This window comes from Pieris napi, chromosome 22 (assembly GCF_905475465.1).
Source record: "Pieris napi chromosome 22, ilPieNapi1.2, whole genome shotgun sequence".
NCBI lineage: Eukaryota > Metazoa > Arthropoda > Insecta > Lepidoptera > Pieridae > Pieris > Pieris napi.
The window spans coordinates 9,489,804-9,593,125 of NC_062255.1; the positions used below are offsets into that span (position 1 = coordinate 9,489,804).

At 34.4% G+C, this 103,322-nt stretch overlaps 5 protein-coding genes, 2 long non-coding RNA genes and 2 other non-coding genes across 11 annotated transcripts; 6 read left to right on the forward strand and 3 right to left on the reverse strand.

The window, feature by feature from the left end:
- Positions 1 to 416: 416 nt before the first annotated feature.
- Positions 417 to 11,018, forward strand: LOC125060797 (fatty-acid amide hydrolase 2-like). The gene is made up of 13 exons (XM_047665870.1): positions 417 to 750; positions 1,002 to 1,268; positions 1,540 to 1,666; positions 2,083 to 2,254; positions 2,326 to 2,450; positions 3,446 to 3,535; positions 3,626 to 3,771; positions 4,908 to 4,990; positions 6,145 to 6,322; positions 6,978 to 7,100; positions 7,654 to 7,791; positions 9,897 to 10,061; positions 10,408 to 11,018. Exons 1-12 carry the CDS (start codon positions 703 to 705, stop codon positions 10,041 to 10,043), a joined length of 1,644 nt encoding a protein of 547 aa, XP_047521826.1. The 5' UTR covers positions 417 to 702; the 3' UTR covers positions 10,044 to 10,061; positions 10,408 to 11,018.
- A 747-nt stretch (positions 11,019 to 11,765) lies between these two features.
- On the reverse strand, positions 11,766 to 58,984 carry LOC125060803 (S-adenosylmethionine decarboxylase proenzyme). Its single transcript, XM_047665881.1, has 8 exons — positions 58,712 to 58,984; positions 57,777 to 57,863; positions 20,498 to 20,699; positions 16,527 to 16,623; positions 15,824 to 15,981; positions 14,501 to 14,593; positions 13,837 to 13,992; positions 11,766 to 13,322 (listed from the first exon to the last, which is right to left on the reverse strand). Exons 1-8 carry the CDS (start codon positions 58,831 to 58,833, stop codon positions 13,185 to 13,187), a joined length of 1,053 nt encoding a protein of 350 aa, XP_047521837.1. The 5' UTR covers positions 58,834 to 58,984; the 3' UTR covers positions 11,766 to 13,184.
- LOC125060809 lies at positions 31,664 to 32,818 on the reverse strand. The gene is made up of 2 exons (XR_007118923.1): positions 32,395 to 32,818; positions 31,664 to 32,308 (listed from the first exon to the last, which is right to left on the reverse strand). It is a non-coding gene; the product is annotated as an uncharacterized LOC125060809 (long non-coding RNA).
- A 507-nt stretch (positions 58,985 to 59,491) lies between the features above and the next one.
- Positions 59,492 to 60,480, reverse strand: LOC125060807. The gene is made up of 2 exons (XM_047665888.1): positions 60,034 to 60,480; positions 59,492 to 59,793 (listed from the first exon to the last, which is right to left on the reverse strand). The coding sequence occupies exons 1-2, from the start codon at positions 60,307 to 60,309 to the stop codon at positions 59,518 to 59,520; spliced, it is 552 nt and encodes a 183-aa protein (XP_047521844.1). The 5' UTR covers positions 60,310 to 60,480; the 3' UTR covers positions 59,492 to 59,517.
- A 118-nt stretch (positions 60,481 to 60,598) lies between these two features.
- Positions 60,599 to 68,815, forward strand: LOC125060795 (activating signal cointegrator 1 complex subunit 2). Of its 3 annotated transcripts, XM_047665866.1 has the most exons (13): positions 60,601 to 60,793; positions 60,876 to 60,953; positions 61,098 to 61,249; positions 61,571 to 61,751; positions 61,935 to 62,132; positions 62,382 to 62,632; positions 62,848 to 63,027; positions 63,896 to 64,036; positions 64,533 to 64,846; positions 65,246 to 65,483; positions 66,020 to 66,173; positions 66,445 to 66,587; positions 67,916 to 68,815. In XM_047665866.1, exons 1-13 carry the CDS (start codon positions 60,776 to 60,778, stop codon positions 68,070 to 68,072), a joined length of 2,205 nt encoding a protein of 734 aa, XP_047521822.1. In that variant the 5' UTR covers positions 60,601 to 60,775; the 3' UTR covers positions 68,073 to 68,815. The 3 variants fall into 3 exon arrangements, with proteins under 3 accessions (XP_047521824.1, XP_047521823.1, XP_047521822.1); XM_047665868.1 differs by lacking the exons at positions 66,020 to 66,173; positions 66,445 to 66,587; positions 67,916 to 68,815 and adding exons at positions 65,848 to 65,890; positions 65,933 to 66,010 and having other exon boundaries at positions 60,599 to 60,793; XM_047665867.1 differs by lacking the exons at positions 66,020 to 66,173; positions 66,445 to 66,587; positions 67,916 to 68,815 and adding an exon at positions 65,848 to 66,013 and having other exon boundaries at positions 60,599 to 60,793.
- Positions 68,816 to 72,103: 3,288 nt separating this feature from the next.
- Positions 72,104 to 72,210, forward strand: LOC125061057. The gene has a single exon (XR_007118965.1). It is a non-coding gene; the product is annotated as a U6 spliceosomal RNA (small nuclear RNA).
- A 351-nt stretch (positions 72,211 to 72,561) lies between these two features.
- Positions 72,562 to 74,482, forward strand: LOC125060811. The gene is made up of 2 exons (XR_007118925.1): positions 72,562 to 72,729; positions 74,272 to 74,482. It is a non-coding gene; the product is annotated as an uncharacterized LOC125060811 (long non-coding RNA).
- Positions 74,375 to 74,481, forward strand: LOC125061059. Its single transcript, XR_007118966.1, has one exon. It is a non-coding gene; the product is annotated as a U6 spliceosomal RNA (small nuclear RNA).
- Positions 74,483 to 74,799: 317 nt separating the features above from the next.
- On the forward strand, positions 74,800 to 78,552 carry LOC125060793. Its single transcript, XM_047665863.1, has 2 exons — positions 74,800 to 75,092; positions 75,806 to 78,552. Exon 2 carries the CDS (start codon positions 75,839 to 75,841, stop codon positions 78,215 to 78,217), a length of 2,379 nt encoding a protein of 792 aa, XP_047521819.1. The 5' UTR covers positions 74,800 to 75,092; positions 75,806 to 75,838; the 3' UTR covers positions 78,218 to 78,552.
- Positions 78,553 to 103,322: the final 24,770 nt, after the last annotated feature.

Below are 103,322 nucleotides of genomic sequence, written 5' to 3' on the forward strand. Positions count from 1 at the left end.
AGCTGCACTAGATAACTAAATATATGAGAGGGTGAGATGTAAGAAAGTAATAATGGGTTCCATTATTTTAGAGAACAAGGAGGTTATAGGTATAGACACAATTTCTGTTGTCTTCAGTGCATAAGCAGTAGCGTGTGGCCCTACCATACGCTTTAGTATAAGGCCCCGTATTGTGTCCCATAAAACATTTATAGGGTGAACGGTGAGGGGTAATTTTTCGCGTTGAAATTTCCAGGTGAATAAAGTCTAAGTAGGCAAAACAAAGCCGTTGCTAGCAGCTGCAGCAACATAACGGCGTTTTTGCCCAATGCAAAAGATTTTATATATACTATGGTTCAGAGTATTTTACTCTGTGTTGTTATATTTTCTAGTTGTTCTGTGGACTGTGACTGATTCTGTTTATGTTTTTTTAATTTACAATCCCAATTTTCCAATGGAAAGTTTCAACTTTCAAGTTCCAACTTTCAAGAAATATTTTGAAACAGTTTTATTGAACTCGTATATATACAGTTTTGCAGTCCATTGCCAATGCAGGACACGAATTAATTAAAAAGGCCGCCGTTCGTCGAACGATTGGACTTTGTTTCTTGTAAAGTGTTAACATACTAGTATGAATATATTACTGCTTTAATTAGATTTTATTGAATACTAACTCCGATCTTCGGTATATTATTTTCATTAGGTAATTCCATATATTGTACTATGTCAATAGAAAAAGATAAATCTATAAAGACAGACAATAATAAAGAGGTAAGATAAAACTGCATAGTTGCTAATATCATAAAGATTATTTACTGATAAAACAAGTTGTAAACTAACTTAGTTTAGTATTCTCATGTGAATAGTGAATACTATTGTTATTAGTTTGACTTTGATGGACCCATTTTGTTTTATAATTCAAGACAAATAATTTTCTAATGAGCGATTGTATGTACAGCCTTTTACAGGCAAACATTACTTTGTAATCCACAAATTATTAGTAAAATTTGTTTTATTTTCAGGGTTGTAATAATAAAACAAGTAAGATTTTGAAAGGCGTCACCATGGGCTTATTGAAGCAATTATTTTTCTGCTTTCGCTTTTACATGGACATGTGCATAGATTTTCTATTTTCATTATACTGGGATGGACAGCGTAGAACAATACCATCTTTGGAGAAAAAACATAATTTGCTTAAAGAAAGTGCTGTGACTTTGGCGGCAAAGATAAGAAATAAGGAATTAAAGTCGAGAGATTTAGTGGCTGCTTGCATTGAGAGGATTAAAATTGTAAGTTTCTTCGCTTTATTTTTAAATTAATATGTACTGATATCTAATTAGTGATATCTTTAAAATTAAACATTTCATAAAATTTACTCCAAACTTGGTCAAATATAAGTCTATTTTTATAATTATAAATTAAAATTTGTTAATAAGCATTTTGTTATCCAGTTATCTAGCTGGACCTCAATTTCCTCAACAGCTAGTACTTATACAAAGTTTTAATTAGGTTCATCGTTAAAAACTTATTTATAACAAATTATGCTAATTACTTTTATAGGTGAATCCTTATTTAAACGCAATAACTGATGAGAGATTTGAGGATGCTTTAAAAGATGCAGATGAGGTGGATAGAATGATAGAAGAGGGCTTATCAGATGAGGAATTCGAGAAGAAACCCTTCCTAGGTGAGTTAGTGACAATTAGAACAGTATAAGTAGTATATCTAGACGCAAAGTATTTAATAATAACATTTTAAATTATGATAATAGAGTTTAACACCTACTTGCTTGTAAATAAAGGTTTTAAATAAAACTCTACATGCAACTATTAGATTATAGGTTTATTATTTATATGAAAACATTTAGTATTTGTATATAACAAGTTGGAAAGCATATTTCTTTTCCTTTATAAATGTTAAACATTCATTATTTGTCCGGGTTTTAACCCAGAACCCATATTAAATGCCATGTGTTCTGGAAATTTAGATAATTAATAACAAGGTGCGTAATTTTTTAATACATATAATAACAAACAGCATAGATTATAAATGTTATGTACACTATCATAACATTATTGTTAAAAAAAATGTAAATTTAATTAGGTGTTCCATTCACGGCGAAAGAGAGTCACGGTGTACTCGGTATGTTACATACACTCGGCGTGACCGCTAGAAGCGGCGCACGCGCAACTGAGGACGCGGAATGCGTACGTCTATTGCGAAATGCCGGTGCGATACCTGTAGCTGTCACCAATGTACCGGAGATTAATAAATGGTGAGCTGAGAAAAAATTTACTGAATATCTGATTTAACATATCTTATGTTTATATCACATTTATGTTTTAGGCAAGAAACACGCAATATGTTGTTCGGACAGACTAACAATCCATACCACACAGGCCGAACTGTCGGAGGCTCTAGTGGTGGTGAAGCCGCTCTTTGCGCAGCCCTAGCTAGCCCTATATCGCTGTGTAAGTATTATAGAACATGATATTTGTTCATTATTTGATTTATAACAATATTTATGAAGTAAAACTTCTTTAGGCGCATGAGGGTAAAGTTTTTACGGATGAAACACAATAATAATATTAGCGTCACGAAGATGTGCAGCGTTTTCGTCGAAGGAAAGGGAAAGAGCGATTGAGACCGATTGAGAGAGAGTGAGAAAGGTCGAACGTAGAATGAAGCAAATAGCCATGGAGCGAGAATAAGCAAGCAAGTGAGAAAGAACGAGAGAGAGTGTAAGAGAGATCGAGAAAAAATACACGCTATTGGTTGATGTATTCGTTTAGTAGTTACATATTAGAACTTTAGATGGCAATTCTGTCGCATAACGTCGTGTAACCAGTGTGAATATAGAAATACAAATACTTGGAGTGATCTGATATACTAGTACATTATCATCTATTGGGGCTTTTACCTTAGTAATAATTAATTTACAAAGAAGTTTCACTTCTGACATATGTACTTTGTACGCACGCACTTTACTTTTTTTTTAAAGCTGCAACCTCAACTTTAAGTATTTTATGTGTACACAGTCAATAACTATCTAGAAGACAGAAAGGCGTGGCAATAGTTCTAGTTATATTACATATTATAATTTGCTTTGTTAACTTTGAAGTGCTGTGAATATGTGTGGTATAAATGTGGTATATCACAGAACAGATTTTTTTTATGTAACTTTAATGACATTTTGGTTAATGATATTTTGCTTTGAATAATTTTAATGTAAAGGGAAAACTAAAACTTGCTGAGTTTCTTGCCTGTTCTCCTCAAAACAAGGTCTCCTGGTAGTTTTGCGAACGGATGGCGTCTTGCTCTTTCGCGAATTTTGTAAACGTTTTTGACATTCATAAGCATGCGCTAAGACGCATCTAAACTGAATAAATGTATTTTGATTTGATTTGTATATTGTAGCAATTCATTGAAAATACAATTTTTTAAGCTTTTGTATTTTATATTTCAGGTTCCGATATCGGTGGTTCGACTCGGATGCCTGCATTTTTCTGTGGACTTTATGGCCTCAACCCTACACCTGGTCACACTAGTCTTAAAGGTATGTTTTTGTTGTAGGAAACACTAGTTACAAATTGTAATTACGTTACTAAATCAAAGAATATTTATTTAATTATATTTATATTCAAAGGATCGGTACTCCGAACTGGTCTGAACCCTACAATGGCATCCATTGGCTTTGTAAGTAAACACCTGGAAGACCTGGCGCCTCTGACTCAAGTCGTAGCCGCAGAAAAGGCAGATCTACTCGACCTGGATAAGAAAATTGATATTAAGGTAAATTATATGAATCCTCATCGAAAGTACGTAATAAATTAGATAACTGTACGTAAGTCTACGAACGTTTACAATCGCGCACGTGCTTTGTTTGCAGGAAATTCTATTACTACTACATACTGTAAAGCATAAAAAAGGGTGCGTGTACTTATGTACGCGCGTAAGAAGTTATACTTCTTTGGCTTTCTTTATTTTTTTAAAATATTAAATGATTAATAATAAATGTTTAACGTTAATAATTTAATAATATTTAGTATATTATTCAATTATTAATTAATATTAATAGTAATAATTATTATTATTTATTATTTTATTATATTATTCATTCAATTTAATAACTACGTATGTTTCATAACCTTTTAACTAAGTAACAATAGGTCTTTGTGAAAAAGCATTGCTAAATTTCTTTGAAAAAATAATTAAAACTCCTTTATTTGTTTAAAAGGTACTACAAAGGTCATTATGGTCATTCAAAATTCTTGGCATAGCTGCTAACTTCACGCATATTCTATTTCTTTTTACTTGAAGATTGTATTATTCCCATCTCGCTCGCGCACGCACGGCGCCCGGCTGGTGTAAAAATAATTCGTTAGTGGGCAACTTCATACTGATAATTTTGTGTCACGGTGCGCGTGCATCGTAAAATTTCACTCTCATCAATTTTTCATAACGCGCCTAAAGAAGTATAATTTCAAAAAATTGCCAAAAATTAAGGCGATTAAATACAATTAGCGTGTACATATAAACTGAATTTAACATATTCTGAAGGTACCGGAAATATTATATTACAATTCAGTAATAAAAAGATCATACATATGTTAAATAAAACACTTTGTTTGAAGCTGGATAACAACTGGCTTTAATTATTTAAAACATGAGCTTATAACTAACTAACATTAGGGGTAGTGGAGTTGCGACGCTGGATTAACAAAAAACTAACTTGACTTATTAAAGAGTTCTTAAATCTAAGTGACACTTATGTTGGACATTATCGGAAACGAGAATGTTAAATATAATTTATGAGTGTGGGAAAAACTAAAGGCTTTTAATTAGTACTAAAATATATATATGTAACTTAACTAATGTTAGGTGACATAAATCTAGTTTCGTATTGTTGATATTTTGTACATTTGTAGGACGTGAAATATTTCTACACGGAGTGTGCCAAGGATCTACGCGTGAGCCCTGTTTGTTCTGAACTGAGAAAAGCTATGAGAAGGTATTTATTAAGTTTTGCGAATCATATAATAGTTAAGTGATTTTTAAATTTGTCTAATGTGTGGGTAATATGTGTAAAAAAGTCAATAATTACTGGTTACGTAATCACCAAATAAGAAAATCAGAGCCAGTCGTGCGTGTATGTATTTATTTATAAGTCATAGAACAATATTTATGGTATTTATACAAGAAAATATGACATCACAAATTTACACACATACACACATCAATTAAAATCGTCGTATAGTCGTATACGTCGGTTATCGAAAGCTGGCGCGTTCACAGTACTCACACTAATGCAATTTCACTATACAGTATGTTTAAAAATATGACTTTTTTGGCAAGCTATATATTTTAGTCTACTCTGGTTTTATGTGCATACGAGGGTGGATCCAAAAGTTCCAAGCCCGACCAAGAACGTAAAAGAGTAGTTTATGTAAATAATTTTTCATTTTTCGACATAAGCTCCATCTAGCTCAACACACTTCACTTTTACTTCACTAACAATTCTTTCAATACTCCTCTTAGAAACACCAGTCGCATCTGATGTAAAATTAAAAAATTCCATTTTTTCATGAAACTGTTTTTATTAAGATGCTATAAATAATTAAAAACATTGTACACCATTTCACGAGATTGTTCTGTTAATGTTTAGACGGAATATATTTCATGAGACATTTTTTTCAAAGTATTCTAACCTCCAACCAAATAAGTAAACAATCACAGACAAAATAATAATGAGAAAAAAGATCAACATGTACAGTAAAGATCAACATAAATAGTAGCAAAAGCAAAACAATAACTGTCTCTTTTATACTCATAAGCTTGACCGAGCGCGAGAGAGACGGACAGTCTTTTCATGATGCATGTTCAGTTTGACAGCACGCCTCGAGCTTATTCACAGACACTACACAAGCACAAAGTGTAAATGTGTTGAAGCCGCCAGCTTTACATAACATATTAACATACAGATATCCATGATTGAGTTCAGTTGCTCACTGATCGGCGGCGTGCACACTGACTTGTTTTAAAATAAAATCTAAATGTCGGGCGATAATAATAACTATCTGGCTAATATTGGCTTCGAGTCTGAAACATATATTCTTGCACTATGTTATCCACAGTCTCAAGTGTAAACAAGTATTAATATTGCAGAGTAATAAAGCGTCTCTCCGACGAGTGCCCCAGTTCCCCCACTCCGTACTACCACAATGGGTTTAACTATATGTACTCGTTATGGAGGCACGCTATGACCAAAGAGAACGAACGCTTTGCAAGTCTTCTTCTCGATAACGCGGGAGAGGTTCACGGATTGACAGAATTGGGGAAGAAGGTAAGATGTTAAGCGTTTTTTAAGGCACTATGTGGAACCAGCTACCCACTGAAGTATCTCCGAACCAATTCAGATTAGGGTCCTTCAAGAAGAGTGTACCAATTCTTAAAAGGCCGGCAACGCACTTGCCTTCTGGCAATGTGAGTGTTCATGAGCGGCGGTATCACTTAACATCAGGGGAGCCTCTTGTCTGTTTGCCTCCTATTACATAAAAAAAATACAGGCCTGTATTCGCCAGACTATTTAGCAAATTTATTAAATTAAACACGATTTCAATCTGAACGTATTTTTGATTCTTCAATTAATTTTACTAAACTTTTATATTACACATTTCTATACATTCTAACGCTTGAAGTATAATATATTTTTTTTTTATTAAAATTAAGCTTAGGCAATGGATAAAGCCTTAAATAGGATTTAAAGTATTAACATTTGCGTAGTGCAGACAAGTTTTCTACAACACACAATTTTGTATGAAAATTGTCACGTGACTAGAGCGTGTAATGTCATTCCCATACATAAGCCGTTCAAGTGCTTTTGTCTCAAGTCCCTAGTTAATTTAGATTTCAATTAAATACCTTAATCGCGTGCCGATTCTTGTCCCCCTTCACAGTAGGAGCAAGTCCTAATTTTCCACATTTTCATATTTTTGCAGTTGGTAGGAAAATCTGAATTTACAGCGGCAGCTATTATTAAAGTGTTGGATGACCAAGTGTTGCCACCTGTTAATAAAGAATGGGGAGACAAACTTGCAGAGGAGTTGAAGAAAGATCTTGTGGTATGTTGTTTTTAAGGTTAATAAAGTTTAAAGTTAATGTTTAGTTATTTCGACTATGTATTTGCGTGTTGTTCCCACGAGAATGTAAGTGCGTGCTCCTATTTCACCATGCCTCCTGCTGATAGAGGACGAATCTTTGTTTTTAATTTATTGTATTATTATTAATTACTTAAGATGTCATGTGGACAATTGCGACTGAAAAAGAGTGGCGAAGACTTTATTGCCATTTCTTCTCTTCCGTTCTACGCCCTTGATTTGAGAACTGGCAGTAAATTTAAAAGTAGTAGCATTTAATATGTATTTCTTTATTGACGTTCATAAGTGTATATTGTGTTACCTATATGAATAAATGATTTTGTTTTTGAAATAAACACTTAAATTATTATTTGTTCTTTTCGTATCAATTTGCACAACGAAGGGGTGAAACTCCAGCGTTCTCTTCTTGTCTTCTTGTCAAAAAATGTCTTATCTTTTAAAGGGGTTGTAATGACGAATTCTAGTTTTATTACGTGTTGCAAGTTATCAGGAAATTTAAATTTATTTTACTTTTCAGAACACCCTTGGTACAAATGGTGTGTTAATATTCCCGTCGGCACCTCAGCCTGCGCCATACCACTACAGCCTGTATCTTCGGCCATTTAATTTCTCATACTGGGGCATATTCAACGTCCTGCATTTGCCTTCCATTCAGGTATTTAAGTACAGTTTAAACTCTGTATAACGCCATTCATTATAAAGGAAAGTTCTCTATAACGTAAAAAAACATTGTTTAACACAAAACCCATACATTACTTCTATCTTTATAACGGAACAGCCATTCTCTATTACGAAGAAATATTGTCATATTTAGACATCAACAACATACTTACTTTCTCGCCTTTGTTATTGTTTATTGCATTATGGTAGGGGAGCCCACGATGCTAAATGGGGATTTACTCGAGCGTCGTAGAGACCTATTGCGATGCAAAGCTTAGATGATAAGAAGAAAAAAATGTTATATGATATATACCTTTTCATCGGTGGGGGAAGCGGCTATAGATTGTTAAATATGTAAAAAAAACTGTTGCATGGACATCCTCGAGCGCGTCAGATATTGATAGCATCAATGCCCTACGTATTTTTAATAATGTACGTATGTTAATCTGATCGTTTGCATGATGCGGGTGGTTGTATTTAAGGGTTGAAAATGAAAAAAAAATAAAAATTATCGAGCGCGTCAGATTTTCTAAGGGAGTGTTAAGTGCTCCAAAAAAAAGCTCTCATTCACTAATCTGACGATTTCGATGGGACCCAAACCCACGGCCATTTTCATAATTTGCAAAAAAAAAAACGCAATTTTGAAATACTCAAGCGCGTCAGATTAAGATATATGTGGTTCATCTTTATGTTCTAAACGTACTGTCTCATAATCTGACGATTATCTAGAGGGATTCGCCTGATCTGACAAATTTTTTTTAGAAAAACGGTTTACCTAAAGGGCCACCCCTGCAACTTCCCGCTAATTCCATGCCTGGGCGCTTAAAATTGATATTTTGAGCTCGCGGAGTTCAAAGAAATAACATTTCTATGCATTTGAGCTCTCCCAGCTCGAAAGTCTGATAGAAGTTTCATAGAACACTATTTTTGGAATTTTCAAACCGCAATAACTTTTGAATGGATCAAGCAATTTTCACGCGGTTGGCGGCATTCGACGCAGTTTTATCATCATCATAAGTAATTTTGCAATTTTAATTGATCGAACCACAAATTTCGGAGTAATCCCGAAAAAACACTTTTTCGGGTTTCTTTCGTTCACGATATCTCTCGAACGAATCAACCGCTTTTGACCAGCTTGGTGGCGATCGACGTGGTTTTTCAAGCTCAAAGGCGGATTAGTTTTTGAAGTTGATCGATAAAGAAACCACTTTAAAAAAAAATATTTCTTAATTTTTTAAGATTTTTCAAAATTTCTCAAAATCTATCGGTCCGAATCGGTTCAAATTCACAGGAAATGTAATTTTGAGGGAAATATTTAGAACGCTGTTTAGTAGATTCCGATCGGTTTAAGGAAATGTAGGCATCACGCAGCTGCACGCATTTAACTTTATCGACGAATTTTTGTTATTTCGGCTTGCGGAAATCGTCAGATTATATATTTTTCATTATTCTTGAATTATTTCCTTCAAAATAAAAAAAAAATTAGCTACGCCGAGAATGTCGAGATGACCTTTTTTTTTACAACTTTGTTGCCCTCCCCTTTTTTTCCGTCACTCTCAAATTGTCAGATTAGTGGAATATACACTTTTTAGGACGTAATTAACTCACCCTACCTTAATCTGACGCGCTCGGGAATTTCTGATGGTCAATTTTTTTTTACTAATCTGATCCTGTCTCCTTCACGGCCTTATATATGGGCCTCATATTTTGTGGAGGTACTTAACCGGGTACAAGGTATCCCCCTATATATTAATCTGCCGCGCTTCAGTAAATCCCGAAATCCCCTCTTGGGCTCCCCTACCATTACCATGTGTGCCATTATTCTTAGATTACATTGCCTGTCATAGTAAAACACGTCAGGCAAAGAAAACAGAATATATGTGTTAAGAATAATTTACCAATTGATAGTAATAAAATTAGAAATTATTGTAATTGGTTGCATTTGTTTTTTTTTTTTCTCTTCCCTTCGTATAACATACACTCTCTATAACGAAAAAAAATCCTCGGTCTCTTGAAATTCGTTATAAAGAGTTTACACTGTACATGTAATTTATTGTACACCACCATCCATGTAGTTACAGATTTTATTTCCAATTACAGATCCCTCTAGGCCTCAACGCGGAAGGTATTCCGCTCGGAATCCAGGTCGTGGCTGGTCCGCGACAAGAAGCCCTCTGCCTCACAGTTGCGAAGCATTTGCAGACTATGTTCGGTGGATATGTCCCGCCTTGTACTATTCATGATTAAAATATGAGAAAGATATAGTCAGTTATAATACCACAAGAGCTTCAAAATTATCGGGTATTTCCCGGGGTATATTTATTTTTAAGGGAACCTTGAGGGAAATGGCCGATAATTTTGAAGCTCGTGTGGTATTCGGGGGATTATTTTTCCGACCCAAATGTCGGCCAATAGAATTGCACCATGAGACGAAATGTACAGTTAACAAATAAGAATTTCATAATGAATAAAACAACTACTTAATACTTTTCTTGAAGCAACGACCAGAGAAAATTTTCACAAAAAATTATCAGTATAATACCATGTAGGTTGTACCACGTGACGTCGAATGGTGCAATTCTATTGGCCGATATTTGGGTCGGAAAAATAATCATAATATATTTTAATGTTGTAAAGGGAAGGGGCTTGGATCTTGAGTATTGTCTGTCCGTACCGTATTTTCTTTCAAATTAATTCAATGATATATTTATTGAAGCTTCAGCGTGTGATCTCATCCCTGAGGACGTAGGTATGATCCCCGATTGTGCACCAATGGACTTTCTTTCTATATGCGTATTTAACAATCGCTGGAACGGTGATCGATAACATCGTGAGGAAAACGACTTGCCTTAGACCCAAAAAGTTGACAGCATGTGTTACTACTTGCCTTGTCAGACACCTAATTGAGAAACGATTATGAAACAGATGAAAAAATCTGAGGCCCAGACCTAAAAGGTTGTAACGCCACTGATTTATTTTGTTTTTATAATATGTTTACAAGAAAACTTTACAGCGCCATCTAGTGGTCTTTGTACGAAAACAATACGTGTTTAATGAATTTTTATATTACATTAAAAATGTTATATAATATAATACTTCAAGATTTTATGAATTAAACAATACTCCATTGATTTGTTATACTCTAATTTTTGATATATTTATATTGTTGAGGTGAAGGTGATGTTGGATATTTTAATAAACATATTTTTTAAATATATTTTTTTATTTCTTCAATCCTAAATTTGAGTGTTTGGTGCCCCTTCAACAAAAATTGATCATGACGTTTCCATCAATCTTTAATACTTTTAATACCTGAGTTTTTTCATCTATCTTAACAGTTTATATATAATAATAAACACCAATAATTCTACAATAAAAAATACAATAATTTAAAATATTATATACCAACTTTATACCTAATAGATAATATAACAAGCAGCTCTTGTGAACTCAGCCAGAGTACAAACAAATAGCTCTGTTGGTGACGAGGCGAAGAAATAAAATACTATTTTCGAAAAAGTGTGCAGCTGCGGAAGCAGTGTCGAGCGGCGTGTAGTGTGGTCAGTGACCTCAGGTGAATGAACGAGACGATAGCACACCACACGCTCGCCCGGCCCCCGCCCCCCGCAGTTGCATTACACTATTTATTATCAAACTAAACAAAACTACAATTTCATCGTGCACAAGCTCTACAAAGTTGTGACTTCCGCCTCAGATTCAGTGTCTCCATTATATCCACATTATGCACCCAACCCGTAAGAATCCACTGATAAAGCAAGCTCACGCGTTAGCGCTTGTCATCTGAACTCTTTATAAATTTGATCGCGCGTTGACCTTCGTTAACGCGCGTTACATGTGAACTTAGCCTAAATAGGCACAGAGGGAAAATTTATATAAATTGCACAGACGCAAAAATGGGCGTTGGGTTGGAGTAAAGGGGTTGCAGGTTTGATAAATGAAAACATATAGTTTGAGAGAAAATGATTTATTGAAATAAACACACCCCAAGCTCGCCAGCGTCTCGGACGCTCCCCACCATCACTTATCGCAACAAATGGACTTAATCTATCTCTTACTCTTATTATTTACAATATATTGTACATTTGTGCCAAATCTATCACTACTTTAACGTCACAGCTACGTCAATAACTTTTATTATCATATAAATTCATATTTCTCTAACGTCTAAATATTCTAGAAACATCTTTTCTTATGTCAATTTCGAAAACACGAATTAATACAATATCACTAACACAATGGAATGGTAAAATATTTTTTATTTTTATTGTAATCTATAACGAATGTCAAATTGACACGTCAATGTCATGTTTCAAATACGATTGATGCGTTCCGTTTCACGTTATAACTTGTCACTTTACGCTGAGTCTGCGACATATATTTCAATTTTAATAAATGCATTTTTTTAAAAGCGAAGTTGACAATGTACTTTAATCAATAATAATTATTAAAATACTCTTTGAGCGCAGACTTAGCGTAATTTATGTCATCTATAAAAGCACAATTAACTACAAATTAACGAAATCTGAATTGTCAATATCACTTTACAAATATCAGACTATATCGGATTTTGAACCCTAAATATGGCACCCTGTTACAAAATTCACAGCAGGGTTAAATTTAAGATCACAAAAAAAAGTTATTCTATAAACCTTGAGCAGCGTAATTTGTCGCAAATGAAAGTGAAAAAAGCTCAGTGACGAAGCGAAGCTGAGTGCCTTTTGACAGCTGTCGTATCTCGAAACGTCAATGTCAAACCGGTATGTCAGCTGTCATAACTATGTACACTATCGAGAAAGCGCTATTGGTATTATACAAAGAATTTTGAGGTTTTATAAAAGCGTAAAGGATCTAGGTTCGATTCTAGGCGATGAATGTTTTAATTTGTTTTTATTAAGTTACAGAAATTGTTCGTTCCTTTCTACGGTACATGAAATGTAATTAGCACCAATAGCGTAAGCGATAGTAACAGCGACATTAATGAGAGAACTTTATTAAAATCCTTCATATATTGTCCTCTTTATGCACCTGAAACTGAGAGAAGAAGCAAATAGAAGCGCACCTATAGAACTCTAGGCCTCTTAATCTAGAATTGCAGATCCAGACGAATCCAGGTCTGCTCGAAATCTATGTTAAGGGTTGTTAAGAGCTACTCCTAAGAGACGTCTCTGGGCGTCATGCCCCACTGGCCCGGCACTTGCAGGCCAATATCGCAGACACGATCCGCCTCAGCAGGGTGGGGCGGAATCGGCAGGGCGGGTCTTCGTAGACGCGCGGCGCGGTGGAGGCGAGTATCGTGTGAATGTCCCGGGCGGGGGTTTTGGGGCGAAAGCGCGGCGGGGCTGGGGCGGGGCGGCGTGGAGCGCGCCCTCAGCTCGGGAACTTGTTGTAGAGCGCGTAGTGGAGCTCGTAGCCCGAGAAGCGGCAGTGCTGGGCTTCCTTCTGCTCGAAGCCGCTCAGGGAGTGGTAGGCCTTCAGCTCGGGCAGCGGCTCGGTGCCGGGCGCGTCCTGCAAATGTAGAAATGCTATAATTCAGTTTTTATCATTAGAATCAACAAAGATAGCATTCATTTGTCCGTCTCTTCTTCTAATAATAGCCCATGATAAATAATTTTCTAACATATTATAAATCAGTGTAATTAAAAAACATGTGTGTGTACTTATGAACACGCGTTAGAAGTTCTTTAGCGTAACAAGATAAAAATCTTTTCAAAAATTGTATTCTACGTTTGAAGAAAAAACGACACTAACAATAAAAAAAGATATCTACTAATACATATCTAATACATTGAAAGTTTTATTATAACGCATTATCTAGTTAAATAAGGTTTATTTTTATATCAAAAACTTGAGGGTGTCGGTTTTTTGTGACGGACGCGCACATTGTAATAATTTACGCTCATCATTTTTCTCTAACGCCCCAAAAGATGTATAACTTCAATAAATATATATTAATAAAGTCTAAATGACAAACCTAGGCTTAATTCTAGAATAATTCTAGAATTGTGTCGCTTTAACTTACCGGTGTATGGAATATGGTGAGGATAAACTTGGCAGGTCTGAAAGCGGCGAGCACGGCCCGTAGAACGCGATCGTAGCGCTCGACTGGGACGTTCGACTCGAACGAGACGTACGAACACGACCGCTCCGGCGTTATATGGATGGTCATGTAGTAGCCCTGGAAGAGGCAAAGTAAAAATCATCTATTCATATAGGTAACACAATGTACCATGTAGTAATTTACATTTACTGCCAGTCCTCAAATCAAAGTCGCAGAACGGAAAAGAAGAACTGTCTTTGATTTGCCAGTGCAATAAACTCTCCGCCACTCTTTTAATAGCTAAGTTTTTTGTTTTACATAACGTTTGTAAGGAGCTGCAACCATTACACCATGACATGACATCTTAAGTAATAAAAAATAATAAAATAAATTAAAAACAAAGATTTGTCCTCTATCAGCAGGAGGCATGGTGAAATAGGAGCACGCATTACATTCTCGTGGGAATAACACGAAATTGTGATAACTCCAGATTACGTCACTTGACTATCATCAAAACGTCAAAATGACTGAACATTGACTGGTTTGTTGTCATCTTAATATAAAGACTCTCCCCTTATCGTGGCAATACAGAGTTTTGACCCTTTATAATAACTAAAGAACAAAATAAATAGGAAAAAGAACTTACATCCTTTGCAACTCCATTCATGGAATATCCGCAGGGATCGAAGAGATAGTCGTCAATCACCATTCCCGGGATTATTTGGTCAATTCCCGACGCCTGTTAACAAAACAAACAATGAGGAACATGTATACTAACTTTTTTAGTAGTTTTATTCTAGGAGTACATTGTCTTCACATATAATTATTTAACTAATGTATACAAAATACTGTAAACCTATTTTAAAAGAGTAAATGTGGAGTTTCTTGCCCATTCTTCTCCACACGAAACTACCTTTTGGAAGGGGCAACTAGAATCATCTTTATATTTTACTAGCTGACCTGGCAAACGTCGTTTTGCCATGTATATCATTTATAATAAAAAATAGAGGTTGATTGTAGAGGGGTAAAAATTAGGGGATGTATGTATTTTTAATGCTGTATCATAAAAAAATACTAATTTAGGGGTGGACTACCCTTAACATTTAGGGGGATGAAAAATAGATGTTGTCCGATTTTCAGACATACCCTATATAGGGTATGTCTGAAAATCGGACAACATATGCAACATATGCGTGCATATGCACACAAAATTTCATGAGAATCGGTCGAGCCGTTTCGGAAGAGTTTAACTACAAACACCGCGACACGAGAATTTTATATACTTATTAGATTTATCGTGCCATTTTAGGTGGTCTAATTGAAATAAATGATTTGACTTGAAACTCTTTTTTTTTGGGATGGGGTCAAACGAGCCTACGGGACGCCAAAATAGAGCTCGTCTCTTCCCTTAGGGATGTTGGCGGCCTTGGAGGGTCGAGTATACTCTTACTTTAAACAATTGGATATCTCTCAGGCAAGAATCGGGGAGTGGATTCTACATTTCGCTAGTTAGCAAAAGTTACTTGTCTAGAAGGGACTTTTGTGATTGCTTTTCAAATTTTTCCTATGTATAGAAGTAATAAATATTGTAGTTTAAAAAAACTATAAAACACGGTTTTAAAGCATATCAAACTAATATCTATAGACGAAAAATATGTATAATATAAACTATATTTATTTTCTACTTTTTAGTCCTAGCAGCAATACGTGTTGTCTCAATTTAATCGTATTGCTTTGTGGACTTGAAAAAAATTTCATTGTTTTTTCGAGATAAACCTATGAAATTATTATATTGTCGCTGATTCTTTATAAGTGTACAAAGTTTGAATTAAATCTGTCCGTTTAAAGTGGGTCAAAATCGAGTCCGAAGGAGTCGGTTACATACATACATACAGGTGAAGCTAATATAAAGCGTGTAAAAACCAAAAAAATATTTTAAAATTATAATATTTCGACGACTTTATTATACCTTAGTCGCCTGCGCAGAATCAGCGGAATTAGCCCTTGTGAATATATCCATGACGGCGGGGTCCAACTCCGACATCAGTATCTCTATGGTTTGGTCTGGTTCGGGAACTTCTCGATCAGTAACTTCACGCTGCTCCTTTTCAAGTGCGTCTACCGTTCCTAAAAAGGTAGAAGAGAATTACACAGTGTACAATATCGTAAAAGAGTTAACAAAAGCTAATCTACTGGATCCAGTGCTGGCCTGGTATATCATGAAGTAGAGCATTTGAATCACGGCTGTTCAAAACTCTAAATAGTTTCGGAAGTCAGGCACAGATGGCCGATTTCGATAACAAAAATGACATAAACCTCATGTATCGTAACAAACTGTGTAAAACATATATAAATCTAGATCTTCTACCGCATTTACCATGGAGAGTGTTCAGAAGAGTTGTTCGGATTAATACCTGCAGCTGAGTTTCATCATCGGACGTCGAGGCAGAATACGAAATTCCAAATCACCTCAACATCTGTCCTTTCACAACTGAGTGTTTTTTAAGCCAGTTTTTGCCGTACTGAATTTTAAAAGGCCAGCAACGCACTCGCGAGCCCTCTGGCGAGTGACGGCGGGCGGTATCACTTATCAGGTGTGCCTCCTGGCCGTTTTCCATGTTCTATAAAAACAATATTCTATGCCCCAAGGTACAAAGGTACAAGGTACAAACCTTCAAGCGGCAGAAGCGTGTAGAGGTACCAGCAATCCTTCTCCGGGCCCATGATATAAGCTCGTCCGTCACCGAAGAACGAATCCAGAAGTTCAACCTGAAATTATAAAATTCAAATTTATTTTGGATTTATAGAATAATTTAATACTATTATTATATTAATAAATAAATCAGTGGCACTACAACCCCTTAGGTCTTGGCCTCAGATTTCGGAATCTGTTTCATGATCATTTTATCTAATAGGCAAGTAGGTGATCAGCCTCCAGTGCCTGATACACGCCGTCGACTTTTTGGGTCTAAGACATGTCGGGTTCCTCACGATGTTTTGCTTCACCGTTCGAGCAAATGTCAAATGTTAAATTATTACATTAATAAAATTGACTTCCTACCGAAATGCGATATCTCAAAAACTACTGAAAGGATTTTGATTCAACAGTTTCCAGCTGGAATATACCTGATTTACAGAATTAAACAAAGACTTTCAGTTCCCGAGAAATTCGTAAACATACATTTACGCAATGTAGTCTCATCATATATCCACTCTAAGAAGCGAGAAGAAATACCAAGTACTAAACTTATTAGACTTATCCATATATTAATAGTGATCTCTTTTCATCACCTATTAACACTAAATGACAGAAAGAGAAAACAATACATTATAAAAACTTTACCTTTAAACAATGCTGTAATGATTATAACGAACAGTCTAATTCGTGGTTGTTTCTCAAAATAGTCATTTTTTTTGTAGAACAGGGGGCAAACGGGCAGGAGGCTCACCTGTTGTTACCGATAATACCGCTGCCCATGAACACTTAATGTCTAAGGGCTCGCGAGTGCGTTGCGGCCTTTTAAAAATAAGGTACGCTCTTTTCTTGAAGGACCCTAAGACGAATTGGTTCGGAAATACTTCAGTGGGCAACTGGTTCCAAATAGTGGTGGTGCGCGTCAAAAACTGCCTTAAAAACGCTCAGTTGTGAAACGACGGACGTCGAGGTGATACAGGTGGAATTTCCTATTCTGTTTCGACATCCGGTGATGAAGCTCAGCTGCAGGTATTAATCCGAACGAATTAGTGAACATATTAGAAAAGAGTGGCGCTACAACCCTTTATCTTTGCCTCAGATACACATTACATTTCATATTGCATACACATTTGCATACTCCTCCGAAACGGCTCAATCGATTCTTATGAAATTTTTTTTGCATATTCAGTAAGTCTGAGAATCGGCTACTATCTTTCAAACCCCTAAGTAATAAGGGGTGTCCACCCGAAACAATTTTTTTAAATTTTTTAGTTTTTTTTTGTTTTTATTTTTTTATGATAAAGCATACAAAAATACATACAACCCTTTTAACCCCTCTACGATCAACAACATGTTCCATGTTGGTAAGTACTAAAAAGGTAGGCTAAGTAAAATCGCATTAAGGAGAAACGAAGTTCGCGGGGGCAGCTAGTTAATTATATAAATAATTTGTTACGAGTTCAGTATATAAAGCCTTATATAGACAATTTGATAATCGTGATAATAATAACTTCCTCTATTTACAGTCAGAAAATCTCTTCAAAGAACCGTGTTACTGATACTTCTGCGAATGAAGAAACAGTATTATGATAAACAATAAATGGTCTTCATTGAGTTACATTGTAAGATTTGTCATTTCATTTGTAAGTTTGCAACTATGAAATCAATTTATCATTTATTCCAAACGTATAAATGCTTCTAAATTTAGAAGAGAAATAGCATTTAGACTCTAAATGCTTTTCTCTTCTTCTCAAAATTTTAGAGCGTAGAACGAATAAGAAGAACAGTAGCTACGTCACTTTTAAACGCCAAGATAATGTCAACTAAGTGTTTGTATAGCTGCAACCACACCATAGCTCATCACTTTGAAGAAAAAGAAATGCTAGAAAAACCTACTACTAGGGGCCGTTTCAGTATTACGTAAACACTAAAGGGGGGAGGGGGGTCTATGATTCTCTTATTTGGTGATTACGTCAACAGTAATTATTTACTTTTTTACACATATTACCCTCACTGTGTATATGCCTGTAAACGAAACGCATTTTCGAGGATTCCTACACAGAAATAATACGTTTATGAACTATTATTTTTGAGAGCTTTGCTTACTTTTGCTGACAGGAGGAGAGGGGGGGGGGAGGGAAATAAATTGTAGTAAATCTGCTTACGTTTACTTCTACTAGTTTTTTTTTATATCTACTAGTCTTTATCTTGCAATCAGTCAGCTAGACTATGAGCAGATGTGTTGAGAGCTGTTAGGCGTTCAGAGCAAGATCTCCATCGAGACTGCTCCTCTTTTTCAACAGTGTCTATCAAGACTTAGGATTTGCCGCCTTTTTAGTCTTTTTATTAGGTCCGGTGTGGTTAGTTGTGTGGCAAGCTTATTAAGATGCATTTCTAGCCTTTTTCTGTATTTCATACTCCAGGTCTTGATCTCCTCTTTGACAGTTCTGATTTTGAGGTGTTCATGAATCTCCGATGTTTTTATAAATCAAGGACAGTTGGATATTTGTTTCAAGATGTAATTTTGAACCCTCTGTATGATAGTTATGTTAGAGTCACACGCCGAACCCCATAGTTGAATCCCATATATCCAAATTGGTTTCAAAAGCATTTCGTAGATGAGTAGCTTATTATCTACTGACAGTTTGGAATTTCTGCCAAGAAGCCAGTAGAGTCCTCTGTCTTCTACTAGTTTAAATAAATAAAGGTTCTAAAAACCAAATAGAAGCTACATGGGAACAACACGCAAAAACGTCGTATCGTCCATACGATTTGACATACCGGAGTCGTACTTAGCGCTAAGTCTCGACTCTGGATTAAGAAAGAGATTATTTCTTAGTCCCAACGTTTTCTATAAACAAATAATTCATGAATCACAAACATATATTTGCCTTAATTTGGGATAACTTCATAGCAGCCCTATTCAATTCAATTTTGTAACCAATTTGTTGCAAACATTGTTAAATGAAATGTTAGAAGCCAAACAATGAAGTCACTTCCGCCTGCACTGTTTACAATCAGTAATAAACTAATATGTGGAATAAGTAAAAGAGGCTTTACAATGCTTGGTTTTGTTTTCTTTAGTTTTCCTACTAGACAAAACCTGTTTTCCTTGGCGTTGCGTATAGATGTGGTGACCCCTCTGCACTTCTAACGCATTTACCATGGAGAGTGTTCAGAGTTGTTCGAATTAATATCTGCAGCTGAGTTTCATCATCGGACGTCGAGGCAGAATACGAAATTCCACCCGTATTACCTCGACGTCCGCCGTTCCACAACTGAGCGTTTCTTAAGGCTGTTTTTGCCTCGCACCACCACAATTCGACTTCAAGAAAAGAGCGTACCAATTCTTAAAAGCCGACAACACATTTGCGAGCCCTCTGGCATTGAGTGTCCATGAGCTCACTTGACATCTGATGAGCCTCTTACCCGTTTGCCCCTGTTCACATTGTACATTTGCATTACAATGTGTTAGATTTGGGAAACCTTTTATGTAAGAAAATAGCTGTGTCAGGGTTCCCAGCTCTTCCATAACAAACTTAATAATAAACTCCTTAAATTGTGTAAATAAAACTGTTAATGTTTTAGACATTTTTTTTTTTTAATAAACAACATTTTTTTTTTAAATAAACAAAATATTGTATTGTCTTTTATTGACATAACCTTTACACATTTAAAGAAAAAACTTTTTAACCGGATTAAAGTTATGTATTATTAAAATCTCATGGTGTTGGATGTCAAAAAGTATCACAGCTGTAGAGAAAGTTGCATTATCTGTATTTATTTCCCCGGAGTTGGTATCGGCTAAAAGATGGAGGGTTTTGGCAAAAATGGCTCACGGTGTCCTCTATTTTCGCGGATTGTTTTTCTTGAGATTTTAATAATACATAACTTTAATCCGGTTAAAAAGTTTTTTCTTTAAACAAAATATCTTGGAATCACTCTCACCTCAGAATCAAAATTGTCGTGCGGTTTCAACTGGGCCTCAGGCCTGGCGAACTCGCGTCTAGAGTAGAAAACATTCTGCACTCTAGTATGGCCCGCAGTTTCGTACGCCAGTGCCAGCACTGCCCGTACGCATCGAAGCGGTGTCGTCCTTCCACACGTCTTTAAGATCCACCGGCGACGCGACACAAACATGCTGCTTTCGCTGAAACAATATTTTTATTATTAACTAGTGGACCCGACAGACGTTGTCCTGCATGATATTTCAAGCAATTAGTAAAGCAAAGTATGAAAGTACCGCCTGCAGCGCCATCTGGCGGGCTGATTTGTGAATCTAAACCATTCCCAGATCCCCTTGAACACACACAAAAAATTTCATCAAAATCGGTCCAGTCGTTTGAGAGAAGTTCAGTGACATACACACTCACAGAAGAATTATATATATAAAGATTACTTAAGAGCTTTTAGAAGCAGATTTGCATAATAATAATAATTTATTGCAAGAATATCGTACAAAAATGTGTAAGGGAGCGTTCAAGTATTACGTAACGCAATTTTTGGAGATTATTGACCCCCCCCCATGTAACTCGCCGTAACGTTTTTCAGTACCCAAGTACAGTACTGTACTCAAGTATAGTAAAACGTTTCGTGACCACCTACAGACTCTTTATTTACTATTATGTGGTGTAAGTCGAAAAAAATATTTACAATAACGCGTAATTTTATCCCCGCCCCGCATCGTAACGTTTCACAAAAGGACCCCCTCCTCCCAAAATACGTTACGTTATACTTGAACGCTCCCTAAGGTAGTACATTCGTAAGTTCGCATATTCTGCATCTGTTCTGAGTTATAACACTAGTTATAAACTCGAGATCGGCTGGACTGATGTTAGTTCTGTTTTTTGGTGGATTCTTCTCCGCTCTGAATAGCAGAATAAATAATAAAATATCGCATTAGGTATCGAATAACAATAAATTAATTAATAAATTTTACGAATGCAAACAGCATGTAGTGCTATCTGTTGACAAAATAAGAAGGTCAAAGTCTTCAAATATCATCAAATATCTGCAAATGTCACGAAAGTCAGCGATATGGCGGTTTTTGGCACCCAAACCTCTAATACCAACGAAATTAAACATTTATGTATTTGCAAAAGTTATATTAATGTAATAATAACATGTATTATACCTTAATGAAAGCCTGAATTAAGTTTAACTACAATACGATATCATTAGACTGTTAGGCGGAACGAAGTTCGCCGGGTCAGCTAGTAAATAATAATAATAGAATGTACATATATTTAGTCATCTGTAATTAAATAATTTCACGCATTTATAACAGACATAAAATATATTCGTAAACGACATTATTTCAACCGCAATCACATTGTGCAATATCTAGGCAATATCAAACAAAGCACGTATTATTTGTACATGATTAAATTATTGTATTCATTCTAATTATAGTTTGTTTAACGTTTGATAGATCTATTTATTTAACAAGGACACGAATTTGACACACAAAGGAATGACCACCGCTCAAAATGGCTATTTGGCACCTGGACATCTTAGAAGTCAAAACTATGGAGCCAAAGGTATGGAGAAAATACTGGGGGGGATAGCGCTGAGCTGTACAGAATTTATTATCTAATGTATAAAATTCTCGTGTCACAATGTTCGTTCCAAAACGGCTCGACTGATTCTTATGAAATTTTTTATGCATATTCAGTAGTTCTGGGAATCGGCTATTTTTAAAATCCTTAAGTGATTAGGGGTGTCCACCCCAATTTTTTCCGGGTCAGCTAATAAAAATCCAGTGTTATACCCAACTGCTAATCCCCACGAATTCTCTAAGGTTGTGCGTGTTAATCGACCAAATTACTTTAAACATATTTCGTGAGATGCTAATAAATGCATCTTTCCATTGTCTCTCGTTCTCAATTAATTGTTTAGTAATTAGGCGAAGCAACCTTTAAGCATTTAATACAACATGTTAATATTGACGTACAGAAAGTCCTCAAATTGCTCTTGTGCGAAGAAAATGTTTTTACAAATAATATTGGTTGGAACTCATACTCGTAAATAACGCGATATTTTATTCTCATTTCATAAATAGAGCGACGCAAATAAAAAAATTAAAACGGGAAAATGAAATGAATCATGGTTTCGCACGAGTAAATTGCTGTAAAAAATTGAATTTGGAATTCCTAACCAAAGAGGATATATTTGAGGGCAAAGTGGCCAGTACGACAAACGTCAATTTCATATGTAAGGACCTAATATGTAGTATAAAGTCAAGGCCTGGAAATATCTACCATAAAACAAACATTCAAACGATAAAATTGTTTACCGTCTTCGCGACGTTTTGTCGATGTTTGATTTAACGTTGTTATGATAAGAACGTGTTACTGGGTTAAATATTGTTACAATGGAAAGTCACCTTTAAAAAAAATCTGTGGCGCTACAACCTCTTTAGGTTTTGGCCTCAGATTTCCTCACGTTGTTTTCCATCACCAGCCACTAGGCCAACACTGCTCAATCAGCAATAACAATTGCAAAGAAGAAATATATTAATTTAAATTGCATATTTGTTTTCCTTGATCTAGTTTATTGTAATGTTTTTTTGCATGCCTTATGTGTTTCGTTAGTGTGCCTTTTAAAAACACATTTAAATGCATCAAGGAGGTTTGGGATTCTTATTTCATAAAATATATTAATATACTTGAAAGGGTTCAACGAAAATGGTCAGAGCTCTTAGAAAACAATACTTATAATAAGCGTCTGAAAGCTTACTGATTTTGAAAGTAGTCGATAAAGAATTTTATTCCTCCTCCCATCCTTACTGGACACTATAATGTTCATGGAATTGAGAAGCTCTTTATTTTAAGTGAGAACACACATTTGAGGGGTAGTTCTTTTAAACAGAAGACCACTCAATATAATATTCCCAATTAGAGTAGGGGCTGATTATAGTAGGATTCCGGAAAGTGTAATTAGACTCTTTGAACACTTTTAAAAACGGGTAAGATAATATAAAAAATTCGCAAATACGCGCGCGCGAACAGCTTATGCACATAATATAATATATAATAATATATAATACATAATAATATATATATATATATTTTAGTGAATAAGCTCATTCAAAATGGCGCTAATAAAATTAAATAACTTATTCAACTAAGTCCAACTTTTAAATCAAGACTTGAATATTATTCATTTGTCATATCAATCTCAATTCGGCCTAATTTATTGATAGCTAGAGTACCAGTAATGGGTAACCAACATTAGCAGCCTTACTGTTATCATTTAAAAAAGGTAGGTCAATGTCATAGAAATTGTCTAAGGCATGTTGCTACTGTACGGTGTGTAATGTGTAAAAAAACAACTGCGTAGCAGGCGACAGATGCGCAGGCCCCAATCGATCGTGTAACCTACCGCTACATTAACTCTATACACAATAAATACTGATTCCAGTACCGCAGCCCATACCTACCGATAGAAATCAAAACGCTACGATAACCACAAAGTCGGTAATTTATTCATTCAAGTTTACAAAATTATATGTTACAGCTGATATATTCGCACGCAATTATTAAAATACTTTCCATATTGAACTTATAATATAGGCTATTTACTACACATTTAATTGACTACATTCTGTACATATACACGATATTTTGCATGTATATTCAAGTTTACATAATGGCTATGCTACAGAGGTTATATTCGCATGCAATTATTGAAATCCTTTCCATGTTGAACTTACAATATAGTATATTTACTACACATTTAATTGACTACATTATATACTATACACGACATTTTAAATGTATATTCAAGTTTACATAATAATTATGTTACAGCAGTTATATATTCCCACGCAAAATCCTTTCAATATTGCCTTTGATTTATAACTTTGTATCATTTTTTTGAATGCTTTTCAATTGACGTGGTCCTATAGGCCATCTCGCTACTATACTCGTGTATATATATTATTAGCTGGTGTAGCAAGAGGATTTTTTTTTATAGAACAGAGCCATAGGGCTCGCGAAGAATTGGTACGCTCCTTTCTTGAAGGACCCTAAGTCGAATTGGTTCGGAAATATTTCAGTGGGCAATTGGTTCCACATAGTGGTAGTGCGAGGCAAAACTGCCTTAAAAACGCTTAGTTGTGAAACAATGGACGTTGAGGTGATACGGGTGGAATTTCGTATTTTGCCTCGACGTCCAATGATGAAACTCAGCTCAACACTCTCCATGGGAAATGGAGTTCATTTGTTTACAAGTTATGGAGGATAACACCCATTTTACAATACCAGGATCTAGTGTTCTCTCGTCAGAGTATGGTCACAAAGTCAAAGTTAACTTAACCTACTCCAATGTTACTTTCGCAAAGCCCCAGGTTACGGAGACATAATGATCCTTGATATGCCGTGTTATTAAATAATATTAAAAAAGGGTACTTCGTTGTAATAAAAAATCTGATTACAGCATGAAATCAATCATATATTATATGATATATGTAATCTCACCCGTGTATCGTAAAGTGATCGTCACGGTATTATATATTATACTAACAATAGTATAGCTACTAGCTATAGCTACAAAATATATAGAAATCTCGAGATCATTTTTTTTAATAAGGTGAAAATGCGCTTACGCAGGTCCGCGCCATGGATGAGCTTGATGAGGGGGACTGTGGGGCTGGGTCTACACTCAAATCCCTCTGCTATTCAGAGGGGTAGCGATACCCCATCCACCAAAAACACTTCAGCCCTTCACACGCCCTTAAGATGGGCTCTCGGGGTTCGAAAAATGTCGAGACCAAGTGTAAGTGGTCTCTAGCTTAGTGGTTAACAAAATCTTTACTCGATCTCCGGCAAAAAATCATTCAAATCAAATTTATTTGCAGAATATATTTGAATTTCGGTAATTATTTAATTCAGTTTGAAAATAGAAAACAAATAGCATAAATAATTAGGGGTGCAAGTTGCAACGGGCGGCCTTATCACTAACAAGCAATCTCTTCCAGGCAACCCTAGTAAGAAAAAAATAGTAATAATTAATACTAAGGGTAAAGTTGTGTTGGCCTAGTGGCTTCAGCGTACAACCCTCATCCCTGAGGTCGAAGATTCGATCCCCGGATGTGCACCAGTGTACTTTCTATGTGCACATTTAACATTTGCTCGAAATGTGAAGGAAAACACCGTAAGGAAACCGGCTTGTCTCGGACCCAAAAAGTCAACGGCGTGTGTAAGGTACAGGAGGCCAATCATCTACTTGCCAATTAGATTGACACATCATGAAGCATATACAGAAATCTGAGGCCCAGACTTAAAAGGATTGCGGCGCCATTGATTTGTTATTTAAAGTGCATAACCAAGTCAACAAAAATAAAATTACAAGTAACCCTGGAAAATATATATATATACTAATTTTACCACTTCAGAAACCATTAAACCAGTCGTGCGATATATCGCATATTTCTCAATAAACATAGGCAATCGGCAGTCACGTTGGAACTCATGATGAGGAAGGTAAGAAATTGGCAACGCTCACTTGTTATTTATATTTGCTCTGTGACTAATGTTGGGTTATGAATAATTCTTGTATGTAATAATACCAAAACAGAAACGAAAATGTAATGGACATGTATTGAAGAAATAGTTACAGAATAGTCTAGTGTTGAAAATATATTAACCTATTATTATTAATTTTATATTATTTACTATATATATACTTTTACACAAGACTTCATTACTTACACTGCTAACTTTTACTAATATTATTAATACATTATTTTTCTTTTTTTGCGACTGAGGCGCAAACTAGCTGCTGTGGTCTCTGGTAGAAGACCAGCGCTGTGGAACATTCTGCTCCTCAGCATAATGCTGAGCCAGGGCCAATTACAACCACAACACACACGCATTACACACTTACAAGGTACCTTGATCTTTAAAAAAGAAAAAACTTGATATCTTTTTTATATTTTTTTGATAATTGTTATTTTGTGTGTTTTGTTAGTAATAAATGTTATGTACTTGCGAGCCTTCTGGCAATGTGTGTGTCCATGGGCGGCGGTATCACTTAACATCAGGTCTCCTGCCCGTTTGCCTCTCATTACATTAAAAAAAACTCGGATTGGTCGAGCCATCTTAAATTTTTGAGCTTGGCTACCTTTTGCGATTTATATAAATTTATATACACGATACAATAATGTTCTTGCAAAGATGTTTAGTAAACACAAGAAGTTAAATCGGATACATCGACAGTAACAGGTAGCTTTAAGTAAATATACGAAAATTCATAATATCGCGTACGACACAATACCCATTTAAATAATTTCTTCAACAGATTAAACATGAATTCATGAATATTTACATAACTCGACGTCCAGAGCGCTCAACAATCGTAAGGTGATATTAAATAGGCTAGTCATCCATTTTGTGTTAGATAATTTTTTTTTTTTATAGAACGGGGGGCAAACGGGCAGGAGGCTCACCTAATGTTAAGTGATACCGCCGTCCATGGACACTCTCAATGCCAGAGGGCTCGCGAGTGCGTTGCCGGCCTTTTAAGAATTGGTACGCTCTTGTCTTAACTATCTAACACTAAAAAACCAGTGGCGCTCAGCACAGATACAAAAGGTTATACAGTAGAATCCACATATAACGACTTCGCTTATAACGACTAACCGCTTTTAACGACGATAATGTTTACTCAAGTTAGGTTTCATAGTTAGGTACTGAGAAAATGTAACCGTTTAGTGCGACTCCGGTTTAAGCGACCAACTGCTTATAGCGACCATTATTTATGATAATACGTCCGGTTAAAACGACGCGCAATGTTTTGTTTACACAACCTACGCACCAATACCTCGGCGCCCCAACTTCACCCCGCCCCGCGTGCATCCTTAGTGGCGTGCGTAAATCATAGTTAGTGTTTGTCACTTGTTATGACAAGTTCTTAAAGCTCGACAAAATGAGTTCTGTGAAGCCACTTGTGAAGAACCGTCTGATGAAAACATTGTGGTAAATACTAAATATCATCGCCAACGACGCGAATGGCAAGGATAGCGACGGTGATGATGACGAACCAGAGGAGATTCATCCTACCGTGAGTGTGTCTGAAGTTCTGAAGGCTGCGGAAACGCTCAATGAGTTTGTTCAAACTAACTTCGATGATGATCTTATGAAAACAATGATGTCACGAATTCACAATGCTGTACGAAGTTCTTATTACCGAACAAAAGTTAGTCAAAAACAAACTCAAATAACTGACTTTGTACGTTAGTTAGTAACAGAGTTTTCATGTAGTGCGTGTGTATGTATTTTATCTCTTTGGATTACAGTACATAATGTACATAACTATTTTTGTAATTTGGAATGTTTAAGAACCATTAAAATGAAGCTTTATGTGATTCCTACAAAATGTTTTATTTACCTAAATAAGAAAATCAAACTTTCCCAATTATAATAAATATGTATTCGTAAGTTAAGTACATGGAATATTTCTTAAGTACATACATTCATATGTATTCTGTATGTACTTAAGAAATAATCCGTTTTGTACGTCATCCGGTTAGTACGACATAGTATCGCCGGTCCCTTGAAGGTCGTTATATCCGGATTCTACTGTATATATATGATACACTTTTGTGATCATTTGTTTCTTCTTATAGGCTTATCAGTTATCACTGCATGACACACGTAAATTTTTAGGGTGTAAGGCAGTGTTCTTCAATTCCAACATCTATAAATTAAGATTTCAATACGCCTGATCGGTCTTTCAATGTTAAACATTATAGTACGAGATCCGGCTGCAAGATTAGTGCGTTCATCGGTTATTTGCTAAAAAACAAATTTTTTTGTACGTTTTGAACGTATTTAAATGTATCGAAATGATACCTGTTTACACCTGAGTGACTTTTTAAAATCTTCATGCAAGTTGCCAATAGACGATATTTTATTTAAATAACAAGAGAAAGAAATGTTTTTCCAAAGATAAATTCAAAATATTTCATCAAAAATACTAGCAGCCAAATTCTGATAGGCACCTTGGTAGTTATACATTCTCCTAATTATAAATATATCTTCTTTCTATCTTAGACCATAAGATATCTTAGTAATTTAAAAGACTAGATATTTGATGTAATCGGCCTTGAAGTTCTTAAACTAACCAAGCGTCTAGAACGTATTTTGACCTCAGCCCAAACCAATTTCAAGGCAAAACTCACACATAATAAATAGGCAAAACTCCTGTAAGCAAAAAGCAAAGCAAAAGTACAATCCCGATGTGTGTGTATTTCATATATTTTTTGGCCAACGTAAAATTTTATATAAAAAAAAAATTATGTACCTAATAGGAGGCAAAAGGGCAGGAGGCTCACCAGGGCATGCTACCAGTGCTTCCCTACCTATTTGTGCCATGCCCCACCTTAGCCTTACTAAGATTCTTATGCCCCAAACACATATTATAATATTATTGCCTTATAAAGATATTAGTTCCAATAGTTTTCCACAATATAAGGCTTTAAATTTTATAGTATAAAAACTGAAAATCCTTCGTGTTGGATAGTCCAAATATCCATTTTTTTTTATAAAACATCATCAACGAAGGAATTATTATATGGAACTAGTGGTGGACTGAGGAGTAAGACTCTCCTTTCGCGTAGGAACCTTCTAGTCACTCACTTTTATTTATTTGCAATATAAAATTCATCGAATGTTAATTGAAAATTGATAATTTATCGTTAAAACAGTAATTTCTTTCTTTTTGCAAATTTAAATAGCATATAATTAAAGAAATAATTAGTTATTTAAATTTACCAGTAATTACAGTACCTATTTAATTACTGGTAAATTTAAATAACAATTTTTTCTTATCAGTATTTTTATGTAAAATAGATAAGAAACAACCTAACAGCGTCACATTAAATTGTACTATATGAAAATAAGATAATAAAAGAGGAAGGCACCGCAAGCGTACCGCAAACAGCGCGTTCGTAAATAATACTTCATAATCTTAACGGCTCAGGTACGAACAGAAATCGTTTGAGCAGTAAGGTCGCTCCGTAAAGCCGAGAATACTTCTGTTTCTGAAAGAAGCTGGGCTTGCTTAATTAACCAGGACGCACAACGGAGCGTTTTAATGCGGAAACTATGTTCACACATGGACTCAGGTACCAAATCCGATAAACTTTCCTCCAAATCTATTCAAAAAAAAATTCAAAATTCAAAAATCATTTATTCACGTAGGTAACACAATGTACACTTGTGATTCGTCATTAAAGATATAAATATTAATGCTTCTAATTTTACATTTACTGCCAGTTCTCAAATCAAGGGCGTAGAACGGAAGAGAAGAACTGGCAATAAACTCTCCGCCACTCTTTTTAATCGCCATGTTTTTTTTTTTTTTTTACACAAAGGTTGTAAGGAGCTGCAACCATTACACCATGTTCCACATGACATTTTAAGTAATTAATAATAAGAACATAAATAAAAACAAAGACTTGTCCCCTATCAGCAGGAGGCATGGTGAAATAGGAGCACGCACTTACATTCTCGTGGGAACAACACGCAAACACATAGTCGAAATAATTAACATCACCGCATACACGAATTCAAGTACGACCAGTCACCACAAGCAGCACCCGTTCACGAGTATGACGCATGGCCAGCCATCGGCCCCCTCGCCATATTTTAGGGAGAGAGACAACCCGACGCATGGACGCCGCCACAAGCAATGACATTTAAGCGAGCATGACGATCCTTGAAATGTGGACTTGGCTACATAAGAAAATAATAATAATACTGAAATAATTGGATACCACATGGATCACGGTTTGTTCCCACTTTACATTAAAACAGTCGTGGATGTTGACGATCGCCCCAGAGTCTGGAAATGCAGCCGAGAGATTCAGTCGTGTTACCTATAATATATACTGGAGCAACTCATATCCAAGCACTAGGATCGTTTAAATATTCATTTATATTATAATAAGCCTTAGGGGCGGTTTTTTGATCCGTAGTTAACTCAACTATTGGTAAAAAATCGTTACTATTAGTTAAATATCAGCAAAATGCGTTTTTTGATCCGTGGTAAGAGCATCCAATGGTAAAATATCTAACCATTAGGCAAAAAAGTTAACTACTCAGTATCGGAGGGTTAAAAAGATGGCCGCTGGTAATTTATATAGTAACAGCTGTTTGTCACAGAAATCAAACTATGATAAATACGTTTATTACTATCTAATGATGAATTTAAACATATTGAGATACTTTAATTAATGAGACGATGAAGAAGACGATAATATTATATGAGAATGTGTCAATGAGTGACCAAAAATATTTAGGCAATGTCATCCGCCATTAGAAACCTGGGATGATGTAGATTTTTGTCACTGTTACCCCCTATCGAAGGGAACAGTGCTCTGGATTGTTACTGAAATTGGGAATGATCTTAAACTGCCAATGAACAAGAGTATATATAGACAGCAGCTCATACCAACCTATTTTGCTTCATTACTAACTATAGAACCGCAGCAGTATATAATTAAGTATATTACTAATTCATTATGTGTTTTATTGCCTATAATATTAACTTATAATTGTTATAATTAAATAAAATACAAGAACATGAGTATATATAGACAGCAGCTCATACAAACCTATTTTGCTTCATTACTAGTTACAGAACCGCAGCAGTATATAATTAAGTATATTACTAATTCATTATGTGTTTTATTGCCTATAATATTAACTTATAATTATTATAATTAAATAAAATACAAGAACATGAGTATATATAGACAGCAGCTCATACAAACCTATTTTGCTTCATTACTAGTTACAGAACCGCAGCAGTATATAATTAAGTATATTACTAATTCATTATGTGTTTTATTGCCTATAATATTCTTATAATTATTATAAGTTAATATTATAGGCAATAAAATACATAATGAATTAGAGTTAATATTATTTATATATTACTAATAATATTAACTTATAATTATTATAAGTACATACAAGTATGTACTTATACTAAAAACTACAGCTACACATTAGTTAGGGACCTATGATATTCTTTAGGGCTTTTATTACATTTGTGAGTTAGCATCTACCTACTTTGTTACAAGAATTTATAAATAAAACATTTGACTTGATTAATAAACTGTTTAATTATAACTTAAATACAAACCATTTTTATTAAAAAAACATTACAACATTTACATGAAACCCTAAAGTAGCAATTAAATATTTTCTAATTGTTTCTTCTTGCATTTCACCTCAATTTGATGCAACTTTTTTTGCTGCTACATATATTTATTGTGCCTTTCTTCCATCTGCTGCATCACTTTTTGGTGCACCTCCTCTTTATGCAGTATGGATTTTTGGTGGGCCTCTCATTGGTGCAGCAAATGTTTTTGATGCTCTTCCTTAGCATAATTGAACAAATCATCCTCTCTTATTTGTCTTTGTTTCAAAAACTCAATTTTTTTTATCCGTGTGGATCATAATCCGCTTCCTTGTTTCCAAAGGGTTAAAAGATTTTTTCCTTTTGTTGTAGGACACAGCTATACAAGAATAAATATAAAAATGTGCCTACACCTTCATTAAATGTATATTAAATTTAACACGTCGGTGTCTAGACCCATCTGAGTTGAAAACGTCACAGAGATTTCCAAGCTGCATCTTTTTGTAGATTGCTGCAGTGATCAGTTGTTTGCAGGTTACGACTGTGTAATCCTTGAGAAGCATCACCAGTTTGGCAGTTTCTTTTTTGGCGAAGTTAGCAGTATGGTCCCTTTAACAAAATATAAATGTATTACTTTCTATTACGAAACACAAGATAAACCGGAATAAATAACACGAAAATATGTTTGTACTTACTTATTTGACCGTTGGCTGTTTGAGGACATCGTTATTTATATATTTAAGTATCGTAAAAAGTGTAAACCGTATTAAAACACAGAAAAACAACTTTATTTATATCGTGTTATTTAGATTAATTTGACACTTCAAACTCTTCAAAGCGCAAATAACGAATGAAGATGGCAAAAATGGATTTCATTCACTCAATATGTCTAGTGTTGTCATACAAAATAAATGTTCCCCACAAAAAACAACCACATTTTTTGGGATGTCATTGCTCATTGCACTGGCAACAAATTGACAAATTGTTAAGATTAACTATAGTTAAAAAAGGCATTGAAAAACGCATTTACGATTTTACCAATGGTTATTCATTTAACTATAGTTAATGTCACAAATGGTAAAACCATTTTTTACTACGGATCAAAAAACTGGCCCTTAGTAAGCAGTTTTACTTTAATGTACGATTCCGCGTTATGACGATATTGCATAAGGAATGTTACATAAGAAATAATTCTTTGAAGCACTTACAATGCAACGTATGCAGACTATCGAGTATACTAAAATCATTTATATTGTCTTTGCTTTATTGCATTATTTACAAAAACTCCACGTTTTAAGGGCTGTTCAAGTATTACGTAAGGAGATTTATGGCAATAATATCCAAAATTTTTGCCTAAATAATTAAAATTTAAGGAGTGGTACCAACCTTAACATTTAGGGGGATGAAAATAGATGTCCGATTCTCAGACTTACTAAATATGCATTAAGAAATTCATAAGAATCGGTCGAGCCGTTTCGGAGGAGTATAGGAACGAACATTGTGACACGAGAATTTTAGATATTAGATTAGAATTCTCAGAATGTATAGATCCCTGCCGTGTATGCCGTGTAATGCTTTCAATGGAAAGTTGATAACATTTTTAAAGGCAAGGTACCTCTATAGCCTGGGCAAGTATTTGGACCATAAGTTTGACAACAATTACAAATACCTTAACATATTATGACTTAATGAAAATTAATATGACATTTGCATGCTTATTTTTTATGTCTGATTGTTGCGTTTTTATACTTAATCGATCTAAATGTACCACTTTCTTGCAAATAAACGATTTATTATTATAAAATTACGTAAATTTTCGCTAGAAATATTTAATCTTCTCACAGCCATATATGCCCAAGAATATTATCTATTTTAGAAAGATGTTATCTAGCTCACCTTGGCAATGCCAGTTGTCATGCGAATCTTTAGTCAGGGCTAAATTTCACAACAGCTGCCTATGTTCGATGCAACATAATATGTATATTTGGTCGCGTATTCATTTATGTATTATTACGAGCCGTGTTGGCCTAGTGGCTTCAGCGTGCGACTCTCATCGAGGTCGTAGGTTCGATCCCCGGCTGTGCACCAATGGACTTACTTACCATGTGCGCATTTAGATTAGCTCGGAAGGTGATAACATCGTGAGGATTCGCATCAAAAATATATCATGTTCTCCCATACTCCTCCGAAACGGCTCGAACGATTCTTATGAATTTTTTTATGCATATTCGGTAAGTATGAGCATCGGCTACTATCTAACTTTTAAGCCCCTAAGTGATAAGGAGTGTTCACCCCAATTTTCTTTTTTAGACAAATTTTTTTGTTTTTATTTTTTTATGATACAGCATACAAAAATACAGACAACCCTTAATTTTTACCCCTCTACAATCAACCCCTATTTTTATTATAGTAGATAGTTATTTTTATTGAACTAAAAAAATTTTTCCTAGAAATAACGGCAAAACAACGTTTGCTAGTAAAAATATAAAAATATCAGACAAATGGCAGGAGTGATGTGGAACAGAGTGGCCCAAGAAAGACACGAATGGAAAAGGAGGCTTTTGCCGACTGGCAAACATATCTGCAGAAATCAAGCAAGATCTAAATATTAGAATAGTTTTTTTACAACCTTCTAATACCTAGTTTAATATAATGATCTATTTTTATGTGTGTACCTCAGTCGATCTGAATAAAAGGCTATTTTATTATAAAACTGTATAGACGCTAGGAACTGCGATCTGTGGCAATACACAGAGGCGATGAGAACTTGGGAGAAACTGATGTGTTACCACGAAGGCAAAAGATGACGTGCCCCAATACCATCCAGATGGTCCGATAAAGAAAAACTTATTGTCCTCAAAGCTATAGACGGTTATAAGCAATGCGCTGGACAGAAACCGGTGGAAACAGGTTGTCCGCTCCAGGTGTATCCTTGCAGACCACTACCAGTTACCGAGTGAAGAGAGAGAATATTTATTCTATTATAGTAACAAGCAAAACAACGCCGTAATTTTGACTTTTTAAGGGACCTATACGAGTTCTTAAGAGAAAAAATAGGTTTACGGGAATTCATCTTTCAATTACGTGCTGCTTTTTTGCAGTTCAATAAAGGGGGCAAACGGGCAGTATGCTCACTTAATGTAAAGTAAGACCTATGAACACACTGCCCACAACTTGCCGGCCTTCAAGGAATTAGTACGCTCTTTGAAGGATCTTAAGCCAAATTGGTTCGGAAATACTTCAGTGGGCAGCTGGTTCCACATAGTGGCGAAAACTACCTTAAAAAACGCTTGTGTACTGACGTCGAGAAGGGGAATATCGTATGCTGCCACGTCAGAAAACTCAGCTGCAGGTTACACTCGAACTCCTATCAACACTCTCCTTGGTAAATGCGGTAGAAGATGAGTCGCACATTTTGTGGGGATAACCCAACAACGCATGCGCGGAACCTTGACCTTACACCGCACTTAGACACGCTAGCACTCGAGACGAAAATTTCACATTGCACAAAAACAGCTTTGGTTTGAGTGAATCTATTTTTACTTGCGATATTTATAAGGGCTCTCGTGGTATCTTTCGCAATCATATGAACGAACACGTGACTCTAACAAAATATATTTTTCAACGTTATTATAATTCTATTTGAACGTAGATTTATTCTTTAGGCATTATTCTAAGGCCTACTTATATCATAATATTTTAAAATTGGCAGATTACTGTGTGATGTATTCTCTGTAAGTGTTTGTATGTGTTTTGGTAGTGTGCTATTTTAAAATAAATAAATCTAGTCAAAGGTTTTATACGATGATTGGTGTAGTATCTAGATTTTGGTGATGTTAAACAAATTCGCTTGAGTTTCTCCTCAAATTCTGTATACTTTTGATAATGTTTCATTATCAGCTAGATGTAGTGTAGTGTCTCAATTTCCGAACTTAGACGCTCATTTGGTTCGTTGTGTGTAAAGTTATGGCTAAAGACAGCCTAGCTCCTACAAGCTCAAACGTTTTCTGGGCAATTCGCAGACTTCACGGAGCGACCTCAGTGCTCCAAGCAACAGACAAGCATTCCAGGTGCTTTCACGATTTTTTTAAAGCATAATTTTGCACATAAACTCCATTGGTAAGCCGACAATTGAACTTTACAACACGCGCCCAACCTAGGCTGAAGTCCGTACAAAAATCCATAAAGATTTCCACTTCAATTCCCCGACGATTTTAAATCTGGGATAGGATCAATGAACCTTTATCATTGATCGATAGACGCGAGCACGTCCCAATTACATAACGTACTACGCAGCTGAACATCGTCCAGGAAAAAGTAGACAAAACATCTGCAGCCAATACAAGACGTAGACTATAAATAGAACCGTATTCGTTACCATGGTTACGATATTTGGTGAAGAAATGGTAACCATGGCAACAATGACGTTTGAGGCGGCTGTGGTTTAAATCATTGGGTATATTAAATTGTTGAAACCCAATTTTACCGCAGGCATAAAAATATAATATATAAAATTCTCGTGTCACAATGTTCGTTCCCATCCTCCGAAACGGCTCGACCGATTCTTATGAAACTTTTTATGCATATTCAGTAAGTCTGAGAATCGGCTACTATCTATCTTTCAAACCCCAAAGAGAGGGGTGTCCACCCGATTTTTTTTTATTTTTTAGATTTTTTTTTTGTTATATAATAGCATACAAAAATACATACATACAACTCCTAATTTTCACCCCTCTACGATCAACCCCTATTTTTTATTATTGTATATATATAAAAAATAAAACATCCCGCAAATTGCCTCTCTTATCTGGCCAACAAGGCAAACAGACGCTACTGTGGTCCAACTAGCTGCTGTGGTCTCTGGCAGAATGACCTGCGCTATGGAACATTCTGCTCCTCAGCATAATGCTGAGCCAGAGCCAATTACAACCACAGCACACACGCATTACTCACTTGAAACGAACCGAATGGGAAAAGGGGGACAAAAATATATTTTTTAAATATCTCACATTATTTTAATTTTTTTTTCTTTGATTATTGTTATTTTGTGTGTTAATGTGTTTGTGGTTTTGTTAGTCTATGACTACGAGTAATAAATGTTATGTCTATGACTACGTCATCGAATACGCCCGTACTAAACTTAATTTTTTTTAAACATTGCGGTTTTCGTAGTGACATCGCACGTCACTAGGCTTACGTGGCCTCGTGCTATAAGTCCGTATCACACACATTTCAATTATCTGTTTCCTTGACAAAAATTGAATTTTAAATTGGAGAAACAACTTGTCAAATGAAAAAAATTAATTGAAATTTTTTCCACGTACATTGTTATCGATTTCGAAAAACATTCTCTAAAGAAAGAAAGAAAAACGTTATTATACACAATAAAATAATCTTTAGGTAAAATAAATTCCCCGTGTTGTGGGCAGCCAGTCTCTTCCTTTTGACATGTAATCTGTATTTTACTTTATGATTTCTAATACTAAATAACAAAAATTTATATTAAAACTATTTTTGCACAATAGCAATATTTTCCGTATTTATAGGACAGGTTGACAAGATATTATTTGAGATTTTTAGTTAAATTTAAATTTCTAATTAAACAAAATTTAATTAACACACCTTTTTCCGTATGAGTAGAAGACGTAGTGTAGTAGGAGTAGAATCTTCACTTGCTTCCTCTCAATTTTCACCCCATATTAAAATGTAACAAACGTTTATATAGTGATTGAGCATGCGTTCGTACCTGTGTCTAGATTTCTTCTTCTTCTACACACGAGTTATGTAACCTAATATTAGTGAAGTTTCAAATATATACATACAGTCAAAATCTGTTATAACGACATCGAAGGGACAACTCATATTTGGTCGTAAAAACCGATAGTCGTAACAGCCGATGACGTTGTTATGAAATACCTAATACATAGAATTCAGCCGGGACCTTTGATTTTGGTCAATATAACCGGTATGTAGTTCTTAACAATGTCGTCGTAAACGGTTTTGACTGTATTTTAGTTGACCGCTGCCGAAATAACCAAGACCAAGAGTGACTTATTTACATACTCTGTCCACAACCTGGCTGTAATCTTGGATTAAACTTGTATCACGCTACTTATGAAGGAAACAGACACGTTTTGAAGTGAAACTTGTTTAGGCGCATGAGGGTAAATTTTTTACGGATGAAACGCAATAATAATAATATTAGCGTCACGAAGATGTGCAGCGTTTTTGTCTAAAAAAGGGAGAGAGCGATTGAGAACGATTGAGAGAGAGTGAGAAAGGGCGAACGTAGCATGAAGCAAAATAGCCATGGAGCGAGAGCAGGGAGCAAGCAAGTGAGAAAGATCGAGAGAGAGAGTGAGATAGAGCGAACGTCGCATCACGCAAAATGCCATGGAGCGAGAGATGGGAGAAAGCTATAGTAAGAATGATTGAGAAAGGAAGATCGAGAAAAATACACGATTGGTTGATGTATTCGTTTTAGTAGTTACATATTAGAACTTTAGATGTCAATTCTGTCGCATAACGTCTTGTACAGTAAACGCAGATTTTTTATTTATTTATATTATCATGAGCACGTACAGTTTGTAAACAGTGTGAATATAGTTATACAAATACATGGAGTGATCATATACTGGTACATGATCATCTATTGGGGCTTTTACCTGAGTAATAATTAATTTAGAAGTTTCACTTTTGATATGTGTACTTTGTACGCACGCACTTTTTTTTATATACCGGCATACTTAGCCGTAAGTCTGGACTGATTCTCTACCAAAAACATGCCAGTCTCACGATGTTCCTCATAGAGTTAAAGCTGTATTTACATTGAATTCATCGTAATCATCATAATTTTAAACATATGCTCGCGTGTTTATTATAGTGTTGCCCAAATGCAAGACCAAGACGAGACTTAGCCCAGTCTTGGTATTGTCTTGCGACAATACACCTGGTCTTGATCTTGGTCTTGGTATTGCGCTCTCAGTCTTGGTCTTGGTATTGGTCTTGCAGCAAGAGTCTTGCAAGTCTTGCGAGACTTACAAATACCTATTAGCCTATTGCTATTTATTGAACACGTTAGTTTAAATTAGTTTTATTTATTTAGTAAATTTATTTAATTATTTAGTAAAGACTATTGTCTTCAGCGATGATTTACTAACTAATAATAATTAATTTGTTTAATGGAATGGGATGGAAGAGTTGTAGAATAAAGACAATCTATGCAATTTAACATTTATTTAAATAAAAAAATTGCAGTACAGTACAGAATAGCATCGACATAATTAACTTCCAGTAGACTTGCAAACGTTATACAAAACGAGTTCAAAAAGTTATAAGTACAAGTCAAAGCGTTTCCTTACACAAAAATTCTCCTAATGTACCTATGTAAATACCTATGTATTATTGTATCTACCTATAAATTGGTAAAGAAATGATATGAACGGCTCGCCAACATGCAGATATAAACCCCGAGAGGTTTTTGTTGTGTGGCTAAAACTAAATATGAATATGGTTGTTTTCGAATTAAAAAAAATTGGTTACTTTATATTAATTCTTTTGACCAAGAATTAATACAAAGTAACCACCTCGCTGATTCATCACTTAATCTATTTCTATGTTTTCTAATTACTAGCGATGCTTTAGAAAATAATCTCTCAGCAGGTACTGAAGTTGCAGGTATCGAAAGAAAATCACGAGCCATCTTGGATAAAATCGGATATTCCGTCTCATGCGTCCTCCACCACTCTAAAATGTCTTCCGAGCTGGCGGCTCTCGGTTTACTTAGATACTCCTCCAACTCGTCAGAAACTAAGCCTTGAAGACAAGATCCAGATGACGACGTAGAGGGACATGCATACAGTTTCTCAAAGTCTATTACATCTTCATATTCCTCATCCTCACATACTTTGTTTTCATTTCTTGGTAATTCTGGAGATTTAGACACCGAGTGTTGCTGTACGTGTAGACTTTTATATTCTTTATAAAGTTCATTAAATTTGTGCAGGCTTTCTGTTTTAATTTGCTGCCCCCATAATGTAATATCAAAAGTCTGAGCTTTGTGCCTTGGGTCTAAAATTAAAGTGGTACAGTAAATCCAGTTGCTCTTCTTATAATGTTTAAGCATTTTATCTCGGGCTGCTTGGAAACCTAAAATGAGCCTTTCATCCACTTCAGTTCGATTTGGTTTCTCATCTAATTGTTTTACCATTGATTCAATTTTATCAAGCAATAGATTGAATGATACAATGACTAGCGGTAATGTAACATATTTTTCTCCACCAAGTTTCGTTGATAAAAGTTTAAAGTTTATTAAAAACTTATGTATTTTTTCGAGTATTTGCCATTCCGTTTCTGTGATTTGAAAATCATTCAATTCGGTTACTGAAACGCATAATATGTTAATGCCAGGTCTCACTTTTAAACCAAATCCAATCATATCATGTGTGGAATTCCATCTTGTTGGACAGTCGAGTATAGGATTGAGATTTGATGGCACGCCAACTGCTTCACAAGCAGACTGGAACTTCCTCTTCAATATCTCGCTTCTTTTTATTTTACTGGAAATACTGCGTAATTTTGTAATACCTGTACGTGAGTCAGCAATATTTGGCACATATTCTTCATCTTCCTCAGTTTCGTCTTCATAGTCTTCATACTGCTGTTCTTGTTCTTTATTGTCAGTTTCAATGTGTAAAGCTAAGGTCTTTAGTAAATCTTGTACACCAAGGTTCAAAATGTGAGCAAAGCACCGGAAATGTTGATTGTCTGAATCAAAATGCAGCAGTTGTTTGCCAAGTTCACACATAAATTTGGTATTTGCAGTTGCGTTGTCCACCGTGATACCCTGTATTTTATTAATTATGCCATATTCCAATAAACATTCGTGGAAAATCGTTGCAATATCTAACCCAGTATGTCGACCGCGCGATGGTATAAAATCAAGGACTACAGATCGATACTTCCAGTCATTGTCTATAAAATGAATTGTGACCCCGTAGTAACTCCTACCAGCAATGGACGTCCATCCATCAATGGTAAATGACATTTTACATGAATATTGTTGTAGTCGATTTTTAACATTCGATTGTAGTTCTTCAAATCGCTCTTTAACTTTCCTTCTTAGTGTCGACCTTTTAGGAAATATCGTATTCGGGCATATCGATCGAAAATATTCCTGTGTATCTTCATCATCGAAAAATGAGAAAGGAAGATATTTTTTTACAATCCAATCAACTGTAGCTGTCATGAAGTTGTCACTTCGGTTTTCAGATACTGACTGAAATAAAATATTAAAATATGTGTTAATAATAGTAATAATAGGTACCTATTAAAATTTAAAACTATGAACATAGCATGATATCTATAAAAATATAATATAGGTACTAGAAAACCTAAACTATACCTAAACTAGCTTCGCATTTGAATAAATTACCTAGGTATAGGTCTGTACCTATATCTAGGTATCCTAGGTATACCTTTAATCTGTATTATAATCGTGTTACGGAAAGGATATACTTAATGTACATACATATCAAAGGCACGGATTCCTATGGTGATAAGTGATAAGAAACCAATAAGGCAACATTTTTCAATACCTATAATTACCTACATAATTATTAATGTTTGTAAGTCTATACGTACACAAATCATTCATTACATAGGTACCTACGTCAGCTGATCGGTGTCAAATAGTGTCAATCAATTAATAATCGTCCCCGTAGAGCGAAAACACATTAGGTTGAAAAATGCCCAAATCGAGTTAACAATGCCAATAAAACTATAGTTTTTTCCCCTATTTAACTGTCTAACCGTCAATTTTGTAGGTATCCTAGTTTCCGATTTACAAAAAGTGAAAATTAAATAAATCTATTCTTTGGTCCTAATAGAAAATAAGAGAAATTACGAAATCATGTTAACTATTTTTTTATTTATCAAAAACTTACATAGCTTATAAAATAAAAGATTACCTAAGTTACTTTTATATTAACATTTTTAATTCATAGGAAGTGTAGAAGATTTTTTTTATATAAAAGTAGTTAGATTTTATACTATTATAAAACAAAATGTCTTTTAACTCTTAAGTTTTTTTTCATTATGTATATTTTGTATATCTACCAGTTAGTCGTAAATTACCCAAATCAAGTACATATAACATAAAAATAAACTCGATCTGAGTGAAAAATCACTAACTAGGGGCAAATATTAACTAATTCATAACTACATCGGATATTCTACAGAGAACAAATAACTAATTGGTTTTTTTTTTAGGTTTTCTCAGTAATAACTTAATCATCACTTTGGGTAGCTAACATTTTAACTTAATTTGATTTCCTTCAAAATGAAACTAAAAACATTAAAATATGGCATGACATGCTAAAGTTATGGCAATTTATATTTTTCAAAACTTTAACCCTCATTATCTCAAAACAGGTTTTTTGGACTTAATGAATTTTCGCTCTACGGGGACATATATTCATCCAAGAAACAACTCCGTATAACATTTGTTTTTCTGGTATTTTTATTATTATATTGATAGTTTTATGCCACAAAATAACAAATAATTGAACACATATTAGTTAGTACAAAATCGAAGTAGGTTTTGTAGCTTGGGAAATTGTTTTTTGTTTGTAGTAAAATAAACTTAAGTAGTGCCGCGGCTGCCTCAGTAATTAAGTAACTATGTACCTGCTTAAGTAGAGTACTTTATTTAGCTCACGGTTCAAATGAATGCAGATTCTAAACCAGATACCTACCTACCCTTTCTGTAACACGTAATACAAGGATACCTATACAAACACCCGTTTGTAGAAATAGAGATTAAAATCGTAAAAAAATTTAATAACTACGAACTACTAGAACGTCCACTGCTGGACAAAGGCTTCCCATTCGGGGTGTAGTTGCCCATAATTGCCACGCTGAGGACTACGTACTACTAAATAATTTATAAAAAAAAAATTTAAACTATAAAAAGTAAAGTAGGTATTTATGAAACACCCTAATTTGCATTGTTTTTTTTTTCATAAATTTACAAAAATAAAGTACCTACGAGAAACAGCTAGGTACTTTACTCTGGAAATTACTGTAATTATTAATTGGGTACCTAGTATTTACGTAACATATTTTTTTCTTACCTGTCTACTTATTGCAGTGGTTGTTAAAAACCTTGTGATATCTCCACTTTGACTTTGACTTAATGTTGGTTTTCTTACAGGAACAAATATTTGCGATTCCTTCCCGTGAAAAGATACTAGATGCTTTCTTAAGCCTGAAGTGTTTCTGTTTTTCATTTTTATTTCGACTTTCTTATGTTGGCACAATTTACACATACCAATTTGGGACGCATGAGTTATTTCGAAAAACTCGTCATATTTGCTTTTAAGTCTTTTAGATCTAATTCTGCAACTCTCACTACTCCGACTAGAGCTATTTGAATCTTCGTCACTCATGTCAAATTGTAAACATTCACTCCGAAAGTAATAAGGATTTAGAGTATCTAGCTAGGTAAATCGGCGAGAACAATAAATAAGATAGACTCGAAGCGGAACTCAATTGGAAATGACTGAAAATTATTTAAAAACTCATATTTATAAGCACAAGCCGAAGACCGACAAAGAAAAATGCGGCGTTCTTTGATAGATAGAATAAATCTTTGAAAGATTAAAAAACAGAAGTATCAGAATCAGAATCAGATAGGTTTTGTGCCTACGCAAAAATATAGTGCAGATAATAAATGCAAATAATATTGTTTATCACGTTCCTTTTTTATTGGAACTAGGCATGTTCCGTTAGGTCATGCCTCACGTCATGTAGGTACGATAGAAGTTGATAAACCGACACTTTAAATCTCGATTTTTGGAAGTGTGTGATTTTAAAACAAAACCCACGACGTCACTCATATTTGGAGTTTTTCCACGTTTCAAGTTTGTTTAAATTAACCCACTTCCAAATTTGCAGTGCAATGTCCTTTAAAAAGGTATAATAATAATATAAACTAGGTATATTGTTATTACAAATTTTTTTATAATATGCTTACGACTACAATCTTCCTTGCGAGGACAACATAATCTATTGGCGTCCGTTCTGAGCACCCGGAAACCTATTTTATTCTTTGGAACATGGGCAGTGGCGGCGACCTTTGACATGAAAGCGACGCGACGGCGGCAACACAAAGTCTAGGACTAAGGCGGACTAAATTTTTACCTATTTTGGTAGGGTTGTCAATGCTGGCATTAGCACAGAAAAATAAAATTAAGTAAACACAACGTTTTAACTAGGTATCTACGATAGAATATTTTTTCTACTAATTCCCTAAGTACTCAGTCTAAATATATTTTTCATAATTTGTTGTGTGTAATAGTGAACTCTAAATCTTACTTAAGAGCTTTTTTTAAAATAAACTTATGGAAAGCACTGACATGGCATATACAATTTTCAATCTTGCTGCTCACATTTTAGTACCTAGGTATATCACTCACTATCTATCATTTACCGATATTAACAATGATTATTTCGAAATTAAAATATTCGAAATTCAATAGATGCAATACCTACTTAGTTATTAATTATGATCTCGCCGGACAGCCAGTGTGAGAATGTATTTGTACAAGAAACTCAGAGCATTCAATTTATACCTACCTACTGCTGAGACATTTAATTTTATCCCCCTATACCAACCCTACCAAAATAGGTAACAATTTTGTGTGCCTCTGTCCGTACTCTTTGTCGGCAAATGCGGCGCTCAAACAGTGTCAAATGCTGTGATACACTTGTTGCAAACCGCGGCGTCTTTGTCGGTAAATTATCAAATAATTAGGTATATAATACACCGACCGACCAACAGTTTATTCGCAGAACGTCACATTTTCCCAATTAACCTTGAACCTTAATACTCTAGCGATAAAGTTGAAAATCTGTTAAAGAAATTTGACAGATTGTAGGAGCTCAATGTGCTGGCGTCTGTACCATAACATTGGCTGCCGTAGAAACTGTTACTAGACCTACTCGACTCGCTAGCTTGTTAGTTTTAAATTTTTCTGAATAGAAGAATAATATAAACTTTGAAACATAAGTAGCTACCTACATAATGTTTATATAATTTTGTTGGCTATAATTTTAAGCACATACCAACCTACGAGTACTAACGTAAAATCTGCACATTAGACATAAACAAGCATAATATATTATTATAGGTAGATACCAGCGTTGCCATACGTCCCGATTTTTTAATGAACATGAAATGCCCCGCGCGGGACATTTTTCCCGCTTTTTGGGGTTACTCAAGACACCACTGCCATGCTCAGAAATTGCACCAGCTCTTTTAACAGCTACCAAAAAAAGATACCAGGTATATCATATACTCATTCCTCAGATTTCTGACAATTATTTGAAACGCCATTTGTCTAATGATATGAATACTTTTTTTGGTTTAGTTTTGTTTTGTTTATTTTTTTTTTTTTATTAAGAAGACAAGTGTTTAACGATAGGGTAACTCTGATTTAAAATATCACCTTTAGTTACTATGTCCCGCTATTGACGAGAGATTCCCACTTTTTTAACTGAAAAAGTTCCAAAATCCCGCCTTGACAATAAAAAATCTGGCAACGCTGGCAGATCTGTGGTAGATCAACAAGGTATGAACTTTGCTAGAAAGTTATTCTAGGTACATTTACATCACATGGGATGATGGGAACAGATTTGTGAGTATTAACACGCTACCTACTTAATAAATAGTTGAAATATAATAAGTACTTACCTACCTAATCAATACAATACCTTTCAGGGTTCTTTCAGACGAGCGGCACGTTGCCAACTGCAGATACAACTGCAGCCCTTAGTTTAGTGTTATGACGATACCTACGGTTTTGATACTGGGGAACGTTTCTCAAAATCGGGATTTAATACAAATACCTACTTAATAATGCCCAAATCTCAGTTTGACTTAACTGCAAGACGCAAGAGTCTTGCAGGTTTAAGTATTGTCTTGCTCAAGTCTTGCAGGCTTCAGTCTTGGTATTGGTCTTGCTACAATAAGGCGGTCTTGGTATTGGTCTTGGTCTTGCAAAAGTGCAAGAACAAGACCAAGACTGCAAGACCAAGACCGATTTTGGGCAACACTAGTTTATTATGTACGCAAAATTATCCGCATTGCAGGTTCCATAGTATCGCATTTAATTTATTTCTCCAATATTTAGAAAGTGTCTTTCCTTTTCATTCTGCAACTAAAATAACACTCGTAGTCAAATACTTGTTAATAAAATAAAATAAATTCTTGTGAAGGATATCTCTCATCTTTTTCTGTCAAATTGTGTTTACGCTATGCTGAAAAGGGACAAAACAGTGCAATTATACTGTTTTACTTTTTGTTTGCGTTGACAAATGATTTTATAGATATTAATTTATTACGTGTCTTCAGTGTGTTACCAAAATATCCTGAGTTTCTTTGTTCCTTGCTTGTGGTGACCGAGTAGAAGGCACGAGAACCCGAGACCGATCCCCTACTCGCTGGACCAAATTCAGGTCTTTACAGGAGGGAATGATGGAAGATATGCAACACAAACACGACCTTCAGTAATGAAGAAACATGTAAAGATATCTGCGTATATATTTTACGATTGTGTTAAGAACTAACTATATGTATAAGCTTTAGATATACTGTATATCTAAAGGTCGCTTATACATCTTCAAAAAGATATATATGTAGTAGTAACAGGGTACATGGGGGCCTCATAGCCTAGCGGTCTTATTAATTGGCAGCTAGGTGAGGGGTACCGGGATCGATTCCCGGTTCGAGGGCAAATTTTAATTTAATCTAAAATTTGTTCTCGGCCTTTGGGAGGGTTGTACGGTACCGGGCGAGTGCCTAAACCGTACATGGAGGACACGGTCGAATTTCTAAGGCAAAGAATTATAAAAAAAATCCTATACTTGTCGCTGGCTAATGCACAAATCGTGCCAGAGCCATAATAAATAAATAAAAAAAAAACAGGGTACATTTTTCAATACCCAAAAAGTCACAAACATCGAAAAACTCGATCGGCATTTTTATGTTTGCCAGACTTTAAATACTATTCAACCCGCCACCACTGTGGGAGACACTATATTCTGTACCACTTTTCACATCTGATATCTGATGGAGTATTGTAAGCTAACATAGAACTGCTACTCAAATATTCGCGCGGTTTCTGAAGACAGGAAATTTTTTCGTCTCAAAATTCATTTCAGAGACACCGGGAATCGTAATTGTAAAAAGGGACAGTCCCGTTCAAAACGGGACGTCTGGTCAAATTAGATATACACATTGTTGTAAAAACACGTAGCTCGATAACGAACCGTTTGTTCTACTTATTGATAACGCCGAGCTTTAAATAGCCGTCCTACAATCAATAGAAGACACCCACGGCCTAGTAAACTAAATATAGCATCGTTAGTTACAAACACCACCACCTATTCCATATGGTGAAGGTTCATTATTCAGTATAAAACCACGGAATAGAAATATTCAAGTGGAACAAAATTAATACAGGTCGTGCCTTTATGGGCAAACCGTAGTGAACGCGCCTCGTGGTCAAAAATGGTAACAAAATCACCTGAATTCACAAGAATTGCTTTATTCATCATTTGTTATAAAAATGTTTAGGTTTTATGATTTCTTTTTTTATTTATACAGTCAAAATCTGTAATAGCGACATCGAACTACTCATATTCGGTCGTAAAAACCGATAGTCGTAACAGCCGATGACGTTGTTATTAATAACCTAATACAATAGAGAAAGAATTCAGCGGGACCTTTGATTTTGGTCAATATAACCGGTATGTTCTAAATGATGTCGCCGTAAACGGTTTTGCCTGTTTTATGTTTTTAGTTTAATTTTTATATTAAGTTTTAAGTTACTGTAAAAATAGGAAATAAATAACTAAACATCAGGTGAGCCACCTGCCCGTTTGCCTCCTATTACATAAAAAATCGTTTCAGGGTATGACGTAATCGCACTGACGCAGTGATTTATTGTAGGTGTAGATACGGCAGTTTTGCAGTGGCGCTAACATTGTTTAATTTTATTATACCTTAAAAGGTTGCCTTGAAAGCGATAAACCCCTTGATGTCCTTATTGTTTAATTGTAATAAATAGAACTGATTATTGCAATAAAGTGTTATAAATGAATAAATTAGACAATATAAGTTTTATCAAGTTAATACTCGGAACAAACGCAGGCTGCAATTTCCCCGTATCTAAAGTTACTAATTCCTTTTTGGGAAAAGGGATACTCTTCTTAAATAAAATCCTAGAGGCTCTTTTATGACTGCCTTTTAATAAATTTAAGAAATGTATTAAAGAAAAGCTGTGTAAAAAGGCTTACTATAAAGTTAACGATTATCTAGTGGATAAAAGGGCCTGGGATTAGTGCTAGACAGGCTACTTCTAATTAATTTACGATATTTGTTTTAAACTAAGTGTCGTTTGATGACTTGCTATTTTAAAAGAGTACCGAGAGTTTTTTACGCCGGCTTTTTCTCTCGGCCTACACCCTCTGTCTTCTTTGCCTATTAGTACGGATTAATAAGTGATCTTGTATCTTATGTTCCATACTAAACATATTTTATTTAATCAAGAAAACTTTCTCAAAACCAACATTTTCCCTATCTATTCAAAACTGTATTCACTAACAACCTTAAACATCTTAACCTATCCAAATCGAAAGTATTCTGTCGGACAGTATTTTAATCATATAATTGTAAGTTATGTAGACAGTCAAAACCGTTTACAACGACATCGTTTAGAACAACATACCGGTTATATTGACCAAAATCAAAGGTCCCGGCTGATTTCTATTATATAAGGTACGTAATAACAACGTCATCGGCTGTTACGACTATCGGTTTCTACGACCAAATATGATCGATGTCGCTATAACAGATTTTGACTGTAATTAGTTGCGTCTATCTTATATCATTAATATGTCAATTGGAATAGCCCACGACACCAGGAATCCTAGTGTGAGGTCTAGTGTACTTCTTTTTTATTTTCATTTACTTATATTTTATTTACTACACACCTTTACACAAGACTTCATTACTTACACTGCTAACTTTTACTACTATTATTACTCCATTATTTTTCTTTTATTGCGACTGAGGCGCAAACTAGCTGCTGTTGTCTCTGACAGAATGATCAGCCCTGTGGAACAATCTGCTCCTCAGCATAATGCTGAGCCAGGGCCAATTACGATTTAATTATTGTGTGTTTTTATTTGTAATAAATGATTTGTCTATGTATATGTCATCATACACATTGATTAAAGTTTTTCTTTCTCAAACATAGCAATATATATACAATATATATATATTTTTTTAAACATTACAGATAGATGAGTATAGATAAAAACAAAGAGCACTTATATGAATAATTAATATAATCTATGGCACGTGCCAATGTATCTCGCGTGTTGACCATGGAGCCTGATATGCTCGTGTAGAGTTTATTGTCTTTGAAATGGTACATTGTCCTCATTATATACGTATTAAGATATTAAAAAATTCTAAAAAGAAATTAATTTAGCTTTGTTAAATTTTAATAGCCTTTATATATTGTGAAAGAAACGCTATTTTTTTATAGCACAGGGGACAAACGGGCATGGACACTCCCAATGTCAGAGGGCTCGCGAGTGCGTTGCCGGCCTTTTAAGAATTGGTACGCTCTTTTCTTGAAGGACCCTAAGTCGAATTGGTTCGGAAATACTTCAGTGGGCAGCTGGTTCCACATAGTGGTGGTGCGCGGCAAAAACTGCCTTAAAAACGCTCAGTCGTTGATCGGCGGAGTTCGAGGTGATACGGGAAAATTTATAGTCAACAGGCTTCAGACGCTCCAGCCTTGACTGGATGAACTTTTCTTTCCACTTTCCGGTATAAGAAAATCGTCATTCAATGAATGTCAGAACGCTACTAAATGAAACAGATGCAAAATTCCGGCCCACGCCCCATTGGGAGGTTTTTTACTTATTAAAAAACAATTTCATCCAGTCTTAGTTAGGTACATATGTACTGTTATATATTTTTTTAAAGTCTTATCTTACAGATGCTTTAAACGAGTGGTTTCAACCTTTTTTGTCCCATGCCCCACCATACGCTTTCTAAAATTGCCTTATGCCATATGTAACATACATAATGTTTAATTAACAAATTGAATTGTTCACTAAAAAAATTATATACAGAAATTACTAGGAAAAAGTATCAACATTTTGAAAATGAAACACAGACAATTTTCAAAACATAATGAAAAACCGAAATTCAAATTCAAAATAAATTTTTGAATGGCTTAGCAATCAAATTGCCGCCCTGTAGGGCGTTGTCCCCACATTGGGAAACATTTTAAACTATTATTATTTAACTATAAACCATACTTGAACGTCTTCCGATATAGATTAAAATTTATATAACATACTAGCTGCCCCCGCGCACTTCGTTTCTCCTTAATGTGAGTTTTTAGTACCTCTCTCTATATAAACCTCTGAGTTCAAGTCATAAGTTTTAAATTAACAAATAATAAATAGGGGATGATCATAGACGGGTGAAAATTAGGGGTTGTATGTATTTTTATATGTTGTATCATAAAAAAAATATTTTTTTTATCCAAATAATAAAATACTTTTTTTTTTGGGTGGACACTTAGGCGTTGTAGCCGATTTTCAGACTTACTAAATATGCATAAAAAAAATCATAAGAATCAGTCGAGCTGTTTCGGAGGAGTATGGGAACGAAAATTGTGACACGAGAATTTTATATATATATACCTAGAGATAACATCGCAATCAAGCGACTTTCAGCAAAAGTCAGTTTTATGAGTTCATCACGGAAAATTTGTCCGTTGCTATATTCCGAGATGCTTTCACTATCTGTTGGCGCGTCGCCCATGCTGTAACCGCGTCAAACGCGTAATACACAACCCGTATTAGATATTAGTAAACATTAAAATGACCTTGGAGAAGACGCGGTGTCTAACTGCGTAAATACAACAGTATAAGTCTGGGAAACTCTGGAATCACTCGGCCAATCAATCCACTAAAATACAATACGAGATGATTGCTCTAAAACAGTGTATCCCAACGTGGGGCCCACGCCTGATTGTTAAGAGGGGCTATTCGAAAACTTATTAAAATTACTTGGCATTTCAATTTCAGTTTTTCATTATGTTTTGAAAATTTACTTACAGTGATTCGGTAACAAATTTCCTAGTTTCTTCCTGAAACCTATATACATGCCCGCCTTCCCATACATTTTCATACATGTGCTTTCACCAAAGCAGAGACGAGCGCAGCGGAGAGAGCGAGTTGAAAGAGTCACATATGATGTTAGCGAGTTGACCGAGTTTCCCACGGAAAAGAAAATGTATGAAAATCATCGTTACGAGTATAGCGGAGACCGTAATGGGTCCGTTCCGCTCGCAGATGAAGGCGGGCAATAATTTAAGTTAAGAAACACACACACAAAATGACAATAATAAAATTGTTTTTCTTTTTAAGAACAAGGTACGTTTTGTACGTAGTGTGTAATGTACTGGAATAAACAATTATTTTTTTTAATACTAAAAATTATGTATATTACATAAGAATTTTAGGAAGGCTACGGTGGGGCATGGGACAAAAAAGGTTGGGAAAACAGCATAAGTATGAATTTATAAAATCTGAGGGCACGGCAGAGAGCCGAGTCGAGCAAAAAAGCAGCACGACATCCTTTTCTCGAAGCAGTTCAGGACATTTCGACCCCCTATATCTCTGTTGTGGATAAAATATATAATTTTCATTTTTTAAATATAAAGGTCACAAAAAAGAGTGCGACTTTACATGAATTACAATCTAGCCTATACAATCATTATTTGTATGTAGGACGCAATTTTATTTGTATTGTTGTATAGCCAAAAACGCGTTTTCACCCCTTTTTCCAAGATGGCGGCCGGGGGAACACACAAACTTGAGTTTAAGCTGTTATTGACCCGTGAAAATTGCGTTGCGTTCAGTTTTGCCCTCAAATTGTAACATTTCAATGGACTATTCGTGTTTTTACTAGTTATGTTTTTGATGAACCATTAACTTTTGCTCAGACTTAACTATAACCATTCCTTACTTTTTTAAAGGATAATAAAGCAGGTATTGTAAGCTCCATCAAGCCGGAACCCGCTTTAGAAAAAACTTGATTTTTCTAAATTTACTTTTATCTACATACGATGCTAGTAAATGTAGTAAACTTTATTTTTTTGTAGTATCATTAATTGCGCCGAAAAAATAATTAATACCGCGCAAAGCAGGAAATATTACAAATAATTCAATAAAAAACTTTGAAACGGGTGCTAAATTGTTTGTAGTTTATTGTAGTGACAAAAAAAATTTTTTTTACCCCACTTTATTAAAAACTACGGAATAAATGCTAAAATAACGGAACTATGCAAAAAAAAAGACACCGACTCAAAAACTATTTTAGCATTTATCCCGTAGTCCTTAAAGTGGAGTAAAAAAAATTTTTTTTCGTCACTACAATAAACTACAATCAATTTAGCACCTGTTTCGAAGTTTTTTATCGAATTATTTGTAATATTTCCTGCTTTGCGCGGTATTAATTATTTTTTCGGCGCAATTAATGATACTACAAAAAAATAAAGTTTACTACATTTACTAGCATCGTTTGTAGATAAAAGTAAATTTAGAAAAATCAAGTTTTTTCTAAAGCGGGTTCCGGCTTGATGGAGCTGGTATTGTATGAAATGAAACATCAATTTCTGTCTTAGCTTGAGCTTAGCTTAATCTCGCCGCTAAAATGTCTATAAATATACTAAATCATAGTTTAACCTTAGTGTTTTTCGTAAGTAAAGTCTGAGCAAAGTCCAAGTGCGCACTATAGATCTCACCCTCAGAGTCTTGGAATTTAAGACACAGTACATAACAAAACTACGCCTTTTTTACACTGTGATAAGAGGTAAGTACTTTAACACGATGCAATCATGCTTTGCTGCAACGTAAAATGGTATAATACATATTATTATAAATAAATAAATCTCGGCACGTTACATAATCACGTTTTGCATGAAAATTCTAATAAGATAAAATCTTAGAAACATCTGGCACATCTTTCTCTTGTATTTAAATTTTCTTTTAACAAGAACACTCCATTCAACGCGATTTCCTATAACGTGGTGCGGGTCTACCGCGTTATAGGGGTGGATGACTGTGATAATCTTAGAAACAAATCTTGCGCATCTTTCTCTTGTATTTAAATTTTCTTTTAACAAGAATACTCCTACAACGCGATTTCCTATAACGTGGTGCGGGTCTACCGCGTTAAAGGGGTATATGACTGATAATCTTAGAAACAACTCTTGCGCATCTATTTTGTATTTAAATTTTCTTTTAACAAGAATACTCCTACAACTTGATTTCCTATAACGTGGTCCGGGTCTACCGCGTTATAGGGGTGATGACTGTGCTAATACCTCAACTGTCCTTATACGTAGTAGAGGTCAAAAATCGTAGATTTAATTACTTTTAAGATAACCCCTGTCCTCAATATATAACGTTATCAAATTAGCGTAATACAAATTTAACTTAGCAACATAGTACTATGTATGATAACCTGCAGATAAACTGTACACATTAGATCGATGACAAATCGACATGTGTACTTTATTGCACGACAGATTTTAGTTTGAAATGAAAAGCACATTCAGGGTTAGATTTAGAAATTCAATTTAGCGCAGTTTTCACGAAACGATGCGCAAGCGACCTATATCTCTGGTAAGGCGCATGCGTGTCCTAACAGCATGCTGGCGGTAAGGGAGCCCTTACTTAAATTAAATAAATCAGTGGCGCTACAACCTTTTTAGGTCTGGGCCTCAAATTTCTGTATCATCATTCATCATCAGCATCATGTGTCAATTTAATAGGCAAGTAGGTGACCAGCCTCCTGTGCCTGACAGAAGCCGTCGATTTTTTGACGTAATCACCAAATAAGAAAGAACCCTATAGTGCTTACGTGGAATAAGCTTACATAAGACCAGCCTTGCGATTCTGTAACTCACTTTTCGAACTCTCACAGCAGTTTTCACAGCGGCGGTCGCACTCAAATCAATCGTAAAACAGTCATTTTACGATTTGGCATTCTAATAAGGAGGGAACTTGTAGTTTATTGTTTATCAGAATGCCAAATCGGAAAATGACTGCTTTACGATTGATTTGAGCGCGACCGCCGCGGCCGCTGTGAAAACCGCTGTGAGAGTTCGAAAAGTGAATTACAGAATCGCAAGGCAGTATTTCCATTCTATCAAACAAATATATCTCTATCAAATTGGCTTGGAAAACAAGAATGATTACATGCCCATCAAATATATTTCAATTAAATCATTTACAAGTTACGATCGCTATATACATTAAATGCCCGCTATCATAAAGATTACATAATAATTAGTTACTCATCTTTATCAACGATGGTCACAGGTCAATGTGACAATCCAAGAAATCATGTGATTAAGCGATGTACGCTAGAAACTTATTCTACGATATATCCCGAAGGAGTTTTTTATAGGATAGGGGACTCTATCTTTCTTTCTATATTAGTATAGATAGTTCAGAGGAGATGTTCCGATTAATACTACTCTGGACTCTCAATGCCAGAGGGCTCGCGAGAGCGTTGCCGGTCTTTTAAGAATTAGTACGCTCTTTTCTAGAAGGCCCCTTAGTCGAATTGGTACGGAAATACTGCGGTGGGCAGCTGGTTCCAAATAGGTAGTGGTGGTGCGCGGCAAAACTGCCTTATAAAACGCTCAGTTGTGGAACGACGGACGTCGAGGTGATACGGATGGTATTTTGTATTTTCGCGACCGATGTTGAAACTCAGCTGCAAGTATTAATCCGAACAGCTCCTGTGAACTATCTATACTAATATAGAAAGAAAGATAGGTGTTTTCGTTTCTTCTAAAAACCCAATGAAATTAAAAGAATCCTCCACCATTCAAATACATCCCTGAGTTTATTTATTTTCCAAGTAAAAAATTGCCCGGACCGGCAACTAATATAAGATTGCCAATCCTAATGCCCTCTTTGGTGATTAGCTGGTTTCACATTTGTGGTGCGCGGCAAAATCCACCTTAAAAATCGCTAATTTGTATATGGGGTAATACCCGTATTATACAAGGGACTGAACTCGCGTAATATGAAAACGCGTTATAAGAGTGTTTACTGTACTTTTAATCAATTGCTTAAATAATTTAAATTAAGAACTTTGATAGACGAATGACAGATATTCATATCATAAACACTTGCAAGGAAGTGATAACAAGTAGGAGATAAGCGTCTACGGACGTGAAATTATCACTAGTGATAGACACTTTAATTTAATGATTACTGGGAATTAACTCTCAGATTCAGAGTCAAGAATTAGCGCTAAGAAAATAGTAACAATAAAAACATATTGGATCTGACATGTGTCAAATTGGCGCAAAATTTTAACCTGAATTCGCGAAGTGTCAAGATGGGTTGGAGACAGATAACAAACACTAAGGAGGCAAACGGTCAGGAGGTTCTGCTTACCATAGATACTTACATTGCCAGAAGGCTCACAAGTGCGTTACGAGTAAGAATTAGTACGCTCTTTTCTTGATGGACTCTAAGTCAAATTGGTTCGGTATTACTTCAGTGGGCAGCTGGTTCCACATAGTGGTGGTGCACGTCAAGTTGTGGAAAGGCGGACGTCGAGGTACCAATGGTATTTGTATTCAGCATTGACAATGAAACTCAGCTGCAGGTATCCGAACAACTCTGAATACTCTCCGTGATAAATGCGGTAGAAGATGCAGAGAAACTCCACATCTCTACGCAACGCCAAGGTAACAAGGCGATAGACAATACTACACTATGGTGCGCTTTTTTAACAGATGACGTGGGTCCTTCATTTTGAACCAGGGTTCGCAGCGAGTAAATAGTACAAACAATAAAACGTTGTCAATCAGCCTCGAGGCTTATATAAAATGTGATAAAAGCCAAGAGGCTGATTGCAGATGGTTAAAGAAAAAACGTGTGTGTACTTATGTATAAGCGTTAGAAGTAATACTTTTTTGGCGTAACAAGATAAAAATCGACACTAACAATAGAAAAGACTAAAATGTTGACTATAGCTAACTTCAGGGCGTAGGTTTTGTGCGTGCGCATCGTAAAAATTTCGTCCATTTTTCCCTAACGCGCCAAAAGAAGTATAACTTCAAAAATGACATAAGACAATAAATCCGATGGCAAGTACTTGCCAACACCTATCCAGTTACATATAATGGCGTATCAACGAAGCAATTCTGAACAATATGCAACGCTTATTCACTTAAAAAAATAAATTGGTCCGATGATTTTCGATTAGGTAACATGTAACAACAACAACTTTTATGTGTTAAATTAAAACATTGATTCTTCAAAGGTTATTTGTATTAAAAAAAAAAGTGTGTGTACTTATATACACGCGATAGAAGTTATACTTCTTTGGCGTAAGATAAAAATCTTTTCAAAATTTTTATGTTTCGACTTACTCCGAGTTTGTAGAAAAAACAACACTAACAATAGAAAAAATTACTCTCATCATTTTTCCCTAACGCGCCAAAAGAAGTATAACTTCAAAAAAAACTAAACTGTTGACTATAGCTAACTTCAGGGTGTCGGTTTTTTGTGAGGGTGTGCGCGCGCATCTTAAAAATCGCGTTAAACGAAAACGCGTTATAGAGGGGATTAACGTACATAGGTCTAGTAACAGCGAAATGGAGGAGATACAGCGAAGAGCGTGATTATCCGTACATGATAGTTTAGGCTGATAGAACAAAATAAATTAACGGTACAACCCTTGGTCATGGCCTCAGATTTCTGTATCTGACACACGCCGTCGATTTTTGTGTCTAAACTCGCACGCGCCGGTTTTCTCGCGATGTTTTCCTTAAGCTAGTGTGAAATGCGCACAAAGAAAAGGTGCACATCCGTTTCGAACATACGACCTCAGGTATAAAGTCGCAAACTCAAACCACTAGATCAATACTGCTCTCAAAGGAAGAACTACATAGACAGAAAATAAATACTCCATCAAATGATCTAATCAAATAGAAACAATAGTTTTGTCAGTTTGGTGACATGTAATGACAAAAACCCATCAAGATGGGTTGTAGCGCCTACTGAGGTATTACTAATTACCATATACCATACTTTATTTGTTCATAAATGGAAAATCAATTAGACTAATTTTATAGGACTTTATCTATTGACTAAACAAGACATTATCTATTTGCACAAATTCCGGGGTAAAGGTCTTTTACGCTCAAAATTATATCGTATTTAAGATAATTACAGACCCTGAGGTCAATTATTATCAAGCACGAGTAGCAGACATGAGTTAACATTTAACTAAAATTAAAGTTATCTCAAATTCCATTGATAAATAATGCTATCATACATAACACTATCAATCAAGATTTTATACAAAAAATTCTGTAAAACACGTCATGGATTTGACATATAAGAGCCACGCTACACGACTTGCGGGTTTCGTGTTTTCTTTACCATACGAAGAAATTTTAATTTACTTCATAGAAAGAAAAATTTTTGCCCAACCAGGGTTCGAATTTTCTACCTCATCATTAAGCACGCTAACTACAAAGTTTACACTTCTCTTCATAAAGTGCTAATATAAGCCAATTATAAATGTAATGGCCGACGCGTTATGTGTTATAAATTAAAAATATCAAAATATCTTTTCATCCATCATTAAACTTTTTATAAAACGTGATTAAAGATCTTTCTTTAGTCAATGTCAAAAATACAATGCATTAACTGTCAAACTTATAAATTTAAAACCTAGAGGGTAAAATATAATATAAAAACACAAAAACGGCTCTATATTAATAAATGAATCAAATTCACATTATTAACCACATTTACATTATTATTAGGGCTTTTTTAATTTAAATTGCTAGTATTAAAACATAATTACAAGTTATAGGTAATAATGTAAAAATAAATTATTCTTATGTTTTTTATAGTTCATATAAAATTATTTTCTACAACATACCTCAATACATATGCATCAACTTGGTCACTCTGTGTAAAAGATATGATCTCACAACGGACTATTTTCAAAACATTCTCCCATTGTTGGCTGTAAATAAAATTTTAAATTAATTTTTGTGAATGCAAAAAGTTATGTAATATAATATTAAACAAAATGTGTTACATAGATTCTATGTATTATAATAATTTCATGTTGGCCTATTTCAAAATAACATGCTTACATGGAATAAAATATAACATATTCACAAAATGAACCTGTTATTATATTGAACTCTCTACCAGAGTTTCCAAGAACAACTGTCATACTTTTTTGATAGCCTTATTATGAAACATGTTCTGTAATTTGGGACAGGCTTGAGTTTTTACTCCTCACAACCTGTTTCATAATATAAAGCCATTTTCTTACAGTTTGGACTCTCAATTTATATTGTTCAATATTCTAAGATATTGCAATAAATAAGAAGAACCATTCTTATTATTATCTTAGGATATAAAATTCTCTTTAGATAAAATACTAGCACAAAAGTACTATAAAAATCAAGAATTTCAGAAATCACATTTACTTTTCAGTAGTGAAATCGCGCGCCGAAAATTAAAATCAATGGCCATGCCATGAACTGCCCAATAAAAGGGGTCTACTAGAGGCTAGAGCGCTGAAAAGCCGGCGCTCCGCTGAAACAGCTGATTCGAGAAGATTCCATAACAAAAACAACATTGATTTTAACCTTGATATACATAAGAAACGAATTAGGTAAATTGCAACATAATCAAAAAAGTGGAGTAAGAGTATTGTATTGAATTAAGCGAAACTATTGTATGCTCAGACAAAAAATTATAGGTTAGTATAAGCCGGTAACCTTAATTCTTTTACTTGTAGTTCATTTATCACCATTTCTCAAGACATTTAATATTAATATACCATATTTTAATAATTACCGAGTGATTTTTCTTAAATCAGCGTGCTGGACCGGTGTAAACCATATTTCAATTAACTTTTCGACACCTTCAAAAAATTGCTCATTATTATCACTATTCGATATTATTTCCGTTTCAGCCATGGCGAATATATTCAGTTTAAAAAGATTTTATTGTCAGATTGAATTATTATCTTTAAAAATATATTGAAACAAAGGTCACAACCACTTCGAATAGGCGTCGAAAATTGACTGATTCGTGAATTACAATTCAAGTCTTTACTTGTTTCATGCCTGTCGCAGAGCTGGCATCTGTCTTTGTCGCACTTAGTTCAGTATAGTAATATTGACGAAAGAGAAAGAATGATTAGCTTGTGAGCAAGAGGAAGGAAGTAAAATAATTTTCTTTCTCGGTTAAACCCACCAATCGTTTCCAATGTTTTCAGACGCGCGTATTTTAAAATAAGTTTTGGCTCAGCTATAACACTATTATATTTTGGTACACAACCTATTTATAATAGTATACCATACTAGTTATATTGAGTACTACTTTACTGTTTGTAATATATTTTTTTAGACACAAAAACAAATCATTATAGCAAACCAAAATAATTATCACGGAACATTACCATTACCAAAAACACTTTTAATCTATCTAATGAATATAAACAATTAGTACAGTCTTTTATTTTTACAATTGTCACTGTAGATAATGACTAACCATGAGTAAATCCATTTCTATGCTTGCTGCAATGCATATGTAATGTTAGAAGAGAATAATTATAGAATAGTGAAAAATGTGTTTTAAATTAGTATATTCTTTTATTGTCATAAGACTTCAAACATTGCAACTAATTTATGTAATTTTCCAGTGTCAACACATTTTAAAGGTTTTAATTTTGGTTTAATGATAGGGATAATAGGTATGACATCTTTAGCTTTTTCATTGTGACAAAAATCATCAATATTGGGTTCAAGATCCTTTTTTATTGTAGTTATTTTTGTTTGCCGGTCCTTCTTCTTTAAGTCAGCTGCATCCGCATTCAGTTCCACTAAATTATTGTAAATTCTATCATTGAAATGGAAATTCAACTTTCTTGTTACCTGCAAAAACTTTAATTATTAGAAAATAATTATTAAAATTATCATACTTTGTTGCAATATAAATACATAACATGTTTCTGTTATGTCATACATATTCAATTAATAAATGTGTACCATTGCACCATTTCATTTAAAAAAAATATGAGAATAGAAGTTCTGGTTTTCAAGTAGGTATCAGTAAAAGGTTGGCCTAGTAACACAATAAATTAAAATTTAAGCAATATTTCATTTTGGTTTTACCTTGGCACTAAGTGCAGCTTTATCAACTTGAAATTCTTCGTGTAAAAGTCGCGGTGGCGCAGACTTTTTAACTTCAGATAAATAGTTGGCTAACACCTCACTGGAGCATAAAGTGGGATGAGCTAATTCCTGAGTCGTTACTATATTATGGATAGACGATTTAGATGATCCTGCACCAGGATCTCTAATAACTTTATGCTTGCTTATATTAACTTTTTGCTCAGCATGTCGCACTAAAGTTTTCTTCACCTTTGAGTCAGCTGAAGCTTTCCTCATGGTAATTAAAGTGTGCTTCGCAATTGAGTGTTTACATCATAACAATAACCAATTATTTGTTTTGAACACCGAAATATCAAACAAATTGTAAATGCTCATTGCTCAATTTAAAAATCTAACTCAACTGTAAAATATACAAAAGTGATTATTTACTAACTGCCACTTGATTTAATGTTAACCGTCAATTGTCGATCAAATATTTTTTCGAATGTCAAGCTTCGTTGGTTTGAATAGCATATTATAGCTAACTGATAACTGACAACTTCAAAATCCAACTATAGAGTGTCAGGCTGTGTGAATTGTGAATTGTGATAGTCGATGGACGGTGATGGACCATAGTAACAATTGAGAATTGATAAATCTGAATTTATATTTATTGAATACTTAGCATTATTTCCTATTTATTTTAATCAGCAAGAAACGTTTGTAGAACATTTTTGTACCTAGTGTATTTAACTTTATAAAGATGAATACAGTGTATTCTGTGAGTTTTTCTTACATAAAATTATATGGATGTAGTGAACTCAGAAATGTGCCACATAATCAAGGGTTTAAACTTATTTCAGAATCCTGAGAATTTACCTGTTGAGAACGTTACGGTTTCTGTTGCAAACGACGGTGTAGTTCAGATAATAAAAGCTTTGGTTTGTAAACATTCAATAATAGTTTTCATTGATATTTCAAAATTTCAAAACATTGTGAAAATAGTTGAAATATGTAACTGTTTAAAACAATTAATAAATTCAATTTAATTTTAATAATTGTCTGAATGTTATTTTTTTAAATAGGACCCATACTGGGTTGAAAAAAAAAATCTAATACTATATGAGAAGCCGCCAACAAGGAGTGGGATGATTATAGGAGCACTGGACTCATGGAGATCGAAAATGTCACTGTATCTAGACAACTTAAAATGGCTGCTAAGTTTAGAACACCATAGGTATACTTGAGCCACTTGTTTTAATTAGAAAATTTAGTAAAGACCAAGTTTTATAGTTATATTTGTAATTTAATCTGTAGCGACACCTACAAATGATATTATGATGTCATACTATTTATTGTGCTACTAGGCCAACCACTAATCTTATATACTATCTGATATATTACATACCCTATTCACCAAGTACCTTAAAGTACTTGTCTAATTGTGATAGAGATATTTCCAGCCTTGGATTTTCCTTGAAATATGTCAATTTTAATTTATTGTTTATGTTTTTAGATCAATAAGACTTCTTTCTGATTAACTACATTTCACTTACAGATTTTGGAGCACAGTTCTCTATCACCCTCAATGTATGGATTCTCTTATTTCATTCCTTCAAGAATCCTCTCCGCCATACATTCCACCACATGAATGTAAAGAAATTCAAAACTTATATGAAGAAATCAGAAGGCTAGTTTTTGTTGCATTTAGTAGACTGATTACGAATAAGGAGAGTAAGGTGCTTTTAAACATTATTTAATTTTAACACTCTTTGTAAATAATTATTGGTTTCAGTATACAATTTTTTTAATTTCTTAGCTCTAATTATTAACAGTCTGTCCCAAAAAGTTTTATTTCTTAAAAGACTATAATGATATATAATAAAAAAATTTACTTGTTTAAAAAAAACTATGGATTACAGACACAATGGATGACCAAGGAACATATGGCAAGTTTAATATATGACAATTTTATATTTACAATACCGGTATTATGGGATATATGTTTAACATATGGTGTAGACAATAGCCGACATGTCTCAAGGCTTGTAGAGGCTGTATATACACTGCAGCCTAGGTACGAAGGGGATACTGCACAGGCACTAGTTTTTGTACATGAGGTAATTTGTTTTAAATATAGCTCTTATTGGATAGATCTTGTGTTTAACTTTAGGAGAAACGATTTTCAATAAGTAGCTAATGATTACAGTGATCACTAGTGTGTCAACAAACTACCAAAGAATACATTTATTGCGCTCATATAACACAAATTATCTAAAAATTTGGAGGATAGAGATTGCTTAATTATTAGCTGTTTATTGTACGACATAACTTTTTTTTTAATTTTCTTTAAATATCATGTATTGCAGGCCTTCAAGTACATAATTTTACAAGTAAATAAAGACTATGATTGTGAGGATCCACCAAATTTACCGGAAACTTTTAAAGGTTTTGGGGAAATAAGACGACCTACAAATTCCAAAGGACAAGAGAAGCTCACATTTGACGCACTTCGAGATCTGGTTGTCCATATGCTTGATTCTGCCATGACCTTAAAAATATTTGTAGAAGTCTACTCAAAGGGTGTGCATATATTGAAGAGTACAAATTTTATTTTAAGGTGAGGTTTTTAAATGCCTATTTAACCTAACTCGGAGGAATTAATTCAGAACAATTTTTTTATAAATTAGAGGTAGACATTTTGATCTTAGATCTTAGAAATAGTACTTATGAAATTCCTAATAAATATCATATTACTTGTTTTGGAAATAAAATAAAAGCTAACTCGTTTTTCACTAAGGCAATATACAAAGCCAAGTAAACCAATATTTTCAGTATAGTTCAAGTGTACGAGTATGGAATACCACATCTATATGAGAAGTTAGAGGAAGTTGGTGACCCTACACGTGTTAGTTACACAGAGGTCGAAGAGTTCATTGACCTCACCAGATCAGAACTCATTGATATATTCAGAGAGGTGCTGGCTGTATACAAGAATGCTATTTTTAGTGGAGAGTGAGTATCGAACAAGAACAATTTATTAATTGAAGTTGATGCTTTTTTAAAACAAATGAAAACAGTGTTGGCCTATTGTTTTCAGCGTTTGACTCTTATCCCTGAGGCTTGGACCAATGGACTTTCTGTCTATGTGCGCATCTAATACTCGCTTGTACATTGAAGGAAAACATTGTGAGGAAACTGGCATGTCTCAAATTAAAAAATCGATATGTTAGATCTACAGTTAATTTTGTCTATGAAATAAAAATGATCAAAGAAACGGATGCACTCTGTGGCCAAGACCCATTTAGGGTTTTGGCATCACTGGATTTTGATTATTATTTTTAAATTCGATACTTTTAGATATGTGATGTCATTTTAGAGTGCACCTATGCGGTAGTCTGTCTACATTAAAAAAAAAGGTTGCGTGTACTTATGTACGCGCGTAAGAAGTTATACTTCTTTAGGCGCGTTATGAAAAATTGATGAGAGTGAAATTTTACGATGCGCGCGCACCGTGACACAAAATTAACAGAATGAAGTTGCCCACGGAAGATGCTACGGCATTGGACATAATTTAAAAACAACATTCGAATATATAAATATTAAATAATCAATGACTGGAAAAGGAGTCATTATAGTCAATAACGAAAAATTAAATAAATAAATATTTATTATTATTCTCTTACATTAATTGTAACATAAATTCTATTATTATTCGAATGTTGTTTTTAAATTATGTCCAATGCCGTAGCATCTTCCGTGGGCAACTTCATTCTGTTAATTTTGTGTCACGGTGCGCGCGCATCGTAAAATTTCACTCTCATCAATTTTTCATAACGCGCCTAAAGAAGTATAACTTCAATAATTTTTTGTATTTCCACAGAGGCAATATATCGAACAATGTTGAAGCTTATCTGTCTGTCATGATGGACGCGCTGTCTGAACGCCTTCTAATAAAGGACTACCATTTGTGCCACCCGGTACATGAAGATATTGATATGCTGCGACAGGCTTATCCTGCTATGTATCCTTTATACTCATAAAGCTCATAATATTTGTATTTAATCTATAATAATGTACAAGTAAAAGTTTGTTATGGGTTCTACTAAACTGAACATATTATAATTGCTCCTTTAAAGTAATGTTGATGATTGACATTTCAGAGTCGAGACTTAGCACTTAGTATGACTCTAGTACGTCATAACTCATAAGGTCATTGTCATAGTTCTCCGGAAGACAATTGTCATATCGTAAATACATTTTATAAATGTTTACAATTGTCATATTGTAAGAATTTATAACTATGAGAGCTCAATCTGTCAAATGTCAACTTCGTATTAATAATCAGATTAATTTTATATCGTGTTGTTACACATGGTCGGTTTGTATCAACATATTTAAATTCCATCATGGGTTTGTTTCTAAACATAAAATATATTTATGATTATTTGAAAAGAATAAGAGAAGAAGAATGTTCAGGCCATTAGAAATAACTAATATTTTTTCCTATTAAAATCCAGTGATCCAGTAAAAACAGATTTTATATTACAAGCGATATACTCCAACCTGGATGAAGAAATACCGGAACGTGACCAAAGACAAAGTGAGCATAGAGAATTAAACGGCCATCTTGAAACCATAGATATGCCGTCATCTTCCAAAGACATTGACATACCAGATAACGTCAGAGAGCAATCTTTAATCAGTGAGGTTAAGGACATATTGCCGCATCTTGGAGATGGATTTGTTTTGAAATGTCTGGAATATTACGAATTTCAGGTTGATAGGGTTGTAAATAGTGTTTTAGAGGATACGTTGGCAGAACCATTAAGAAGTTAGTATGAGTATAGTTTTTAGAAGGTCCTTTTCGCCTCAAAATAGAGGTTTGGCCTAGGTCACGTTAAGACGCGCACTTAACCTTGAGGCAGTGCTTTCGAATCACGACTGCACCAAAATAATTTTCTTCAAAATAGGCGTTTTGCCTAATTATGACTCAGTCTTAGTCTTTTAAATTTAATTACGCAGTAATTTTTATCTGTATGATATTTAAATTAAGAATTGTTAATCTGTGGAACTTTTTTTCTCTGTGATGTTTGACATTGATGGCACTCATGCATGGCATGGCATGTGACAGTTACGATTTACACTACCAGACTTTGGCATAAATATATCACAGAAAACAATATATGTATTCCGAATATATTTTATAATATATAATTTCTATTTTTTTCAGAATTGGACAAAGACCTACCAATAATCCCAGAAGATCCAGTAGACAGAAAGTTCCTGGAAACAGGAGTGGAAAGACTTAATGTGTTTGATGGAGACCAGTTTGATATAATGACCCGTGATGATGTGGACCTGAGCAAGATTCATATTGGGAAGAGGAAATCGAAGTACAAAGACCTTAAGGATATGTTGAATGACAAGACGGACGTGAAGACCAGGGTTGATATATATAGCAAATATAAGTGAGTTGTTCATTTTAGTGTTATTTTGACATAATATTAGAATGGATTTTTGACAAGATTAAAAAAAAACAATTTAGATTATTTATCTGTGATTATAGAATCTATAGAATATTTCTATATTGTTTCTGTTAAATATTTAAAAATTAAAATTAAATATTCATTCACCTGCCATAACGCTTCTTTGAGATTAGGCGATGATATATTATTTACAAGCATGTTACGTCATCGTCTTCGGCTAATCTGTGACCTCTTTGTGTCACGTGACAAATAAATATTATGAATAATAAATTATTTATTTGCTTTAATTTAATTCTTCACGTCAACCTTCTGTACCTGTACATGTCATATGTTTCGTCTTTGTCAGCCTCATGTGCCTGACACACGACAACTGCTTCATCTTCGTCAGCCTTGTGTGCCTGACTAACGACAACTGTTTCATCTTTGTCAGACTCGTGTGCCTGACACACGTCGTCAGTATCCTTTTGTTGAAGCTATAGAACTACACTTTTTTAATGTTTTGAATACATATTTTCCAGTCTGGTATGTGACGAAGAAGCACTATACTCCGATGAGTATGACGACACATATGACTCAGATGGCATAGCCCCAGCTAAAGATATTATGACAGATGACAGTAGGAGACCATTTGTGACCCCACGTGCTTTGCTCAACACCAAAAAGGATGTTGATGTAAGTAGTTTAATATCTGTAATACTTTATTAATAGGAAATATATAATCTAATTGTATGTAATTCATATTATTTTATATACTTCCTTTAAAAATATATAAGATTAAGAAAATCTATTATTAAAAGGCTGGCAACGCACTTGCGAGCCTTCTGAGACAAAGGGTGTATGCCGAGAGAAAAAGCCGGCGTAAAAAAAACCCTCTACTCTTTAAAAATTACCATTTATATTTTCCCATTTGCATTTTAAACATATTTTGGCCCAAATTTTACAGGAATACGATGAATCGGAGAGTGAAGACGAGAAACCAAGTCAGGAGAAGAGCGATAGAAGAGATTTCTGTGTCAACCCGGAAGAGATGAGAGCTAGGCGAGAGGCTAACAATGCTAGGGGAAGAAGAAAACCCGCACCTGCCAGGTTTTTAAACTTTCTTAATGTTTTCCTTGGGGTCGGACGTTCGTGTCCCAGAAAATAACTTTACAAGCTTTACCGCGCTCAAACGGTGAAGACGGTTGAAACCTAGAGTTTAAATATTAATAAAATGTTTTTATATTATTTAATATAATAATAATAATAGCATTTAATTTAGATACATTTATATTTAAACATTTATTTTTTATTCCGTAGAATTCTGACATTTCATAACTTGCTACTAAAAACGTAACTACGTTTTTTACTGTTTGTGATTAAAAGGGACGTAATTATCACTCGCCGCTAAACAACTTTAAATGTAAAGTACCGCACTTAATAAAATGGATACATTAACTAACAATAAAAACTATGTATAGACTCAGATATTCAGACTCGTATTAAAATTGAAAAATGTGCCCGGCCAAAAAGGTTTGCCATCTCTGACATGTCAAAAAATTAAAGCTGTCAGAATTCTACGGAATTAAAAATCAGAGTATAGGTCGGTTATCGAAAGCTGGCGCGTTCACAATACTCACACTAATGCAATTTCACTATACAGTATGTTTAAAAATATTACTTTTTTGCCAAGCTATATATTTTAGTCTACTCTGGTTTTAGTAAGGTTGGGTGCTGCTGGTTCTTTAACTTGGTCTTTCCTTCTAGGTTGTTTCCTCTATTTCATTCACCCTGCACATTTCCACTTTAGTTTATTTATTGAATAACACTCGTATAATTATAACAATAAATATATGTACTTAATTATTAAATATATTATATATTTGTTTGCCCTTCTAATTAATTATTGTGTTTAATTACTGTATTTCTGTATCAGTGGGGTAACTATACCTTCTTGGGCCCGTGGCAAATTCTTTTGATGGGGACCTATCAGTAAAAATCGTCATGTTGTACTCACTTTAATTTTAATAAACTTCGAGATTTTCAGCGTACTCAATTACACGTTGTACTTATATGTCCCACTAATGGCCATAGGCCTCCTCTCTTAGGCGAGAGTGAATGGTCTGTAGTCCCCACGCTAGCCCAATGCGTATTGGAGACTTCACATTCATCCATAGAACATAATCTCTCTTGTGCAGGGGCCCTCTTGGGTCGGGGTCCCGTGGCATTTTGCCAGCTATGCCATCTTATTGTTACGATTACTACAAAATTTTGCAACTTTGCAACAAAAGTTGCAACGAAGTGTTAATAAATAAATAAATATTTTAAATTTTTAAAATTTGTCATTGAAAACTAATTCGCTGGGAATCGAACCCTGGACCTCCGCTAAACGTTACTTAGACCGGAGCTAATTATAATTGTTTTTTTTTTTTTTTCAGAAACATTGACGTCGCAGGCGCTCCTAAAGGTCAAGGGCAGACGAAAGATGTCCTCAACAATAGAGATCGGAAAGAGAAGCACAAATCTTCGAGAGCTAACCATAATAGAAGACAAGGAGCGCAATGGAAACGGAGTCAGGGCATGATGCCATCATAGTATTTAACCGCAAAATACCCGCAAAGAAAAACTCGCTTAGATAGAACGAGATAACAAAAAGTTTCCATATCTTAACACTTTAGTCTCAGCGACATACAGTTATGCTCCCTATAACACGGACCGCGTTGTAGGAGTATTCTCGTAAAACAATTCAAAAACTAGGAACACGAATTTAATTTAATAACACGAATAAACCAAACGACTTGAGAAATTATTATAAATTTCACACTACAGAAATATGACTTGAGAAATCTCCGCGTTATAGGGGGAAAATAGCACGTTATTTGGGTTCGCATATAGGGGTACCGCGTTATAGTATTGGTTTTCGTGTAGACATAGGTCTATTTTTATCTTACAATTGTTATTATATGAAGTTTTTTAAATAAATTTGCTTCCAGTTTTTAGACTCCAGTTATTCTACTAACATGATAATACTCCATATATATGTAGTCTTTATTGGTACTAAATATAGCGGTTAAAACCCGCAGTTATTGTAACCTGCGGTTTTGTATTGTCTGGAAACTACCAAACATAATGTAATGTTGGTTCCTATATTCTCTCCTTGTAACATTATTACGTAAAGAATTTCCTAATTATTTCTTATATGTTAAGGCATCTTCAAAATCCAATACATTTTTGAACCATTTAGCCCTAAATTGTTTTTAAATATAGCTAGGTTTTTCTTTTCGTTTGTGAATTATAACTTATTAAAGTGTGAATTATTAAAATTTTACATACTTTTAGTTTTGTTTAATCTATATAATAATATACATATATATATATATATATATATATATGTATTTAAAGGCCGGCAATGCACTTGCGAGCCTTCTGGCAATGTGGGTAGTTATGAGCTATCACTTAACAACAGATGAGCCTATTACAAAAAAAAAAGGTTGAATGCCCTCATCTTTGGGACTACTGGTTTTAATAATATTAATGATGTTATCGAATAAATAGCTATATAATTTTCCTACCTAAAGCTGAAAAAACACCTTAACATAAAAATACATACAAAATAACGATTCTTGCCAATAGAGGTCGTAGAGTCATACCCAACTCATATAGGTTTGTTAAACGACCTTATTGTTTGTTATCACTTTTCACCACAGCGTAAACGCAATTTGACAGAAAGAGACGAAAGAATAATTCAATTAGATCGATTGAATAAATGACTCTGACACATTTGACATAGCCTAGTAATGGCGGGAATATTTTTTATTGGAATTACACAATTTCTTAGCTTTTTTCAATTCTGATTACTTAAATAAAGCATCATTACAATGTTGCGTCAGAGCCCCCTACGAAGCTAAAACTATGTGTATTCTTCTAAATTGGCATTGTCAAAAGATAATAATATTACCATTTTTGTAAACTTGAATGCCCTTGTAAAGAGACCCTTAAGGCTTTGTACCTTAATACCAGACCATAAAGCACATAGTCTGTAATCTAGACTTTAAGACTGAGACTTTCAAATGTCATTCACACTGTCAATTGTCAAATTTAAAATTTTGTATTTTTTTAAATTCACTTGTCAAGGAAATAATGCATTAGACACAGAAATATATCTGCAATCTGTGTCGGAAGAGTATATTTTTGTTATTGATACATTATATCCGTGTTGTGTAATAAATTACATATTTATATTTAGTGTTTTATTTTGCGCCACTCATTTTATACTACATCCAGCGCTGTTACTCTTAAATACTTAATCTATGCTACCGAGAGAACTAAACGAAATTGTAAAGAGGCCAAGATCGCAATTGAAATGCAGAATACTTACACTGTTAGCTGGATATTGTATGTCTTTCTTTGTATCAATTAAATCAATTATTAAATATTTTAATTATTATATATTTGACGCAAATTAAGTTCGGTGGCGGTTGTTGTATGGATATGTTCATATAAACACTTTGTTTGAAACTGGGTAACAACTGTCGTCCTTCAAAAAGAGCGTTCTAATTCTTAAGGCCCTATCCCAGCACGAATTGCTGTGTCAGTGTCTCGGGATGGACTGCGGGGCGCAGTGGAGAGCTGGAGCACTGAGGCACGCCGGCCCGTAATAACAATTAGTTATGTAAAACATTACATAAATGTAATTTTATCAATTTTTTTCTGAAATGGATTACTTGACTTGCGATAAAATATATCGTGTAAATTTCAAAATCATGTTCTAGATACAATTTCGTCATAAACGAATTCAAAGTGTCAAAAATTGGCTGTTTTTTTCTTTCGAATGAAGTTATTTAAATCGTGTATCGATCTTTCAAAATGGATACATAAACTACTCCACCATATATTAATTTTTCCATTCGCCGAAACGATTACGAAAAATGGAAAGAAACAATGTAGTTTTTTGGAGTTTGGCCGAAAACGCCGGCAACGCACTTGTGAGCCTTCTGACATTGTAACTTGTAAGTGTCTATGGGCGGCGGTATCACTTAACATCAGATGAGCCTCCTGCCCGTTTATCCCCTGCTAATTACCAAAAAGTAAACTTACTGTAACAATAAGGTATGTGATGTCAATCTTTTTTTAAGTTTCTATTGCAGAACGTTGAGTTCAAAATCTCAATTGTAGCATAGCAATGTCTTTCGCAATTATTTCCTTTTTATCTAGCATACACATGTGTATGAAAATGCGATACATATTTACAAAATTGTAGATCGTAATTACAATGAATAATGTAGGATTAAAGTCGCCACATCAAAGCGTTCAGCGATTATAAAGCCGAAAATAGCTTATTTCCTGGCCAGTTGCGAATTATGATCATTGTACATACAATATGTTTATAGTACAGGAGTATATAAGAAACTCGTAAAATTGTACGACGCTTTAACTAACCGACTCTTAATTAACCACGCCGAGTTCAAAGGGTATTTACTATTAAAACGTAGTGTAAATTAAATATAAACACAGTGTTCTCATTGTTTGATCAAAAGTAAACACGGTTCGCTTGATATGCCATCCGCAATCCATCAGATCCGCACAATGTAAACAGAACGAAAATAGCGTATTACTCGGTAATCGGTATAGCCACAGAATAAGACAAACAGTAATTGCAAATAAATAAAAACTGTATTCAAATATTGTTGTGACAAAATTGATCTAACACTAGCTCCAGTGTTGTGGATAACTACAATTATTTTTTAATGCTTTGATTACTCATTTTAATTGCGCTGTTAGTGCCAGTAGTTAGGCATGCGATTAACGTTAAGCCGTAAGGCATAATTTATACATATGTAATTTATTTATACAAATAAGAAAAAATAAAATTTAGTCAAATTAGAACCAAGGCCTTGAAAAACATTAAAAAAGATTTGCAAAATAGAAACAGAATGCCCTTTCTTAACATACTAAAAACTATAAGTTATTTGTATCTTAATAAAAATATTTAATTACTGTTTGCTTTGTTCTGTAGTTTAAACGTGGCGCGGCAAGTAAAAGGTCAGCAAAATGGTTATGAATATAGCTACGTGTTCCGAATCGCAATAACTCATCGTCTGTGGATGCATTCACAAACTCAAGCAGAGCGGGAACGATTTACTTTTCTGTGTAATGTTGAGATATCGATACACAAGATGGCGTTGGTGCACCATAATTTCTTAATATCTTAATTTGGAATATCTTAATAAATCGAACTAAGCGACCGCTACTATACTTCTTGATATAATAAAAACATTATCACATAACTAAAGAGACCATATGTAGCTATTAATAATAATAAATTGTTTATTTGCAAAGAAAGTGGTAAGTACTTTCTGATTGATTAATTATAAAAAAACATATAATCAGCCTTATAAAAATAGGTATGCAAACGTCATATTAATTATCATAATGTCATAATAATAAGAACAGTTAAGTTATTTGTAATAATTGTTGCCAAAACTTTTGATGTAAGAAACTTGTTTTTAAAATGAATCGGCAGATGGCGCTCAAATCAACGCAGTACAAAACCATCGACGCTGAAACGCGCTAACGAAGTTTTTCTAATAGTTAAGGTTAACAAGGACAATTTGTGTAAATCAAATGTACTCGCTTCGGCAGTACATAAACTAAAATTGGAACGATACAGAGAAGATTAGCATGGCCCCTGCGCAAGGATGACACGCAAAATCGTGAAGCGTTCCACATTTTTTTATAGGATTAATTTTGGAACAGTGAACTTATTAATAATTAAGTATGTGTGTCCTGAAATAATAATAAATCAAAAATATTTCAAACATGGCATTTTTTAAAATAGTTTTTAAATTTTTGTTGTTATGATGCGGTATTATATATTATTATAATTATTAATTCATAAGATATTTTTAGTATTTCTTTTAGAATATGCATAAAGTTTTGTTGAATTACTAGTTCAAAAATATTCATTTTTTCTTCATAAAATTGGAAAATTGTTATTTTGAAATTAAATTGACATATGACAAAAATGTGACATACTTTTCATAATATATGAAAGATTGTATCATAATTTTCCGCCATTTTTATCACCGTAACCCTCCCCTAACATCATAGAGTTGCCGGCGATTGTGAGTCGCAATATCGACATAAGTTACGTCTACATAGTCGCATAAAATCAACAATGGTCCAGTCTTCGCATAATTCAACGGCGTGAATAATTATATTTCACTAGTTTACACGAGCGGTTTTGTCAAAGGTATATATGTTATATTTTGTTTGGTCATATTTTGAGGCGAATTATCTTATATTTTATAATTGTTGACCCGGCATAGTTATTTTACCATAATATTATTACAGTGCTATTACTTACTATTAAATGGATTGGTAGAAGGGTGAAAAATTAAGGTTATTTAGTTTTTTAATGCCAAATTGTCCACAATTCAAAAATGTGTTAAGGGACTGGCTTCTGAGCAAACTTAAGGCCGATTTACATTATCTTAGCGTTTAGGAGAGTGCTTTAGTACAACTTGAAAGGCCAGTTCTTTAGTGCTTTAGTGCGTTGCGAGTGAACGTTTACATTTCTTCCAGTAGAGTATCATTACAGCGCCACAATGAACGCGCAACGACGTCGGCAAATACGCTCTATTCTACGCAAAATACTAACTGTGGTTATGGAACAAATAGAAGACGAGATTTTATTCGAAATAAATAAACTAAATATAAATAATAAAAAAAAATAGCTTCTTTTAAGGCAGTGTATGCCGAATGCCTAGCCTGTTTGTTTTTGTATAAATTGTTTTTAACGTTCCACAAACATTCGTGAACAACATATTCAGACACAAATTTGATAGTTGTATCTTCCGACCATTTAGCCATCTTTAAAAAACAAAAAACACGCACGCGTTTCACGGCACTTATGCACTCTCCTAAAGATTTGACTAAATTACGTGTTTACACACAACGAGGGAAGATCTCGGGGGGTGCGCGGGCGCGGGAGGGGTATCACTTGAAACAAAAATAAAAAGCGATTCTATTTTGATTCAACTTGAAAGTCAAGTAGAACCGTACTAAAGCAAGTAACGTTTACTAAAGCAAGTAGAGTTTACATGTTTTAACTAAAGTACTATCCTAAAGCACTCTCCTAAACACTAAGATAATGTAAATCGGCCTTTACGCAGAGTTGGAGATGCTACTGATACCTAACACGTAGTTACACACTACACTCACTCATTCATTTTCATGCACCCACACAGTCACGTTATGCTGGTTGTTAGTAAAAAATAAAGATATGAAATTGTTGTACTTAAACAGTTTAAAAAAATCACAAACCTGTAATTTAAAACAAAATATTATGGAATTAAGTATTAAGTATGTTATGGAAGAGCTGGAAACCCTGACAGGTAATTTTTATTTAAAAGGGTTCTCAAATCTTACGCATTGCATACTTATAATGAATAAACACATTTCTATATCATTTTTTTTAATCTTAAGGAGAATAATTGAATCAAACGACGAATAATGATGGGAGAAAAAAAGAAGTTTTTAACATACGACTACACAATAAACAATAATAATTCATAAAAATCTGTCAAGTTCTTTTTAATAATTGAGAAATTTATTCTTCATATAAAAATTCAGCCATATAAAAATAGGCTTGCAAATGTCATATTAATTATCATAATGTTATAATAATAAGTACAATTAAGTTATTTATAATTTTTGCCAAAGCTCTTGTTCGTTGATTACGGTATAATATAATACACATTGTAAGACACTTGTTTTTAAAATGAATCGGTAGATGGCGCTCAAATCAACGCAGTACAAAACCATCGACGCTGAAACGCGCTAACAAAGTTTTTCTGATAGTTAAGCATAACAAGGACAATTTGTGTAAGGCGAATGTACTCGCTTCGGCAGTACATAAACTAAAATTGGAACGATACAGAGAAGATTAGCATGGCCCCTGCGCAAGGATGACACGCAAAATCGTGAAGCGTTCCACATTTTTTTATAGGAATAATTTTGGATTTTTGCGTAATCGAAAAGAAAAATAAATCAGAAATATTTCAAATCATGGCATTATTTTTAAATAGTATTTTAATTTTTTGTTGGTACGTACGATACCGTATGGTATGATATATTATTATAATTATTAATTAATAATACGTTTTTAGTATTTATATAAAAATATGCATAAAGTTTTGTTAAATTTAAAAAGTTTTTAAGTTTGATAAAAAAGTTTAATAATTGAGAAAAATATTAAATTTTTATTCATAAAATCAAAAATTCTTATTTTGAAATAAAATTGGCAGGAAATTATGATAAATTATTTTATACATATCGCACATCCGCTCAAATAACGTCATAACTCGATAAAATGTCAAATGACTTTAATTGTACCATTCGTATCAGAATAACACATACTTCATGCTCATAAATCGTCATAGACGTAGTTCAATTATTTGTCCCTAGATGGCACTTGTGACGTTCTATTGTTTACCGAAAGTTGTGCCGCGGCGAACATAAACAGTGTCATGTTACGACTTGCGCGAGGTGGTCATACGGGCGTTGTTCAGTAAAAGTGAATTGTGTCGAATCAAGACAGTCTTTGTAAACGAGGTAAGTAACATTTTATTTTCTTTTTTGCAACTAAACTGATGCTTGTCGAGTTATGCCAGTATACGTGATTGAAACAATTCAATTTACACATTTGTTAATCACTAATAATGACCTATGCAGAGTTATGGCGGTATACGTGATTGAAATTATATTATTAAACATGTTTGTTTATCACTAATACTGACCTATGCAGAGTAACGACGGTATACGGGATTGAAACAATTCAATTTACACATTTGTTAATCACTAATACTGACCTATGCAGAGTTACGACGGTATACGTGATTGAAATTATATTATTAAACATGTCTGTTTATCACTAATACTGACCTGTACTAATGTATGACAGTATATGTGATCGGGATGATGGCACAATATGTTTTATTAGATAATAAATCTGAATTATGTTGAATTTTGACTTTATTCATAAATAAAACGACTGAAAATAAAACTATGTGTCAGCAAGAAAACTGATTTGTCTTCAATTATGCTCGTGTTTTTGACTATGATTATTAATAAAGTGATAGATTTATTAATTTAAAATTATCGTATAGTGATAGTATAAAATTATTTTAGGTACTGTTTACGCATAATGTTTTTTTTTAATTCCCTGAGGCCACATTGTTGTTTTTTTTTTAGTTTAAAACCTTAAAAAATGTTTAGGTAGGTATTTAATTGTTTTTAACTAATTGTGTTGTTCATCTTGTTCTCAGGTGTTATTCGGTTTGGCGGTGTCACTTGTAACTATGTCCAGATCCAGAAAAATATTGTCATTATGTCTGGAACCCAATGACCATCATAACACAGTAACTGATGACTTGTCTATTGTGGCGGAAGATACGCAACCAAAAGATGTAGAAGAAAATTGTGACACGTCAAATAAAGAGAATACATATCATATAAATGAACCTACTACACACATTCCCAACTTACAGGTAGAATGTAATAGAATAGAGAATGAAGACTGTAATTTGCAAGAACCCGAATCTACGGGTGAAGAAACAGACGATTCTGTTAAAGATCGTGATTATAAATTGTCTTCCAAAAAGCGTAGCAAGAATTTAGTAGTTTCTCGTCAGCGATCATCTAGTACTTCATCTACAAATTCCTCTTCGTCTAGTTCATCCTCATCTAGTTCATCTTCATCTAGTTCATCCTCTTCTGATACTCCTTCGTCTAATAGAAATTCTCCAACATCTACCTCTGTACTATTGTCACTTAATAAACAAACAAATCAAGACAACAATGAATGCTTGCCTTCAACTTCCAAAGAAATTAACTTAAATAGTATTCATTCTCCAATACCAAACGAGACCGTAGTACAGGGAAATTTCAATACACGTAAGAGACGCCGTGGAGAGGCACAATGGAAGCAGAATATAACAAAAGTTTTACGAAACTCTGGATTACCCTATCAAACGAAGTCCGGACGAAATATTTCTAAGAAACAAATGAAACCAAGTTGTGGAGAAGGTTGTAGACTTAAATGCAGCTATTTTCTTACCGATGAAATAAGAATTCAAATCTTTGATTCTTATTGGGCTTTGAAAGATTTAGAGAAACAGAGACTATTCATTCACAAACACATACAACAGATAGAGATAAAGTTTCGGTCTACCAAAGCACAGAAAAATCGAAAAATCAACTATGCATTTTACTTTGAGGTTGAAGGTTCATTAAAAAGGGTTTGCAAAACAATGTTTAAAAATACATTGGATATTAATGATAGAACAATTAGAACTGTAACAGAGAAATCTACTGGAGGATTTTTGAAAGAAGATGAAAGAGGGAAACACGGTAAACATTATACTGTAGGTGACACTATAAAAAATGATATAAGAAATCATATAAAACGTATACCGAAAATTGAAAGTCATTATTTAAGAGCACAAACAACACGAGAATACATTGATGGAGGAAAGACTATATCTGACTTACATAGAGATTATGTGAATGAATGTAAACAAGATGGACGCAACTTTGGAAACTACGTAATGTACAGTCGTATTTTTAACGGTGAATTTAATTTAGGATTTTTTGTGCCAAAAAAAGACAGATGTGAATTATGTGTAGCTTATGAAAATGCAGTTCCCGAAAGTAAACTGTTGCTCAAAAAAAAATATGATGAACATTTAGTGGACAAGGTTTTATCCAGGGAAGAAAAAAAGCGAGATAAAATAGCCCTAAAAGAAAACAAAAACCTGATTGTATCTGTATACGATTTACAAGCAGTTTTACAGGTACCTCGTGGTGATGTTTCTGTTTTTTATTATAAGAGCAAATTAAATAATATGAACTTTACGATAAGCAAATTGAAAGCAGAAGAATCGGGAAAAAAGAAAAAAAGGCAACAGACTGAAGACGATAGTTACAATGGAGACACTATTGTAAATAACAGTATTACCGATTGTTATTTTTGGCACGAGGGTCAGGGTAATCGGGGTTCAGATGAGATTGGTAGCTGTTTGCTTAAATATATAGAAAAAGAATTGCATGATTACGAGGGTGACCAACTAGCTGATATAGTTTTTTATTCGGATAACTGTTGCGGCCAAAACAAAAATAAGTTTATTGTTGGATTGTACATGTATGCAATATTGAAGTTTAGTAATTTAAATTCTATTACTCATAAATTTTTGATAGCCGGACATACGCAAAACGAAGGTGATGCCATACATTCGGTAATCGAAAAGCAAATAAAACGTTCCTTGAAAACTGGTCCAATTTACGTGCCAAGTCAGTACGTACAAATAATTAAAGAGGCTAAGAAAACTGGGGAACCACTAAGAGTTAATGAACTATCACACACCGATTTTATTAATTTAAAAAGATTAGTTAGTGATCTAGGTATTACTACTTTAAATAAGCTAAAGATTTCTGAAGTTAAAATGATGATGATTACCAAAGCCGCACCAAATATTTTAAAGTACAAAACGTCGTACACTGACATTGAATGGTCTGAAACTAATTTACTTTCTCGAAATAAAAAAATAATAGTTCCTGATCTAAAGCAAGTTTATGCTGCTAAAATAGAGATTAAGGAACGGAAAAAGAATGACTTAATGACATTACTTCTTAACAACCACATTCCTAGTTTTTATGCCAACTTTTATAATAGTTTATAAGTTTAATTATTTTTTATTACACTGTCTACTCTCGTGTTATTGCACAGCTGATTGTTATAAGTACTTAAAGTATTTTATTTTGATAGAAGTTCATTTTTAGACTTACTGTTACAAATTGTGATTTTAAATAAGTATTGAAATACCTAGATTATTTAATTTTCATAGAGTGTTTATATATTATAGTGATAGAGTGTGAATTGTTTATTTTTCAGTTAAGACGTTGTAAATTATAAGTTCCTTAATTTGATTTATTTTTTCAATGCTATAGAGGTGTACTACCCTCGTTTTAATTAAACTGTTGATCGTTTTGAAGTACATAGATTATTTAATTTTGATAGAAAGTTGTTTTTTTTTCAGTTATAAGTTTGAAAATTTAATTGTCTTTATATAAAAAGGCATTTCAAAGTCTAATATGTGTGTAATACACGTTATATTAAAGAATATTATATTGTATTTCATTACAAGTTAAAAATACTTGTGTCATTATAATAAACAAATTATAATAAAACTTTGTATTTTTTGTACATATAGTGTCACAACCCAGATTATTTCAATGTTTTTTTCAGGATTTTCAGATTACTAATAATATGAATTTATAGAGCTTAAAAAAACATTATAACTCGGTGAAGAAAGTTTTCTTCTAAAATAGTTCCCTTTTTAATTATGATCCAAAAACTAAACAAATTAAGTTGGGTAAACTTTAAATGTCTTTCCTGAAAAATGTAGTTTTTGGAGTTGTGACGTTATTTGAGCGGAGGTGCGATATATTATGAATTAAAAAAATGTTTCTTAAAATTATTCCAATTCCAATCCAGATATTTTAATATTCTTGTTTTGAAAAAAATCGGCGGGAAATTATGATATTTGCATATATTATAAAATGAATGCCATAATTTCCCGCCATTTTTGGCACCGTAACCTTTCCCTTACATCAAAGAGTTGCCGGCGATTGTGAGTCGCAATATCGACATAAGTTACGTCTTCATAGACGCATAAAATCAACAATGGACCAGTCTTCGCATTATTCAACGGTGTGAATAATTATTATTCAATAGCTTACACGAGCGGTTTTGTTAAGGGTTCTGTTATATTTTAGTTAATCATATTTTGATACGATTAATTTTATATTTTTAACTAGCTGACCCGGAAGAGTTGTTTTACCATAATATTAATGCAGTGGCTATTGCTGTTACATGGGTTGGTAGAAGGGTGAAAAATTAAGGCCATTTTTTTATTTTTTAATGCCAAATTGTTCACAATTAAAAAAAACTGTTAAGGTCTGGCCTCTGACCTGTGTTGAGTACACACGCAGAGTTGAAGAATGGAGATGACTGAGACCTAACAGGTAGTTACACATTACACTCACTCATTCATTCACATGCACCCACACACTCACCTAATGCTGGTTGTAAAAAAATTATGATATGAATAATTGTAAACAGTTTGAAAAATTTACTAAATCGTAATTTAAAGAAAAATGTATTAAGGAATTAAGTATTGAGTTTGTTAAGGAAGAGTTGGGAACCCTGACAGGTATTTTTTACTTAAAAGGGTTCCCAAATCTTACACATTGAAATGCATATAATGTACTTAAAATAATAAACATATTTAAATTTTTTAAAATCTTGATAACAATAATTGAATCACACGACGGGCCAACCTTACTTAGGAAGGATAAAAATAGTTTTTGACATACGAATACACAATAATTTATAAAAATCTGTCAAGTTGTTTCGGAGGCACACAATATAGTATTCAACTTTCATTAGCCCTCTGGTAAGAAAGCATTGATTGCATTGGCACGGGGTGTACCACAGATCTTCAAGATCTGTTGTCGAACACACCCCCACAGAACACAGATTACACCGATAGATTGCAAAGCAAAATATTTCCCGCCAATAAAACTTGTCGCAAAAGTATTTGTTGATATTTTCGTTCGTAAATGTTTTTGCAAAATAAAGTTGATAGTTGTTTATAGCTATGTCTATTATTAAAGAATGTCATTGGCAGTACCGCAAGGAATGCAGACTTTTTGTCATAAACGCAAATTCATTCCTTTATGGTTGATAATGGCAGCTTTTACGCACATACTATTTCTCGAATGTTTTTTATAGTCTTCCATAAACATTATTTGTTTTATAAATACCTAAGTGTACTATATATTATACATTTTATTTATTTTATCTTATTTAAAAAAGTTATCTAATCGGGCTACGGTGGCTGGCGTGTTGTGGCGTGTGGTACATTCAGAAGTAATAATAATTCAAAACTTCAGTGGTCCCCTCATATTAACGGATTGGCGAAGTTCTGCAACTTACGCGGTTAAAAAAGTTCGCTCACTAACTGATGTCGATACAGCTAAACTTGTTTATTTTAGTTACTTTCACAGCTTAATGACTTATGGCTGTCTGCGCAGTTAACATTCGCTCGAATGGTGAAGGAAAACATCGTGAGGAAAGCTTGCCTTAAGGCCGATTTACATTATCTTAGTGTTTAGGAGAGTGCTTTAGGATAGTACTTTAGTTGAAACATGTGAGCGCTACTTGCTTTAGTAAACGCTACGCTAAAGAACTTGCCTTTCAAGTTGTACTAAAGCACTCTCCTAAACACTAAGATAATGTAAATCGGCCTTTAGACCCAAAAAGTCGGCGTGTTTCAGGCGCAGATGATCACCTACTTGTGTATAAGATTAACAAATGATCGTGAAACAGATTTGAGGCCCAGACCTAAAAAGGTAGCGCCGCTGATTGTGTTATTTTTTATTAGGTTCATATGAGACACCATTTAAATATATGTATCATATTACTATATATCCTTCCTGTAAATATGTGTTTCGGAATACATTTCGAACTCGGTATTTTGACAGTACCAAGTTTGTATATCCTTGAAGCAGTTATGACTGCAAAAAAGCATCCATAATTGTTCAAAACATTTAAAGAAACTTGCCTATATGCCGAGGGATCCAACACGGCTGTGGGTGCCTGCATGTTGTACCATGATGTATTAAAAGAATTGTTACGCCATCTCTATCAAATTACTAATCACCTTCCCAATAGTTATACACACTGCCGTGTAATTCTTTCAAGGGGAAGGTGTTTAAATTTTTAAAGCCTAAATTTTTAAAGTATTTTGACAGGAAATATTATTATCTTAACTGTTCTTATTATTAAGACATTATGATATGTCGTCTGCCTATTTTTAAATGGCTGATTGTGCGGTTTTTTATAATTAATCACTTGAGGTGTCAATGACGTTAACAACATTATAACTACTTGCGATGTATAATATGTTTCGTAATAATTTTTCAATCTAATAGGCAAGTAGCCTGTGCCTGACACACGCCCTCGACTTTTTGTGCCTAATGCCAGCCGGTTTCCTCACGATGTTTTCCTTCACCGTTCGAGCGAATGTTAAATACACACATAGAAAGAAAGTCCATTGATGCACAGCTGGGGATCGAACCTACGACCTCAGGATGAGAGTCGTACGCTGAAGCCACTAGGCCAACACTGCTCACTGCGATATATACATAATAGTTAATAATATAGAAATAACCGCAATTCTTTAAGCCCGCGTTAATGTTTAACGTCCTTACGGCAAAGTGGCATTCAAAGTACATTTTATTGTATGCCCACTAATGACCAGCATTAGGGCGGGGCGGAAGGATTTAATAATCGAGCGGCGAGCACGATAAAATTGCGATGTTCGATGCGTACGCGCCGCGGGCGGTAGTGATGGGAAATGTCGATAATTTGTTGCTTTTTGTTGTCACTAATTAAAGCTAAAGGTGTGCGTAATGAATTACCGTATTAGGACTTAGTAATTAAAGTGGAGTGCAAAAAATATACCTGGCTAGGCAATTTTTTTTGTACACTTAAGGCAATATGGAATAATACGATCAAGCATTGAAATATTAAGACTATTAAGTAATTTAAATTTAACCTTACTTAAAAGAATATTTAACATGATAAAGTCCCAATAAGCCTGCCTGATGGACGCTCAGTTGTGGAACGACGGACGTCTAGGTGATGCGGGTGGAATTTCGTATTCTGCCTCGACGTCCGATGAGTTTCCTTATTATGGTCTATCCATCTTCTAAATTGTCTTTCTATTTTGCGTTTATTATATCTAAAATAAGGTAAGATAGTAAATATATATGTATATATATGACCTTAATAGCCTATCAAGCACGCGATCAGGAAAATCCGAGAAACTAAGCTAAACTAAAGGAGAAACTAAATCTCCTTTAAAAAGGCACTTCATATATTTAAACTATGTCTAGTGGGCTTGGTGTCTCCCGCTGGCCCGGTGGACTGACTGGCTGACTGGTAGACCCTCATCTCAAGTGCTTTTCTCCACCATTAGGTTAGGTTACAGTCTCCCAAATAATGTTAAGCATAGTAAAACAAATAATTCAAATAACATCAAGCAGTTTGTATACAATCGATATAACGAACAACACTATGAAAGGTATAATTTATTTCCCATTGGGTATAGCTGCGTCAATTATTATTATTGTTCCACGAACGAGATCTTCAGCAGGCAAACGCATAAAACCCTTACCAATTATTTTACCATCTACTTTCAAAGTAACATCAACAACAATTCGGTTAGGTTCTGACCTATTAAATGTAACTTGGAAGATTTAAGAAACCAGTCTAAAGGCCGATTTACATTATCTTAGTGTTTAGGAGAGTGCTTTAGGATAGTACTTTAGTTGAAACATGTAAACGCTACTTGCTTTAGTAAACGCTACGCTAAAGAACTTGCCTTTCAAGTTGTACTAAAGCACTCTCCTAAACACTAAGATAATGTAAATCGGCCTTAATAGCGTAGAGCGCTAATTTACGCTGGATTTTATCTTTAAAGTAACAGCAAATAGATTAAGTTGTGGAAGGGATAGGTAGGATCCTATTAGATTGACAAATGATCATGAAACAGATACAGAAATCGGAGGCCCAGACATAAAAAAGGTTGTAGGGCCACGGATAATTTAATATTAGTACACGACCTCCAACGGAGTGAAGGTGAGAATTGATTTGAAGATTGCAATGTTTACAGCAAGTACATATATTTTTATATTAACTAACAAGGTAGTTAAATCGGCAAAAAATCAATAAAACTTTTCTATTTTTACATGCATTTGACATCATACAATATAGTCGAATCATTATCTAATCGCTAACAAAAATATTTTCAAATATATTTCAAATATAGTGTCAATAGTATTTATAGCTAAATGTTAGTCGCCTGTGGATCACCCCCCTCTTGGGTAAAACCCTACCAACCCTTTCCAGATGTCTATATTTATTTATAAGTGCTAAAACAACGTGAACAAAATTTTACAAGAAAATATAACATCACAAATTTATAAAACACATACACATCAATTATATTACAACAAGCAACCACAAAATAAAAATATAAAAAAAACTAAATATAAACTTAAACCTCACCAAACCCATGTTGTTTTAATAAGTATGGGTTTAATAAAACTATACATTTTATTGTATTTGAAGCGTTTAAATACTTTAACAATAGAATTTATAATACTAATTGGCCTAAGTGGCATACGTTAGATTTGTCTCTGGATTTATGTACTCGTATTACGTATGTGCTGTTATTCATACATGGGGAAGAACCCAACGATAAAGATTTATTGTAAACAATTGTTAACGGCAGTGAGAGAACATCATAACACGATTTTGCGAAGTGTGACGAAATTCCACCTAGGCCGGGTCCTTTATTTGTATTTAACAATTTTAGAATTTTACTTGTTTCCTTGTATACTGTTAAGGTAATTGGCTGATTCATAAGAAAAGTTTATATTAGGCTGAGAAAATGCAGAGAATATAGAGTGGAAAAAAATCCGTCCTATCTGTGTCAATAGTCTGCCAGTCTTTTCCTGCTATTTCTATTGTCATCAGCCCACCGTCTTTTTGGAGTCTTGTTGGAGTCAATATGAATAAAATTACTTTGATCAAACTAACACTTTACAATCGAAGAACTCTTTACGTTACGTTCTTAAATTGCTAAATGTTCAAATAATTCTAGTAGGTATTTTTATTTTATTTAGTTTTTTGTAACACCAAAATTGTCATATATTTTAGAAAAGATAGCTCGACACATATACTGTTGACATAGCATTATGTATGATGTTGTAAGCTTTAACAAATAACCAGTGGGTATATTTAAATTTAAATGGACAAACATAATTTATTAACAAATATCAATTTATAAAGAAAAGCGTAACCGCGGAATACTTATATTTATTAATTCAAAGGGACAATAAACTTTGTCAGACGTAAGTACAGTTGACTTTTTATTGAAATTTTATGAGGCCATTTATCGATATCGATAAGAATAAGGTCACAGCAATTATCTGTCGTGTCAGGCTATAAATTTCGTAATTTGCGTTAAATTTAATGTTATATGGCCTAAACTGTACTTTTAGGTACGTGTAACGTATTTTTATAACTTTAATGATAATGGTTTTATAAGGATAACAACGAACCTGCCCACTAAAGTATTTCTGACCAATTCGACTTAGGGTCCTTTATTACACTGTTTTTTACTTTGTCTATACAATAGATATAGAATTCGCTTTAAATCAAATATATTTTATATACTAAAAGAACTGTGACGAAGATTTATTAATTCTAGACTTAATAAGACCTCAAAACTAGTTAAAATCTTACTCATACACTGAAGAGAAGTAGTTCTAACAACTAATAGTAAAATGCTATAAAACTACTTGATATTAAAAGCCAATATGTCTTGAAACATTAATTTCCCGGCGGGAGCTGGCTCAGAGATCTCTAATGACTCGTAATTACAATCCAAGTAATGGCGGCCTGCCACAAAGCGCCTCCATTTTGTTTTGCTCTTTTATTTTTCCCGCGCATACGCGCTCTGTGCCAGTTTCTTGTTGTTCAATTTGTAAAAAGAATATGAATTCGAACCTATTAATATAGTTAATCTATGAATTAGATAGAGTGTCAGTTTCAGAAGTCATTTTTAAAAACATTTCAGTGTGTCTGTGGAATTAGAACGGCGTTGTAAAATATATTTCCAAATACACATTACCCGCTATTTTCATTAGGATTTATGTTTCTTACTACATAGTTACTTGTCAGTTGACACGATACAAAACAAAAAGTTCATATTAGGGTGAATCTACAGATTATATTATACTCCTGTAAAAGACATATTAACTTGATAGAAAAAAATCAAACTAAACCACAGACAAATGTATAACATACGTCACATCCCGTGGCCGAGTCGCGGCCGACGTGATTTTGATATTTTTTGTGGCATCAATTTGATTGCGAGCCAGTTGGCTTAATTACCCCTTCCCGAGAACTATGCTCTAACATTAGTGAGGAAAGAATTATTTCTTGATAACTATTTAAATATTTCGTTTCAATAGTAGAACACGATTTTTCTCACGTACTCTCAAAGTACTTGGTTCCTGTAAGTGTTTAATACAAGTAAATAACGCTTGAATAATAATAATTATGTCATCTTCATACTTATTACATAAGATAAATATTAATTTAGGTCAGTTTAACAACAGCCTAGCTTCTTATATACAATGAAATTTATAAGTGCAACAATACATTATCAAATAAAAATCTTTAATATTGTATTTAGACGTAATCACCCGAATACATTTCGAATAATATTCTATACTATAAACAACAGAATATTTTAAAAAATGGTCTGTGGTACCTATTCGAATTATTTCCCGCCAAAGTTTCCTCTCGTTTAAATAATACTCAATAGATAAAATTAATACAGGATAGGAATGATTTTATAAGCTCAATTATTTAAATGATAGTGGTATATAAAATCGATCAGATAAAAATGCGCTGACGTCATTATTTCGGACATTGAGCCACAGATTGTACTACTAGATGTGAGCATACAAAAAAATAAAAGCCATATGGGGCCGTAAAGCCGTGGGACACATAACATTTCTTCTTGTGACAGCCTAATTTATTTAAGGAATGTCTTCAGCCTTCCTTGCCTAATCAGTAGCTTTTAATTTTCTTGCCTCGCAGAAAACGTTTAAGAATCTGTATTCAATACAGGTTTATGTTTTATCAACATGTGTTTTTAAGTAAATAGCAGAAGTTAACAAAATGTCATATCCAGTATCTCTATACAAAGTCCATAATAAACAAATAAAACAACTTGAACATTCATTAGCCGTCATTGAGAGCGCGTCTTTTAAATCCGACATTTTTTTCTTTTTTAACCGTCTTTTAATTATTTTTATCTTTGAGAGTTTTATATTGAGGCTATTTTTGAAAATTCCATTTTGTTTAAAGATTAGCTTATCTTCGAATTGGGGACCTAAATAGTAAATTTTTGTTTTCTATCATCCTTTTTAAACCAACTTCGTAAAAAGTATTGAATTTTTTGTGTAAAATTGTTATTCAATACCAGGTATTGTAGTCTTTTTTTAAAGATTTTTTGAAATACAATTATTATTAGCGAAAATAATGAATGTGGCTTGAAAACCAAAAATTGTGTAAGAATTCTTTTTAAAAAAAAACAACATCAGACATGCATTGAATCATTTTTAAATTTGGAACATGAGAATTTTGTTTTAATGTTTTTTTTCTTTTCGCGAGATCTGTAGCAACTTCACAATTTCATTATAATTTATGGCCATGCAAATTTGACAGGACTATGCAGCTTTCGTTATTAAAATCTAATGCAGCTTTCGTCCGTTAGTCTATTAGAGGATTGCACTTAACAATTTATTCTCATACAAAAACAAGAAATATGTAAAACTAAATGCTACAAGACATTGAGAATCAAAGCGCCGCCAATAAATGTTTTCGTCCCGTTTCATTTCGAAAAAGGCAAAAAACTAAATTTTATTTGCACATTATGTCTCTTAATAGCCATCTGTGGAAATTAAATGAATATTTTATTACATGACGGGTATCGCTTTTATCTTATTAACTCGAAGTAATTTGAACCAAAAAAGTAATTGACAATGTAAATAATAAAATTAGTTACAGTACAAGAGTTGGAGAAAATTGAAAATTTACATGATTTTAATTATAATCAGTGACTATGCTTCATAATAACTTTCCCATCGCCCGAGAACGGGGTAGACCAGTTCATTACCTTTATTGTCTACCAGCCCAAACCCGTAATGTTTTGTTATGAATCAAACATGTCAACCAAACAAATCAAACATAAATATGTATTTATATGTCTATCTATCTATAATATGTATGTATATCCGTTGCCTTCCCATAACACAAGCTTCACCAGCTTAGCATGGGACTAGATCAATTGGTGTGAATTGTCCAATCTAAAAAAAAAAACAAAAAAAAAACTTTAACTTATATACATATATAGTATATAATTATACGCTGTTTGCGTCACAAATAAAAGAACGTTTTACGCTCGTGACAATATGGTTTATTACGTTTGGAAAAAATGTATTATACAATAAATGATTATTTGCGTGAGACACTGTAATTTAATAACGTGTGATATGTACGATACAAATAATATAAGAACTGTCCAATTTATATGACTAATAATGTAAAATTACTCTAAAGACAAATTTGCGCGCCATTGTAAGGCAGAATATGCGAACTTACGATTGTACCACCTTACACATTTTTGTACCATATTCTTGCAATAAATTATTATTATTATAAAAAAGTTGGTTAATTCAAATATACGAAGGATACAGAAATGCGCTCGTTTTTTACGAAAGTTAATACGTAAAAAATACTATCTTCATTATGAATTTACGAAGTACATGAATCAGCGGTATTATTCTAAAGAGTTTTTATTGACTCGCGATCGTGAAAAGCAATTTGCTTTCGGTGTGCTCAACGTGTCTGTAGGGTGACCATTCAGTCATATGTGTTATTGTCAAATATAATATTCAGTATTTAAACGTTAATGCAGGATATACAGATAAAAGATGGACTTTAAAGACAACTACATGGAAAGGACCAAGGGTAGAAGGAGTCTTGTTCTAGAAAAAGATGATATAGAAGCATTAGCAGGAAGCGAATGGAGAAAGAAAGAAATGGAAAGAGAAATTTGGAAAAGCATGAGGTGGGTTTTACCCGTGAAGGGGTTCCGATCAAAGATACTGGAGGTAGTTAGAATATTGAGTTACAAGAAACTGTATGTTCAATGTTTGTAAAGATTGTAAATAAACGGCAATTAGCATTAAAATAATAATTATAAAATTAATTTATTATTTTAATGCTAAATGTTGTATTCTAATTTAAATAAATGAGGGTTCTTTGTCGAGTTTTGAAAACATATAAATTAAAGAAAAACCATAAATCATTTAATCAAAATTATATGTTATAAGAAGATCTAGGTCTATATTTTTTTATTAATTGTAGAATTATCGTAGGTAAAATTGCTACCAACTACAGTACACGGTTGACTTGAAACAAATATCCCTTTACACATCTGTCTCACGTTTGTGCTCATCGTTTAATGGTCCTGGTTAACAGATTTAGTTGATAAACTACTCGGTGGTCATTTTCATCAACTCCATAGAGACATTTAGCTGAGTAGAGTTAGCAACCTTGCTCTGTTATTTGTAATTATTATTATTATTATTGTTATTCCTAGATAAATATGTATTTGCGGACGGCAGACCCATGCGACTGCGATACAAAGAGTCCCCTCGTGAGTTGTGTGATATATTGCGTGCTACTAGATTGTGAGGAAGTTTTGAGATCTGGTAAGCTCTGTGCTTTCGTAAATTCTCATTTTCACACGTATATACCCTTTCTATAACATTGACTATAACGATAGAAGTACTACTGTAAAAGTATAATAATTATTTGGGAAATATTAAATAAACATTGATCAGTGATTAAATAATATTCATCGACATAATTGCCACACAACAAGTCCTGATAACTTAAAAATCATGGCGTTCCGTCAGGTGTAACAAATCGATTCCCTTTCAACTTCGCGGTGAATCTCGATTCTTGCTAATGTCCGATTTTATTACAGAAATCAACATTTATTTTACTCAACTATTTTTACCTTGATTGCTAATACTCTTAAATCGCATTTTTGTAAAAAGATATTAATGATAATAAGATTAATCATAGACCTGTATAATTTTTATTATTATAGATAATTACTTAAAGATGTCTTGTGGAACATGATGTAATGGTTGGCAGCTCCTTGCAAACATTTTGTTAAAGAAAAAACTTAAAAAGAGCGGCGGAGAGTTTATTGTCAGTTTTCGTCCGCCATTGATTTGAGAACAACCAGTAAATGTAAAATTCGAAAAATTAAAAATGTCTTTCTTATGAATGTTAAATACGCACATAGACAGAAAATCCATTAGTGCACAGACATTTCGATGTTGCAACAGTGTAGGCTAATTTTATTTTATCGATAAACTAGCCGTTTCGCGCCCGCTTTGCTGGACGAATTAAAATAAATTTTATGTTTCATTATTTTTTTTTTTCATATTTTTATTATTCTTCTTTTTAACTTCCCGCTAAGAAAATTGAAATATTTCGAAAATCGAGTTTTTAACAGATGTTGACGTTTAGAGGTTCTAGGAAGCCTCCCCGAATGTTTCCGCGGTGAAGTCCGTATGGATAAATTTTCATAAAAGTAAAACAGCAATAAAAAAATGAAGGAACGTTGGAATTTAATAAATAAATAGCCATAAACCATCTAGGAAAAATTTCGCATCGAATGGTGGTAGTTTCATACGATCAGTGGTTTAGGCGTGATTGAGCCTCAAACGAAGACCATTTTCATTATATATATAGATAGATATATATATAGATAACACATGATTTTGAGAAAAAGAAAGATGACAATTGACCTGTGACAGGCACAGAAATGTGTCTGCCATGGGACGTCATTATAATAACACCATCCTCTTAATAATATATTATAGCGAGTCGTGTACTCTCGTAACCCGTCATCTTGGGCCTCAATTACCCGCCACTACCACGCCTCCTGGCGCCATAGTCTCAGTAATGTGGCATTGTATCCTGCGCGAGCGACCCATATAATGTTTTTTTAAATTACGAATATATTTTGTTATCCATAGAATACCAACAAAAACATTGTAGATTTTTTGGTTAAAGCTTTTGTTCCCGTGGAAAAGTTTCACGGAAAGCCTATGGAGTCAAGACTACAGCCAGTTGTTATGGTGTTACTGAGACTAACATATAATCATTTATAATGAAATCCTCGTTGAGGTCGCTCCGTGAAGCCTGCGAAGTGCCCAGGAAACTTCCGAGCTTCTGGAAGGAGCTAGGCTGGCATTAGCCAGGACTTTACGCACAACGGACCAAATGATCGTGAGACGGAAACTGAGTCCACACTATACACAACATTAGCATATAATTTTTTTTTAGTATCTATTAAAATACTGTCGGAGAGTTTCCTGCCAGTTCTTCGCCCGCTCCACGCACTTGATTTTGGAGCTAATAAATGTAAATTCCTTCTATCACTAACATCCTATTCAGCTTTTAGAACGAGGTTGGCAAATATAACTATTGTATGTATTATATCCTAATCTAATCCATTTAGGAAAAACGTATTTAATTGGTGAATTCATTTCTTTCTTTCAACATCTTTTTGTATAACTTTTACAGCAAATTCCAGAAAGATGTCTCTTAACCTATTGTTAAACATTATTTATTTTAAGCTCGTCTCTGTTACTCTTATTCCTATGGCTAGTTCAGTGTTATATCTGTCGTATGCATACATTGGACAGTCGGTCAGGTCACGTAACACCGTCTCCTTATATTGCGACAGGCAGCACTTTGTCTAACCCTGAACCTGTAAAGATACGACAAGAATCCACCGTGAACTGTCAACATCTGGGTAATCAATTTCGTTGGTTTCATTTGTTTAATTATCGAAAAGGTCTAAGCAACATTTGGAAGGAATAACTTAGTAATTGCTGTTGCTGCACAGATATTTAGAAAAGATTCACATATTTTTGAATGACCTTGACTGTCGCGGTCCTTTGGAAATAAAGGCTTAGTTAGCCTCTAAGAAGCTTGGTGTGCTCAGCAAGGCGAGACGGTACTTCACCCCGGGATACCGCTTGCAACTATATAAAGCGCTAATTCGGCCCCACATGGGGCTTCTCACTGGGCGGGAGCTCCCCAGTACCAGCTCCTTCCGCTTGACCGTATTCAACTAAGAGCGATTCGAATCGTCAACGACCAGTCACTTTCCGAGCGGCTTGATCCCTTGGCGTTGCGTAGAGAGGTGGGATCTCACTTCATCTGTAAAAATGGGAAAATAAATAAATAAATCATCTACCGCATTGAGAGTGTGTTAAGAGGAGTTGTTTGGAATAATACCTGCAGCTGAGTTCCATCATCGGACGTCACCCTGACGTCCGTTCTTCAACTGAGCGTTTCTTAAGGCATTTCTGCCGCGCACCACCCCTATGTGGAACCAGCTGCCCATTGAAGTACTGACTTAGGGTCTATCAAGAAAAGATAGTACCAAGTCTTAAAAGGCGGGCAGCGCGCTTACGAGCCTTCTGGCAGTGCGAGTGTCCATGGGCGGTATCACCTAACATCAGATAAGCCTCCTGTAACATAAAAAAGGGTGCGTGTACTTATGTACGCGCTTAAGAAGTTATACTTCTTTGGCATTATTAAAAATAGTTTTTGATTGCATGCAAATAATTAATTACAATTAAATAATCAAAGACTGGAAAAGGAGTCAATATAGTAAATAAAGTTCAGTTTACATTTGAAAAATTAAATAAATAGATATTTATTATTATTCTCTTACATTAAGTGTAACATAAATTCTATTATTATTCAAATGTTGTTTTTAAATTATGTCCAATGCCGTAGCATCTTCCGTGCAACTTCATTCTGTTAATTTTGTGTCATTGTGCGCGCGCATCGTAAAATTTCACTCTCCTCAACCCCCAACTCCTCACTTTCATAACGCGCCTAAAGAATATAACTTTAAAAAAAAACAAAATAGAAATATCTAAAAAAATCTGAAATAAAAGGCTTTTATTATTATTAACAGGAGACAGAATCTATAAGGTTTACTCCATATGTTGGAAAATACAGCTGTAAGAATAACAATTCTTTAATTACACTGCAACAAAAATTAATAACCAAGTTAGAGCATTGAAACAAAATGTCAATAAGCTTGAGATAAATCGGAGATCAAAAATAAATTTAAATGGCCATTAAACAAGATTTGTAGGAGGTCGGGACGCGAGAGCTGATAAACAATTATCTAAATTAAATATTTTATTCACGAATTATTTAAATTTAGCTTACCTCTAAGATAATAAAGTAATCGAAAACTAAGCCAAAACAAGGAAATTAAATACCAATATTTAATTTAAAACTTCTTTCTATATATATAAGGGGCAAACGGACAGGAGGCTCACCTGATGTTAAGTAATATCGCCCATAGGTATACAATACCAGATTGCCCCTTTTAAGAATTGGTACTTTTCTTGACCCTGAGTCGAATTGGTTCTAAATACTTCAATGGGCAGCTGGTTCAACATATAAAAATACATAAACCCAAATTTTTAATTAGGTAATAAATTATGCAATTATTTGATACAGTTTATTACTTTAAATTATTTACTAATAGAGTAACATTCGGCTTTGACGGCAACATTAATTTATCATCTTTATATATACATAATATGTATGTCGCTAATAATTTAAATACATTTTAATAAGTGTGTTGAGTGTTTGAATGTGGAATAAAATCCTAAATAAACTTTTTGAAAATATTTTCCGTATTTTACTCTCCATAAAAACCATCCTTAGAGTTCCAGGAATAAAAAAAAACATACTCGAATTGGTCCAGCCGCTCTTTTTTTAAACAATTTGTCTCTCAGGGAAGACTGGGGGTCTCTGAGACTCTCACTGGGAGTTGATTCCACAGCTCACTAGTTAGCAAAATAAAGTTACTTGTGAAGCGGACTGATGAAATTCTGAATTGAAAAAATCTACGTAATAACCTCTCAATAAATTTAATAAAACTAAAATCATAAAATATTTATTCACCAGCTCTTAGATCAAGACGGCTACACAAAGCGACCAGTCTTAATCGAATTGATTAGTTAATTATAGCTTTTATCTTGAGACACCATTAGACCTGCGTTCCTCCCACACGGTTAATTGCATTCGATTCCAAAACGAGTCCCACCTCGATCTAAGAATCGATTTTATGTTTCTTTTATGATGGCGAGTACGTTTGATCGATTCGATGCAAGTTTCGTTTAATTGCTAATATATAGATTTACATACTAAAGCCGGTTGCAGACCAAAAACTAAGCTATGTCAAGGCTAAACTAAGCTATGCCAAGCAAGCTAGGCTAAGCTAAGCTAGAAATAAATAGCGTGCACACCAACAGCTAAGCCAAAGCTCAGTCAGTGTGGCGAAGGATGTGCAAAGGGTGTGCGGGGTAGCGGGAGGGGCTTAGCTTAGCTCGTGTAGCTGCATTATGTTAGTATAAACTTACGGACTAGTGTTAGTATATTATTATTAAAAAGCTAAACATAAAAACATATAAACCCATGAATCATTCTATGCATACACTCGTCGATCTGAACCGACAAGTGTACGCACAAAATGCTTCATGATAGGCGAAGACAGGTTATCTGCCACAGTCTTCAAGATGCTATTCCGACAGCCCCGCACCCGGCTCAAAAGAGATCTTGTTTTAATTCTAATAATAGCCCAGAAGTCATTTGTACGGGCTTGGGCGAACATCTCCGAAGCACTGCAGAAACGAGGCAGTCCCAAGAGCATCCTAAACGCATTATTGTATTGAACACGCATGGCAGTTAGCGACCCGACAGTACAGTCGACCCATAGACTACTCGTGTAAAAGGCCGTGCTTACAAGCGTATACCTCACACACACGCAGCATTTCTGTAATCGCCCCTGCTGTCGGAGCCAGCAGCACCATATCATCAGCATAGCTAAGGTTGTTGATGCTTACTCCATTAACCCTACAACCTACACACATGCTGCTAAGTTCTACAATCAGGTCGTTAATGTACATATTAAATAGTTTAGGAGATGACAGACCACCCTGTCTTACACCACTCTCCGACCTATACGATGTAGAAAAAGCGTTAGACCACTTCACAGTGTTGTTCTGGTTGGCATACCAATATTTAAATATATTTAACAGTTGAGTTGGCACACCCCTGTCCTCCATCTTCCTCCAAAGCACATCATACGATACAAGATCAAAGGCCCGAGTCAAATCCAAGAAGCAAGCATATACCGGTGTATTGCGCTTCGTATAATACTGGACAGTGTGCTTCAGACTCAGAATAGCAGCTTCAGTAGAGAGTCCTGGTCGAAAGCCAAACTGAGCGTCATGGAGATTCATATAACTATTCAAACTCGAGTCAAGCACACTGTCCAGCACCTTAGCCATTATAGTGGAAAGAGATATAGGACGATAGTTTCCCTTATCAGAGATGTCACCAGATCTATTTTTAATAACAGGAACCACTATGGTATCCATTAAAGCCGCAGGTAGATACGAGTGACTGATACATAACGAATACAACATAGAGAGTACTCTAGGTAAGTGACCACCTGCATACCATAAATGCTCAATACTGAGCCCGTCGTGCCCAGGAGATTTACCTCTGCCCATGGTATTTAAAATATCTTTAATTTGTTTGACAGATACAAAAAACCCTGGCGATTCACTACACCCGTCGGGCCTAGTGAAAGGTGCCCCAACTGAGGGGCCTAGAGGAGACCGTACCTTAAAATGTTTCATAAATTCATTCGCAATCTTCTCTGGGTCACTTTCACCCCCTACACTCGCTGGGATACTAGGCCTAAGATTCAATTTACCTGTGGACCTCCAAAATTGAGCAAAGTTTTTGTTGGCTCTCTGCTCAGCTATTAAATCCATTTTGATCTGCTCCTGGTTATTTTGAGCCCACTTCAGGCGACTCTTGAAAACTTTTCTAGAAAGGCACATTTGTTCATAAACCGCCCCTGAAGTAGGTCGATTATTAAATAACCAGGACTTGAACCTAAGCCGAGCCTCCAAGTGAGCCTCTCGAACATGTTTATTCCAACCACATAACTTATTTTGTCTACATTTCCTAGGCTTTACCACTTGAGTTGATACAGCAGCCTCAGATAAAATATTAACTATTGTATGATATAATTTATCTAAAATAATCTTGTGCCCTGGCAATGAACATGATCTGTGACAGCAGCTGGCTAGCTCCTGAGGGAAATCGACTTCTTTTAAATAATTATTGCAAAGATCACGGTAGCTATTTATTTGAGCATTATCTCTTTCACCCCAGGTAACTGCACTACGTGGCAGGTCAGAGATCAGTTTCTTACATCTGACAACCCCCAAATCACATTCTAAGAATATGGGCAAATGATCAGACATATACACATCTTCTTTAATTTCTACATTAATAACGGTATGCCAAGCCGACACGGATACAACGCAGTGGTCTAACCATCGTCTCGTTCCATGAGCCTCACTAAAGAAAGTGTAATTACTCAAAGAGATACCCAGTTTTTCAACATCTGCACACAACCACGACTGATCAGAGCAAAAGCTAAGCAGTTCCCTATAGAATAATTCCTGAGGATGTGCATTAAAATCACCCACTTTCCACATCATGACTTAATTCGATAGCACTTATTTCACTAAGAACCTCCGTAAACTCAGTTAAATTATAAATTGAGTCAGTAGGCATATACACAGAAAAAACTAGAATAGATCGGTTATCTATGGTAGCACGAATTGCTGCTAACCTAGGACTATTACAATTAATAACAGAAACTGTACCAAAAACACCCACTCTCCAGAGAATTGCCACTCCCCCATAAGGTCTCCCAGTCAATAAGCCGGCAGTTGTATCCACTGCAGACTTCCCTGTATAATCGAAATTATTAGAAATAGTCCCTAGTATAGGTATGTCATGGGGAAGAAGCCAAGTCTCCTGTAAAGCTACCAGATCCGAATCATTACATATTGATCGAACACAATCAATCGATCTTTTGATAGATTTACATGATATTTATGAATATCCATAGCACTAAAGCTGCATCATGAGTACATACACACACTCACGTAGATACCCTCACACATCACACTACACAGACGAAATAGGTACCAAGAAATTTTTTTTATTGTTTTTTTGCTTTTGTAAATGTTTGAACCTTTTTGTATATATCAAGTATTCCATCTTTGGCTATATGTTTAGTTTTATTGTTTTTTGTTGTATATCATTTAAGTTAGCTGTAGGATTACGAAATAAATATGATTTCTATTTCTAGCATTCCACGTAAAAATATTAATCCATAAAGAAGTCCTGATGGTTGCTACCAATAAGAGCCATATCCAAATCATTCAACGATTCCAAAACAAAGTGCTCAGGTAGTCAATGCTGCCAGGGTTCTTCGTAAAGAACCCTGGAGCTCAGCAGCATTGACTGAGCTAATATTATTATGGTAGATAATCCTAATGAGGAATATCTCCACCCGCAAATCATCCTACAACTCATTTGCTCATAGTCAGAAGACTGATTGCACGATGCGCTCTATTAAAAAAAAAAGTCAATGCTCTCTGGTACATTGCTGAATTGGATTGGACTGGATGGCCCACTAACAAAGCTTCCACCAACACGTGAATAGGCTATTCAATATCTTGGCATCACAAGCCTAGTAAGATGATAGAAAACAACAAAACCATTCGAATTGCTTGCGATAAAATATATCGAAGTAATTTAAATCGTATATCGATCTTTCAAAATGGATACATAAACTACTCAACTCCATCATATATTTTTTCCATTCGCCTTACTTCAGAAACCGAAACCTTTCAGATTGCTTCTGTGTGTTCAATTTCTGTGTTTGGAAGCAGATAAGTCAGCAAAGATGTCGTTGATTTTTGGTGCATTACTACGCATAGAAATATATGGATCCGGATACTTACTTACGTAAGCATTGCTTTTTCGTGGTCTGCTTATAATCGAGAGATTCCAGGCATGAAGTTTGAGTGTGCGAATTTTTTATAAGGGATTAAATGTCCAATAATTTCGTGTTCTGGCGTCATTAAGGCATCATTAGGCGAACTTAAAATAATTAAAATACGAATAAAAACCATAAAGACGGACATTTATCTCCACCGAACGGCATTCTCCTACGTACGACCACTTAGAATGAACTCCGAGGAATCGATTTGGTTTAGGGTTGCCAAAAGTACTTCCGCTGTCGAAAATATGATAACGATTTTATCTGTCAAAGATGTAAAAAGTACAATAAAGCCCATGCTTTTTTGTACCTATTTCACTAATATTTTTCTTTCTTTACAGAAAAGAAGGTATGTGACGAACGTCATCTATTTTTGGGTCTAACTTTTTATTTACGAGATTTGATTTCTGGCCCAGAGAATCTCTCACCATCAGCCATGGGAGCTATACAATGAGGTGCCAATTGACAGGTCTATAAAACGCCGAAAGTGAAAATGGACCATACGCTCCTGAGGGATCCAGGTCACATTGCCAAGCAGGCACTCGACTGGAATCCTCAAGAGAAAAGAAAACGTGACAGCTCAAAAAAGACCAGGGGCCTTAGTCAAGATGCCTTAACAGTAGTGTATGTAGAAAGTCAAAACTAAATTTGTATGAAAACTTTTCGACACGAACTGTCATTTCCATACAAATTTAGTTTTCGACTTTCTACATACACTACTGTTAAGGCATCTTGTCTAAGGCCCCTGGCAACAAACATCATTGCAGAGTCGAAGCTGGAACGTGGAGTGAAATTAAGAGAGCCGTCCAGAACCGATCAGGCTTGTTTTCTACGCTGCCCCCTGCCCCCACTCCCTCCCACTTAGGGCACATCGGGGCCACAAGTCAGAGTGATTAACTTCGTGGCTCCCATTAAGAATACTGAATATAACAACGTAAAAATTACTTAAATACTCGACATTCTGCTGATTTCTGCTGCTCCAACTGAGCCAAGAAGGTACCAAAGTCTGATTTTAAAGTCTTTAATAATAAAAAACCGTGTGTGTACTTTACATGTGTTAGAAGTTATACTTCTTTGGCGTAACAAGATGAAAATCTTTTCAAAAAATTTATTCTACGTTTGTAGACAAAATCGACACTAACAATAGAAAAACCTAAAATGTTGACTTTAGCTAACTTCAGGGTGTCGGTTTTTTGTGACATTTTTTCCTAACGCGCCAAAATAAGTATAACTTCAAAAACATTTTGAAACCCCTATCTTGATAGCTGTATAGCTAGCACATAGGTTACGTGCAGTCGACTGGTCGTTTACAAACAGCGGTTGAAAATTATAAGCAATTAAGCTATCATTAAGAGTATTCTCGAAGACTGCAATTTGCCACGGTGTGAGGGGTAGAGGGGGTAATTAAGGGCATAGAACAGTTTTTATGGTGTGCGTTCATACATGCGCATGAGTTTCAATACAGGCGTGGTGGTGGTCCACCTTTGTCAGTCAGTCAGTCAAGTCAAGTCTAATGATTTATTTCAATTAGGCCCTTTTGATAGTCAAAATTACAATACATACTTACTCTTTTGAAATAAATAAATGGCGCTACAACCTTTTTACGTCTGGGCTGGGATTTCTGTATTTGTTTCATTATCATTTGTCAATCTAATAGGTAAGTAGGTGCTCAGTCTTTTTCACCGTTCGAGCGAATGTTAAATGCGCACATAGAAAGGAAGTCCATTGGTGCAGAGTCGGGGATCGAACCTACGACCTCAAGAATGAGAGTCGCAGTCTGAAGCCAAGACCAACAACTGCTTATTAATTTAAAACAATAGTATATTATTATTTATAGTAATTTTACATGATATTTTGCAGTTTATTGATGTTTATTTGTTTCTGAGCCCACATTTCACTAGAAAATACCCGGAAAAAGGCTGCATTGGTGGGATTGAGTTGCTGAAGAAATCTATAACTGGATAAAAGAGGTCTGGGATAGGTCGTAGTAGCGGAAATTCCTAAAAAACCACAGGACCATTTCCAATAGTGTACCCTATATTCTTGTACCATGGCTAAGTGAATCTTCAGACAGATGGGTCTTTGAGTCAGCGCCGCGGCCGCCTTTGACCATAACCACAAGTAGTCTAGCAATTCTGTGTTAATATATAGTTATGCACCTGTTTCCGTTTTAACTAGAAATTTTAATAGATAAGGTTAAGTTCGGTCAAGTCTACAGGTCGTATACTGGTCTAGGACACGCCCTAATCACCTGCATTATTCGACAATTCCAGTTTTTGATCTACAACCTATTAATATTTTTTACAACACACAAATATACAATATTGCACGCCTCGCAGTGCTCTACTCTCGACATGTCAAAAAACCCAGTCTTTTGAAACTTGAATGACTCTTTTCTCACTAATATAACACTTACAGGATAATATGAGTGCACTAAAATCGAGTTAAAAAATCTATCAAGCACATATGGTATTTTTATGAACAATTATTTTGTTTAACATAGTAAATAATAACATTAAAATCAATCATTCTTGGACGTCCGTCAGTCTGTGTTTATGGATCCATGTATGTGGCAGAGAAATTGGTCGAAAAATTTATCGTACCAGAATACTTTTCCTCATATTATATAAAGTTATACCCTGGGCTGATTCCTAGTTAATATTAGCGTTCTAAGTACTGTCGTTTAATTATAATTTGTAAAAAACTAAAATACGAATTTTAGTATATTTTTTCCTCACCTTAGAGTTATGGCGCCACTATTTATTTTTTTATTATATTAAGTAAGAAGTAAAAATAAAAAATGTAAACGAATGATTTTTTTTTTAATGTGAATGACCGCTATGAGGCGTGCACTTTTGGATCTTCCAAACTATTCTTAACCTTCATGGGCGTTGTTGGGGGCGAACTAGCTGTTTTCCTCTAGAATATGGAAGTTTGCTACTCCAAATGTACAATGTCAAGTGAAAGTTATCGGCAAATCGGATTTTAAGGATGTAGCAAAAAAAAATCGGTTTCCAAATGCCGCCCCAAATCTGCCACGCGTACTCCAGTCTACTCAGCCTGCTGTAAATCAGCCACTGGAATTTAGAAAGAAAATTTCATCGATGAACATAGTACGAGCCGTATGAATTCAAAATTTAATCAACATCACCTGGAAGGACGTCTTCCACAGTCCGTTTCACAAGGCATTTTCTTTTGTGAACTAGGGAACTGTGGTATCTACTACTCTACGAGTGTACTCCTCCCTCAAAGGCCGGCAACGCACCCACTAAAAATGGGTGTCTATGGGCTGCGATGACTGCCCTTTATGGGCGTCCCGGAGCACAGGCGGCCTTAACCATTGCGAGGCCCCGGGCGGCAAGTCTTTACGAGGCCCTTTGTCCTTCGTGAAAAGTATCACACCTACTTTCACATATATGATGTTTGGTGACCATGAACATGACAAATGCCTAATATTTGTCATGTTACTACATAACGAATTTTTAAATTATGTTATGAGTGAATGAATTAGTTAACTAACTTTATTTTAACTTACCGTTATATTATAACCTTAATAAGTAATTAAGTATAAAATTAAAAAGTTTTGAACTAAAAAATAATAATTAAAAAAGCAATATTTTTTAAATTTGCTTGGGTTATTGCGCGAGGCCCATGCAAGAGCGAGGCCCCGGGCGATTGCCCTGTTCGCCACCCCCTAAAGCCGCCGCTGCTATTATATAAAAAAAAAGGTGAGAGTCACACACACGCAACCCTAAACTGCAACATCAATCACAAACCTACATCTTAATATATATATTTCTTGTGTGCGTGTGTATGTGACTGAACTCCTCCTAAACGACTGGACCAATTTTGATGAAATTTTTTGTGTGTCTTCAAGGGGATCTGGGAATGGTTTAGATTCACAAATCAGCCCGCCAGATGTTAAGGGTAGTCCACCCCTAAATTTTTATTTTTATTTTTTAGACAAAATTTTTAATTTCTATTTTTTTATGATACAGCATTAAAAAATACATACAACCCCTAACTTTCACCCCTCTACGATCAACCCCTATTTTTTTATTATAAATGATATACATGGCGAAACGACGTTTGCCGGATCAGCTAGTATTCATATATTTCATTAATTATGATATTTAATTTGCGCTCTAAAAACATTACGGGATTTTACTCCCGAACAGTTAAGTTATATAATACTTTTCACACGGTTTCAATCAAGTTTAATCTTTATTTTAAATAAATAGTCACATCCGTATCGTGTGAATTTATCTCGTGAAAGACTCGATAACTGGTGAAAGCAACTTTTTAACGTAATCTTTGAAAGTATGCTTTTTGTAATAAAAAGTTATTTGCAATACTGTAGATACAATCTAAACTTCGGATATTCTGTCACACATAGCCTGCAAAATTTGGCCTACATAACTAAAAGGTAGAATTTTACATAGTAGTTACATATTACATTATTAATCATATCATCATAGTCAATTTTTGAAGTGAAACTTCTTTATCGGGGTTGGAAAAAAATTTAGTGTAACATTTTTTCGTTACGCGTCACATTTTTCCGTCACGCGCCATCTTTTGAAGTAAAACTTCTTTATCGACGTATGGAAGAAATTTTGTAGCAGGTTACGCGCCATGTTGGTTTTTGAAGTCAAACTTCTTTATCGGCGTTGGAAAAAATTTTACACACATTTGTCACATTTTTCGGTTACGCGCCATCTTTTTCTTGTCCCTACCACGGTTGATCCGAAGAGATTCGAAGCCATTAGTAACAAAAATATATAATAACGATAACAATGATAGTAATACTAATAATTCTATTACAATTAATGAAATTCTGTAATAATCTTAGTACTACATAGTAGTACAGTAATAAGTTAAAATGAAATAATTGTATTTGTATTCATGTCTATGATAATAAAAGCCTTTTGTTAAACTTTATCTAATTTAACTTTATTTAACCAATTTCTGTAAAGTTGCATATAGTAGATCATTTTTCGAAAAATAAGGTCATAAAGAAGTTTCACTTCTTACGTGTGTACACCAAGTACACGCACACATTTTTTTTTATATTATACGTTATTTTGCCATGTATTTTATTTCTAGGAAAAAATTTTTTAATTCAATAAAAATAACTATCTCCTGTAACTACTACGTACTAACGTACTAAAAAATAGGGGTTGATCGTAAAGGGATCAAAATTAAGGGTTGTATGTATTTTTGTATGCCGTATCATAAAAAAATAATTTTTTTTTGGTGAACACCCCTTATCACTAAGGGGTCTGAAAGATATATAGTAGCTCGTGCGTTCCTCGCACACGAGGAACAGCGAGAAAATGCCGGCATTGAAGATACACTGCCAAAAACACAAAAGTTTAGTTTGTTAATTTAGACGTTTATATGGGTATATAATAATCGTAAACCATTTCGATCTTCTAAAGTGATGGAGTGTAGTGTATAAATGATTGTATTACTATGTGATAAAACAGAAAACAACAAACTAAAGTATTTCCAAGCCAATTCGACTTAGGGTCCTTCAAGAAAAGAGCATATGAATTCTTCAACCGCCGGCAACGCACTGGCGTGCCATCTGGCAGTGTGAGTGTCCATGGGCGGCAAAGTCATTTAGCATCAGGTGAGCCTCCTGCCCGTTTGTCCCTACTTCATAAAAAAGGAACTGTTGTAGGTACCTATGTACTGAACTATCATATAACGCTTTAGTTATGTCGCGTTGACCGCTCTACGTTCCAACAGGAAGACGATAATGTTTAAAGGAAAACATCGTTTTCAGTACTCCATGCGCTCCGTTTTAGTGCGACCTATACAAACATAAGCTATTCTTAATTTTATCATGGATATGTTAACGTAAAATTGTAAATACCGTTAGATTGTATTCTATCTAGCGAGATTATAAACTGTCGAAAGATTGTGAACCTCAGCGTACTGCTTACAATTTAACGTAAGCCGAGCAATCAGGGACAACCTTCGGACAGTTGGCAATTTTAAGATTGTAATTTGACGGTTTCACTTCGATAGATTACAATCTACCGAATAATAATACGTTAAAATGTAAGCAGTT

Bases quoted from the DNA above. Each gene is read 5' to 3' on its own strand.
- LOC125060797 (XM_047665870.1), top strand. From the start codon at position 703: ATGTCAATAGAAAAAGATAAATCTATAAAGACAGACAATAATAAAGAG. The intron at 751-1,001 runs GTAAGATAAAAC...TTTTATTTTCAG, and splicing joins AGACAGACAATAATAAAGAG to GGTTGTAATAATAAAACAAG. The intron at 4,991-6,144 runs GTATTTATTAAG...TTAATATTGCAG, and splicing joins CTGAGAAAAGCTATGAGAAG to AGTAATAAAGCGTCTCTCCG.
- LOC125060803 (XM_047665881.1), bottom strand. From the start codon at position 58,833: ATGGCTGAAACGGAAATAATATCGAATAGTGATAATAATGAGCAATTT. The intron at 15,982-16,526 runs GTTTGTACCTTG...CTACCTTTTTAG, and splicing joins CACGCTTCTGCCGCTTGAAG to GAACGGTAGACGCACTTGAA. The intron at 14,594-15,823 runs GTATAATAAAGT...TTTTGTTAACAG, and splicing joins ATTCTGCGCAGGCGACTAAG to GCGTCGGGAATTGACCAAAT.
- LOC125060807 (XM_047665888.1), bottom strand. From the start codon at position 60,309: ATGAGGAAAGCTTCAGCTGACTCAAAGGTGAAGAAAACTTTAGTGCGA. The intron at 59,794-60,033 runs GTAAAACCAAAA...AAGTTTTTGCAG, and splicing joins AAGCTGCACTTAGTGCCAAG to GTAACAAGAAAGTTGAATTT.
- LOC125060795 (XM_047665866.1), top strand. The intron at 64,847-65,245 runs GTTAGTATGAGT...TATTTTTTTCAG, and splicing joins GTTGGCAGAACCATTAAGAA to AATTGGACAAAGACCTACCA. The intron at 65,484-66,019 runs GTGAGTTGTTCA...CATATTTTCCAG, and splicing joins GATATATATAGCAAATATAA to TCTGGTATGTGACGAAGAAG.
- LOC125060793 (XM_047665863.1), top strand. From the start codon at position 75,839: ATGTCCAGATCCAGAAAAATATTGTCATTATGTCTGGAACCCAATGAC.